Here is a 144,179-nt window from a genome sequence, read left to right on the forward strand (position 1 = left end):
ACTATCAAAAAACTCCTGGGTTTGCCTGCATCACAATCAAATAGGCCTCAAAATGGACAAAGAGATATTGCCTAGCCACTGTTCTTCATGCAATGGTGGCAAGATGGCATTCTCAGGCCATCCTTCCAAGTGCTAATGATCTGCAACTTTCTGCAGCTGTGACTTAAATTGAATTGGCATGCTTCACAAATGTCAGTTCAAAACAACCAATACCATTTGTACTTGCCACAATAGGAATAACTGCAAATTAACTTCGTGCAAGGTCTATGCTTAATGTAACAATACATTGTTGGAGGTAGATGTCACAATACAACCAGTAACATTGTATCTTTCACATCAACAGGTAGAGCTGCGACTGAGCACACAGAGGCTACAGAAGAGGCTAAAGAGGGACATGCATAGGGACATGTGAGTACTGATGAAGGCCCACAGTACCAACATGGCCTCCGTACCACAGTCCTGAGTTTGACTCATCAAAACCAATCATCTCCTTCCTTTTGCTCATCAACACCAAGCAGATCCACATCCACGCAAGCCACTGGAAGGGAGGCCCTGACAGTGAAAGAACCCACCCCAGACACCCCTGCCTCTGTATAAGCAGTTCCCTTCAACCACGCAAGCGGGAACATCCAGCAAAGAATCCAGGAGCTGCGGATGGCAAGACACCCACCACTGCCAACAAGTAACCTCTTCCTAAAGGACCTCCTTTGTGTGCCACACATTCACTCTGTTGACTGATCCTGGACCACTTACCAGTTCCAATGAGAGGAGTACCCTGGACTTTGTATTCCCAATGCTGTGTTATCTACTCCAATGATTTCAGTCACCATGACTGACACCTTCATCTTACTTTTTTCTTCTTTTCTGTCCAAATGTTATTTACTGCATGAGCATTGTAATAAATTACAAACTCATTGTCTGCTTGCTTAAATTCAACATTTTATTATGTAGCCATATGACACCACATGAACCATATGATGTTATATCTGTGTGTGTATTTATATGTCCACAGCAAAATACATTATGGATCACTATGACATCATGTGCAAGGCATTTCTGACCGGATGGACACGGCACCCAGTGCATATCACATCTGCAAATAATACAAGTGTAACATGTGCCCCCCCATGGTTTTAAGCACATGTCCACAACACGGATATGGACATAATACAAAGATGTGCAACACAATTGCCTCTCGAAATGTGACTATATCCCGACCGCCAAAATGACCATCGGTGGTGGTGGACTGTGCCACACTGTTAAATGCCATCTGTGCCCGGCAACATACTGCAATGGTGTTTGAGTAGTAGAACCTACATGAAATAGGATGAGTATGTTTCTGAGGTCAAAAAACCTTTTTTGCAAGTGTGATGAGTTTCTAAACCCCTGTGCAGCATTTCAGGCTGCCTGACACACTCCATTGGACATTAGGAACTGCCCCCATCCGCTGGCGGAAGTCATCATTGCGGTAGGTGGTTGCAACCATAGCAGATACAGCCATAGGCTAATGTTGTTGCCATTGGCGGTGGTGGACCAATGGCTGTGTGGGCCGGCGCTGAGAACAGTGTACGTGACAGACATGACCGTCATGTTCTGCAGATTCACTCACTTGACTCCTGACACCTCCATGAACTGAGCTGCTGTGTGCCGCCTTTGGGAGCAATCATGCCATGTTCAGCAGGATATAGGGCCCCTACAATCTCACCAGAGGACCTGGATAGGCTGTTGACTCAGGTCCTATCGCTGTATGGGACCCCTCTATAGGAAGCCAGATGAGCAGGTAAGTGCTTCACAGGCTAGAATGTTCCCATGTGTGCCATTTAGACTTCTTGTGTGCCTGTTGTTACAGGTTGTGTGGCATTATTGGGATGGATAATGTGCAGTATATTAAGATCAGTCACATTATGTTGTGTGAGGTTTTTAGGGTCCTAGATCCTTGTGTTGCATGCACATAAGTCGGTAAGGAGACATTACTGTGATCTACTGACATCCCTTTCCTCATGATTTTTCTAAATTTCAGGCAACATGCATGTGCATGATAGCACAAGCTGTGTATGCATGTTTTATGAGTCATTTAAGAATAATTTGAGCAATGTGTATAGTGCCACATATCTTTCAAACCACATCTGGCCTTGCTAAACTGTTGGGTGAAAGGCACATCCTGACTCGCTCTGCCCTCCCTGTTGCCACACACACCGCATGCCAAATTGCTTTTGGCTATATGATGTACTGCCATGCAACATGAAAGTGAGGGAAAGGAAGTGTCATGCAGGTACTGTCTTCTCAGCCTTCATAGACCAGGGCCTGTCAAATGTATCTCCTAGTATGGGACCTAGTTTAGGCTATGAGAGAGTCACTGTGGCTATGCAACTGTGGCACTGTGCTCACTCCCTCTACCCAAACAGATCCTGGCGTGAGGCCATTATGATGCTCTAGTGATGAAACCTGCCCTGAATGGCTCATTCTTTTGACAAGATTAGGTATGGGTACAGAGGTAAATCATTAATCTAGTCCACATGTGCATTTGGCATCATTCTCAATGTGTGTCTTAGACGCACACATGTCCCTTACTCCCACAACTCTGTTGTCACCTTCACACCGGTCATATTTGTCCTGTACAGGTGTTTTACAAAAGTGACTGTCCCACAGTGCAGACAGTTTGTTGATTTCTAGGAGGACATGATATGTGACTCAGTAGCCTGGTCACATAGCAGAAACTGTACAATGCATGCCTTTGTTTGTTGGATGCCATCTCTGTAGGATAGACATGCATGTCCAATGGTGTGTTCTGTGGTACAGTTTACCACAGAACCCCACCCCCTGAAGTGGCATGAGTCTGCATTTGTTATTCCACATGTCCACACATGGACAAGGAAGACACTTTCTGTCCCGCCATGCCAGCTCTTTGATCGTTACTCATGTGTAATGTTAAAGTTTGCACTCTTCAGTTGATTGTAGGGACTGTATGCAGTAAGTCATTCTCACAGACTGTTAATGTGTTGGTTCATCCATGCCTAAGGAGTTTACCTTTGAGAAGCCACATTGGTGCAGAGTATTTCATTGTGGCTCGCTTCACAGTATAAGCATGGAGCATGGACTACCTGAAGTCAGTAAGCTTGCTTAGGCATTGTAGGCCATGAGCATGCTGGTGGGATAGTATGCAGATGCAAATAAATATATCTGTAGTCAGGTTGCAGTACTTATTGGCTTGTGTGTTTCAAACGTAGGGAAAATAAACAAATAGAAAAGTCCTAGCTTGGTGTTACTGACATGTATGTGGCTCAACAATTTGTGATAAAACTTGTGATTGTAATCTCTTGATTTGTGTTTTGCATCCATGCAGGCCAAAGCCCAGAAAAAGGAACTATGGAGAGCCATCGCCTAGAAGGGGTGGACCCTGTGGGTCCACGACCATTGGAGCATCCATTGTCAGAAATGGTGGGAGGACCTGAGACGCTGAGCTCGGAAAATCTCAGAGGTGCAGTTGGGATGTCCTCCCAGTGTAGGCAGGGTGCCCATCATACCAGGACCCCCCTAATGGTCTGTATTCTGGTAGTGGCCTACCCAGACCTTGATGAGCATGTGAGGACAGCACAGCAGCCACAAGAGGTGAGCACAGAGCATATTCCTGCCTATCATAATGCCAAGTGAATGTATTAGGTTCTGACAGCTCCCCTTGATGATTAGGAATGAGCCATGTGTAACATAGTAGATGAGTGATTATTTTTGTAGACATGTCATGTGTTGTTTACTGATGTGCCTTGCCTATTGACCCAGGGATGTAGAACACGACTGTATACAATCCCCAAACAACTGGCTCTCCAGGGACAACATGTGGCTGTGTACATGGTTCAATAAAGGACTGTTTGTTGCTGTGGTGGTTGTAAATTCTATGCAACAGACCACTTCTCCTCAGTGTTACAGGCCAAAGGTAAGGAAGGGATGGATCACTGTCCTCAGCCATGTGCCTGGTTAAATTACTTTTTTTGGCATCTACCACCCATCAGCTAGTTGTCTTCAGGGTATGATGGGTGCTAGTCCCTCACTAAGATGACTATCATGCATGCTGCAGAGCATACATTGTTCTTTGGGTGCCGCTACGGATCAATACTTGCCCTTGGTAAGTGGGAAATGTCCATTGACAAGATTTATGTGTCATCCCTGTTGCCAACATTTTTTGTACCTACATGTCAGCATGTGTCCCTTCCCTTGAGCAAAACATTTGTAAGCTGCTGTTTCATGAGTGGTCTACATATGTTGATAGGATGATGTTTGTATTCCCTCACATATGTGTGTATGGCAACCTGTATGTGGAATACGACATTTACAAATGGAATACATTTCATGTGGTGTCACATATCCTCCTGTGTCATAACATGCAATTTTGCATGTACAACTGCAATAGCAATGAGGGGCATGACAGGTAGGCCTAGAGTTTTAAGCCACAATGTGCAATTATATATCATTGATGTAGAATCATGTAGTACTTAGCATATGTGAAATGTTGAGGTTTGTAAACTGACTGTTGGCATGAATCATGGAGTAACTTGAGGTTATGTTAGGATCACATGTGTTTGGGTAGAAGAACTCATCCACAGTCATCTGTGTTTGCATGACCATATTGAGGACAATGATGTAGCTTTTGATTGGGCAACATGTTGTGGGCCTTCAATATGTGCATGCAAATCTCTGGGCCTCTCCAACATCAAAGGGACGCATAGTGTCTACTGATGCACTCAGAATATGTCATTGTAAGGGGTGCCAGACATTAGTGGTGATTTCCCTGAGGATTGCTGATTCATTGTGTTGTGAAGTTTAGTGACATCTCTCACTAACATATTGCACATGATATCTACAGCGTCCATTTCCATGCCAAATGTATGGCCTATCTGAGCAACTTTAGAACTACCTCCATCACTCCATCAGCGCAAATATCACTTGGTGAAATGTGCATTGTGGAACTGCTTCTAGTGTGACATGTGTACTTCCATGTCGCTTTCTCCAGGCTAGTGTACTTTTGTCAACAACATGACAAGATTTTGGAGCATCATTTCCTATTGTTGGATCATTAAGTATGTGACAAATATGTGTGTGCTTGACCTTGTGTGGGATCTGTGGGAAGGCAGTTGGCATTGGCCTACTATTGTTTGATGACAGGTAGCTGAGGTATGCTCCCTGGGGCAAAACATTGAGGGTGATGAGGTCTCCTACTAGTCCAATTGTTACTGTGACTGCACAACTTCAGCTATGCAATTGTATTTGTCTGAGATCCTGATTTTCCTGTGAGCAACTGTTGACAGTTCAGTTGGAGTACATGTACATGGTATGGCACATGAATGGACCACTTAGGTGGAGTTTGTTGCCGGGGCATACTTGACATCATGGTAGTGTTTGCTAATCAGAGCTATTGTTCAAAAGTGATCAAGGACATGTGATGACCCTATTTCTCTTTGTATTTGCAGCATCAGCCCAGGGAAGTGAAAGAGACAGGTAACAGCCTTGTGGGGATGCATCTGGCCACGGGACCTCGAGTCAAGACACCACTGACACAGAGGGACCCAGTGGCATGGATGGCCATTATTAGATTCATCATCGGATTCTTCCTTCAGTGGACACTACCTAGTAGTGATGGACCCATTGGGGCGTACCCCTGTCCTATTTTTGTTCACCTCCCCCAGTCCTATTGCCAACCTGCATGCTGTTCCCCACGCAGTTGGCCGCGCCTACCCACCCAAGAGGGTGGGCATCTCCTTTGCTGCAGGCACCTTCAATCCAGCTCCTGCTAACCCTGCTACCGTCAGAGAGGAGGCTATTGACTTTGTGAGTAGAATCTCTGTGGGTCAGACAGCTATTCAGGGACTGGCAACCCAATTGCAGCAGACCAATGCATTCCTGAAAGCATTCATGGTGTAGTGTCTTGCCTACAGAGATCTTTGCAGGCTCTGGCCTCCACACTGATGGCAGCCAATCACCACACACCTTCCGCCCCCCACTACTTGTCCCTCTTCCGAATCCAAATCCCCCATTCCCCTATATACCCAAAGCACACAGACTGATCTGCATGCACCCACCTCAAAACATAAGAGCAGCAAACATAGACACAACAGCACTCAAGCAAACCACAGACACCCACATACACAAACATCAGTCACCATTTCCCCAGACACCACCACCATAACTCACACAACATAAAGCATACCCACAATTACCACCACAACAGTGAGTGACAGAACCCCCACACCAAGCATACCCGCAGACACCATCCCAACAGACACACACACATCAACCACACCGACCATACCTGCAGATATTACCCCAGCAGATACACAGACGTCCACCACATCGAGCATACTTGCAGAAACTACCCCAACAGACACATAGACATTCACCACTACCAGCATACCCGCAGACACCACCCCAACAGACACACATGTCCAACACTCCATCATCTCCCAGCACCTCCACCTCCTAGTCCTCAAGACACACAAACACCCACACTCAAACACACAGCAGGCAACCACTCCCTTGACATCCAAAACCCCGCCCTTGTGTTCCTAAGTCAGATCCCGCCCCAAACCCAACACCCCCCACCCACCTCTCAACTTATCCCTTCCACCTCTAAGTCCTCCCCTGTCATATCTGCCCCTCCTGCAAACACCCATATCCCTCCTTCCAAGAAGAAGCCCACACCTTCCTAAGAAGCAGGCTACCCCTTCAAAAGCCAAGCCCACCCATCCCAAACCGCCCCCCAAAGATGATCCCTGAGTTGACTGCCCACTTGATGACTCTTACAGTTGAAGTTCCCTAGCAGTTAGGAGTCACGTGATAGCACAGTGATGTGCCTGGACATTTCAGTATGGACTGGCCAAAGGTCTTGGACTTTTCAAGTGTGTTTATTAAAAACTCTAAACAGTTGTTTTATTGTGTAAACATTCATTCAGAAATTCCTTTTTTACCTTTACGTTGTTTGTGACTAAATTGTATTGTATGCCTAAAGTTGTGTGTGTTTTAGCCTGCTAGCTGATCCATTTGCTGTAATGTGCAGTATCTTTCTTTGTGGGCAGTGCTGGTGTCCCCCAAGACAAAGGTATATGTTGACTGAATGGATATGTGGCTGTAAATGCAATGTTGGTGTCATAGCATTGTGTACTGTTTGATGTGGTAAGTATTTCTTCTTGTGTTGTCCAATATCAGCATGTATGGTGTTAGGCTTGTCCCCCTTACATACATTGTGGATTCATCTAATGTGTGCAGCATGAGTTTTATTTGTGCAGATATGGAGGGTGTTCAATTGTGCTAGCGTCCTTTGCATTTGACTATGCATGAGTCCATTTAGCTTAGTGTACCTTGCAGCTACTTCATGTAGATTTATATCCCATGTGTAGGAAGTTGGCTCTGTATATACTATTTCAAAGTAAGAAATAATGTGCACAGAGTCCAAGGGTTCCCCTTAGAGGTAAGATAGTGGCAAAAGTAGATAATTCTAATGCTCTATTTTGTGGTAGTGTGGTCGAGCAGCAGGCTTATCAGAGGGCAGTGTTAAGCATTTGTTGTACACACACAGGCAATAAATGAAGAACACACACTCAAAGACTTACTCCAGGCCAATAGGTTTTTATATTGAAAAATATCTTTTCTTAGTTTGTTTTAAGAACCACAGGTTCAAGATTTACATTAAACACTTTAAATGTAAAGTACTTCACTTAGATACTTTAGGAACTTTGAATGAAAACAATATCATGCACAGTCTATGTAAAAATGGCAATAAGCTATTTTCAAAGTGGACACAGTGCAAAAATCAACAGTTCCTGGGGGGAGGTAAGTAAAGGTTAGATTAGGAGGTAAGTAAAACACTTACAAGTCTCAGTCCTGGGGCATAGGCAGCCCACCGTTGGGGGTTCAAGGCAACCCCAAAGTTACCACACCAGCAGCTCAGGGCGAGTCAGGTGCAGAGGTCAAAGAGGTGCTCAAAACACACAGGCACCTATGGAGAACAAAGGTGCTCCGGTTCCAGTCTGCCAGCAGGTAAGTACCTGCGTCCTCGGGGGCAGACTAGGGGGATTTTGTAGAGCACCGGGGGGGACATGAGAAGGCACACAAAGTACACTCTCAGCGGCACAGGGGCGGCCGGGTGCAGTGAGCAAAGCAGGCGTTGGGTTTTGTATTGGTTTAAATGGAGGGACCCAGGGGTCACTCTAGCGGTGCAGGCAGGCACAGGGGGGGGGCTTCTCGGGACAGCCACCACCTGGGCAAGGCAGAGGGTCGCCTGGGGGTCACTCCTGCATCAAAGTTCAGTTCCTTCAGGTCCTGGGGGCTGCGGGTGCAGTGTTGGTTCCAGGCGTCGGGTCCCTTGTTACTGGCAGTCGCGGTCAGGGGGAGCCTCTGGATTCTCTCTGCAGGTGTCGCTGTGGGGGCTCAGGGGGGTCATCTCTGATTACTCACGGGCTCGCAGTCGCCGGGTAGTCCTCCCTGAGGTGTTGGTTTTCTGCAGGTCGAGCTGGGGGCATTGGGTGCAGAGTGTAAAGTCTCACGCATCCGGCGGGAAACGTGAAGTCCTTGGAAGTTGCTTCTTTGTTGCAAAGAAGCAGCTGGTTTTGAACAGGGCCGCTGTTCATGGGAGTTTCTTGGTCCTGTAGTCCAGGGCAATCCTCTGAGGCTTCAGGGGTCGCTGGTCCCTGTCGGATGCGTCGATGGAGCAGGTTTTCGAAGTTGGAGACAGGCCGGTAGGGCTGGGGCCAAATCAGTCGTCATCTTCCTCCATCTCTGCAGGCTTGTAGGTCAGCAGTCCTTCTTCTTTCTTCAGGTTGCAGGAATCTGCTTTCCTGGGATCTGGGGAGTCCCTAAATACTGAATTTAGGGGTGTGTTTAGGTCTGGGAGGGCAGTAGCCAATGGCAACTGTCCTTGAGGGTGGCTATACCCTCTTTCTGTCTCCTCCCTGTGGGGAGGGGGCACATCCCTAATCCTCTTGGGGGAATCCTCCAAACTCAAGATGGAGGATTTCTAAAGGCAGGGTTCACCTCAGCTCAGGACACCTTAGGGGCTGTCCTGACTGGTGGGTGACTCCTCCTTGATTTTCTCATTATCTCCTCCAGCCTTGCCGCCAAAAGTGGGTGCAGTGGCCAGAGGGGCGGGCATCTCCACTAGCTGGGATGCCCTAGGGTGCTGTAACAACAGGCATGAGCCTTTGAGGCTCACCGCCAGGTGTTACAGTTCCTGCAGGGGGAGGTGAGAAGCACCCCCACCCAGTACAGGCTTTGTTCCTGGCCACAGAGTGACAGAGGCACTCTCCCCATGTGGCCAGCAACATGTCTGGTGTGTGGCAGGCTGGCAGGAACTGGTCAGCCTACACTAGAAGTCGGGTATGTATTCAGGGGGCATCTCTAAGATGCCCTCTGGGTGTATTTTACAATAAATTTCACACTGGCATCAGTGGGCATTTATTGTGCTGAGAAGTTTGATCCCAAACCCCCCAGTTTTCAGTGTAGCCATTATGGAACTGTGGAGTTCGTGTTTGACAGACTCCCAGACCAAATACTCTTATGGCTACCATGCACTTACAATGTCTTAGGTTTTGCTTAGACACTGTAGGGGCATAGTGCTCATGCACATATGCCCTCACCTGTAGTAGAGTGCACCCTGCCTTAGGGCTGTAAGGCCTGCTAGAGGGATGACTTACCTAAGCCACAGGCAGTGTGGGGTTGGCATGGCACTCTGAGGGTAGTGCCATGTCGACTTAGTCATTTTCTCCCCATCAGCACACACAAGCTGTGAAGCAGTGTGCATGTGCTGAGTGAGAGGCCTCCAGGGTGGCATAAGACATGCTGCAGCCCTTAGAGACCTTCCCTGGCATCAGGGCCCATGGTACCAGGGGTACCACTTACAAGGGACTTACCTGAGTGCCAGGGTTGTGCCAATTGTGGAGACAAAGGTACAGTTTAGGGAAATAACACTGGTGCTGGGGCCTGGTTCGCAGGGTCCCAGCACACTTTCAAGTCATATCTTAGCATCAGCAAAGGCAAAAAGTTAGGGGGCAACCATGCCAAGGAGGCATTTCCTCACACAACCTCCTGCCTCCCCCAAACGAAAGAGGATGAGACTAACCTTTCCCAAGAGAGTCTTCATTTTCTAAGTGGAAGAACCTGGAAAGGCCATCTGCATTGGCATGGGCAGTCCCAAGTCTGTGTTCCACTATGAAGTCCATTCCCTGTAGGGATATGGACCACCTCAACAGTTTAGGGTTTTCTACTTTCATTTGCATGAGCCATCTGAGAGGTCTGTGGTCATTTTGAACTATGAAGTGAGTACCAAAAAGGTATGGTCTCAACTTCTTCAGGGACCAGACCACAGCAAAGGACTCCCTCTCAATGACACTCCAATGCTGCTCCCTGGGGAATAAACTCCTGCTAATAATAGCCACAGGCTTGTCAAGGCCATCATCATTTGTTTGGGACTGGACTGCTCCTATCTCATGTTCAGAGGCATCTGTCTGCACTATGAACTGCTTAGAGTAGTCTGGAGCTTTCAAAACTGGTGATGGGCACATTGCTTGCTTCAGGGTGTCAAAGGCCTTTTGACAGTCCGAAGTCCAGTTAACTTTCTTGGGCATTTTCTTGGAGGTAAGTTCTGTGAGGGGGTCACTATTGATCCATAATCCTTCACAAACCTCCTATAGTAACCAGTCAAGCCAAGGAATACCCTGACTTGAGTCTGGGTTTTTGGAGCTACCCAGTCCAGAATAGTCTGGATCTTGGATTGGAGTGGCTGAACTTGGCCTCCACCTACAAGGTGTCCCAAGTAAACCACAGTACCCTGCCCTATCTGACATTTAGATGCCTTGATAGAGAGGCCTGCTGCTTGCAGGGCCTGTAAAACCTTCTTCAGGTGGACCAAGTGATCCTGCCAGCTGGAGCTAAAGACAACAATATCATCAAGATAAGCTGCACTAAAGGATTCCAAGTCAGCAAGGACTTGACTCACCGACCTTTGGAAGGTGGCAGGGGCATACTTTAAGCCAAAGGGCATCACAGTAAACTGGTAGAGCCCATCAGGTGTAGAGAATGCTGTTTTCTCTTTTGATCCTGGTGCCATTCTTATTTGCCAGTACCCTGCTGTCAAGTCAAAGGTACTCAGGTATTTGGCAGCACCCAATTTGTCAATCAGCTCATCTGCCCTTGGGATGGGGTGAGCATCTGTCTTGGTGACATAATTAAGCCCTCTGTAGTCCACACAGAACCTCATCTCTCTCTTGCCATCTTTTGTGTGAGGTTTGGGGACCAAGACCACTGGGCTAGCCCAGGGACTGTCAAAGTGCTCAATCACTCCCAACTCCAGCATCTTGTGGACTTCCACTTTGATGCTTTCCTTAACTTGGTCAGACTGTCTGAATATTTTGTTTTTGACAGGCAGGCTGTCTCCTGCGTCCACATCATGGGTACACAGGTGTGTCTGACCAGGGGTTAGGGAAAAGAGCTCAGCAAACTGATGGAGGACTAGCCTGCAGTCGGCTTGCTGTTGGCCAGAGAGGGTGTCTGAGTAGATTACTCCATCTACTGTGCCATCTTTAGGGTCAGTGGAGAGGAGTTCAGGGAGAGGTTCACTCTCTGCTTCCTGGTCCTCATCTGTAACCATCAACATGTTTACATCTGCCCTGTCATGGAAGAGTTTTAGGCTGTTAACATGGGTCACCCTCTTGGGGGGGTCCTGTTAGTGCCTAGGTCCACCAGGTAGGTGACTTCACTCTTTTTCTCTAGCACTGGGTAAGGGTCACTCCATTTGTCCTGAAGTGCCCTGGGAGCCACGGGCTCCAGAACCCAGACTTTCTGCCCTGGCTGAAACTCAACCATAGCAGCCTTTTGGTCATACCACATCTTCTGGAGTTGTTGGGTGGCCTCAAGGTTTTTACTTGCCTTTTCCATGTACTCTGCCATCCTGGAACGTAGGCCTAGTACATTGTCCACTATATCTTGCTTAGGCTCATAGAGAGGTCTCTCCCAGCCTTCTTTCACAAGAGCTAGTGGTCCCCTAACAGGATGGCCAAACAGAAGTTCAACGGGGGAAAACTCTACTCCCTTTTGAGGCACCTCTCTGTAGGCAAAAAGCAAGCATGGCAAGAGGACATCCCATCTCCTTTTGAGTTTTTCAGGGAGCTCCATGATCATGCCCTTCAATGTCTTGTTAAATCTCTCAACAAGACCATTGGTTTGTGGATGGTATGGTGTGGTGAATTTGTAAATCACCCCACACTCATTCCACATGTGTTTTAGGTAAGCTGACATGAAGTTGGTACCTATGTCAGAAACCACTTCCTTAGGAAATCCCACGCTGGTGAAAATACCAATGAGTGCTTTGGCTACTGCAGGGGCAGTAGTGGACCTAAGGGGAATATCTTCAGGGAACCTAGAAGCATGATCCACTACTACTAGGATATCATGATTCCCTGTGGCTGTTGGAGGTTCAAGTGGACCCACTATGTCCACTCCCACTCTTTCAAAGGGGACCCCCACCACTGGAAGTGGAATGAGGGGGGCCTTTGGATGGCCACCTGTCTTACCACTGGCTTGGCAGGTGGCACAGGAGGCACAAAACTCCTTCACTTTCTGGGACATATTGGGCCAATAGAAATGGTTGACTAACCTCTCCCATGTCTTGGTTTGTCCCAAATGCCCAGCAAGGGCAATGTCATGGGCTAAGGTCAGAAGGAACTCCCTAAACTCCTGAGGCACTACCACTCTCCTAGTGGCACCAGGTTTGGGATCTCTTGCCTCAGTGCAAAGAAGTCCATCTTCCCAATAGACCCTGTGTGTTTCACTGACATTTCCTTTTTCTTGGTCAGAAGCTTGCTGCCTTAGGCCTTCAAGAGAGGGACAAGTTTCTTGCCCCTTGCACAGCTGTTCCATTGAGGGTCCCCCTGGGCCCAAAAGCTCAACCTGTTAAGGTTCTAACTCTATAAGCTCAGTTCCCTCAGGGGATAGAACTTCTTCCTGAGAAGAGATGTTCTGTTTCTTTTTCTGTGCTGAAGCTGGTTCCCCAGTCTACTTTCCTTTTCTCTTGGAGGGTTGGGCCATTATTCCAGACTCCAACACCTCTTTTTCACCCTGAGCTCTGCATTTTGCCCTAGTCTTGACACACACCATTTCAGGGATACCCAGCATGGCTGCATGGGTTTTGAGTTCTGCCTCAGCCCATGCTGAGGACTCCAGATCATTTCCAAGCAGACATTCAACTGGAATAGCAGAAGAGACTATCACCTGTTTCAGGCCAGTGACCCCTCCCCATTCTAAAGTTACCATAGCCATGGGATGAACTTTAGTCTGATTGTCAGCATTGGTGACTGGATAAGTTTTTCCAGTCAGGTATTGTCCTGGGGAAACCAGTTTGTCTGTCACCATAGTGACACTGGCACCTGTATCCCTCAGGGCCTCTACTCTAGTCCCATTAATAAATAGCTGCTACCTGTATTTTTGCATGTTAGGCGGCTAGGCGGCTAGTGTGGCTGAATCCACCCCACCCTCAGAGACTAATGTAGCTTCAGTGTGAACCCTGATTTGCTCTGGGCACACTGTTGATCCCACCTGGACACTGGCTATTCCAGTGCTAACTAGAGTAGTAGTTGAAGTGGAACCTTTCTTAGGACAGGCCTTGTCTCCAGTTAGGTGTCCATGCTGACTACCGCTGCGACACCAGGCTTTTTTGGAATCAAAGTTTTTACCCTTGTACCCAAATGAGGATTGTGAAGAGGCTTTGGACTCACCCTCCTGTGCAGGTTTTTGGGGCCCTGTAGAAGACTCTTTACTTTTTCCCTTAGATGTATCAACACTCTTCCCCTGGGGAGTCTTTGTGACCCCTTTCTTTTGGTCACCCCCTGTGGAAGTTTTGGTCACCCTTGTCTAGACCCAGTGGTCTGCATTCTTTCCCAATTCTTGGGGACAAATTGGACCTAGGTCTACCAGATGCTGATGCAGTTTATCATTGAAACAATTACTTAAAAGGTGTTCCTTCATAAACAAATTATACAGCCCTTCATAATCATTTACACCACTGCCATTAATCCAACCATCTAGTCTTTTGACTGAGAAATCAACAAAATCAACCCAGGTCTGGCTCGAGGATTTTTGAGCCCCCCTGAACCTAATCCTTTACTCCTCAATTGAGAATCCAAAGCCCTCAATCAGGGTAGCCTTCATGAGGTCATAGGATTCCGCATCTTTTCCATAGAATGTGAGGAGTCTATCCCTACACTTTCCAGTGAACATTTCCCAAAGGAGAGCACCCCAGTGAGATCTGTTTACTTTTCTGGTTGCACAAGCCCTCTCAAAAGCTGTGAACCATTTGGTGATGTCATCACCATCTTCATATTTTGTTACAATCCCTTTGGGGATTTTTAGCATGTCAGTATTCTCTTGGACCCTATTTAAGTTGCTGCCACCATTGATGGGAGCTAAACCCATCTCTTGTCTTTCCCTCTCTATGGCTAGGAACTGTCTCTCCAAAGCCAATCTTTTGGCCAACCTGGCTAACTGGATGGCCAAAAGATCATCTTCATTGAGGCTGCCCTAAATGCTTCCAGAGTTGCTGGACTCCCCTGTGGGAGGAGCAGCATCTCTGACTATCACCTGTGGAGTCAGGGTCTGAGGGACCCTTGTCTCCCTAACTAGAACAGGAGGGAGGGAATTATCCTCCAGGTCACTAGTTTGCCCCTCTGTAAGGTTGTCTTCAGAGGGTGGTCTCTAGCAAACTCTGCCAAAAGCTCCTGGTAGGGTTTGATCTAGTTTTTATATTTTTTTATTTTACAGAAAGTCCTTAACTCTGACATCCTGAGATGCAAGTAAGGGGTGAGATTGAGTTCCACCACCATCTCTTCTGTGCTAGACATTATTTTTCTAAAAGTTGGGGTACTTTTTAAGAATCTAAAACTATCTCTAGAACTTAATCCAAACTTTTACAAAACTTTTAAACTCTAAACGAAATGCTAACAGGGACTTACACAAGGCCCTAGCAGGACTTTAAAAAAATTAGAAAAATAGCTCAAATTGCAAAAATCAGTTTCTAATGACAATTTTGGGAATTTAGTCATGTGATCAGGTATTGGCTGAGTAGACCAGCAAATGCACAGTCCTAGACCCCACTGCTGATCCACCAATGTAGGAAGTTGGCTCTGTATATACTATTTCAAAGTAAGAAATAATGTGCACAGAGTCCAAGGGTTCCCCTTAGAGGTAAGATAGTGTCAAACGTAGATAAGTCTAATGCTCTATTTTGTGGTAGTGTGGTCGATCAGTAGGCTTATCAGAGGGTAGTGTTAAGCATTTGCACACACAGGCAATAAATGAAGAACACACACTCAAAGACTAACTCCAGGCCGTGTTTGACAAACTCCCAGACCATATACTCTTATGGCTACCCTGCACTTACAATGTCTAAGGTTTTGCTTAGACACTGTAGGGGCATAGTGCTAATGCACATATGCCCTCACCTGTGGTATAGTGCACCCTGCCTTAGGGCTGTAAGGCCTACTAGAGGGGTGACTTACCTATGCCACAGGCAGTGTGGGGTTGGCATGGCACTCCGAGGGGAGTGCCATGTTGACTTAGTTATTTTCTCCCCACCAGCACACACAAGCTGTGAAGCAGTGTGCATGTGCTGAGTGAGGGGTCCCCAGGGTGGCATAAGACATGCTGCAGCCCTTAGAGACCTTCCCTGGCATCAGGGCCCTTGGTACCAGGGGTACCAGTTACAAGGGACTTACCTGAGTGCCAGGGTTGTGCCAATTGTGGAGACAAAGGTACAGTTTAGGGAAAGAACACTGGTGCTGGGGCCTGGTTAGCAGGGTCCCAGCACACTTTCAAGTGATAACTTAGCACCAGCAAAGGCAAAAAGTTAGGGGGCAACCATGCCAAGGAGGCATTTCCTCACACCATGCAATTGGAGTTGTATGTGCTTTGTTGACTTGCACTTCCACTTTGTGAAAATAGACATGCCATTTTGATATAGTATTGTTTGTCCCAGAGATAAATGTAGGGACAGTTCCTGTGCAAATGTTTTTAAGGGTCATGTGCAAAGTGATATCTGTCCCAGTGCAGCCTCCTTCCCTGGTTGCAGTCCATGGCATGTGTGCAATGTGAGTGTGTGATTTGTATTAGTAGCTGGGATGTTGCTGTGTTGTTGGTATTGTGTGTGACAAAGTTGTGTACACATCACTGTCCCTGTGCCTGAGATGAACAGACATGTGTTTCCGTGTTGTGCAATGTGAGTGACCTGCCCAATGTGTGAATGTGTCCTTATTTGTGTCTGATTCCAACCTGGGACACAATGACAAGTGTACTTGGTGTCTGTAGCGTAGCCCCCATATGCCATGAATGATGGCGCAACAATCTATTGTTGAGCGTAATGACACAGGTAGGTGTGTGTACTTACAGGCAGTTGCAACCACAGTGATAGGGATTTTGTGCCCCTTCAATAATCATCAGCAGTGGCAAGACATGTGTGATGGGCTCATAATGGCAGCGGATGTGAAAGACTGCCTCAGGTGAGTGAACCTCCCCATTTCCTCTTGCTGAGATGTGGTGGTTGGACCGCCATAGTTAAATTGGTGATGTGCAACTTCATAGTGTGTCCGACAGCAACAGAGGCTCCCCCAGGCCTGTTTGTGCAGCCCCATGACCACTGCAGTCTTTTCTGACTGGCGGTGGCAGGGGGACCTCAGCGGTCTTTGCTCCATAGGCCCCCTTGACTCATATTACGGCAGTCTGACTGCCAACACAACAGCGGTTGGACCACCAACACGCCATGGCGGCCCAGAGACCGCAAAACTCGTAATGAGGCCCTTCGTTTTTTTTTTAAATCTCCCCACTCTTATCCCCTAAAAAAACAATATTCCACTATCAAATACATTATAATAATTAAAAACATACATCCACAAATATATAGCATAATATTTCAGCAAGTTGAGAAGTAAACACAATCAAATTAAGAGCATACATAACAAATTAATAAATAAACACAATCAAACAAACTATAATGCATTGCAGACGAATTAACACTTACAAATGATATTACACATGACAATATTTTATATGATATATTTACAGCAATATTAAAAACTACACTGAAAACAATATTTTTACCTTGAATGTTCCTGTCCACAATATTTGTGATGTCATAATATACTTGACATCATATATTTGTGGCCCATACGTATTTTTTCAGATATTTTGTTCAAACACCTCTGCATTACTGCTCTTTTACACTTTGGTGTGATACTATTACAGTGCTGACTGGATAGCACTCTTCATTGAGCGTAATTGTTTTGTCTGTACTGTTTCTGAGTTTCAAACCTCTATCATCTCCTAAAGTAATACTCAACTTCTTGACTACTCTACACATTGGGTAGTCAAGACCTAGATGGGAATTCTTGACATCCAGTGAACACTGCAATTAGGTAACCAGTGCCTGGGGGACATTAGTGGTAAACAAGTCACTCATCAGAGGACTGCCAAGTTGCCAGTGCTTCATTTGTGCAGGTGGTAGGCATTGGTGCTCATTTTTGGAGACAGAGACTTTTCATCAACATACTTTCACACAAAGCAAAAGATAGAGAGAAAAGTGAGAAAGAAGGAGAAAGAGTAAAACAGGAACACCTTGACAAATGAAGAAGCAGTGAAGAAAAAGAATCTGCAAGAGTGACAGAAATTGTTGGGTAGTAGGGTAGCCGAAGAAAGAGGCATGAGGTGGAATCAGTTAGAGACCAGGAAAAGTCTTGGCATTTGGAAACTCTGGCACTCTGCAGCTCCGGGGGCAAGCTCCTAACAAAAACGTTGGGCCCTAATACTTAGTACAATCATCATTATTATTAACTTATTTTGCAAACTAAGCACTGCAAGATGCCATTAACTATATTCCCAGGGACCCACAGAAAGGCTGATAGTATTTTACATGCATCGAGAAGGCTTGATTGCAGCTCCTTTGTGTCAATGGCTCCCCAGGTGAAGCTTTCTTTCTACCTTAAATCCCCCTCGAGTCAGTCTTGAAATCTGAAAGCCTGAAGACAACTGGAACATCCTGTTTTGCTACTACTTGGGGATGAAAACACTCAAGAATGGCAAGTGAGAGTACTGCCACACAAGAACACTCATCCTGTTTCTGTGCCACCCTCAGAGAGATACCTCTGTGCCTGGAAAGTGGCGAGCACTAATGTGGACAGAAAATACCAATCAGAAAGCAGACATCAAGAAATCACAAGCAGTTGTACTTCGCAGTGCTTTTGTAAAATGCGTTCTCATGCCAAAATTTGATGCGACAACGCATTCCACGTTAAAATACGGCACAAAATGAAAGATAAGCATTGCATATAATTATGTGTAATTTGGTGTGATTTTGATTACGTTTTCACTGTTTATGTGAAAGCAAATTGCATGACTTTCTCAGACCCATTCACACTACACATTTATGAAACGTTTTACATCCCAAGCATTTTAACAGACCTGTTCCTATAATGTTTTCCTCAACCACCAGCCATTTCGTCCCTTTTTTTTCTGGTGCCACCTTTCTTTTGCCAGATCCAACCATTAATCTTCTTTTCTTAGGAGCCCACTTACGTCTGCCATTTTTTTATAGCTTCCTTAATAAAGTATAGAGATGCCAATCTGATGGTTGTCCACAATATAGGTGTGTCTGCTGAAAATGCTAATTGAATGAGATAGGTAATGTTTTCTTCTGACTTGGCAATGGCTAAATCTACAACTTTGCCCAAAAATGTTTCTTGCCCATACTATATTCATGATTACAATTTGCTTTTTAAGGATCATTAGCAGTATGACATTCAAACTGGGGACACATAACCTCATTGGTAATGCAGACTGAAGATGTGAAGAATCGTCAAGCAGTGCAGTTATTGGCAAAACAGAAAACGCCCTTCCTATGGAAACTAGGGGCCATATGTACAAACACATTTTCCCATAGACACAGAATGGGCAAAACTGCTTGCTACATCTGGCCCTAGGTCCTAACTATAGCTGCATATTGGTTAATTCTAGTAGGTAAATATGCATGTATGTATGTCTGTGTGTGTGTGTGTATATATATATATATATATATATATATATATATATATATATAAATATATATATAAATATGTATTCCCAAAATTTCCTTTAACGAGGAGACATGCAGAAAGGAATAGTTTGCCCACAATAATATTTTATTTGGTGAATAACCAGCCCTGCACAGCTAATTACTCCACATATTATATCATTTATGAGATCTTGTATGGCATCTTTGATATTATCACTGCATCATTTGCAATAAAATTATTGATAAGAAAACTGTGCATGGCAAGGGCACAAGTTATAGTTACCTTAGGGTGGGGTGCAAGTTATAGTTACTTAAAAGAACTCTAGATTTAACTGCTGAATTTCTATGGTTTCGTACGAGTATTTTGTACAAGCAAATTTAAAACCTAACTATAACATGATATATATATATATATATATATATATATATATATATATATATATATATATATTTATATACATTTTTTTCACTGAAAAAAACAAAGGTTACAGGGAGGTTATAGTTAGGCTCACATATTGTACATACAAAATCATAGAATTTCACCTGTTATGGTTAGAGTTATCTCACATAACTATAACTCATTCCCTAAGGTAACTATAACTCATGCTTGTTTAAAAAAAAAAAATTGCCGCAAATTTCCACGGATTTGCAGCAAATTATACAAAAATGTTTTTGTGCCTTGCTGTGGTCCCTCTGGAACCTCAAGAACAAGGCTGGGGGCCAGGGTATTCTTGCCCTGGACCTTTTTTTTTTTTTTTTTGTTACTTTTTTTACTTACTCAGGTCCTAGGATGGCTGCCAACACTTCCTGGTTGAAGTGTTGGCAGCCAATCAGATCTGTGCATTTCACTGCACAAGCTCGTCATTATTCGCAAAGTTGCCAGGGAGGATCCGTGGTCCTAGATCCTAGATATACAAATGTATTTGCCCTTTAATCTCTTTAAACTTACTGAATGGATATACACCAGAAAATGTGTAATGTGCATACCAACAGCTATCATCCACCCAAATGTGGTGTAATTCGGTCCAGTGGTTCAGGCTGCAGATGTGTTTAAAGTTCCTATGGAAATTAACATGGGAAACACACTTTTTTTGACCATCTCCTTTTTCTCAGCCCCCACTTAACGGATCACCCAAAAGATCCCATGCACAACATGAATCACTGGAGATTTTTTTTTTTTTAAATATTTTTGAAGATTCATTAAACTGTGCCAAAGATATAGGCAAGTCAAAAAATGCATTTTCTATGGAAACATGGTCCTAACTATAACTACCTACTGGCGATCACCATTATTCACTTAAAAAGCAAAGGCTACAGGGAGGTCAGGTTCACATGTTACTTGCACAAAAACATAGAAATTCAGCAGTTATGGTTATCACATAATATACATGTATATAATATCTATATATACAATATACATATATATAATATACATTTATTCATGTAAATAGTCTGTGGTCCCTGACTTAGGCGGATAATTCAAGATGTTATATTTTATGGCACCAGTGAAATGCTCCTGCGACACATTTTGGCCATTAGGCCTTGATCACATACAGGGAAACTGACATAAACAACCACTATATCATCAATGTTAAGCACTCAACACAAAACAGGGACAAACAAATTACTATTAAAAAGACTATTACACAGAAAGAGTTTTAGAACTCCTTCTTAAAGTTACCTAAATCAGCCCTGAAGTGCCATTTCCTGATTATGCAGCCACTGGCAGGCTGATCCAAGCTACCTTCATGATGCTGAAACAAAGGAAGCATCTGGTAGGTGGAAAATTTATATATCAGATGGCAGAGCAGGAGGAGGACAAACTGGTCTTCAAAGGAAGGAAAGCCAATTGGCATAGGAACCCCCATGTCCTGTACCGCCAGCCAGATAGAGCACCGGTAATTAGATTAGGAGAGAGGCAGGAAGGGGTATGTTAGGGAACTTTATCCACACCAGTGGGTAGGCTCAGCCAGATATAACCTCCCAGGAGAGGATTTCTCCTTCTAGCATTCCTAAGGAATCATGCTTTCTGGGATTGATTTTATCTAGGGGTGGGTGGAGCTTGGGGAGCTCAACAAGTCCCACTGCGCAGAATTCCATAAAGTAGCTAAAAAAATTCAGTGAGTGCTGCAGAATTATGCCAGCAGGTGGAGTTGCTCTGCGCACCCATTTATGCCATGTTTTTGACGCTCAGGAGCGTGAGTTGCGTTCTTGCGTTACAAATATCATGTGAACTGTGCCACGCGGTTTGAATGGGTGCGGCCATTTTGTTTTCTCTGTCTCTCTGTGCATGGTGCTGGGTCTAACTCTTAATCCTGCCTAAATCTGAGTAATCCCACCCTTTACTAAATTATACACCCCTCATTCATTTTTTGGTGTGTTTTTTGTGAAGTTTTGAATACTTTTTTTGTTCCTTTTCCCTTTACTTCTTTATATTTTTTCTGTCTTCCTTCCTTCTATTTCTTGCCCTTTCTTCTTTCCACCCAGCACCATGCAATAGGGTGGCAGAGGGAGTGATGGTGCCAGCGCAGATGCTAGTTGCTTACCTTGTGGACATCATCACCATCAAGTGGTGCTGCTCCACCCCATTTTCAACAAAGCAGAGGAGGCAGCACTTATCTTTTGTGTACATTGCCACCTCCCCCCCATGCTGGCAACAGATGGCAGTCCTGGGAGCAGTTCCACCCTTCGAGAGTGTCAACTGCTGTCCGAATGGTGCACCGGTAGGTGCATCGGCACACTGGGGTCCTGCACACCCAGCAGCAGTTGACACATCATTGGGCAGACATAATGGACATTGAACAGGACCTGCTCGACCTGCTGGGCACCGAGGTGTTGGGGGTCAGTGAGTAATACTTATTTGTTGTGTGCGTTCCAAAATGCTAATTTTGTTTCTAGTACCAGTGCTGACTCCCAGAGGTAAGTTATGTTTACCTTACAATGAATATTTATTAAGTGATCCAGTTTGAGCTATCCAGGTGCTTAGTCAGGGCTTCTTAATTGTACTCATCATCCGGCATTTGGGCTGATTATTTAAGAAGCCAGGCAGACCTAGACTCCTCCTGTCACCAAGAATAAGATGGTGGTAGTAGTAATAGGTAATATCATTGAGTCAGCATTGCCTTCTCTGTGCTTTCTATATGCAGCTTATGCAGTCCCTCCCAATCACAATCTCCTGGAGATGTGTGATATCATCATAGAATGCATCTATGAATAGAAATAAAATGGAGGCTGAATTGCCCCATCAAAGAAGTTGAGAAACGAAGATTATTTGTTGAAATACGAATGCATTGTTAGTAGTACATAGAAGTAAATGTTATTTAGGAAATTTGGAGTAGGGCTTAGGTGTAGGAGTTATGAAAGTAAAAGGAAAATGTAAACTCAAGGTTGAGTTGAGTTGATACCAGGCAATTTGATTTAGAAAAGTACAATATTACTGTGTTTGCCCATGCCTGTCAAAATATTTGTTGGGAGATTAACTCTACCATTATTTTTTTTTAAATGTTCTTTATTTCTTACCTCAGCACCCAAGGGGAAGAAGAGGGTAACATCTGAGGTGGGTCCAGGAGGAGGGGAGATTACCACTTCCACCAACAGTAAGTCTTCCTGGTATATTCTTATTATTATTTCCCTAACTTGTACATATCCTTATTTTAAATAATGTTTATTTTAATTTTACTGTGCAAGTCTACCTCTTTTGTACGTATTTTAATTCAATCTAAGCTTTGTTAAATTCTTGTGATCCCTGCATTTATCTATTTTTCATAGTTCTGTAACTGACTTCCTCCGGTCTGTACTAGGTTTCTTCAATTTTGTTACTTAGCTTAGCTAACTCTTCCCCCCTTATATAACTTTTGGTCTGGCACTTTAATGCTAAAAGGACAGATTTCTAGGACAGGTAATCTACTGACAAGATTATATGCCAAAGTCAGTTTTTCTATGCATGTCTGTGGAGAATTTCTTTGGCTTGCTCTTGCCCATTGCATTTGCCAACTATGACCTCACCACAGGTCATTCTGGATTGACCAAAGTATTCCATCCCTTTATTGCACCTCACTGATTCAGCTCTGCCCCTCCATTATGAAACGTTTGCAGTTGATTTGTCTACCTGCCTTCTCTATCATAATTATCTGACACAATTCCTAAAGTGAATGTTTTATTTTGTTGAAATCTAAAATGTGTAAGGTTTTTTCCAGTTGCACCAACCATCAGTGCAGGGGCCAGTTGCAGCATCAGTGCACCCGATTCGATAGGGGTCAGGGGGAGAACTGGAGGGAACAAGGGAGGGGTGCTGGTAAGTCATGGCATGATGGAAAAGTGAATGAAGGATGAATGGCTAAAAGAAAGAATGAGTGAAATGGTGTATGAGTGAGAGGATGTATGGGTGAAAGGAACTGATGTATAGGTGAATGATAGGAGATGCAAGGGTGGGTGAAAGATAGATGGAAGGGGTGAAATGATGCCTTATTGGGTGAAGGGTGGATGGGTAGAAGAATGCACTGGTGGGGATGGGTGGATGGTAACAAACAATGCGCGTGTAAACGGATAGATAGGTGAAAGTGGGGTGTTTGAAAGGTAGATACTGGATAGTTGAGTGTATGGACAGATGGGTAGATATATGGATGGCTTGATTGGAATGGTGAAAGACTAGATGAGAGAATGTAAAGCCTAAATGATGGGTTTTAAAGGCTGAATAGAATAGATTAATGAAAAGATGAATGTTTGATTGCTTGGATCAAGAAATAAGGGAGCTCTTATGGAAAGGGTCATGTCTGTTCACCTACTTCACTTCATTTGCATGGTTATCAAAGCTTTGGTTCAAATTGGGAGTATTTTATTTTTTTGTCTTCTCCTTTAACTCACTGTACTTGTTGCACAAGGCCAATTTGTATACTTCCACCCATCATCATGACGCTTTCTTCATTAGGCATCCATGCCACTATGATGTAACATGCAGCATGGTTCAATTCAGCAGTATAATAGTGTTGTCTTTGCAATGTGCATCTTCTTCAGTAAATGCAGCATTTACAAAGTTGACAATACATTGCAAACTTAAAACAAGATGTGTTTCCCTTCTAACCCAGTGATCACTTTGTTACCTCCTAGTACTTCAGTACTTTATTATTTCCAAAATTCAGTCAGAGCCACCTAAAAATGTTTTTAAATCTCATTTGGCAGTGATATTTTATGGCTTCATGCAAGTTCAAATTTACCCTTTTGACATTCGTCAACTAAAGTGAGGCATTTGTGTGTGGAAAAATAGTCCCTGTGACTCGTAATCAGCCACATCAAATTGCAATGGCTGTAGGGGGCCATCAATTTACTGCTACTGTGGTACTCTACCTTTAACAAAATGTTTGCAAAGAGCACTGTTTATAATTCTGTTTCCTGCTATAGCTACAGCTGGTCAACATTTATCTCACCAGGAGATAGCAGCCCAACTGTGGTGGCAGAGGCTGGAGGGCATCCACAATGAATATTGGTGGCTGGTGGTTCTTCAGAAGGAGGAGGACAAGATCCAGGCAGCAGTCAACATGCCCGAAGGTCCTAGCTCTTCCAACTGCCCACCAGTGCCTCCATCTTCCAGGGGTACCGTCAGAACCGCTGCCAGCTGTCACTAACCTGTCCCACCACTGTGGCACCCCTTACGCTTGGATCGCAACTTCCGACGCCACAACACCGGGTGGCACAAATTGAGGCAACCTTGGATGATCTCCGTACCTATGTGGAAAACATCCTCTTCTGTCTCTTTTTTTATAATTTTTTTGTTTTGGTAGGTGGGACACTTGTTGTGGGTAGAGATGATAGGAAAGGGAGTTGGGACTGAGTTTCTTTCCAATTTAGACTTTTTCTTTGGACTTTCGTTGTGGACTTTGTAGGACTTTTGAGGATGGGTCTATTTGTTTGGGTGGAGGGGTAGGCCTCTCTTGGATTGAAAGGATGGGTTTTCTATTTGTAAAAAATAAAGGGGCATCATTTATTTTATTTCAATTATTCCTGAAATCTTTATTTTGGTGTTTTAGTCTGCACTGCTGTCTTTTAGTGTAGTCTGTTTTTCAAATCTGCTAAAAATAGTGTATGTTAGTTACGTATAATCTTTTTCTATATTGACTTCAAATATCTAGATACACAAACAACATCTTCTTCAGTAGAAGTTAACAAGCTCATTTCAATCCATATTTCTTCTCTTACCTGAATAGATGAAGTGAGGGCTGATACCTCTGTCTTCTTACTTCAGGGTTTTCCCAATGTGGCACCTTATCTTAAGAGTGTGGTGTTAGTAGTACTAAGCTAGCATACAAATAAGGAAAACACAAGGTGCCACTTCGACCTAGGTGAACTCCAACCGCAGGATTACCCATAGGTTTATCCATCACTGTCAACTAGATTGAAAGAAAACTCAGAGCTAGTGTGTTATATATTATATTATAACTTTAGGAAGACTGAGTTGAGGCCTTCATAATGACAGTATTTGACACAAAATGAAGAATAACTGATATGATAATAAAAACTAGCAATATCAACTTCTTCTGAACAATGAATAAAAACTAAACACAGCAAATGAAATCCTCAAGTCAGGGAAAGTGGGCTCAGAGTGAGGAGTGGCTGGACAAGGTTAAGCATTTATGTAACACACAACATTATGCATTATTGTCGATTGGGCAAGTGTAGACTATTGCTCAGCGAATAGGAGGTCATGCAGTGGATTTGTGCCACTTTTACCACTTCCTAGTAAGTGTGTGATCCATTGATGGTATATAAATTAAGTCACACCTAAATAAATCACACATCCCGGGGGAAAGAGGGTTAAGGGCTTGACTAATGAATAGGAAAGCAGATTTGGGGATAGGTGTGTGTTAGAAATGGGGTCTCTAATTATCAGTTGGTTTGCACCCTGTCCAAGTAGGGACCCTCACTATAGTATAGTCTATCTCAGAAGAAATGTGTGAAGCATTGGCCCATAACAAACACTAATAAAGTCAAAACATTACAAAAGGATACCTCACCAGTTTCAGAGAAATAGCCAATATTTATCAAGATAAAACAAGACCAAATACAATAAAAATCCAACATATAGTAAAAAGATACAAATTTTACAAGAATTACTTAAAAAGACAGTTCCTTGAAGTTGATAGCTTTACGACGTCGTGATCAACAAAACCAGCAGTTCAAACCAGCCACAGCATAGGGGGCCAGCTACGGTGTCAGGAAGACCCACAAACAGTAGCTTTGGAACTGTAGGGTGTCGCAATCCTCACTATGAGAGCCGGAGAGCGGCATTGTTGGAGTTGCAACCAACAGGGTTCCGGAGGTCAGTGCAAGGGTCGTCGGGCCCTTGAAGTCACAGGTCTTGTGAATCGAACTCCGGGCTAATGAAGTCAGGAGCGCTGGCGTGGATGGCGTCAGGGCTACGGTACGAAGTGGGATGATATGACATGTAGTGCCCTCAGGTCACGTTGCAGGCAGCGGCTCCAGGATGGCATCTAGCAGTGTCAGTGAGAGCAGGGCTGTGGTGTGAAGTGGGGCGGTGCGACGTGCGATGTCACCAGGTCACGGTGCAGGCAAAGGCATCATCGTTGCTGAAGCAGTGACATCAGTAGGCCCAGGTCGGCAGTGCAGCGCGGGACATGCTCTGTGCCACATCCACGGGTCATGGTGCAGGCAGGGATGCCTGGTGACAACACTGGAGTGGGTGGTGCTGGTGTTGGTGGACCAGGGCTGTGGTGCGTGATGGGACGTTGCTTCGTGTACCTCACGAGCAGTGTCGACAAGTCATGGTGCAGGCAGCGGCACCAGTGTCAGCAGGAGCTGTGTCATCTGGATGACCAGACTGCGGTGTGAGCAAGGCGATGCCGGAGTGTGGGACCCACATGTTGTAATTTAGCAGTGATTAGATTAAGCATTAGCAGAAGACATCTTGTATTTAGTAACTATTGTGAACATTTTGCGGAATCCATTTTGTATTCATGGCAGCCATTTTCTCTGCTACATGCTGCCATGTGCTCACCATGTGCTCTGTTCTACCTTTCTGTTAACTGCTCTTGAAATCTGCCTAGTGACAAGTTATATTTAGCATCTCTTACTTTCGCACATGCTCAGTAAGGTCTGCAGCTGTTAGTCCTTGGAAACTGTTAGCTCCTCCTACCTGTCGACTGTGCATTTTCCACATGACCTTACATGTATACAAGTCTTGTTTCCATAATTGTACCATCTCCTTTTAGCCCCGGTGTGGGTATAAAAGGACCATGCTCTCTCAGTTCAGTGTGCTACTTCAGACATTACCCAAGGGTGCTGTCTGAACTGTAGTACCACCTCATGAGGTTAATAAACCTTTGTCTTTTATTCCAGTTTCTGTGCCAACTTCTTCCTACATGGTCTGAGGACTTTGTGCAGAGAAAGGTGAACCCCTTGCACTAGTAGGCCTTGCTGAGGCTTACTTCAACACACAGGTCATGGTGCAAGCAGTGTTTTGGGGGCAGCATGCAATGGTGGCATCGGTGAGGCGAGGTTTGAAGTATGAAACTTGTGATGCGGCTCTGTGCGGCATCGGCAGGTCACGGTGCAGGCCAGTTGCGTTCCAGTAGTTTTTCTTCCTTAACAGAACAGGCAGATGAAACTGAAGACTTTTGTGTCCTGGAGACTTACAACAGGAGGAAAGCTCTACTCCAAGCCCTTGGAGAACTCTCTCAAGCAGGATACACAGCAAAGTTCACCCTTTGCTCTCTTTTAAGGGAGAAGCAGTAACTCTAGGTCAACCCAGCAAAGCAACACAGCAAAGGGGCAGTACTTCTCCTCCAGCTCTTCAGCTCTTCTCCTTGGCAGAGGTTCATCTTGATCCAGAAAGATTCTAAAAGTCTGGGGTTTTGGGTCTACTACTTATACCCCTTTCTGCCTATGAAGTAGTCATACTTCAAAAGAAAGTCTCTGTTGTTGACAAGATCCTGCCATGCTGAGGCCTGGCCCCAGATATACTCCAGGGGGTCAGAGACTGCATTGTGTGAGGGCAGGCACAGCCCTTTCAGGTGTAAGTGACCACTCCTTTCTCTACTCTAGCCTAGATGACTCATCAGGGCATGCAGGCTACGCCCCAGTTCCCTTTGTGTCACTGTCTAGAGGGAATGCAAACATCCTAACTGTCAGTCTGACTCAGATAGGGAATACACAAGCAGGCAGAGGCACAGAATGGTTTAAGCAAGAACATTTTCAAACAAACAATTTAAAAACCAACTTTACTAAAAGATGTATTTTTAACTTGTGAATTCCGAGACCCCAAATTCCACATCTCTATCTGCTCTCAAATGGAAACTGCACTTTATGGATAATTAAAGACAGCCCCTATGTTAACCTATGAGAGAGATAGACCTTGCAACAGTGAAACCTGAATTTGGCAGTATTTCACTGTTAGGACATGTAAAACACATCAGTACATGTCCCACCTTTAACAAAAAACTGTGCTCTGCCCTTAGGGCTACCTAGGGCCTACCTTTGGGGTGCTTATATGTAGTGAAAAGAAGGATCGGGCCGAATTGGCAGTTCAAGCTGCACACACAGACTCTTTAGTGGCAGGTCTGTGACATGTTCACAGGGCTACTCATGTGGGCGGCACACCACCGCTGCAGGCCCACGAGCAGCATTTGATTTACAGGCCCTCGGTCCCTTTGATGAACTTTACTAGGGACTTACTAGTAAATCAACGATGTCAATCATGGATAAACCAGTCAACAATGCAATTTACACAGGGTGCACTTGAACTTTAGCACTGATCAGCAGTGGTAAAATGCACAGAGTCAATCAACCTGCAAAAACAAATCAGAAAGAAATAGGAGGAAGAAGGCAAACAGTTTGGGAACAACCTGCAAAAAGGGCCATTTCCAACAGTGTGACAAAGACAATCACTACTCAAATGAAATAACAATAATATTCATCAGGATGCTGAGCAGCACACCATCATCAAACTGTTGTAGAAGGAAATGATGAATGGATAAGTATGACACAGCTCAGTTAAATGCATTGCAAACAGTCCTTCAGCACCAGAGAGACCCAATATAGTATATCTCTAAATGTGATGTGAGCTAGGTTTGAAAAATACAAATTATGAAGGATATAAGTTAACCCACCCAGTTCTAAAAATCATGATTACTAAAAGGAAAATGATACTGTATTGCCAAATTGGACAGTGCATCTCCATTCTTCTTGGGATGTCCATCACTCTTGGGTTCCTAGCTGAACCTGTGTGGTAGCTAAGCTGGAGTTCTGAGCCTTCACCAAGTTTTGTTTACACAGCAGAGGACTAGGAGAAGGTCTGCATATGGAAAAAGAGTAGCTGTATTATTAAGTAAAGGAGAAGGACAAAAGGAGGCAAGGAAAGTTTCATGAAGGACTCAGGGGCAGAGCAAGAACATAGAGAGGAGTTTCACATTTAATGCAGCAATGCACAAAACACACATACTCAGCAGCATTTCCCAAATCAATGCACTTCTCTCCAGTCCACATAACTGAGTAAGTACTAGGCATCAGGGTCTTCGCTATCATCATGGTTTGTCTTTGAAGTCAAAGCTTTCTCCTTCTAGCTGTTGAGGTAGTCCCACCATTAGTCCTTCCATCCTCCTCTTCCTTCTCCTGATTCTGACTAACTTTGTCCCAGCCCCAAACCAAGCTGGGTAGACCTGTGTAGTGTGCTGCTATCGAAGACCAAACAGAGAAAAAGAATTGGAGTTGCTTGTGTGAATTTGTGTTTGGTAACTAAAGTGACTGGTCTGGTCTCTGAGGAACCAGAAAAAAGGAGTGGACGCTGCAGGTAAATTTCACTAAGTTTGAAATGCCAATCACTTTCAGGAAAACATTATCACCCATCAGCCCCCAAACATTGCAAATCATCAAACTCAAGTGTACATATTTGTTGAACTACCTCCATCATTGTGAGCCACCACATACATCATCAATGATCACTCATAATTACTCAATATATCACATCTCATTGGTGCAATAGTTTTCAGTTACCACTTCCAATCCAAGCATGGTGGTTGATACAAAATAGTATTTCTCCTTTTATGGATAGCAACACATTGGAATTTGGCATTGGCACTGGCAGTCTTTTAAAGAATGATCTTCTAGGGGAGTCCTGCTAGATGATGTAAAAAAGGATAGGCAATGGCATGTGAGGGAGGCAGGCAGTATTGCCAATGTCCTGAAGGGAATGTGGGGGCTCCTTAACTGCACATGGGTCCAACTCCAATCCGGCAATATATGTGACTAAAAATGGTGGGGCAGCATAAATCTAACACAAACAGTGCTCCATTAGCTATTTCTTTTGCAAAGAAAGTAAGAAAGAAGGCCAATGAGAAATAATTGAAAGTTCCATAGTGGCACTGGTATACTCAGTCTGACAGTAGTGTTCATCCTCATACTCAGGTGGCTCACCCAGACGTTGGTCAGAAAAACCACTTGATTCTGAACAATCATCCTCTTCCTCTTCCTGTGTTGTTTCAGGAACAGTATATTCAGGATGTATAAAATTTTGGTTAATTTTGACTATGGTTCATTTCTCTACATTTTGAGGTGAGAGACTAGTCCTCCTCAATGTAACAACTAATGCACTGAACAAACATTCAGCAGACACACGGGCTACAGGACAAGCCAGATATTTTATTGGCAGCCTGCTGAGCTCTGGACAATTGTTTCATCTTCTCATACCATTGCTCTAATGGGTTTTGATCCACATACACTTCTTTTGGGTCATCCAGATACTCCTGAAACATACCCTGAAATGTCAGTGGTGCTGTCACTTGCTCCACCTCTTTTTCTTTCACCTCTGCACTGGACTTAAGCCCTGCCACTTCAAATCAAGCCAATGCAGGGGTTGGGTATGACTCTTCTGATGTTGTTATTGCCAGTGTTGTTGTTGCTGGTGTTGGCTGTTGTGAGAAAAAACTGCCCTCTCTGGAAGTTGAAAATCGCACCCCAGGACTGGGGAGTGATTTCAGCTGCTCTTCTTCCAGTCTCCGGCTTGCTCAACAATCCACCTCTTGTATTTTGAAACAGAAAAAGGAATGAAAGTAAAAAAACATTTTTTGTAGTGTGGATCAAGTTGGGTGGCACAGATGTACTCTTTGGACAAGATAATATCATTTTGAAACCTTGCATTACAAGTGATATCTAGGCTCTTACCCAAGGCATGTGCTTCTGAATTTTCATTCACACCTCAGAGTGCGAACCTTTCACACACTTTCTTTAGCTAATCCTGTAGGAGATGCAACAGTGCAATAGCTTGTCTCATTGTACTGTCCTCCTTGCTAACTTCCAGCATGAAAACCTCAAAAGGGAGCAGTCTCTGTGTCAGGCATTTGACTAGGCCCCCTTTCTCCACATCCGCATCCATGGTCATATCTTTCCCAACTGGACCCACTTTTCTTTGATTGGCATAGTAGTTGATTCGTCTGTACTGCTCAAATGGATGTTGCAACATATAATAGTTAGCGTTCCAACAAGATGTGATCTCCTGTTTCAGGGCTTTAATTGGTAGTCACTTAGCATACATAATAATCTGCAATGTCTTCCAGGCTTTGAAAGAATGACTGAAATGAGTGGAGATTTTTTCTGCAGGTGATCAGTATGCTGCTGACTATGGCCCTCATTACAACCGTGGCGGTCGGTGTAAAAGTGGCAGTAATACCGCCGGCTAATGAAAAAAAAATGGAAGAACAACCATGGTGGTTACCGCCATGCAAAACCGCCACTTTTACACTTCAACCGCCAGGGTGGTAACGACCGCTGGGCTGGAGACTTCGGTCTCCAGCCCGGCGGCCGTCACTAGACCACCGGCGGTATCAGGACCCCGCATACCGCCATGGATTTCGTTGGGTTTTGTACCGCCACCAAATCCATGGCGGTAGGCACTATCAGTGCCAGGGAATTTGCACTGATTGGGGTCTCCCCCTCCTTCCTCCCCCTCCCCTGAGTCCTTCCACAACACCCAGGACCCCCCTCCCCACCCCATCTCCCACCCCACACAGAAAACCAACACACACCCCCACACCCTCATACATGCACGCTCACACCACTCATACACATACACGCACACATACATGCACACATAGATGCACACAGACATATATGTCACATTTCCCATACAAACAATACACCCCGCATGCATACACGCACTCACACAACCCATCTACACACTCACACCCCCATGCACGTTCACAACACACTACACCCCCCAGCCCCCTCCCCTAACGGACGATCACCTTACCTGTTCCGGTGATCCTCTGGGAAGGAACGGTATCCATGGGGGCTACTCCGCCGCCAGCACCCCGTCACCAGAACACCGCCACGCCGAATACTGGGATGTAATTCGGTGGGTGGTGTTCTGATGACGTGGCAGTGGAGGTGGAGCAGCCTCCACTTCACCGCCCACAGCCAGTATGGCTGCTGGCGGCTCTTCATCCAAAAACGGGCAGAGGGCTGCCAGCAGTCATGATACGGATGGCGGAAGACCGCCCCACCGATGGTCTTCGGTCCGGAGTAACCTCGGCGGTCTTTGAAAAAGACCACTGAGGTTAAAATGAGGGCCTATGTCTTCTTTTTTTGGAAAGTCTTGCACAACCAGGTTCAACCGTGGTCAGAATGCCCTGCGGGGCACCGCCGGCCTGTCGGCGGTGCTCCCGCCGACCCTGGCCCCGACGGTCTTAGACCGCCGGGGTCAGAATGACCCCCTTAGTTCATACACTGATGACTACTAGAACTGACTCCTACTGGCTAGATGGCCCTGTGGCAATCTAGCCCACATGATAAAATAACATTGCAAATGTTACAAACATGTAGAAAATATACTGAGCTGTGCAACAGTTTTCCTTTACAAAAGGTGATAGAGCAATGAAATGTTAAATAAATAATAACTAGGCCCTTGCTTAAGCTCCAGGTCACCCACCACTATAATATGTAAAAATCAAATTAAAGTACAAAGAAATATTGGTGCATGCCCAAGCAAACAAACAGCACCCTTATACATTAGTTTTTGAAATTGCATGTGTGATTTCACAACAACAAAGTCCTTAAATCTAAAGGTATATCGAGGAGACAAAGAGAGTGATCTTTCCACTTCAAAAACCAAATGAAAAGTGACCAGAAGGTTGTCATAACACTGGGAGGAGCCTGCTGGAGGGGAACAGGAATTTGGAGTCTTTGGTGCACTTCCTTCCGGTTTGGAAAAAAAGGCTTCCCACACTAGGAAACAACTTGAAGGGTCAATTGGAGAAAAGAATCCACTCAAAAACCTCTTTTTGACTAGATTTAGGTGCATCTTGAGTAGACAATCTACTCCAGGTGCATTTGCACACGCGAGTGGTACTGTTTTGGCCACCATCGCAGCCAGAAGCAGTGCGAGTAAATGCAAAGTCTCACACACACAGCTGGAAGCAGCACAAGGGAACACAAAGTCTTGCACATGCTCACTAGTGGCCCAATAGTATTGCGGCTCTTGCACGCAAAAGCCAAATCTAAATCTCACACATGCGAACCAACTCCACTCAGCGCCGGCTTGTGGAATTCGGGAACTCAGCACTATTCTGCATAGCACAAAGTACCTGAATTCCAAAAATTATGCTGGCAGAGCACAGTTCTATGTTCCGGCCTAATTTTTTGCCACACTTCACAGGAAGCAGTCACCCTAGAGGATGGCACCCTATACCTCATTGATCAGGGGTGCCCCCCGCTTGGAAACCCAGGAGCATTGTTACACATGGAAGAGCTGCAAAGCAATTCAGATACTGACTGGAAGAAAATCAGAATAAGGACTGCTTTGCTGAACCCCTTGTCTGCACCTGAAGGATTGCACCCATAAGGTCTACACCAACTACACACTCTGGGCTTCACCACAAAAAGGAGTTTGCCTTGCTTCTCAAGATTCAGGAGTGGACTTCTTATAAGCAACAAGTATTAATAAGCTACCAAGAGTCCCCTTCATCAAGTCCTGCAAGAAGATCCCAGCTGACCAGCATCCCATGGTCTTCTGAGGATTCTGACCAGATGCATTCTGGGGATTGTAGTCCCAACTTCCAACTTTCGACCAAGTTTATGAAAACTGCAAGACCCCAAAAAGGACTTATGGAAGAAGATCAAGAAATTTGGAGACATTTGGAGCAACTTTGTAAAAAAAGCTCCATAATATGACTGACCCATCATTAAGAACCAAGCCATCATTGTCGAACAATGACCTGGCCTGAATTTCAGGTTTGTTCCATTGAAGCTCTGGAGTTTTACTCAATCGGTAAGACTTCCAGGATTTGTTTGGGACCAATCGCTGAGCCATTCTGATGGCGTTGCATTGCAGGTGACCTGATGAGGTGCCCCATTCAATGAAGAGAGAAAAGGCTTCAGATAAAAAGAGTAAGGGCCTGATTTAGAGCTTGGCGGACAAGATTACTCTGTCACAAACATGATAGATATCCCATCTGCTGCATTACAATCCCATAATTGCGTATGAAGACATTAATACAGCTAATGGGATATGCATCAAGTTTGTGACAGAGTAACCCATCCACCAAAATCTAAATCAGAACCTAAGTCCAAAGGTAACATTTTGACTGAGGCAGCCATCTCAGTGTATCGGACATGGGCTCCGTCACAGGCGTTACCAAAACTTGACTTTGCCCTGGTCAAGCATGACCAGATGTCCATGGTTGGCTCTTTTTACTGTTAGGAACTAGAAAGCACAGTTTTAGATTTAATCTTTAAAAATTCATATCTCCGGTTCTCTATGTTGGGTTTTTGTTATTTTGGTCATAATTTAAAGACATAAATATTTCTTTTTTTGATAAATTCATGTTTTACTTTTTTCTCTGTTGTGTTTTGCTTATTTACTGTTTCAATGATATTAGATGCTTTATACATTTGCCCCTGGGCTAAACCTAATTAGTTGTGGGTGAAGCTACAAAGGGTTGAGCAAGGATTAATTATTTTAGATGTTCACTGAACTTTATGTGAGATTGTGGCCTATTACTACATGTAGGTACCTACCTGCCCTTACTGATAATCCACTTTCCAAAATGTGGTGCACTGTAGTGGGATCCTGTACTAGTGTTTAATATCACCATACAGTACTTAAGTGAAGCAAATTAAAAATACTCTAAATTGCCTTAGTGAAAAAACTGTTTTTAGTTTTTCATTTGGAGTGATTACAATTAAATTATTTTTTGATTGTTCCAAATTACTGACTCAATTCTTGCAAAGCTTTTTTGTGTGACCCAGGATCTAGGGATACCATGGAGCTTGATCTGGCTAGCCTACCCACACTCACTGTAATTCAGCTTAGGGAGGAGTGTAAGGATGGGGATTACTTGCTGCTTCCAACCTTAGGAAGACTGAGCTGGTTAAGTTCCTTGGAGCCTGGGCCAAGGCCTAGCACAAAGGCACAGAGTAAGCTACAGAGGAAGGAGGGGAGAGGAGTGATGACTCTTCAAAACACTCAGGGGAAGAAGAACCCTTAAACATCAGTGGTGAGGTGGGAGAGAGGTCATCCAGCAACACAGTGACCAAGTCCCTGCCTAGAGTTAGTTGGAGGAGAGGATTTCCCATAGAAGGAGGATTGTCCCTCAGAGAAAGAGAGATTAAGACACAGTTAGCCTCGATAGCTTTAGAAGCATTGAGGTTGACCCTGGGGAAGAAGAAGTGGGTAAGAGGAGAACAGAGAGATGGCAGTGAAGTAGAGTTTGAGGTGTCCAGGGGTGGTGAGTTTGATCCTAATCTACCCAAGGGGATTTGTCCCTAAGTACCAGGAGGGTGATGACATATAAAAGTGTCTGACAGCGTTTGAAATGGCTCTCATGATGAGAAGGGTTGGTCCTCATGATTGGAGTTCATTCCTGTGAAACAGATCCTAGTATCTGGGAGGGGTCCTGACCGTAGAGGATAGTGAGGCAGAATTCTACATACACATTAAGAAATGTCTCATCAAGAATTTTTGTTGTCAGAATAGGAAGAAGTTCAGGGTATCCAGAAAGTCAGAACCCTTTCCTGGGTTAAATTTATAGACACCTCAGTTAAGGCACTAGAGGTCTGGAAACAGGGTAGCAAAGTAAGTACTTATGAGGGGCTATACAGTTTAATAATGAAAGAGCACATCTTGAGTGATTGTGCCTCAGAGAAGGTATACTAGTATCCAGTGGAGTCTAAGCTGTCTAGTCCCAGGGACCTGAGAGAGACAGCTGATGAGTAGTTGAGGCTCAGGGTTTCTAACTAACACCAAGGGACTGATCAGAAGAAGAGCACACGCCCAACCCAGTAGAAAGCCCAGGTGTTAGACCTGACAGCCATAGGGTGGTCTTCGCGCAATTCATTGCCTGCCTCCCTCCATTTTTTCTGATCCTATTTCTGGTAGTTTTAGGACTCTGCACACTTTACCATTGCTGACCGGTGCTAAAGTGCTTGAGCTCTTTCCCCTACACATGGTAACTTTGGCTCATACCCAATTGGCAAATTTAATTTACCTATAATTCCCAAGTAAAGTGCACTAGATGTGCCAAGGCCTGTAAAATAAATGCTGCTATTGGGCCTTCAGCACTGATTGTGCCACCCGATAAATAGCCACATAACCATGTCTCAGGTCTGGCATTGCAAGGCCTGTGTGTGCAGTTTCACTGCCACTTTGACTTGGCATTTACAACTACTTGCCAAGCTTCAAATTCCCTTTTTTTTCTATATACGTCGCCCCTAAGGTAGGCTCTAGGTAACCCATAGGGCAGGGTGCAATGTAAATAAAAGATAGGACATTTTACATGTCCTGGTAGTGAAAACCCCCAAAAGTCATTTTTCACTTCTGTGAAGCCTGCTGCTCTCATAGGCTAGCATTAGAGATTCCTTTATATGATTTTAAGTGGTAAACTCTGATCTAAGAGGAATAGACTTTTCATATTTGGTATGATTGGAATGGTAGTAGGAAATCCCACTTACTGGTGAAGTTGGATTCTACATCACTATTTCAAAAATGCCACTTTTAGAAAGTAGGCATTTCTCTACACTTACTTACATCTGGGCCTTATAGCCTGTCTCCAATCCATGTCTGGTCAGTGCTGGTTGACAGCTTCCTTCTGAATTCCACCAAGATAGCCATAAACTTAGGACACTGCATTCATCTGCATACAGATGGATTTTCCTGGGCAGGCAGGATAGAAGGACTGTCCCTTACACTTCAAAAGCCAGTGGCCTGCCACCACACAAAGCACTGTAGCCCCCAACAGGGCTCCTGGTAGACAGGGCTGTGTTAAAAGAGGTAATTGTGAACTTCAAAACCACTCTTTGAGGTTTCCTCCACTTCAAAGGCACTCAAGTGTATATGCAGGGTCTATGACCCCACCAATTCAGACACTCATGGACCTACAACTAGACTCTGTCAGAGCGACTGCCGGGCTGCCCAAAGGACTCATCTGGATTGCTTTGCTGGAAGACCTGATGACCAAACTTATTACTCTGCTTCCTGCTGACCCCTGACTCTGCTGTAAGGACTCTGCATTCCTCCACAGCTGCTTTCCAAGTGCTGGAATGGGCTAGCCTCTTGTTCTGAGGTCTCAGGGTTCTCAAAGACTTAACCAATGAGAAGAAAATCCATTGTGTCAGAAAATCAATACAACAACTGCGAAATGTAATTCAGCACCTACCGGATCAGCACAGCACCTCCTCCTCAGCTGAAAAATCACTGCTTTGCCTGTCAGATCAATGCAGTACCTGTTGCCCCTGCTCAAAACATTTTGAGTTTTCCACACATCATCTCTGAGCATCAAAATTTCCCTGCATCACAGTGAGGAACCAAGGGCCATATTTATACTTTTCGACGCACAACTGCGCCAACGCAGTTGTGCGTCAAAAAATCTAACGCCAGCTAACGCCATTCTGAAGCGCCATGCGGGCGCCGTATTTATTCAATGACGTTAGCCGACGTTAGCCGGCGGCGCTGCCTGGTGTGCGTCAAAAAAAATGACGTACACCAGGCAGCGCCGGCGTAGGGGAATATGGAGCTTGGGCGCCAAAAAATGGGGCAAGTCGGGCTGAGGCAAAAATATCGCCTCAACCCGATTTGCGCCATTTTTTTCTACTCCCAACCCCCATTGAAATGACTCCTGTCTTAGCAAAGACAGGAATCATGCCCCCTTGCCCAATGGCCATGCCCAGGGGACTTCTGTCCCCTGGGCATGGTCATTGGGCACAGTGGCATGTAGGGGGGCACAAATCAGGCCCCCCTATGCCACAAAAGAAAAAAAAAAAAAAAAATACTTACCTGAACTTACCTTATGTTCCCTGGGATGGGTCCCTCCATCCTTAGGCGTCCTCCTGGGGTGGGCAAGGGTGACAGGGGGGGTCCCTGGGGGCATGGGAGGGCACCTCTGGGCTCCTTCCGAGCCCACAGGTCCCTTAATGCCTGACCTGACCAGGCGCTAAAACACGACGCAAAAGCGGCTGGACGTCATTTTTTTTGACCCGCCCACTCCCGGGCGTGATTTTTGCCTGGGAGTGTAAATACGGCGCACATGCCTCAGAGTCACTTATTTAGATGGGAACGCCTACCTTGCATATCATTAACGCAAAGTAGGTGTCCACGCAAATAAATGACGCAAACTCCATGGACTTTGGCGCTAGACGCATCTAACGCCAAAGTATAAATATGGAGTTAGTTTTGCGTCGGAATTGCGTAAAAAAAAACAACGCAAATCCGGCGCAAACAGAGTATAAATATGCCCCCAAGTCTGTGCTCCCGGAAACAGGCACATCGCCTTGCAGCGTGGAAAGAAATTATACATCGTCTTTGTCGTGCCAGAAAAATGATGCATCGTTTCACTTTTTTGGGCATATCTCCTGTTCTTTGGCCCCTTTGCATCATTATCTTTGACACATCATAGGTACTCTTTGTTAAGAGGATACAACCTCTGATTCTAACGGTTTGAGACTCATTCACACCTTTGAAAAGTGATATCTTAACTTATGCATATTGGATTTTTGTTGTTTTGGTCCTATTTTATTCAGGTTTATATAACCCATTTTCCCAAACTGTTGTGGAGTACCTTTTGTGGTGTGTTCACTGTGTCACTGTATAAGTTATTGCACAAATACTTTACATATTGCCTTCTAAGTTAAGCCTGGCTGCTCTGAGCCAAGTTACCAGAAAGTGAGCACAGGCTAATTTAGGTTGTGTTGTGACTCACTCTGAGTAGGATTGTGGTCCCTACTTGGACAGGGTGCACACCTGCCAACTAGAGACCAATTTTCTGACACCAGGGGAAAGATGATAAAAATATCCAAAGAGTACTCACAAGAGCCAAAAAAAACTGTACAATGATAGGAGGCCCTGAGCCATTCCTACGAGAGGGAATACCAGGGAAAGCACTTTGATCCTGCCAAAACAGGGCAGGATTCATTGACAGGGAATTGTTTGACTGCTTGAAGCCAGAACAGAAAAGAGGAGATGCTGTCTGCTCTAGGGGCCCCCCTACTGGTGGGCCATCCCTAGGGATTGGTAGTGTAGGGGTTGGGTAGCGGTTGGCCCAGGGATTGGGCCTGGGTATGCAGAGGGTCCCTTGGTGTCTGTGGGTAGGGTGGAAGTTGCAGCTCTGGCTGCTTTAGCTCCATATATGGAAAAGTACAGGCAGAAGCCTGGGATCAACGGGACTGAGGTTGAAGCTTTGAGAGATACAGGTTGCAGTGTGACCATGGTCATGGACAAACTGGTTTCTCCAAAGCAGATCCTACTTGGCGTAGTCCATAATGTGACTTATGTAGACAGCAAAGCCAAGCACCATCCCATGGCCATGGTGAACTTTTAATGGGGAGGTGTGACAGGCCGTAAGAAGATAGTTGCGTCTCTTGCCCTCCTAGTAGAATGTCTTCTGGGGAATGATCTTGAAGCATCTGAGTGGTCAGTGCTGGAGAGAAAGGTCCATGCACAGCTGCTGGACCTCCCTGAGTAGGTATGTGCTGTGAACAGGTTGCAAGCTGTATAACAGGAAAGTGCTGGATACGTGGACCCTGGCACAATGGGCCAAGCATCCAGAAGTAGGAGAAAAGGCACAGGATCTGGTGAGCCAGTAAAAGGAACCCCAACGGTGCAGGAGAAATCCAGTTCTGAGTGTGAGGATCTGACCTCTGAGGTAGAGACTCTACCCCTGCAAGCTCTGCCCAACTTGGCAGAGTTACAAGGAGCCAGATGACTCACCAGTTAGGAGTTGTGCATGGTACAAAGAGATTGTCCTTCTCTTGAGGGCCTGAGGCAGACTGCCTCAAGGCAAGAGCAGGATGATGCCAGTGGATTCCACAGGCTCCCCTGTGAGGATGGAGTCTCATATACTGAGACAAGGGACCCCAAACCAAGGTCAACCAGGAGAGTTGTGGTCCTCCAGGAGGATAGGCAACTCCTCCTCCCCTCAAGCTATGACATCCCCTTGGCAGGATATCTGGGACAGACCATGACCTAGAATAGGCTGGTCAACCATTTCTTTTTCCCAACATGCCTACCAAAGTGATGGAGTTCTGTAGCTACTGTGTCACCTCTCAGGCCAATGTGAACACAGTGGGCAAGCCAAAGGCTCCCTTAATACCCCTGCCAGTGCTTGGGACTCCCTTTAAGAGAGTGGACATTAATATTATTGGTCTCCTAGACCCACCAAGTTCCTAAGGTAACAGATACAGTTTGGTGGTAGTGGACCATGCCACCAGGTATCCTGAGGCAATATTTATAGGAACAGTCACTGCTCCCATAGTGGCTAGGACCCTACTTGGAGTGTTCACCAGAGTGGGTCTCCCACCAGAGGTGGTCTCAGATAGGGGCACACATTTTATATATGCCTCTCTGAGGGAGATGTGGGATGAATGTGGTGTTGCTTATAAATTCATCACTCCATGTCATTCCCGACCAATGGTCTGGTCGAATGATTTAATAAGACCCTAAAGGGCATGAATATGGGTTTGTCTGACAAACTCAGGAGGAGATGGGATGTTCTTCCTCCATGCTTGTTGTTTGTTTACAGGGAGGTGTCACAAAACAGGGTTTGGCTTCAGCCCCTTTGAGTTCCTGTTTGGGCACCCTTCAAGAGGCCCATTGTGTTTCATGTGAGTCTTGGGAGAAGCCTCTCAATGTGTCCAAACAGAAGGTCCCTGACTATGTGCTAGGCCTGTAGTCCTGCATGGAAGAGTACGTAAAGAAGGCAAACAGTAACCTGGAGGCCAGCCAAGAAGTCATAAAGCTCTGGTAATACCAGAAGGCTACTATGCCATAGCACCATTCAGGTCAGTTGGTGTGGGTCTTGGAGCCTTTGGTCCCAGGGCCCTCCAGTAGAAATGAACTGGGCCCTTCCCATTCTAGAGATAAAGGGTGATATCACCTATGTGGTGTACCTTGCCACCCTAGAAAATCCCCATTAGATCCTGCATGTCAACAGGGCCATGCTAATGGTCACAGATAAGGGAATAGAGAAGGAGAGTGAACCTCTCCTCTCTAACAATATAAAAGGTGGGTCAGTGGATGGAGTGGAACTCTCTCACAAGCTGACAAACCATCAGAGAATAGACTGCAGACAAGTGTTTGCTGGGCTGTTCTCCCTGAATCTTGGACTCACCACATAGTGATTCCATTACAATGATACTGGTGAGAGCTTAAAAATAAATTGTACTGGCTGTAAGACCAGGTCAGAGCCAAATTCAAGGCTGAGGTAACTAAGATATTGGAACTAGGGGTAAATGAGCCCTATGATAGTCCCTGGAACAATTTGGTGGTACTAGTACCCAAACCTAATCCCCAAGGTGGGAAGGAGTTAAGAATCTGTCTGGACTACTGAGTTTTGAATGCAGTCACCAAGACTGATGCTCACCTCATACCTAGAGCTGATGATTTTACTGATAAGTTAGGGGCTGCCAAGTACCTGAGCACATTTGACCTGACCTCAGGGGACTGGCAGATTGCACTAAGTCCAGGAGCAAAGGAGATATCAGTATTTTCCATTCCAGAGGGCCACTTTCAGTGATGTCCTTTGGTATGGAAAATGCCCCTGCCACTGACAGGAATCTCCAAGGTGCCTCCTGCATTATCTGTCGGCATCCCCAGGGATCAGGGTTAAATCATATCTCTGTTCTTGGTTAAACCTTAATGTTTCTAAGTAAACATAATGTGCTGTGTTACACAATTGGTTTTATCAATGCTTGTTTTACCAATGCTTGTTTGCTAATGTGAACAGGTGTAGACATGGTCTTCTAATTGGGTGTGGTGTAGACATGTGCTTCTAATTGGGTGTGGTGACTCATCCACATGTGGAAACTCAACTGCTTTCCTGATTGGCTATGAATAGCAGAGTGAAGCATGCCTCCCTGCTTGGCTTTGTTTTGCTTCCTGATCTCAGCATCTGATTTGACAGTCCAGCCTCTGCTGTCATCCACGTATTCAGGACTTTTGAGGCAATTCTTTTCTTCATTCCTGTACCAGCTGACACCAGGCATTCCTCCAGCACTTCGGAAAAGACTGCAGCTAAGTGACTAGTATTCTCTGGGGAGTTTGTTCTTTGAATGCCACGCTTTCCTAGAACAGCTGGTGTATTTCAGACCTCGTATTTTGGCAGAGTGCTTATCTTGAAGAGACAAATTAATTTCTGAACATTCTACATTATTATTGTAGTAACTTGCCTAAATGTACTTCATGAAATCCGCTTGAGCTCAAGTACTACCAAAAGTGACAGTGCATTTACGTGACTTTTCTTTCTCTAATAGCATAACTCTTGGATTTAAATTGTGTCATTCATGCATGTGTTTCAGGTTTGAGGAATTTGCTTTTGAAGGGTTTTTCACACACACAGTGAAACCAAACCAAACTGTGCCACCCTAACGGTTCAAACCCAGAGTGGACATTTGTATTTCTTGGATTGTTTTTGTTCCTTTTAGTTTAACCCTGTGCATGAGGGAAATTTATATGTGATATAATTAATGCCCTTATTCGACTTTCTTGTGCATGATAAGTGCAACCACAGTTCTAATTGTAGTGTGCAACAGTGAATCTCTGTGAAGCCAGCCCTAGTGTCACAGTACTTATTGTTATGGTACTCATTTTGGGTTTTTGGTAATGCAGTGTTAGTAATTGTGCCAACAGTTATTATTATCCAAGAAAAGTTTTGGAGCATCCCTGTATTCTTCTTCCGCTACCGTGCCCATATCAGAAAGAGAGATTCAGTTTCAAAGAAGTAGAGTGCACTAACTCTACTATCACTCTGTCAACATTGACCTGCCCCCCAAAGATACAGGGTGCCTTGCTGGACTGGCAAGACGTGGCAGTGTTTTGTCTCTTTCTCTTCCACTCCCCCTTTCCTTTTGGGACACCTGCTGGGGTTTCTGTGTCCACCAGGAAGTGCCGAGGGGTGTTCCAGGAGGTCAGGGCATACCATCGTCCCTGCAGACATCCTGCTTTTCAGGTGAGTGGCCTGTCTCGACAGCCACATTCCAAAGGTTGGTGAACAGAGTCCCATGTGGTTTGGAATCCTTTACTGTAGTTATCTTGATGATATTGCTGTATTTAGTTATATCTGGGAGGGCCACCTGGTCCACCAGAGGGATGTTCTTCAGGTCCTGATACAACCAGGCCTGACTATAAAGGCAAGCAAATGCTGGTTAGGGCAGAGTTCAGTGGTGCACCTGGGCCAACTTGTAGATGGAGGCCATGTTTGGAGGTTCCTCAAACCCAATCTCAGGTCAGGGCCTTTCTTGGCCTGACTGGGCATCACAGTAGATTTGTCAAGAACTATGGGACCATTGTGGCTTCCCTGACAGAACTCACCTCTAAAAAGCAGCCTAAAAAGGTCATTTGGGCCCCAGAGTTTCAGAAGGCCTTTGACACTTTGGCAGTCTTTTGGCAAGACCGCCTCTGTGGCAGCCGCCAAAAGACCGCCGTATTGGCATTATTCCAACTGCCTTATTAAGAGTCACACACTGAAGACGACCTAACAAAAAGCCACAAATCAAACACTGCCAGGAGACTGGTAGGCGGGAAAGAGGCGGTTGCACCACCAGCACCGGCAGCACGACAACTTTCTACCCACCAGATTAAGACCCACAAATCACCACAGCGGTTTTTCCATGGTGGAAAACCATTGGCAGTCTGAACAGCTGTGCTCAGCAACTCACCTCAGACAAAACACAACACCACATTCGACAGTTTGAATACCCCACACCTGACACACATACACACACTAGACACCCCTATTCAATGCACTATAAAACACCCCCCACACAACCCACAATCCTTTGCAACAAAAAGAACACAAAGAAACAGTGAGAAGCCACAAACCTATTACTTAGAACTTATACACCTTAGGTGCATATACCCTTCACACTCAGCAATCACCTCACAACTACATGACCAACACTATACACATGTTACTACTGCACACAAACACAACAACTAACCAGCACATACAACCAAACTCCCCCACCCCACCAAGCACCCTACACTGCACCCTTACACACACAACACCCACCCACAACACAACTGCCATGTCTCATCTAAAGCATCCACGTTCACAAACGGTGAGTTCAGGTTCATGGTCGATGAAATCGTCAGGGTAGAGGCACAACTGTTTGGAGCACAGGTACACCAAACCTTCATTGTCAGGAAAATTGAGTTATCACAGAGGATTTTGACAGGGTCAACTCAGTAGTCAACCATCCACGCACAAGGGAGGACATCAGGAAGTGTGGAACAACCTATGGGTCAAGGTGCATTCCATGGCATCGAAACACCAAATTGCTGTGCACAAAACTGGTGATTGTCACTGAGCTGCTCCCCCAGAATTCACATAGTGGGAGGAGAAGGTCTTGAAAATCCTGCATCCAGAGGGCCTGACTACAATACCTGGAGGACTGGACTCTGGTAAGTAACTAACACTCTGGCACAAATCTGTCCGTTCCAGCATGCTTCTTCACTACTCAATCACTCCCTAATTCAACCTATCTTCCACTACACCTCCCACCTAATGGCCCTCTCCTGCAAGCCACTCCACCACCAAGCCCCAATGTCCACACAGTCCCTGCCAAGTGCACGGATAGCACTGCCAATCACAATCACTACGACTCCCACAATGCACCTGTCCACCCCCTCAAAACCTACGATGTGCACATCACATCACAATTCTTGCATGTATGACTATTGCATCAACTACACCAACTGGATGCTTCAACTGAGGACTACCACATGGCAATGACAGCAATGCTATGGCACAACACAATGCCAGTTATCCAGATCAACAGTCCTGAAAAGGACTGATCATGGGCTTGAAAGTAAGAAGGTATACTCCATGAACAACATGCACAGACAGGACAAGCTATCTTGCATACCCATATACCCTCCTCCCACTTGGACACCATGCTGCAATGTTCAGCCATACCCACTCACAACTAACAAGTTGAATTGTCACCTGCTAACGGGGCACACCTGTCATGTGAGCCATCACACAGGAACAGAACCCACCCACCAAGCTAAAGTTACCAAGCCTGATTGACAACAACCCCAATGGAGCATGGTACATATGTCACAATCCACTAGCCACAAACTGTATGAGCAGTGCTGCACCTGTCATTTCCATTGCTGGGAATCAAGTCAAGCCACTGTATGCATCAGATAAAGAGACAACCATTCATACTTTTATCATTTAACCCTCTCTAACTCCATCCACAGGCACCCCTGCCAGTGCTACCATGGAGAGGATACCAGAGACTGTTAGCCCTCCTCAAGATGAAGGTCCCAGTGAGGACTACACCTCTGGATGTCTGGACAGTGATGACCTACCTGGCCCATCTGGGTCCCTTGGTCATTCTACCACTCCCTGCCTCACCCTGCCCACATCAAACCTCCCCTCTACCCTGTGGCACCAACATCACAGCCAACCCTTCATCCCCAAACTTGTGTCCCATGGACGGTTCAAACCCACACTAGAGGGACCTGAGTCGAGCCCTTTCACCCAAGACAATGAAGGTTCTGGTGAGACTGGGAGTGGGCACACCATACCAGGAGCACAGACACATGGGAGCAGGGGGCGTGGGAGGGAACCTGTGGGCCAGAGGATGGGGCACCCAAGGTAGTCAACTGACCAACAAACCATCTTCCAAATCCTGGGAGAATTTCAACAATACCAGGCCAGGATGGGCCAGATCATTAACAAGTTGGGGAAAAGCTAAGGATGCAGAGGAAATACCACCAGGAGGTCATGCAGCAGTGGTAGGCCCACAATGCCATCATGGCTTCTATTGCAGGGGTGCTCAGGGACAAGAACACTACCCTGCATGCTTCCTCCACCCACCAGCAGGCACTTTCCACTATCCACACCACATCTGAGCCTTCATCATCTGTGGCAGCTAGTGGAATGGAGGCCCTGCCAGGGGAATCACAGGCCTCTGGCACCCCTCCCTCTGTATCTGAAGAACCCCCGCATCATAGTCCTCTATCCAGACATTCAGCTGAAGCAGATGTTGAGGCCAAACTCACTGTCAGAAAGTGACCCTCTCCTGATTTCTCTCACTTGTGTACCACTGAGACACCCTGTTGACTTTTCAATTATATTTCTCCATTCTCCTATGGCCCTTGGACATTGGACCTGTGCTACATACAGCTGTGCCACCAACTCTGAGGATTTCATCCACCATGACCCCACTCATCACCTGTTGGACAATCAATGCAGAATAAACACTGTAGAACTCAGCAACTACATATGTGTCTTTATTTGTACTTACACAAATGGTTGGTCAGCAAATTGTTATGAGAGTGTGCTCCCCTAAACCAACAGGCAGTGATATGGACAGCAGAGGGAGGCATCCTCTGCAGGAGACACAGTACAACAGATATGTCCCAGGGAAGATGTAAGGGAGTAAGTCCAGCTGCACAACAGAATATATCCACTTATCCAACCTGCAAAAACACCTTGACAGAGACCTTCATCAGGATAGTAAGCGTGGTGGCACACAAAGCACATATGCAGTTCATAGTTGTCGAGCCCAATGTGGACCGCCAACTAAACAGGGCAGAGCAGATGTCACTTCTACATCACCAGTCTCAGGAAATTCATCACAAAACACTGTAGCTGCCATATGTCATGGGCAAAACTCTACTCTGTAAACAGTTACCAAAGGCTTATGAGCATGAATGCCTCACACAATAGATAGAAGAGGCAAAGATTCACAGTATACAGATACTCGCTGGAATAGCACAACTCGAGAATGCAGGACACATAGCACAATAAAGGCCTGTCCATGGGAGATATGATTCTTGCAACCTGTGTTGAGAACACATGTTAGAAATGAGACATTTAACTCTGCACCTTACAAGCAATCAGTCATCTCCTACAACACACACATAGGGATAGGAAGACTTTACACCACCACTGATGATCCAAATCAGGAGGACCATTGGCACCAATCAGTGTGGAAATACAATACTTGCAAATACACACATAACATACCTGTATGTTACTGGAAGTACTGATTGATGAGCTCAGTCCTAGAGTCAGCTGCACCTTCCTCATCTGCCTCCTCATCACTTTCCATGTCTTCATCACCAGCCACTGGTCCAGCTGCCTCGTCATCATCACTAGTAATGGTATCTGACATCTAAGGGCTAGATTGTAGAGCATGCAGCTGGCAACTATGATCTGGCATACCGTTTGTGGAGTGTAGAGGAGGGCACCCCCAGAGACGTCCAGGCGCCTGAATCTGGCCTTCAGTATGCCAAATGTCTCTTCAATTACATGCCTTGTCCTGCCCTGGGCCTCATTGCAACTGAGTTCCCCTTCTGTGGCAGGGTACCTCACTGGTGTCAACAGCCAGGGAAAGTTAGGTTAGCCAGAGTCACCTGTGCACAGAGATGGGACCTGTCACAATACAGGTACAGTCACAGGGAAGAGTGTGATGAAAGGTGCCATTACAGAAACACACATCCAAATGTATAGATAGCAATGAGCCACGCTCTCTCTCTGTATAGTCGTGCCATAATGTGGGGTACATTGTTGTTCCAGAAAAGGTAGGAGTCATGCACAGATCCTGGAAAAGTGGCTGTCACTTGGGAGATGTACTGGTCTGCCACACACACCACCAGAACATTGATGGATTGGAAGTTTTCCTGTTCCTATACACCTGTTCATTGGAACTGGGTGGGACCAAAGCTATATGGGTGCCATCTATGGCCCCTATCACGTTAGTGATGTTTCCCATATCATAAACGTCTACGTTCAAATAGGGCAAATCCGCACGGTGGGGGAACCTGATATAGCTGTCCAGGTGTTTCAAGAAGGCACACAGTCCATCCTTCAATACAAGACTGAACATGAGCTGTGACATCACTGATGCCAAGCCCACTGTATTCTGAAAGGAGCCAGTGGCAAGAAAGTGTAGCACTGACAGGGCTGTACTGGGGGAGGGATGGAATAGAGATTACGTATGGCAGGCAATAGATCTGGCTCCAAACCTGTTCATAGATCCATGATGGTTTGACAATTCAGATGATAGGTCAGGATGATATGCCTGTCTTCCAGGGTTGCAAGGTCTACTAGTGGACGGTACACTGGTACATTTCTCAATTTCCTCCTGACAAGGTATCTAGGATAGAGAGGAGAGAATGTACAAAGTGATAAGCACTTCACACATGTTAGCTGAACATGTCCTTATCGCACACACCTAACACTGTAGACATGCCTCGCAATGCTGACACATACCATATTGGGCACGCAGAAGCAGCATGGGCACCATCCTTGCTGCACATTGCTGCCCCTGATCAATAGTTTGTGACACACATCACATTTGTAATGTTTCATATGTGATACACTGTGCTGTCCTGCCAATGTATGTAGTCATGCTTTATACCTCTTGGTTACCTATATGGTTACACCACCTATGAGGCTCCAAGTATATGGACATGCATGTCATCTGACATCACTGTGTCATGCATGTCACATTATGGCCCAAACATGATGGCACAACACAGTCATGCTTCACACTCTGGTCAAAAACATGTATGGCATATTTATTTTGCTGCAGCAAGGCATGATATGTGCATAAAATGGCAGCTGCCTGTCCTGCAGCACTGGACAGATGGAAGTGACCTACGTCCGCTGGGGAATGTCATCATGGGGGTGGGGGGTCGCAACCACTGTGCAATTTCTCATTGGTTAACATTGCTGCCTATGGGGGATGGGGCCAATGGCAATCACCGCCGGCGGGGACGGTCCTGTACACAGCAACCTTGACTGCTATTTTCTGCAGTCTTGCTCACTTGACTCCTGACACTCTTGCAAGTAAGACCTCCATGATGTGATCTGCTGTGTACTGTCTCTGGGAGCCATCATGCCACGTCCTGCAGGTGATAGGGCCCCACCCTTCACCCCAGAAGTCCTACCCCTGTATGGACAGCTGTATGGGACACCAGAGGAGCAGGTGATCCCAATGCCATAGTCATGTGTGATAGGGGCTAGTGTGATGGTGAATGGTGTAAGTGTACCGGTCAGGGATGTAGGGGGCATGAAGTATAGGAGTGTGAACCGGGACAATGGTTATGTGTGGGCATTTAGTGAGTCTGATGTTTATAGTCCACTGTTGTTGGCATGGTGTCAATCTACATGACATTTTCCTTCTGTCTGTGTCACCCATGCAGGTAAATTCCCATCGGAAGAAGGGAATATGGTGTGTAAGCAAGTGCGGATTTTGGGGGTCCATAGCCGGCAGAGCACCCATTGTTGCAAGCGGTGGGAGGACCTGAGACACTGGGCCTTAGGTCCTCCCTGGTCCAGCTGGGAATGGGGAGTGCCCGTCGGACCCTGATCCCTCCCAATGGCCTGTAATCTGGTGGTGGCCTATCCTAAAGTGGATTGGCATTTGAGGGCAGCACAGCAGCCACAAGGGGTGATTACTGACTGTATCCTGGGACTTGGCTGGCCTTAAATGGGATTGGATGCCTCAGTGCAGGCAAAGGGACATTGTTGTTTTTGCTACATGTTGATCAACAGTTGGAAATGGGCATTAGGCACCCTGGCAGATTATCTTTTGTAGATGTGCTTCCATGCTTTACTATAGGTGGGTGTACATCTCACTTTTCCATACCTCTCTACTTCTGTAATGTGGAGATGCACTAATGACATGTGTGACTCCATCCTGGCCATACAATGGATGTTAGTGTTTGGATCACCCTAAGCATTGTGCATGATCAGCTCCATCCATCTGCATTAGTGGCTCTGAAGTGTAAGTCCGCTCCCATCTGTTTAGCCTACCTGTATATGCTACTGTGTGACTCTCCTTTTATCACTGGGGACTATTTACATCATCTGGTGAAGGAGAAGGGGCACAGGTGAGTGGGAAAGCAGCAGCCCATGGGACCCAGGTAGCTGCCATCAATGAGAGCTAGGGACCAGTAGGACAGAGGCTGAAGGGAGTGCCACAGGGGAGACTGGAGCTACCAACTCTTCTTTGGAATCCTCTTCCAGTGGACACTCCCTGGTGGTGGCAGACCCATCTGGGACCACCTCTGTACCATCTTTGCCCGCCACCCCCCTTACTGGCACTGCCATCCCTCTAGCTCCCCACCCAGTTGCCCGTGGCCGTGCCCGTACGCCGGAGGGTGGGTGTCTCTTCCTGACAGGCACTTCTGCCCCCGCCCCACTCAGCCCTGCTGCCCTCAGTGAGGAGGTTATTGACCTTTTGAGGTCCATCGTTGTGGGTCAGTTCATCATTGTGAATGCCATCCAGGGACTGGCAGCTCAAGTCCAACAGAGCAATGCATTCCTGGATGGCATTCACTGTGCCATGGTTAGCCTACAGAGATCCTTTCAGGCTCTGGCCTCCACTCTGATGTCAGCCAGTCGTCCTTTGTCTTCCGACCCCCCTCCACCTACTTCCCAACCCCAAAACCCTCACTACATACCCATTCAAAGCACACATACACACAAGCATGCATTCACCTCAAGACAAGGGTAGCTCAGACAAACACAAGACCCACCATTGGCATGCACATAAGCAACACCCACCTGCAGACACACCGACATCCAATCCTGCACTGACTGCCCCCCACCCCTCCTTCACAGACACTACTCCAGACACACCTGCAGCCACCCCACCATCATTCATGTATCCAGCCACTAGTCCTATCTTACCCACACTGTCAACACAACAGCAGACCCACAGACGTCCACCCCAGTCACCACATCTGCAGCCACCACAACCACCAACACCCACACATGCAGCACATGTATCATACCCGCAGACACCACCCCAACAGACATTCACACATCGACTACAGCATCTCACAGCACCTTCTCCCCGTCCCCTGAAGACACCTAAACGCAAGCACTCACCCACTGAACAGATACCCAGCACCCACAAGCATTCCATGCACGTACTTCCACCCAAGGCACCCACGAAGGCACATCTCACAACCACTCCCTCTCCCACCACTCTCAAACCCTTTTGCCATGACTGCCCCATATGTCTAAGAAGCGTTTTCCCTGTTCCCTGCCCCTCTCTCATCTAGTGATACCCCTAAGCACTCTGTGTCCCTCCCAAAGTCCAACCCTTCCACCTGAAGTCCTTCCCTGCCCCCCAGTAGTGCTCATACCCCTCCCTTGCCAATAAGTTTACCCCTCTCAAGCCCAGGCCCAAGGACTCCCCTCCCAAATCCAAACCCAAGCGCAAGGACCCCCCTCCCAAGCTTAAGCCCCCCTGTATCCCTCTCATCTCTGAGTTGCCTGCCCCCTTGATGCCCCTACCCTGTGGAGGTCATTTTGCAGTCAGGTGTCAAGTAGGGGCACAGTGAAGAGCCATTTATGCCTTTGGCACTTTGGACTGCCCAACGGTATTTTCATTGAGTCATTTCACCTTATTAATACATCTGGGCCAATCTGGTTTTGGATTCAATGGTAACATATTTGTCCCGCTTTTCTCTATACATGGCTGTTTGGTTTTTGTGGGTTTTGGTTTGTGTGTGTCTGTGACATGTATGTGTGTATGTGAGGGTTGTGCTAGCTGTTGGTCCTGCATGTATGTGTGTGGCTCTGCCATTTGTCCCGCTGTCATTGCTGTGTTTTGTGTGTAGGATATGTTTGTGTTAGTTACATGAACGTATGTATATGAATTGTGCATTGTTTGTGTAGCCATGTGTAATGGTAGTTTTGTATGCCATTGTGTGGTTGTTGTGTGTGTGGTGGTGGCTATGTCATATGTGTTGTTTGTGGTGTTGGCATAGTGTGACATATGCTTCGTTGTATGGAAGTGTGATTGTGTTGGTTGGTTGTGTGGTGTTGTTACCTGTTGTTCTAAGTATGTTTTGTCATAGGGAGGTGAGCAGTGAGATTGCTTGGTCTAGCATTTGTGTAGTTGCAGTTGTGATGTTGTTGTGTGACTCAGTGGTATTGTGTAAGATTGTGTGAGACAGTGGCGGTGCTGTGTGTATGCAGTTATGGTATGTATGGCACGTGTGTGTTGGCTGTGGTGTGTGTAGTATGGGTGTGCATGTGTATAGTACGTGTGTGTGTGACCGTCGCAAGCTATCCCGACTGTGTGTGTTGTGTGTGTGTCTGGGTACTAATGCCTTTCCCTCCAGTGTATGGTAGGTGTGTCAATCCTTGGAGGTGTGCACTCTTGTAATGTGTCCGGCAGAAACATGGTCCCTGCCAGTCTGAAGGTGCATATTGCCATCTGGGGGCGCCTGACTGCAGTGACAGTACTGGCAGTAGTTTGGCTGTATTCTGTTGGGAACAACGCCATGGTCATAGTTTGGTGGTCTTCACGATGGGCCTTTGATGGTACGACCATCGCCAGCATGGTGGGCCTGAGAACACCAAACTTGTAATGACCCCCTATGTGTTCATCATCAGTGTTAGTGGCCACTGATTACAATAAGGGTTTTATTGTACAAACAGGTGCTTCAGAGTGAAGGATGTTACAAGTAAATGAGAAGGGCCAATATCCGCCAGTTGTCTTCATTAGCAGAGGAGTACTCCCAGGAGAAAAAAGATGGAGCGCCACTGAGAGTGAATTATTTTCTGTAGTCTGTCCCTCAAGAAGTTGAGACCACGCCTCTTTGGTACTCACTTCTGTGATTGAACTAACCACAGACCTCCCAGATGGAGGTGGAAAATGCAGATGAGGGGGAAATCCAAAACTGTTGATGTGGTCCATTTCCCTACAGGGAATGGACTTTACAGTGGAACACAGACCTGGGAGTACCCGTGCCAATGCAGATGGACTTTCCAGGTTTTTCCAATTAGGTGATGAGGACTACCAGGGTGTAGGTTAGTACCCATCTCCTTTCGTCTAGGGGCAGGTTGAGAAAGTTATCCTTTTGTCTCTGATCATCACTATTATTTTACTGATATCAGTGGTTACTGACTCTGACTTTGCCCTCAGCTGTGCTAACCAGCTCCAGGGACAGTGCTCAGTTTAAAAGGTATATGTAAAATAGATGTAATGTAATTGCCTCTGACAATCTACCTGTAAGTCTCTAGTACATGGTAGGGCATTTAGGTGTAGGGACCCCAGTGGAATTAGTGCACCCATGGGTGCACTGCTGTGGTATCTGGTATCATTTTAAAGGCTAGCCTGCCTTGCTGGCTGATTTTATAATAAATTTAACCCCACATTCAACTTTGAAGCTAAAAGTACTTACAAAGTTCCAAGCTGCCTTATATTTTTTTACATAAAATTAACCTGCATCCCCAGTCAGAAGGGAGCCTCAGTAACTAGATTAGGAGAGGCACTGGAAAGGGTGTGTTAAGAAAATGTAGCCACTCCAGTGGATTGGATCAGCCAGATCTAACCAACAAGGAGTGATTTCTCTTAACTTAGATTCTTATGGCAATAGTGCTTTCTGGGATTTATTTTTGCCACACTTCACAGGAAGTAGTCACTCCAGAGGGGGGAACCCTACACCCCATTGGTCACGGTTGCCCTCCTGCTTGGAAACCCAGGAGCATGGATAAATATGGAAGAGCTGCCCAGCAACACAGATCACAGCTAAAAGAAGATCAGAAGAAGAAGGATTGCTTTGCTGAACCCCTGGTCTGCACCTGAGAGACTGTACCCACAAGGAATGCACCAGCTGCACACTCTGGGCTTCACCACAAAAAGGACCTTGCCTTGCTCCTGAAGATCCAGGACTAAACTCCATAAAAGGAACATGGAACAGTGAAGCTACCAAGCGTCTTCTGCATCAAGTCTTGCGAGAAGAGTCCGGCTGACTAGTATCCACTGACCTCTTGAGGCTTCTGACCAGGCGCATTCTGGGAATTGTAGTCCCAACTCCCAAGGAGCAACTCAAGGCTTCTGGAACCTTGGACCAAGTTTGTGGACAATGCAAGACCCCAAAATGGACTAAGAATAAGATATTGGAATAAAATACAGACGTTTGGAAAGGTTTGGAGCAACTTTGTAAAAAGCTCCATAAGGTGACTTTGTTCCACTGAAGCTCCAGAGCTTTTCCCCATCAACAAGACTTTCAAGAGTTGACTGGGACCTTGCGCTGAGCCAAGTCAACACCATTGCATCACAAGCTGGCCTGAAAAGGAGTCCCACTGGACGACAAGCGAAAAAGCTCCAGAAAAAACTATGGACATCATCATGACATTGGCGGTCCTAGGACTATCAATGCTGCAGTGGCGGTCGGACAGCCGCAGTCCAGGAGGTGCGACCGCCACATTACAACCCTGGTGGTCAGACCGTCAGGGGACCACTGTTCTCATCAGGAACATGGTCCTCCATGGGCTGACAGCAGTCTGAGTCGTACAGAAAAAAGAGTGGCTATGTAAGATGTTCATCGACATCATTATTCTGCTGGTAATACAAAAGGGTGTCCAACTGGTGAGCATCCAGCCACAAAGACTGCACGTAGTATCATATGTGAAACATATGGTGCTTGAAAGTTCAGATCACAAACCCACAAATATTGCAGTGACCACACTTGTGAAAGCCCACTGGAGGACTACCCAGCCATGTTCTACTAGGAGTTGCTGGCAAGAAACTGTGGCAAAGTCGATCCTGTAATGTTCTTCCTCTACTATAGATCACTTTAGGTGTGGCGGAAATGCCTTTGCTTAATGTGTCGTCTGCTAATAACAGAGACCAATTCCATTGCATGAACATGGCTGGGTAGTCCTCCAGCGGGCTTTCACAAGTGTGGTCACTGCATTATTTGTGGGGTTGTGATTGACAAAATAGATACCTTTCAATACAATACAAAGGTAGTACATAAAATTTCGAAATTCATGAATTGCAACACTAAAAGTATTGTATACTGTATCATATGCCCTTGCAAACTCATTTTTATTGGAAGCACTATTAGGCCTCTCAAGGAGTGAGTACAGGAACATATTAGGGCCCTTAAGAACAGAAACCCAGACTACCCATTTGCGACGCATTACAATCACGCACATGGAGCAAGAGAAATACTAGGCATTTCCATGCATGATATTGATGCAGTGGGCAATTGTCCACGAGGTGGGAACACCACATTAATGCTCAGACGTTTGGAAAGCAAATGGATTCTTAAACTAAGAACATTAGAGCAAGAATTGAACACAGAAAAGGATCTCCATGTATTTTTATAGCAACTTAGAAAATGCTTATCATCTGATATCGTATCAATGATAATACATCCCTGTAATCAGGGACGCATTCCATCTGCGTACACACAATAAGAAAAATTCTAGGAATCTTCCCCTTTTTTTTTATACTGGGTGAGTAGGCATGGGCTTATGAGTAAGGCTACCTCAGTATACAGACGTATTGATAAGTAAGGTGATCCTTGGACTGAGAATGGTATAGTCAGGACTGTTATCTTGAAAGGGATCATTATTTATTTCAGTTACAACTTCTGTATTTTGTACTTTTGATTACTATGTAAAATATATCACGTTTTCAAACAATGCATATCTGCTACTGGCATTATATTTCTTCTTTGTATTCTGCTCTTTTTGTATAAATATATACAAAATTTTATGTACAGCACTTTTTTCTTTTGTATACAGGTGCTTACTGCCAATGTGACACATTTTTGGCATGTGTATATAGTTGTTAATTGCACATGTTTTTCAATGTTTATTTCTCTTGCCTGCTCTTTGTTAAGAAACAGCTCTGCTTCTTTTTCACCTCTTCTCCACATACTATGTAACTACTCCTTCTATTCGACTTCAAGCTCTTTAAACTAACAACTATTCAAACTAAATATGGCGGTACGTTAGCGCCATTCGGGCATGGCTTTTTTACTTTAGTGCATTTTCAGTTTTTGTAGAGTACAGGTCCCATCAGCACCTTCCGCCCGTCTGTCGCATGGTTTTTTCACTAATCCCCTTTCTAGTACCATTGTGTTACACTTTAAAAAAGCAAGATGGCAGCACCGTTTGCCATCGAGACGGGACGGAAGAAACGTTCGCTAGGCACTAACAGGTAACACAGTCCTTGTGACTGTGGCTCTTTTGTCATGCTTTTTGTTCGCTACCGAATTCTTATTGTATTGTAACTTTGCGTCGCCCTCTTTGTGGGACCTCAAGATCCAGAGTTTTCAATAAGACGGATTTTTACGAATGCCTGTCACGTCCATAACATCATTCACATGCCCTGTCTTTAGCTCAAAAATGTGCCTTGTTTTACAATTTCCGGCTACACTATACTTACCTATTACGTCGCCAACCTGGTCAGTTTGAGATACTTTTTACATGGGTTTTTTGTCCTCTGTTAATATGCATAACTTTATAATGTCCCACGCGCTCTTTTTATCTGACTAATGTGGAGTATATCCAACACTCCTTTTTCTATCCTGCTTTCAGCAGGTTATTTCCTACACCCGCAAAATGTTGTCACCTTCTGGAAGGTCAGAAAAAATGGGGAAAAAAAATAGTTTCCATAAATTTTTTGGTCACCAAATGAAGTACTTTACACCACATTGTGTCCTTTTACATATTTCAGGGTAATATTCGCCATTTTTTTATTAACTTCACTGTCACAGTCCTGTTTCCTATTCTATAACAACTAGTATTAAAAGAAACTGCACTCTATAACTGTAAAACTGTATATATCTGTCGCCTATACTTCTCCTGAACAATATTCTTTATTGTTGTTTATTTTGTAGGCTTATCATGGTCACGTCTGCCTTTCTTTCTACTTACCCGATTTATACCTATGGGTAGTAAGAGATGCATCAACAAAGCATATTGATGCACCAGAACTCTACTCTTTGACATGCTTGATATTTGGTATCGATTTTGCTTTGGTAGGTTTTTTACATAGGGACTAAACCCTTTCTGTGTACTCTATAGGTTGGGGCGTTCTTGGGACTTTCTTCGTCGGTCACTAATTGTGAAGCTTTCTCCATATAGTACATTTCATATTTTCGGTATTTGGCTCACATATTTTTGTATGGAGTATTCACGGTATTTCACGTAAATTACTATTAAAAACACTGACCTTCCTACTCTTCTATTTTGGGACTATTGTGGACATACACCATTCTTTCCCATCATCACCAGTTCTTTTCGTGGTTTCTTCTTCTTTTCTCTGGTCCTGTTTCATATCGTTCAATTTTTCTGTGTCTGCTTGCACACGGTTTTTACAGTCGCATATATATATTTGGAATGATGGAAAAATTCCTTTTTTGTTTTTTCCTTTTCTGTATACATACGTCACAGCCTTGAAAAAGTCATTTTGAGGAAACACGTGTTGGCTGTTGTTTCTTGGGATATATGAAGGACATTTCCATGGCTATTGTTCCTCGTGACGTATTATGGATATTGCTTTATGGAACACCTTTGGATGAACAATAAACGTGTCTCTACACCATTTATTGCATTGAATTCATCATTGGTATACATCATAACGTATTTGATACATTTGCTGTGCCCTGGTGTCTATTTCTGAACTTTCAAGCAGTCTGAGTCGTGGTGAGCCAAGGTGGCACTGGGTTCAGCACCGAGTCCTGTTTCTGCCAGCCTTCTCATGGCGGGAACCCCGCCATAAAAATGCTGGGGGAAACACAGTGTAGTGGGCCACAGGGGGCATCCTGCACTGCCCATGACCATACCTTGGGAAGTGCAGGGGCTTCCTTGCCTAGCACCCACAGAATGTGCAGTCTGCTTTGCAGATAGTGTGCATTTCGACAGTGCTGGTGTGCCCACCAGTTTGATCGGCAGGAATATCGTAATACAATGTTCCTGCTGGAGCCCAGTATGAACATCATAATATGACGATGGATGAGGCACCTAGGTTGATGACTGCCTCATTCCTGTGAGTTTGATGGCCAGCTTGTCCGACCGCCAAACTTGTAATGATCCCCTAAGGGCCTGATTTAGATGTCGACAGAGGGGTTTCTCCATCACAACAGTGAAAAACATCCTGGCTGCCGAAATCTAAGTCCCATTGTTTCCTATGGGATTTAGATTTCAGAGGACTGGATATCCATCACCTTTGTCACAGAGTAACCCCTCCACCGAAATATAAATTAGACCCTCAGTACGAAGGTCAAATTTTGATGAGGCCTCCGCTCATTGTATTTGTCTTGGGCGCCGTTGCTGTCGACCTCAAACTTTCACTTTGCCTCGTTCACATGTGACCAGATGTCCACCATTGACACTTTTTTCTTTTAGGCACTAGAAAACCTATTTTTACATTTATTCTTTAAGATTTATATCTCCGGTTCCCTATGTTAGATTTATGTTGTTTTGGTGTTGTTTTAAAGATAAAAATAGTTTCTATTTTTATAAATAATTTCTATTGTTTGTTGTGTTTTATGTAGTTACTGTTTTGTTGATTTCAAATGCTATATACATTTGTCTCCAAAGCTAAGCCTAACTGCTCGTGAGAAAGGCTACTAAGAGTTGAGCAAGGATTAATTTATTGAGACTTTGACTGGATGTTCTGTGAAATTGTGGTCTATTGCTAAGTGTAGGTACCTAACTGCCCTTTTTATTAATAATCCACTTTCCAACAGTAACACTCCACTTTCAATTATACAAGATAAAACATAATAATGGAAGAACCGAATCTAAATAGAGCCTGGGTAGCCAATGCATTAGAGTGCCCTATACAGAAACAAGAACAATTGGTCCCATGTGGGCAATTATGTCCCTTGAGAGCATGAGATAAATAGCCCAATGATAGCAACACTGTGATACGACCAATAGACAAAGGTGGCAATATAGTTAATTGGCCCATTGAGATGTATTTTAGAGAGGCACACAGAGAACTCAATGGCACTGCCTGCTGCACAAATACTAACCAAGCAGAATACAAAAATGCCATGACTCAATTCTAGGAGAAGTTGAATATGTGTAAAGACTAGGGGCTCATTGGTGAGAATAAATATCCCTGTTTACCGATTTTATCCCTTCTTCTGTAGGTTAACACATTTCTCTGACCCCCGGTAGACCCATTGTATCTTCAGCCAATAGCCTCTTTGAATATATTTTAAAGTACATTGATAATTTTCTATCTCCTTTTCTAACCTCTCTCCCATCCTACATAGCTGACATGAGGCATTTTCTTAGGAGGATAAAAGGCATGGAATGGGAACCTTATTTATTTACTCATGACAATAGATGTTAAATTACTCTATACATGCATCAGGCATGAGGATGGCCTCAGAGTGTGTGACCACTTATTCAGAGCTAGACCTTTCTGTTATTTTCCACATGCACACAAGCGTCTTGAAATGGTAAAGTCTTGAGGAGACTTGTACAGGGAAATCACTAGGGACTGCGATGGGCTCATGTGTCGCCCCCAACTTCATCGAATTGTCATGGGCTGGTGGGAGGAGCAGGTGTCCATTGCGCCGGAATTTGTGGATGAAATGCAACACATTTTTCTATGGTTAAAATCTATAGATTAACTTTTCCTTATTCGGCAAGGGAATGAGCAGCAAGCCCATATTGTATTCCTTAATGTAGAGGTCTGTATCAGAGACAACAAAGTGTCAACAATTTTATACAGGAAATTCACTGCTGGCAATAGTTTATTACATGCCCTGAGTAGTCATCTAATACCGCTCAAATGAAGTATCCCCTTTGAGGAACTTATAAGAGCCAGAGGAATTGAAGCGATGATGGAGGGTATCTATTATAACAAAAGCACATGATGCAAAGGTGAAGAGAAAGAGGTTATCCCAAATGGGTCCTTGGCCAAGCAGTAAAGAGAGTCAATGAACACTATAGAGAAGAAAGTATTTTAGTTCCTCAGAAAATTCAAACATCAGTACAGAGGAGAACTCAAGTAAATTCATTACCACATACAGGATGGAGGCAGGAAGAGTGAGAGATCATGGGAAAGAACTGAGGCATCCTGAAATGGGACCCCATAATACCCAAACACCCATCAATTACTTATCATCACTGCAAATCCATGTGGGATCTTCTGTCTTCTGATCAAGAGTGATGTGAACCTGAGGGTTGAGTCAGGGACTAGTGAAATCAGCCTGATGGACCTCTCTCTCTCTCTCTCTCTATATATATATATATATGTATATATATGTGTGTGTATATATATATATATATATATATTCTCTCTCTATATATACTCTCTCTCTCTCTCTATATATATATATATCTATATATATATATATATATTATACACAACAGTTGTTTCCATCATATTGGAATAAATATTTGTTGATCCCTTAGACCACTAATCATTTCTTTTTATAGCCCTGTAGACCCTCTCCTATAACATAAAATGGCAGCATCAACTTTCGAGTTAGGTTGTGGCCAGTCAATTACAGCGCTTCTATTCAAGCACACATTCCCAAATATTCACAATTTATTCACTGCTAGAGATAAACAAATATGAATTTTCCATAATTTCTTGTAAACTACTGAATAGATTTACACCAAATATCCAAAAGTGTAATCTGCACACTGAATGCTACTTTTTGGCCAAATTTGGTGTAATTCCATCCATTGGTTCAGGCTATAGTCATGTGCAAAACTCCTATAGGAAGTAACATGAAAAAGGCACTTTTTTTGCCCCCCCTCATTTTTTCTCAGCTTCTGCGTGGCAGATCTCCCATGTGCAACAAGAATCACCAGCACACTTTTTTTGGGAAATTTTTGTCAAGATTCGTCAAATGGCACCCAAGATATAGGGAAGTAAAAAAACACTTTTCTATGGAAACATGGTCCTAACTATAACTACCTACTGGCGACCACCATTAGGTTAATATACATATATGGGACTGACAGGGGCGGAGGTGGCGCCACACCTGAGCCCTGCGCAGGATGAGCCTGAAAGTGGCTTTGATGAAGATGGGTAAAGAGCGGGCCTATCTGCGCCCGATTCACGGCCTTGAAGAAGTCCGTGAGGACGAAACACGTTAGCTATGAATTGTTAGTCTTCAATATGAATCAATACAGAACAACGTTTTAACAAGAGTTGACCGAGAAATTATGTTACCTATGATTTGCTTTGAAAATATGGGAAGATAGATCTCTTTGACACTAACAAATACGGTTGGGTGCAAGGTCCTCTTTTCAAAGTTTTAAGCCAGATTTTCTGGTTATCTGAGGCCTAGAGGGCTGGACTTCAAGACCCGAGCACCAATAGCATTACTAAATTCATATGCAACTAAAAATTAAGGTGCGGCAATGAACAGCTCGACCCCCATCCTGTATTGCTGTATTGAGAGAATATATATATATATATATATATATATATATATATATATATATATATATTCTTTTTTTTTTTTTACTTAAAAAAACAGACAAAAAAACCGAGGTGACAGGGAGGTTCGGTTCACATGTTACTCACACAAAACCATAGAAATTCAGCAGTTATAGTTATGGTTATCTCAAGTAACTATAACTCGTGTCCTCAGGTAAATGTAATTCCCACTCCCACCATGCACAGTTATCTTCTCAATAATTTTACAGCAAGGATTACAGATATCAGCAAGAGGTCTATTGGATCCACTAAGGATCTGCACTCCTATATATCTATATTTATTTTTCCTTTAAGCTCTCAAAAACTACTGAATGGAATTCCATCAAATCACAAAAAGCATGATCTGTGCATCAAGATACAGCTGCCTACAAAATTTGGTGTAATTCCATTCTGCAGTTTGGGCTGTAGTCATGTCTAAAGACACAACGGGTAATATGCATGGAAAAAAACACATTTTGGGTCCCCCTTATTTTCAGTCCCCGCTTGATGGATCACCGCAGAACTTTCAAGACAGCAGCAGAACTCTCATAATAGTTAAAGTGATGATAGGCTAACTCCAATGGGCTTTGCTGGACTAGTGTCCAATTATTTGGCGCTAGTCCAACAAAGCGCCACAATGGCATTAAAAATGTTCACACTATTGTGCTAATGAGCGCAATGGTGTGCAGTATTGTAAATACAGCGCTACCATGATGTCAAGAGGAAGTTCAGGGTGATGCAAGGAAACTTGCGCATTGGAGCCGGCATCCAAATTCCTTGTAAATATACCCCTACATTTTTGTCTTCTCACAGTTTTATATAGCTCAGACTTTACCTGAAGGTGCTTTACAGGAGCATAATTCACATTACACAAGGACACATTCATTTTGGTTTTAAGCATGGGGAGCTTAAGGCCCTCATTATGACATTGGCGGTAAATCCCGCTTACCGCCGCAGTGATGGCCCCCAACATACCGACGCAGTAGAGAATATCCATTCGCCATATTATGACACACACCAATCAGACAGAATACTGCCACATACACAAATCCGCCAGCCCAAAGGTCAGTGCTAAAGTGGCGGTACCAGCACCCATACCGTTATGCAAACAAAACAACGCCCACCACATTATGACCCATGAATCACCACGGCGGATATTCAACAGTGGTAAACCATTGGCAGTGCATACCCCTGCGCTCAGAATGGACAACGACATACAAAACAACACTACATTGGCGAATACTAAAAACACACACCTGGCATTCATATACACACCACACACACACACCCACCCACAGCACTATAAAACACACCCACATTAACCACAACCCTTTGTGAACAACAATTACTGCCAGGAGATTGACACAAGCAGCACAGAGACAACTAGACATACACCACACATACACCCATGCATCCCTCAAACACCCCACATCACACATCCCCCCACATTACTCAACACACTCTCACCAACACACACCACACAACATCCATGTCACCCCCGTTTCACTGATGAGAAGTTCAGGGTCATCATGGAGGAGATTGTCAGGGTAGAGTCACAGCTGTTTAGTGCACAGGTACAGCAGATATCCATTGCAAGAGAGATGGAGCTATGGCAGAGAATTGTGGACAGGGTGAACAGCATGGGACAGCACCCAAGAACAAGGGACGACATCAGGAAGAGGTGTAATGAGCTACGGGGGAAGGTACGTTCCGTGGCAGCAAGGCAACAGCTCGCCATACAGAGGGTTGGTGGTGGACCTCCACCGCCTCACCACAGCTTACAGCATGGGAAGAGCAAGTCTTGGCAATACTAGATCCTGAGGGACTCGCTGGAGCAGCCGGAGGACTGGACACTGGTAAGTCAACATTTACCACTTATCACGCCCCACACCTGCATGCCATCACACCTCCTCACTCACATCACTTCACTCCACCCCGCACACTGCACTAACACAGATGACTAAGCCCAATGCCAAATCCTGCATGCCACACCAATGCATGGACACCCCTCCCAGCCCTACATGGACTCCCATCACCAAAGCATGCACAGCATAGGAAAACTAATAATCACACAATGCATCACTATACACAAGCAAAAGGTGGCAGGGTAAAACCAAAGATGGAGTGGAAGCCAGGGATGTACAATATGTCACATACTTGCAGCATAATACAACACTTATATCCTCACAGGTGCCACAGCCAATGTCAGCGGAGAGGAGGTACTGAGACAAACCAGTCCCCCAACAGAAGACGCCCCCAGTGATGACAGTAACTCTGGATTTCTGGATCTGGACTAACAATCTGGCCCATCAGGGACCACTGAACAGTCGATCACCCAAGCCCACTCCCAGTCAACCACAGAGCCTCACCCATTAGTAACCAACACCATAGCACCCACCGAGTGTCCCCACATCTCTGTCCCCAGGACACGTCAATCAGCAATGTGCCCACCTGTACAGCCACACCTTATACCCAAGACAATCAGGGACCTGGGGTCAGTGGCAGTGGGCATACCGTTCAGGGGACAGAGGCATAGGCCAACAGGGACACTGGGAGGACCACCGTGTGCCAGGGGAGGACAGGCCCAGGGAACCGACTCTCCAGAAGCCACTCACCGAGATCCTGGGAGCATACCAACATTCCCAAGACACGATGGGCCAGATTCTTGACAATGTACAGGAGAACAGGCTGCTGCAGGAGGGACAGTATCAGGGGATCAGGGAGGACTTGCAGGCCATTAACATCACCTTGATCTCCATAGCCGGGGTGCTGGCAGACATGGCCAAAATCATAAGAGAAGCACCAGCAAAACAGCGGGCCCCTACCACTAGCCAGTTCATTGACCAGCCCTCCACCTCCACTGCAGCTAGTGGGCAGGACGCCCCACCACAAGACCCACAGGCCACCAGCACCCCTCTCCCTGCAGAAGGTAAACCACCCCGCAAATGTGCCCTGTGACACCGACAAAAGCCAAAGACACCTGACAAGACCACCACCAGGAAATGAGTCTCTCCTGGTTGTCCCCCTTGTGTACCACAGAGTCTTCTTTCTTGACTACTTTGAACTGCCTTTGCTCCCCTTCCTATGGCCCCTTGGACACAAGACCTGTGCTACAAACAGACTGGAACAATACCCTGGACATTCCTCCATAATCACCCCATTCCATTGCACTTTTCCCTCAGTTTCATAGCACTACAATAAACACCCTTGAACACAACTTGAATACTACTATTTTGTGTTTTGAAAATGTGCATTTACCATGGCCCATGTGACTGGGCAATGGGCCCCTGTCTTCACTTCGGAGGAGTTGGAGCGATTGGTGGATGGGGTCCTACCCCAGTATGGACAGCTGAATGGGCTTCCAGACCAACAGGTGAGTCCACCTTGGGCATGATGCATGTGTGAAGGACATATGGAGATGTGTGTGCAAGCATGGTGTCATCAGGGGGAGAAGAATCTCTTGTGGTGGTGTACATGGTGTGCGCTAGGCGATGTGTGTGCCAATAATGATAGAAACGGGATTGGTGGCCCATATGTGTGACAGGCTGGATTGTATGGTTAATGGTGTTCTCCTGTCTTTATTACCTCTGCAGGTCAGCGCCCATCAAAAGAAGGGATTATGGCGTGCCATTGCCAAGGACGTGCAGACCCTGGGGGTCTATGGCAGGTGGAGCACCCACTGTCGGAAACAGTGGGAGGACGTGAGACGCTGGGCATGGAAGACCGCGGAGGCCCAGCTGGGGATAGCCTCCCAACGAGGAAGGGGTGCCCGATGGAACCTGACCCCCCGATGCTCCGCATACTGGCGGTGGCGTACCCAGAACTGGATGGACGCTTGAGGAAATCACAGCAGCCACAAGGGGGTGAGCACAGTAGGCATTATTGAAATAACTGTCAGGTGGCACAGGATCCGGGTGGTGGATGTGAGTTAGTAGGTGCCCCTAAGGCCAGGCCAGACATTGCAGCACGATTCAACTCTAGGGTAATGTGTGTAGGGCAAATGGAGGTAACCAAGCTTGTTAGCATTCCATGTCCGTCAGGGCTTTGTGGGTCCCAGGAGGGGTGCAGTTTGTGGTGTGTGACCCTCATATTGCCATGACATCTAGTGAAATCACTGGCAGTGCAATGCATAGTCAATCAATCAATCAATCAGCACATTTATAAAGTGCACTACATACCTGCTAGGGTTTCAAAGCGCTGAGGGGGGGGGTTGCTGCTACTGGTCGAAGAGCCAGGTCTTGAGGAGTCTTCTGAAGGTGAGTAGGTCTTGGGTCTGTCGTAGGTTGGTAGGGAGAGTGTTCCAGGTCTTGGCGGCGAGGTAGGAGAAGGATCTGCTGCTGGATGTCTTTCGATGGATGCGGGGGACGGCGGCGAGGGCGAGGCCTGTGGAGCAGAGCTGTCGGGTAGGGGTTTAGAAGCTGAGTCTGTTGTTCAGGTAGGCAGGTCCGGTGTTGTGGAGTGCTTTGTGTGCGTGGGTGAGGAGCTTGAATGTGATCCTCTTGTCTACGGGGAGCCAGTGAAGGTCTCTCAAGTGGGGTGTAATGTGGCTGTGGCGGGGTACGTTGAGGATCAGTCGGCGGAGGCGTTTTGGATGCGTTGGAGGCGTCACAGGTGTTTGGCCGGGAAGCCTGTGTAGAGTGCATTGCCGTAGTCTAGCCTGCTGCTGACGAGGGCCTGTGTCACTGTTTTTCTTGTTTCTGTCGGGATCCACTTGTAGATCCTGCGGAGCATGCAGAGGGTGTTGTAGCAGGAGGAGGAGACTCCTCTGCTTAAGCTTGATCCCTATGTATGACGGTGCTGTGTATGCCCGCTGTGGTGTCGGTGCAGTAATTGACCCAGTGTTTCCTTTTTCTCTCTCCCCCCTTTTTTCTTCTGTCATCCTGTCCATGTGGGCATTAGCATCATCTGGTGGAGGAGCAGGAGCACCGTGTGACAGAGGGAGCTGCATCCCATACGACCCAGGAGGCAGAGTCCACCAATGCGGAGGGAACCAGAGGGACCGACGGTGAGGGGATCACTACGGCAGAGACAGGAGATGACAACACTGACTCAGATACCTCCTCCGATTGAAGCTCCCTGGTGGTGGTTGATACCTCTGTGATCACACCAGCTGCAGGAACAGCCTCCACCCTCCCAGTAGCCCCTCAGCGAGTTGCCTGTGCCCACTCACCCATGAGGTTGGCCATCTCCTTCGCCCCAGGCACCTCAGGCCCTGCCCCAGGGAGCCCTGGTGCCCTGAGTGAGGAGGCTATTGACCTCCTGAGATCCGTCCCTGTAGGGCAGTCAACCATTGCGAATGCCACCCATGGGCTGGCATCTCAGATGCAGCAACGCAATGCATTCCTGGAGGGCATCCACGGTGGATTGGCTGCCCAACCGAGATTGATTCAGGCTCTGGCCTCCTCTCTGATGGCAGCCATTGTCCCTTTTTCTACCAACCCCAACCCATCCCATGCATACACACAGATGAGCATGCACACAAGTCAATACCCAAGAGTGGCACAGTCAAACACAGATTCCCACAAGCACTCACACAAATACCAAACAGTTGCAGACACAACTACATCCACTGCCTCCACTGTCTCCCCCTCCTCACCCTCCTCCACCTCCCTCACAATATCATCCACACTCACACCTGCATGCACTCCATCAACATCCATCCCCAGCAGCACCACTCCAAGCAGCACACACACCTCACTAGCAGACACCTCCACAACATCCATGCACGCATCCCCTGTGTCTGTCCCCCCTCCTAAAGGACACAAACGCAAGCACTCACACACCCAACAATCATCCATCTCACATCAGCACACTGCCCGTGCACCTGCACCCAAATCCAGCAGACATACACCTCCTACAACCACTCCGTCAACCTCCACTCCCCTCCCTCCTCCTTCCTTCCTCCCCACTGTCCCTAAGAAGCTTTTCATAGCCCTACTTGACCTCTTCCCTCCCCTCCCCTTTCCTACATGTAAGAGCAGGGTCCCAATGACCCAGCCCAGCACCTCAGCCAAACAGTCCATGCGGACAGTGGTGGCACCACCGAGTCGTGGTGGCAAGTCAGTGAGGGATCCCACTCCACCAGCCAGGAAGGTTAATGATCCCACACCTCCTGCCATGAAGGGGAAGGAGCCTGGACCTTCTGCTATGAAGAGAAAGAATCCCTCGACTCCTGCCCAGAATGCTAAGAAACACGCACAACCTGCCATGAAGGGGAAGAAGCCCTCAACCCCTGCCGGCAAGGGTAAGGATCCCACGCCTCCTGCCATGAAGGGGAAGAATCCTCGATTCCAGTGGAGGCTGTCAGGGTGACACCTCCACCACCACCAGTGGTCACGGGGCCCCCACCGCCGGCTGAGGAAGTGCATCCCTCACCACCAGCAGATGCTACCCAGGGGGCACCTCCACCTGCCACCACAGTTCAGCCCTCACCACTAGCAGAGGCTGCCCAGGAGACACCTCCACCTGCTGACACCTCCACCTCCAGACAACACTGTGCAGTCATCACCGCCAGCGGAAGTCATGTAGGCCACCCTCCAGGGACTGCTGCCCAAGGGGCCCCCTCCAGGAGCAGTGGTCTTGTTCCCCATCTGAGAGATCATGGCCTTGCACTCCCCAGCACAGAGTAATGGGCGTGGAACCCCCTCTAGAACTAATGGAAAAGACACCCACTCCAGAGATGGGGGCCTTGCACTCCCCAGCACAGAGTAATGGGCATGGAGACCCATCTAGAACCATTGGGCTTGTTCCCCTCTTTGGCTGAGGTGCCCCTCACCCCTATCCCCCCGAGGTGCCTGCCCACTTGCAAACTAATGCCCCTGCAGGGTTCTATCGAGATGAAGTCAGGATTCGAGTTGGGCCTTGGACTGTGCCCTGTGGCCATGTAGGCCCTTAGCACATTGGAATGGACAGCGGCCCTTTGTGTACATTTGTACATATCTGTTTCTCGTACACTTGGCTTATTAAGTAGCTGTTTATAACACAACATTCTCATTTTTGCATTCTTGTTGTCCTTGCAATATTGTGCTGTGCATCGTGTTTCATTGTTTTTTGTCTGCTGCTGGTTGTGTGTATGGTGTGTGTGTGTGTTGGGTGTGTGTCATGAGTGTGTGTGTCACTCTCGTTTTCTTCCCTCCCTCCCTTGTGTGCTAATCGGCTGCACTCACCGTCGTCATCTTCATCGGCTTTGGTGTTCCAGGTGGAGCATGACGTAGATGAGCATTGGGAAGACTTGCAGATCGGGTTCCATGGTGGCGTTGTTCTTTCCTGTGTCTCCGATAGTGAGTCTTTGCTCTTCTATGATGCATTTCCGCCAGGCTTGTGATTGGTGCCAACCCAGAAAACGTGGCGGATTAAAGGGACAAAATATGGTTGGTGGTACTTTTTCTTCCACCTGCCTGTTGATGGCTACCGCCGTGGTTACTGTTGTTTCCGCCTTGGCGGTTGGTGCGGTACATTGGCTGTCTATGGGAGTTATCACCACCATGGTCATAATGAGGGCCTAAGTGATGTGCCCAGAATCATAGGATGTGAAGCTGAGCCGAAACTCGAACCCGGTTCACTTGTTGCAAAATCTGCAGCTCTGGTTGTAATGCCACATCCTCTCTCCTGAGTATAATAAATAAATACGTGATCAACTGGATGAAAAAAACATTGATAGCAAATAATTTTTAAGTTCTTTGTCACTTTTTGAGAACTAAGAAAATATATCCTCCTATTAGTTTTTTAGAGCACTAACCATAATTTCTATGGGAATAAGACTCTTTCACTTTTTTAACTTCTAAAAGAAATGCTTTAGGTATTACAGTTTTGATGGCACCAAGATGACGTCACGCTTGCCATATTTTTGTGATACATATATAATGTTAGCAATCCCTTTGATCACTAGAATACTGTGAGGAGGCAGCGGTCAGGGATACAGACTCAAATAACTGATGGCAGGAAGGAGGGCGCTGCGGTGAAGTAAGCAAGATAAGGTAGGTAAATGTTTCAATATATTCCTTACGATGACAACATTCACAACCAGAAGCACCCAGCACCTGTGTGGTCTTCCAGCAAGTGCTGAGTTTCTCAAAACCATGCAGCCACTGTTCCACTCCCGAACGTGGAGTTTTCATTGAATTATAATAAAAACACCTTTGTGCTATAGAAGGGCAAGATCGCTCAACATGTGAATATGCAGAAATGCATAATCCTACTGCAATTCTACAAACTTTCCCTCTTTTTAAAAAAGAAACACCAGGTGTATGAAGAAAACAAATAAATGATATACATTTATGTTAATTTATAAACCTTTAGAAATTATCAATCACATATATACCATGCACAAAGTCCAAGCCTCTAAAATAATACATATTCGTCAAATCTACAGGGTGCTTTTCTCAAACAAAGCCCCTATTTCTTCATAACCATGGCATCTGCAGTTTCTTCCTCCATTACATTCATTGGTTTTACTAGAGTGTCAAGATCTAAACAACAGTCATCCTGAGAGGTGGAAAACTCCAGAGAGAATGAAGATATTTTCTGTGGATCCTGCAACGAGCTAGACCAATCACAGTGATCCATTCCCTTTTCTGAAAGTTTCCCCAAGGAAGATGCCTGTGTATTAGAAAGACATACAAGACTTCTTTTATTCCACCATCCCTTATCACCAAGAAGAACAGACCCTTTGCTCACTCTTGTAACTTATACTGGAGAGGAAAACTTTGACACACCTTTCTGAACTCTCCTGGAATTTCTTATTAACACCCAGACACCATTTTGCATACGTATATTTTTTAAACATTTCCCATCATCAAATTTCACTTTCATGGTGATCTGTGTACTTAACACCTGGGAAGCCACTGAGGTCTCCTTCACTCCTCTATCCCAGCACGTGTCCTTGTTCCTCAACCACTCCTGAAACAGACTTGTGTGTACCTCTCTCCCTCTCAATAAAGTAAAAGGAGATACCCCAGTGGTATTTTATTTTTAACAAATTCTTGAAAATGACATGAACTGATGAAATTGCTGTTTGAATACCTTCCTTCACTATTCTATTCACTCTCTCAACTAGACCATTTGAATTTGGGGAGAACAATGCAACTTTAACATGTTTTACATCATTCATTTTAAGGAATGTGCATATTCTGTGTGATAAGAAGTGTTTTCCACTGTTTGTAACAAGTGTTCGTGGTGACTCTTCATCTGCAAATATGCATTCTAAAACTTTGATGGCATTCTCAGTGCTAGGGTCATCACAAAACATGTGATATATCCACTTAGAGTGATAATCTATTAATAGAATCACTATCTGATTCTACTTGGTAGAACTTCATAAGGATAAAAAAAGTCCATTCCAACTTTGTCCCATGGGATTTCCGGAAATGGAATAGGGTGCCACTGCCCCGCGCCACTCACCTTCTCTCCTGCTCCTGCTTCTTTTCCTCCTCTCTGTCTCTTCCTCCTCGCTCCCCCTCTGCAATCTTCTTCTGTGTTCTTCTGTTCTTCCCTTCTGTTCTTCTGTGTTCTTCCGGTCTTCTGTGTTCTTCTTCTCTGTTCTTCTCTGTGCTTCTGTGTTCTTCTTCTGTGTTCTTCTGTGTTCTTCTGTGTTCTTCTCTGTTCTTCTCTGTTCTTCTCTGTTCTTCTGCTCTTCCGATCTTCTGCTCTTCTGCTCTTCTGCTCTTCTGCTCTTCTGCTCTTCTGCTCTTCTGCTCTTCTGCTCTTCTGCTCTTCCGGTCTTCTGTTCTTCTGTCTTCTGTTCTCCTGTCTTCGGCTCTTCTACCTCCTCCGTCTTCTTCCCCCGAGCCTGCCCTCCTGCTCCTTCCTCATCCCCCTCCCTCACTCGCCTCCCCCTCTCTCACCCCTAGCTAACCCGTTCGCTATCTACCTCCCTCACTCCTCCTATCTTCCTATCTCTCTAGCTCCCTATCTCACTATCTAACTCCCCCACTCTCCACCTCCTCCTACCTACCTATCTGTCTATCTATCTATTTCCCTATCTATCGACTTCTCTATCTATTTTCTCTATCTATTTCTCTATCTCTCCCCCCCTCCCGCCACCCCCTCTACTACCTATCTCCCTATCCTCTCACTCTACCTCTCTCCCTCACCCACCTCTACAACCCCCCCTCCCCTATCTTCACAACCCTACTCCTATCTCTCTCCCTAATCTCCAAACCTCCTAACACTCACCCTCCTCCACCCTAAACCCCCTCCCCCAGCTCCTCTCACTCTACCTGTCCCCCCCCTCCCTCGCGCTTTCCCGCCGCGACCTCCTGCACGCCCCCGCCCCCCAGCTCCCATTCGCCCCCAGCTGACCCCTCCCCCCCCCCTCCTACCTCTTATGGCGGCCGCTGCGCGACAGTGGTAGCGACCCTTGACCCAAGGGTAGGTCGCTCCCCCTGCCGCTGCAGCTCCTCCAAGTTCCCGAGTTCCTGTGTTCCTGAGACCCACCTAACTGTAAGTACCCCCCTCCTCCCAGCCCCTCGCCCTGCCCCGCGCCACTCACCTTCTCTCCTGCTCCTGCTCCTGCTTCTTTTCCTCCTCTCTGTCTCTTCCTCCTCGCTCCCCCTCTGCAATCTTCTTCTGTGTTCTTCTGTTCTTCCCTTCTGTTCTTCTGTTCTTCCCTTCTGTTCTTCTGTGTTCTTCCGGTCTTCTGTGTTCTTCTTCTCTGTTCTTCTCTGTGCTTCTGTGTTCTTCTTCTGTGTTCTTCTGTGTTCTTCTGTGTTCTTCTGTGTTCTTCTGTGTTCTTCTCTGTTCTTCTCTGTTCTTCTCTGTTCTTCTCTGTTCTTCTGCTCTTCTGCTCTTCTGTTCTTCTGTCTTCTGTTCTCCTGTCTTCGGCTCTTCTACCTCCTCCGTCTTCTTCCCCCGAGCCTGCCCTCCTGCTCCTTCCTCATCCCCCTCCCTCACTCGCCTCCCCCTCTCTCACCCCTAGCTAACCCGTTCGCTATCTACCTCCCTCACTCCTCCTATCTTCCTATCTCTCTAGCTCCCTATCTCACTATCTAACTCCCCCACTCTCCACCTCCTCCTACCTACCTATCTGTCTATCTATCTATTTCCCTATCTATCGACTTCTCTATCTATTTTCTCTATCTATTTCTCTATCTCTCCCCCCCTCCCGCCACCCCCTCTACTACCTATCTCCCTATCCTCTCACTCTACCTCTCTCCCTCACCCACCTCTACAACCCCCCCTCCCCTATCTTCACAACCCTACTCCTATCTCTCTCCCTAATCTCCAAACCTCCTAACACTCACCCTCCTCCACCCTAAACCCCCTCCCCCAGCTCCTCTCACTCTACCTGTCCCCCCCCTCCCTCGCGCTTTCCCGCCGCGACCTCCTGCACGCCCCCACCCCCCAGCTCCCATTCGCCCCCAGCTGACCCCTCCCCCCCCCTCCTACCTCTTATGGCGGCCGCTGCGCGTCTGCGCAGCGGGCGCGCGCAGCGGGCACGCCGCTGGCGCGCTGGAGGCGCGCCAGAGGCAAGCCCGTCTGCGCCCGTCCGCGCCTGGCCCGCGCCCAGCGCCACGACCCCTGGTCCCCAGCTCCCCCAAGCCCCGCTGATCCGCTACGACCCCACCACTCTCCACGCCCTCAACCCAGGGCGCTCCAAAACCTGCTTCCTAGCTCACCCCAAACGCACCCATGGACCCTTCGCCTGCAACTCCTGCAAACGCATCTTCCACCACGCAACTACCACGACCACAAGCCCACGCGCCATCAACCACCTCAAGTGCATCCTGGTCAACGCTCGTTCCGTCCACAAGCACGCCGTTGAACTTTGGGACCTCCTGGACTCCACAGCCCCGGACGTCGCCTTCATCACGGAGACATGGATGAACGCCTCCTCTGCTCCAGACATCGCTACCCGCCATCCCCGAAGGCTACAAGATCTCCAGAAAAGACCGCACCAACCAAGTAGGAGGAGGTGTCGCCATTATCTTCAAAGACTCCATCAGCGTCACCACCTCCACCGAAGACCCCCCCCTCGCCGCTGAACACCTGCATTTTCAGATTCGCACCGACCCAAGGACCACCCTCAGAGGATCCCTCGTCTACCGTCCTCCCGGACCTCGCGCCTCTTTCAGCGACGCCATCGCCGACTTCATCTCCCCGCACGCCCTCGCCTCACCGGACTACATCCTCCTAGGCGACCTCAACTTCCATCTGGAACAAAACAACGACCCCAACACCACCACCCTGCTCGACAACCTCGCCAACCTCGGCCTCAAACAACTGGTGAACACCGCCACCCACATCGCCGGACACACGCTCGACCCTATCTTCTCCGCCAGCAAACACGTCTTCTTCAGCCACACCTCTGCCCTACACTGGACCGACCACAGCTGCGTCCACTTCACATTCCGACGCGAGACCTCCCACCTCCGCACTCAACCCATCCCTCGTCGACAGTGGAACAAGATCCCTGAAGAGCAACTCTTCTCCGCTCTCGCCGCCAACCAACCCACCCTCACCACCGACCCCAACGACGCAGCTCTCAACCTCACAAACTGGATCTCCAACTGCGCTGACAACCTTGCTCCCCTCAAACGCACGCATCGACAGACCAACACCAAAAAACCTCTGTGGTTCTCTGACACCCTCAAAGAATCAAAGAAAACTTGTCGTGCCCTTGAGAAGGCCTGGCGCAAGGACCACACCGCTGACAACATGACCGCCCTCAAGAACGCTACACGCGAACACCACCACCTGATCCGCACTGCCAAAAGGAACTTTTTCACCGACAGACTAGACAAAAACAGCCACAACAGCAGAGAACTCTTCAGCATCGTCAAAGAGTTCTCCAACCCCAGCGCCAGCGCCAACGCCATCACGCCCTCACAGGATTTGTGCGAATCCCTCGCCACTTTCTTCCATCGCAAGATCAGCGACCTCCACGACAGCTTCGGACACCAGACCCAACCATACACCACTGAACCCGCTTCCCCGGACATCACCCTCAACAACTGGACCCACATCAACACGGAAGAAACCAAATCCATCATGAACTCTATCCACTCCGGCGCCCCTTCGGACCCCTGCCCGCACTTCATCTTTAACAAAGCCGACGACATCATCGCCCCGCACCTCCAGACCGTCATCAACTCTTCTTTTTCTTCTGCTACCTTCCCCGAATGCTGGAAGCACGCTGAAGTCAACGCCCTACTAAAGAAACCTACGGCTGACCCAAGCGACCTGAAAAACTTCCGCCCCATCTCTCTTCTACCTTTCCCAGCCAAGGTAATAGAAAAGACCGTCAACAAACAGCTGACCACCTTCCTGGAAGACAACAACCTGCTCGACCCTTCACAAACCGGATTCCGAACCAACCACAGCACGGAAACCGCCCTCATCTCAGTCACAGACGACATCAGAACCCTGATGGACAACGGTGAAACAGTCGCCCTCATTCTCCTCGACCTCTCGGCTGCCTTTGACACCGTCTGTCACCGCACCCTAATCACCCGCCTACGCTCCACCGGGATCCAAGGCCAGGCCCTGGACTGGATCGCCTCCTTCCTCGCTAACCGCTCCCAAAGAGTTTACCTCCCTCCGTTTCACTCAGAACCCACCAAGATCATCTGCGGCGTACCTCAAGGCTCATCGCTCAGCCCGACACTCTTCAATGTCTACATGAGCCCCCTCGCCGACATCGTACGCAAGCACGACATCATCATCACCTCCTACGCCGACGACACCCAACTTGTACTCTCCCTCACCAAGGACCCCGCCAGCGCCAAGACCAACCTACAAGAGGGTATGAAGGACGTCGCAGATTGGATGAGGCTCAGCCGCCTAAAGCTGAACTCTGAAAAAACGGAAGTCCTCATCCTCGGCAACACCCCGTCCGCCTGGGACGACTCCTGGTGGCCCACGGCCCTCGGCACCGCACCGACCCCCGCAGACCACGCCCGCAACCTCGGCTTCATCTTGGACCCTCTTCTCACCATGACCAAGCAAGTCAACGCCGTGTCCTCCGCCTGCTTCCTCATTCTCCGCATGCTCCGCAAGATCTTCCGCTGGATCCCCGCCGACACCAGAAAAACCGTGACCCATGCCCTTGTCACGAGTCGCCTGGACTACGGCAACACCCTCTACGCCGGGACCACCGCCAAACTCCAAAACCGCCTGCAACGCATCCAAAACGCCTCGGCCCGCCTCATCCTCGACGTACCCCGCAACAGCCACATCTCCGCACACCTGAGACACCTGCATTGGCTCCCAGTCAGCAAAAGGATCACCTTCCGTCTTCTCACCCACGCACACAAAGCCCTCCACAACAAGGGACCGGAATACCTCAACAGACGCCTCAGCTTCTACGTCCCCACCCGCCCCCTCCGCTCCGCTGGCCTCGCACTTGCTGCCGTCCCTCGCACCCGCCGCTCCACGGCGGGTGGGAGATCTTTCTCCTTCCTGGCGGCCAAGACCTGGAACTCCCTCCCCACCAGCCTCAGGACCACCCAGGACCACTCCGCTTTCCGGAGACTCCTAAAGACTTGGCTGTTCGAGCAGCGATAACCCCCCCTTTCCCCCCTAGCGCCTTGAGACCCGCACGGGTGAGTAGCGCGCTTTATAAATGTTAATGATTTGATTTGATTTTGAAAAGGATTATTCATTATTTTCCATTTCTTATCATACACAATATACTCAGTACATACATCAATCAAGGAATTAACCTGCAACACTAATGAAGGCCACCAGTAATATTGTTTGAGAAGTTTGCTTGTTTTGCTGATTCCTAAGTGCCACCAATGAACTGCCAATATGATATCTTTTCTTAAACTTTCTGGTGGGACGAATAAACCATGACACATGATCATTTCCTTAACTACTGACAATTCAGAGGCCACTTGACAGAAGTTTTTCAATTTTCAAGTCACCTAACAACTTCATTTCTCTGGCCAATCTTTTTTTATATATATATCCTTCACTTGTTTAAGCTTAGGATCCTGAGTATAAGCTTCCAACTATGCTCATTCAGTGATGAGAGGACATTCTTCTACAGCATTGACCATATCTACCAACCATTTGCGCCCTCATAACGAGTATGGCAGTCACTGGACCGCCGTGGTGCAGACGGATCTGACTGTCACGGGCCCCGTGGTGAAGACCACTATATTAGAGTCGGGGGAAGGCATCTGCAGAACACAGCCAGGTTTCCTTCTGAAAGACCAGTGTGGATGGACCGTCGCAGCCTGTGGCACACATCTCCATGCCGGCTGTCAGGTAGTTTCCTACATCCATATTACAAGGCTACACACTGCCAGGATTTGCGGCGTGGTATCACCGCCATGAAAAGCATGGCAGAAGTGAACGACATAAAAGGGAACACTCACCTTCAGGATCTCAGGCACGTCCTTAGGTACCAAAGCACACAAATTGCAAGTCTTCCCAATGCTCTTATTGGTCATTTACTTCCAGGATCAGTGACGCTGACCAAGACACCAACCGTAAGTATGCCAGCCTAGCATGCACACAACACACACAGCACAAGCAAACACCCATATCAACACACACACACATACACACATGCCAAATTGTATAGCTACGACACATACATGTGGAAGGAAAGCCAGGACAAGGTTGTCTCCATCGACACCATGGGGGAGTGGTGCAGATATAATAAATAACTTAAAACTAATACAACTATATACAACGAGCCCCGTCTAAATTTGTCCATTGTGCCCCAACAACACAGGGCACAGAATGAGGCCCCAACTTGACTCCTGACTGCAAAGTGCTGGCCTCCACAGGGTGGGGGTCTCAATGGGGCATGCAGGCACCTCAGGGGTGAGGGGGTTTTGGGCTTAGAGGGGGGTCTTTTGGGCTGGGTTTGGAGAGGGGTCCTGACGGCTTTCCCATGGATGGTGGTGGTTTAGCCGGGGGGGGGTGGTTTGGGCCTGGCCCTGGAAGAGGAGGGAGTGGGCTTGGGCTTGGCTGTGGGAGGGGAAGCTGTGGACTTGCTGGGGGTGGGCGTCTTAGGCAGGGGAGGGGCATAGCGATGACCAGTGGAGGCCTGGGAGGTGGAAGGCAGGGGTCTGGTAAGGGTAGCAGGGCACATGGGGGAGAACAGGGACTGAAACAGTGGTGAGGAACAGGGAAAACTCTGTCAGGAAACTTTTGTTAATGGCACAGGGTAGGTCGTGGGAAGTACATTTGGGAGTGGAGGGAGAGGGTATGGTTGAGAGGTGTGTACATGGAGATGCCTTGGGTGGAGGTACGTGGGTATGTGCCATGTGTATGTTGGGTGAGTGTTGGGTGGGTGAGTGTGGGCGTTTAGGTGTACTGGGAGGAGGCATGGAAGAGATGCAGAGAGATGGCAGGTGGTATATGTGAGTGAATGTTGGGGTGGTGTCTGCAGGTAGGGTAGATGTGCTGCATGCGGGGTGCTAATTATTGTGGTGTGTGCACATGTGGTGCATGGGGGGCATGCATGGGGGCTGTTATTGTGGTGATGGTGTAATTGAGGGCACATGTGGCAGGATCTGTGACTGATGAGGTGCTGACTGAAGGTGTGAGTGGTGTTGTGACTGTGAGGAGGAGGAGGTGGAGGAGTCGGTGAAGGAAGTGGATGTTGGCATTTCTACATCTGAATGTTGTGTGTGTGCATGGCAGTGGTGGCGTTTGTTGTGTTTGTATCTGTCCTTGCATACCATGGGGGTCATTACAACATTGGCGGTATAAGGCGCTTACTGGCGTGCAGAAGACCGCCAATACACCGCCGCGGTAGACCGCCACACCTATTATGACACACATCACGGAATCCTCCGAAATTCAGACACCCACACAACACCGCCACACCAAAGGTCAGCGATAAACTGGCGGAAACAAATCCTCCACCTCCACGCCAACAGAAACACGCCCATGCTATTACGACCCATGAATCCACGCGGCGGTCTTTCAACAGCGGTATTCTATTGGCGGTACACACCGCCGCGCTCAAAATACACACACATCTCCAAAACACCGCCACATTGGACAATTACAAATACACACACCTGATACACTTACACACACCACTCCCACACACCCAACACAATATAAAATACACACCCACATCACACACAAACCCCTACAACCAGAAATTCTGGGAGAAGGCCAGAGAGACAGCACAGCTATTGACAACCCCATCACACAGAGGCACAAAACACCATCACCCACACAACATCCATGCACAAAATACCACTTACCACTACACTCACCACACTCATCAACACATACACCACCCCACACATCACACATAACACCCCATGTCACGCCAAAGACACCCACGCTTCTCCGAGGAGGAGCTCAGGGTCATGGTGGAGGAAATCGTACAGGTAGAGCCACAGCTATTTGGCTCACAGGTACAGCACACATCAATAGCCAGGAAGATGGAGCTATGGCGCAGAATAGTGGACAGGGTCAACGCCGTGGGACAGCACCCAAAAAATAGGGAGGACATCAGGAAGAGGTGGAACGACCTACGGGGGAAGGTGCGTTCAACGGTCTCCAGGCTCAACATCGCTGTGCAGCGGACTGGTGGCGGACCCCCACCTCCTCCCCCACAACTAACAACATGGGAGGAGCAAGTCCTGACCATCTTGCATCCTGAGGGCCTCGGAGGAGTCGGTGGAGGATGGGACACTGGTAAGTCAAATCTTAACTATCACATTCCCCACCCTACCTGCATGCTATCACACACCCCCACCCTCACACCCTCCCCTATCCCCCCAAATCCTCACCAATCTACCCATGACACCAAGCACCCATCCCAACACCAAGCCCTGCATGACACAACTAAGCATGGGCACCCCTCACCAAAGCATGCCCACGGCACATACCTAGAACACCCCCCCAAGCATCACCACACAAGCCCCCACAAAGGAATGCCTGCACTGGGGATCACGCACACCCAACCATTGCACACCATTACACACACAGATGCAATAATCATGTGCTTATACCCCTGCAGGAACCCGAAGGAACGTCACCACACCAGAGGGTCCAGACAACACCACTCTACCCCCAGAAGAGGCCCACAGTGACGACAGCAGCTCTGCCCTACTGGATCCTGATGACCAGCCTGGACCATCGTGGGCCTCAGGACAGTCGGTTCCCCTTGCCCAGCCACAGCCCAACACCGAGCTGCCACCCTCTGGTAACAACAGCACAGCACCCACCCAGCGGGCCCAAACCTCCCTACCCAGGAAAGGTCAATCAGCGGTGTGTCCACCACTACAGGGCACCCAGGCTAACCCACCACCCCAACAACAACAGGGACCTGGGGGCAGTGGTAGTGGGCACACGGTCCAGGGGACGGAGGCACAGGAACACTGGGGAACTGGGAGGGCTGCTGTGCGACAGAGGGAGGACAGGCCAAGGTAACCAACTCTCCACGAGGCCCTATCCTCCATCATGGGAGCATACCACCACTCCCAGGAGACGATGGCCACGGTCCTGGACAAGTTGCAGGAGACCCTGCGTCTGCAGGACGAACTGTATTTGGGGTTCAGAGAGGAGCTCAGGACCATCAGCTCCGCCCTGGGCACCATCGTAGGGGTGCTGAAGGACATTCAAAAGACCTTGAGGGACACCGTGGCACTCCAAGGGGCCCCTGACACTAGCCAGGACGACGAACTGCCCACCACCTCCGCCGGCGCCAGTGGACAGGACGCCCCGCCACAGGACCAACACACCAGCACCCCATCCCCTGCAGACGGACAACCACCATGCAAGCGGTCCCTGAGATCCAGGAACAGGACAGAGCAAGATGGCAAGACCCCGCCAGGAAATAAGACCACCCTGACTGTCCCCCCACTGTCCCACTTTGTCACCCTGTCCAGATTGGAACTGCCCCAGCTCCACTTCCAATGCCCAGATGGACAGTGCACCTGTGAGACGAATAGACTGGACTCTGCCATGGACATTCCTCCACCATCACCCATCACCATTTTACAACCTTCCTTGATTTTTTTTGCATTTAAATAAACACCCTTGAAAGCCAAAAAAATCTTGAGTCAGTCTATGATTTGGAACTTTGTATTATCAATTACAGTGTCATAATGGGTTACCCATTGTAAGGCTAACAAACCAATGTCACACATCACAAGCCCTTGAAGGATGCAAGCAGTTGACACGTAGGTTACCACACTTGTGAAACTGAAATGGAAGGGTACAACTCAATTAACAAATAGTGAGTGAAATGTAGGTACAGGATAGAGGTAGACGTGTGAAAGTTAATGTAATTTTAAACCAGAAAATGTTCTCACCTGTGTGTCACTGGAAATATTGCTGTATGACTGACTCCCTGTTGTCATTTCTTCATCCTCAGCTTCATCCTCATCACTGTCCACTGGCTCCACAAACTCCACAGCTGCCACAACACCGTCATCTGGATCATCCTCCTGCAGAAAAGGCACCTGGGATCGCAATGCCAAATCATGGAGCATGGAGCAGGCGATGATGATGTCGCACACCTTCTTCGGTGAGTAGAATAGGGATCCACCTGTCAAATGGAGGCACCTGAACCTGGCCTTAAGAAGGCTGAAGGTGCGTTCGATTACCCTCCTAGTCCGGCCATGGGCATCATTGTACCGTTCCTCTGCCCTGGTCCTGGGATTCCTCACTGGGGTCAATAGCCACGAGAGGTTGGGGTAACCAGAGTCCCGCAATAGCCATACACGGTGCCTCTGGAGTTGACCCATCATATCAGGGATGCTGCTATTCCGCAGGATGTATGCGTCATGCACAGAGCCAGGGAACATTGCATTTACCTGCGAGATGTACTGGTCTGCCAAACAGACTATCTGGACATTCATGGAATGATAACTCTTCCGGTTTCTGTACACCTGTTCACTCCTGCGGGGGGGACCAGAGCTACATGGGTCCCATCAATGGCACCTATGACGTTGGGGATATGGCCAAGGGCATAGAAGTCACCTTTCACTGTAGGCAAATCCTCAACCTCAGGGAAAATGATGTATCTCCTTACATGTTTCAGCAGGGCAGACAACACTCTGGACAGCACGTTGGAAAACATAGGCTAGATCATCCCTGATGCCATGGCCACTGTTGTCTGAAATGACCCACTTGCAAGGAAATGGACCACTGACAGCACGTGCACGTCAGGGGGGATTCCAGTCGGATGGCTGATTGGTGACATCAGGTCTGGCTCCAACTGGGTACATAGTTCCTGGATTGTGGCACGGTCAAACTGGTAGGTGACGATGATATGTCTTTCTTCCATTGTCAACAGGTCCACCAGCGGTCGGTACACCGGAGGATTCCGCCATCTTCTCATATGTCCCAGCTGACGGTGCCTAAGAAGGACAACAGCGAAGAACCAGTCACTATTCCTCCAGGTATGTACCCACAGTTACACACAAGACTACACATGACAAAAAAGCCTTTCTGTATGTGTGTTGAGTCTAGGCCTAGGTATGCGTGACGCAGTAGTAAATGAAGCCATGTGGGCCCCTGAAATGGCGGCTGCCTGACCTCTAAACTGGGACAATGGGATTGTGGGGTAACTGCGCTGGTGTTGCACACGGTCGCGGTAGGCGGTCGTAGACCGCGGCGCAATGCTGCATTGGTTAATATTGGACCCTATGGGTTCCAGGAGACAATGAACAGGTGCGCCGGAGGTGATGATGCGCACCGCCGCGGACGTCACCGCCATTTTCTATCTGTTCACTCACTAGATACCTGACCTTCGACAGGAGAGGACCTACACTGCTAGTGCTGCTGTGACCTCGGTCTGGGAGCGACGATGGCTGCTGCATCTGGGGAAAGGGCCCCTGCCTTCATTGTACAGGAGTTGGAGAAACTTGTGGATGGGGTCCTCCCCCAGTACACGCTACTCTACGGTCCTCCAGACCAACAGGTTAGTACGCAGGGAGTACGTTGTATGGGCTAGGCCTGGGTGGAGAGGGCTGGGTGGAAGAGGGAAGGGGGCAGAGTACATAGAACAGTTATGCATGGGAATGAATGGGCCACATGGCCAGAGTAGGGAGGGGGCCAATCACATTGACGGTGCAGTTGGTAATGACTGTTCCTCTTTCCTTGTGCATGTCATGTAGGTCAGCGCCCACCAGAAGAGGGACATTTGGCGTGCCATCGCCAAGGAGGTCCGGACCCTGGGGGCCCACCAGAGATTGGGCACCCACTGCCGTAAGAGATGGGAGGACATCCGCCGCTGCAGCAAGAAGACGGCAGAGGCTCAGCTGGGGATGGCCTCCCAACGTGGCACGGGTGCCCGTTGCACCATGACCACCCTGATGTTCCGGATCCTGGCGGTGGCCTACCCGGAGTTGGATGGGCGCTTGAGGACATCACAGCAGACACAAGGGGGTGAGTACAACCTCATTCAGCGGAGTATGCGTGCAGTGGAGGGGTCTGGGTGGGGGAGGTGGGCTGTGGGTGTCCCTAGGCCAGGGCGAGTTAGGTAGGCAAGGCCCCTCCATTATGTAGGCCATGTGGCACTCAACCCCACCTCAGCAGAGTGCCAAGTTGAGGTATAGTTGCTCCTGTGGCATCAATGTGCGCAGATTCCGACCATTGCCATGTAGGCCATGTCCCAGAAATTGCATGTGCAGAGGTCAGGAGAACGGCGTAATGCAGGGGGCTGCTGCGTCTGACTTGTCCGCCAACGGTAGCGGTATGCCATGCACTAAAACTCTCTTTGTTCTGTCTCCCCCCCCTTTTCCTGCTCTCCCTGTCCTTTTGTACATCAGCATCATCAGGCAGAGGTACAGTGGCACCAGAGCACGATGGAGCTGCATCCCACATGGCCATGGAGGGCCACACCACAGACTCTGAATGCACCAGTGGGACGGAGGGCGAGGGGAGCTTCACGTCGGCCACCGGATCAACAACCAGCGACACGGACTCGTCCGCCGATGGGAGCTCCCCTGTGGTGGCGGCACCACCTGTGCGCCCCACTTCTACAGGTACAGCCGCCACCCCCCCTACCAGCACCGCCCTCCCAGCAGCCCCTCAGCGTTTGCCTGGTGCCCACTTACCCAGGAGGGTGGGCATCACCTTCGCCCCAGGCACCTCAGACCCTGCCCCAGTCACCCCTGCTGCCCTCAGATGGGAGGCCATTGACCTCCTCAGGTCACTCACTGTTGGGCAGTCTACCAGTGTGAATGCCATCCACGGTGTAGAAAGGGAGTTGCAACACGGTAATGCATTTCTGGAGGGCATTCATTCTGGTCAGGCTGTCCTTCAGCGAACCCTGCAATCTCTGGCCTCAGCACTGATGGCAGCCATTGTCCCTGTGTCCAGCCTCCCCCCTCCAACTTCCTCCACCCAGCCCCAATCTCCTGTACCCCAGCCCATCCCAAGCACACCTACAGACCAGCATGCACACAAGTCAACACACACAAATAGCTCAAGCAAACATAGGCACCACACACACCAAAGGCACTCACGCAAGCCTCACCCACATACAGACACAGCAACATCCACTGTCTCCACTGTGTCCCCCTCCTCCTCTTCTCCCTCCTCCCTCCCAGTCTCGTCTACACACACACCTGCATGCACCACATCTACAGGCACTAGGACTCGCACCAGGACACCCAGCACCACAAGCCGCTCACCTGCACTCACCACCTCCACTGCCATTTACACGTCCCCTGTGTCCTCTCCCAATGTGTCTGTGACGCCCCCTCCCAAAGTACCTAAACGCCGGCAATCACTCACCCAACATCCATCCACCTCACGACAGCCTCCAGTACCTGCACCTGCACCCAAAACACCTAAAGTGACACCTCCTACAACCACCTCCTCTTCCTCCACTCCCAGACCCCCTCCAGCTACCCATCCCAGTGTTCGTCAGAAACTGTCCCTCTGTCAAATTGACCTTTTTGGCCCCTCCCCTCCAATTCATCAGTCCAGTCGTAGCGCCTCAGCCAAAAAGCCTCCAGTACCAGTGGTGCGTGTTCCAGGTTTTTGGAGTGCACCGGCTACCAGGGCAGGCAGTAGGACCCGGAGCCAAGGCAGAGGCAGCCCACCCCCTGTAAAGGCTCTGAAAATGGAGAGTGGACGACGGGACCGTCTTAAGACTCCTGGTGGGACAACAAGTGACATGGGATCGAAGGCGATTGGTGAGTCAGCTGTAACTCCAACAAAGGTGTGGAAGGTCCAGAGGAAGTCTGCCCAGCTTGTTGTGAGTGTCACGGCGGAGAAGTGCGCCATCATATCCGGCGGTCCAGACACAACGGCCAGCACCGTCGTCACTGGTCCAGAGACCACCGCCAGAGTCACAGCCCAGGAGGGCCCAAGTATCGTCACTGGTCCAGAGACCACCGTCAGAGTCACAGCCAAGGAGGGCCCAAGTATCGTCACTGGTCCAGAGACCACCGCCGGAGTCACAGCCCAGGAGGGCACAAGTATCGTCACAGGTCAGGAGACCACCGTCGGAGTCATTGCCCAGGAGGGCACAAGTATCGTCACTGGTCAGGAGACCACCGCCGGAGTCATTGCCCAGGAGGGCACAAGAATCGTCACAGGTCAGGAGACCACCGCCGGAGTCACAGCCCATGAGCGGCCAGGATGCCACAGCCCCGCTGGGCAATGATGGAACGTCATGCCACACACCAATGCCCATTGTAGAGATCGTCATGCCACACACCAATGCCCAGTGTAGAGATCGTCATGCCACACACCAATGTCCGTATCAGAACCGCCATGGCAAAGCACCGCTGAGCAGGGCAAAGACCGCCATGGCAAAGCACCGCTGAACAGGGCAAAGACCGCCATGGCAAAGCACCGCTAAACAGGGCAAAGACCGCCATAGCAAAGCATCGCTGAACAGGGCAAAGACCGCCATGGCAAAGCACCACTGAACAGGGCAAAGACCGCCATGGCAAATCACCGCTGAACAGGGCAAAGACCGCCATGGCAAAGCACCGCTGAACAGGGCAAAGACCGCCATGGCAAAGCACTGCAGAACAGTCCTGAAACGCCATGGCAAAGCACCGCTGAACAGGGCAAAGACCGCCATGGCAAAGCACCGCTGAACAGAGCAAACACCACCATGGCAAAGCACCACTGAACAGGGCAAAGACCGCCATGGCAAAGCACTGCTGAACAGTCCTGAAACGCCATGTCAAAGCACCACTGAACAGGACAAAGACCGCCATGGCAAAGCACTGCTGAACAGGGCAAAGACCTCCATGGCAAAGCACCACTGAACAGGGCAAAGACCGCCATGGCAAAGCACCGCTGAACAGTCCTGAAATGCCATGGCAAAGCACCGCTGAACAGGGCAAAGACCGCCATGGCAAAGCACCGCTGAACAGGGCAAAGACCGCCATGGCAAAGCACCACTGAACAGGGCAAAGACCGCCATGGCAAAGCACAGCTGAACAGGGCAAGGACCGCCATGGCAAAGCACCGCTGAACAGGGCAAAGACCGCCATGGCAAAGCACCGCTAAACAGGGCAAAGACCGCCATGGCAAAGCACCGCTGAACAGGGCAAAGACCGCCATGGCAAAGCACCACTGAACAGGGCAAAGACCGCCATGGCAAAGCACCGCTAAACAGTCCTGTAACGCCATGTCAAAGCACCGCTGAACAGGGCAAAGACCGCCATGGCAAAGCACCACTGAACAGGGCAAAGACCGCCATGGCAAAGCACCGCTGAACAGTCCTGAAACGCCATGGCAAAGCACCGCTGAACAGGGCAAAGAACGCCATGGCAAAGCACCGCTGAACAGGGCAAAGACCGCCATGGCAAAGCACCACTGTACAGGGCAAAGACCGCCATGGCAAAGCACCACAGAACAGTCCTGAAACGCCATGGCAAGGCACCGCTGAACAGGGCAAAGACCGCCATGGCAAGGCACCGCTGAACAGGGCAAAGACCGCCATGGCAAAGCACCACTGAACAGGCCAAAGACCGCCATGGCAAAGCACCGCTGAACAGTCCTGAAACGCCATGTCAAAGCACCGCTGAACAGGGCAAAGACAGCCATGGCAAAACACCGCTGAACAGGGCAAAGACCGCCATGGCAAAGCACTACTGAACAGGGCAAAGACCACCATGGCAAAGCACCGCTGAACAGTCCTGAAACGCCATGGCAAAGCACTGCTGAACAGGGCAAAGACCGCCATGGCAAAGCACCGCTGAACAGGGCAAAGACCGCCATGGCAAAGCACCGCTGAACAGGGCAAAGACCGCCATGGCAAAGCACCACTGAACAGGGCAAAGACCGCCATGGTAAAGCACCGCTGAACAGGGCAAAGACCGCCATGGCAAAGCACCCCTGAACAGGGCAAAGACCGCCATGGCAAAGCACCACTGAACAGTCCTGAAACGCCATGGCAAAGCACCGCTGAACAGGGCAAAGAACGCCATGGCAAAGCACCACTGAACAGGCCAAAGACCACCATGGCAAAGCACCGCTGAACAGTCCTGAAAAGGCCATGTCAAAGCACCGCTAAACAGGGCAAAGACCGCCATGGCAAAGAAACCGCTGAACAGGGCAAAGACCGCCATGGCAAAGCACCACTGAACAGGGCAAAGACCACCATGGCAAAGCACCGCTGAACAGTCCTGTAACGCCATGTCAAAGCACCGCGGAACAGGGCAAAGACCGCCATGGCAAAGCACCGCTGAACAGGGCAAAGACCGCCATGGCAAAGCACCACTGAACAGGGCAAAGACCGCCATGGCAAAGCACCGCAGAACAGTCCTGAAACGCCATGGCAAAGCACCGCTGAACAGGGCAAAGACCGCCATGGCAAAGCACCGCTGAACAGGGCAAAGACCGCCATGGCAAAGCACCACTGAACAGGGCAAAGACCGCCATGGCAAAGCACCGCTGAACAGTCCTGAAACGCCATGGCAAAGCACCGCTGAACAGGGCAAAGACCGCCATGGCAAAGCACCACTGAACAGGGCAAAGACCGCCATGGCAAAGCACCACTGAACAGGGCAAAGACCACCATGGCAAAGCACCGCAGAACAGTCCAGAAAAGCCATGGCAAAGCACCACTTAGCAGGGCAAAGACCACCATGGCAAAGCACCGCTGAACAGGGCAAAGACTGCCATGGCAAAGCACCACTGAACAGGGCAAAGACCGCCATGGCAAAGCACCGCTGAACAGTCCTGAAACGCCATGTCAAAGCACCGCTGAACAGGGCAAAGACCGCCATGGCAAAGCACCGCTGAACAGGGCAAAGACCGCCATGGCAAAACACCACTGAACAGGGCAAAGACCGCCATGGCAAAGCACCGCTGAACAGAGCAAACACCACCATGGCAAAGCACCACTGAACAGGGCAAAGACCGCCATGGCAAAGCACTGCTGAACAGTCCTGAAACGCCATGTCAAAGCACCACTGAACAGGACAAAGACCGCCATGGCAAAGCACTGCTGAACAGGGCAAAGACCTCCATGGCAAAGCACCACTGAACAGGGCAAAGACCGCCATGGCAAAGCACCGCTGAACAGTCCTGAAATGCCATGGCAAAGCACCGCTGAACAGGGCAAAGCACCGCTGAACAGGGCAAAGACCGCCATGGCAAAGCACCGCTGAACAGGGCAAAGACCGCCATGGCAAAGCACCACTGAACAGGGCAAAGACCGCCATGGCAAAGAACAGCTGAACAGGGCAAGGACCGCCATGGCAAAGCACCGCTGAACAGGGCAAAGACCGCCATGGCAAAGCACCGCTAAACAGGGCAAAGACCGCCATGGCAAAGCACCGCTGAACAGGGCAAAGACCGCCATGGCAAAGCACCACTGAACAGGGCAAAGACCGCCATGGCAAAGCACCGCTAAACAGTCCTGTAACGCCATGTCAAAGCACCGCTGAACAGGGCAAAGACCGCCATGGCAAAGCACCACTGAACAGGGCAAAGACCGCCATGGCAAAGCACCGCTGAACAGTCCTGAAACGCCATGGCAAAGCACCGCTGAACAGGGCAAAGAACGCCATGGCAAAGCACCGCTGAACAGGGCAAAGACCGCCATGGCAAAGCACCACTGTACAGGGCAAAGACCGCCATGGCAAAGCACCACAGAACAGTCCTGAAACGCCATGGCAAGGCACCGCTGAACAGGGCAAAGACCGCCATGGCAAGGCACCGCTGAACAGGGCAAAGACCGCCATGGCAAGGCACCGCTGAACAGGGCAAAGACCGCCATGGCAAAGCACCGCTGAACAGTCCTGAAACGCCATGTCAAAGCACCGCTGAACAGGGCAAAGACAGCCATGGCAAAACACCGCTGAACAGGGCAAAGACCGCCATGGCAAAGCACTACTGAACAGGGCAAAGACCACCATGGCAAAGCACCGCTGAACAGTCCTGAAACGCCATGGCAAAGCACCGCTGAACAGGGCAAAGACCGCCATGGCAAAGCACCGCTGAACAGGGCAAAGACCGCCATGGCAAAGCACCGCTGAACAGGGCAAAGACCGCCATGGCAAAGCACCACTGAACAGGGCAAAGACCGCCATGGTAAAGCACCGCTGAACAGGGCAAAGACCGCCATGGCAAAGCACCACTGAACAGGGCAAAGACCGCCATGGCAAAGCACCACTGAACAGTCCTGAAACGCCATGGCAAAGCACCGCAGAACAGTCCTGAAACGCCATGGCAAAGCACTGCTGAACAGGGCAAAGACCGCCATGGCAAAGCACCGCTGAACAGGGCAAAGACCGCCATGGCAAAGCACCACTGAACAGGCCAAAGACCACCATGGCAAAGCACCGCTGAACAGTCCTGAAAAGGCCATGTCAAAGCACCGCTAAACAGGGCAAAGACCGCCATGGCAAAGAAACCGCTGAACAGGGCAAAGACCGCCATGGCAAAGCACCACTGAACAGGGCAAAGACCACCATGGCAAAGCACCGCTGAACAGTCCTGTAACGCCATGTCAAAGCACCGCTGAACAGGGCAAAGACCGCCATGGCAAAGCACCGCTGAACAGGGCAAAGACCGCCATGGCAAAGCACCACTGAACAGGGCAAAGACCGCCATGGCAAAGCACCACTGAACAGGGCAAAGACCGCCATGGCAAAGCACCGCAGAACAGGGCAAAGACCGCCATGGCAAAGCACCGCTGAACAGGGCAAAGACCGCCATGGCAAAGCACCACTGAACAGGGCAAAGACCGCCATGGCAAAGCACCGCTGAACAGTCCTGAAACGCCATGGCAAAGCACCGCTGAACAGGGCAAAGACCGCCATGGCAAAGCACCACTGAACAGGGCAAAGACCGCCATGGCAAAGCACCACTGAACAGGGCAAAGACCACCATGGCAAAGCACCGCAGAACAGTCCAGAAAAGCCATGGCAAAGCACCACTTAGCAGGGCAAAGACCACCATGGCAAAGCACCGCTGAACAGGGCAAAGACCGCCATGGCAGAGCACCACTGAACAGGGCAAAGACCGCCATGGCAAAGCACCGCTGAACAGTCCTGAAACGCCATGTCAAAGCACCGCTGAAAAGGGCAAAGACCGCCATGGCAAAGCACCGCTGAACAGGGCAAAGACCGCCATGGCAAAACACCACTGAACAGGGCAAAGACCGCCATGGCAAAGCACCGCTGAACAGTCCTGAAACGCCATGGCAAAGCACTGCTGAACAGGGCAAAGACCACCATGGCAAAGGACCGCTGAACAGGGCAAAGACCGCCACGGCAAAGCACCGCTGAACAGGGCATGCACCGTCTAGGAATGAATGGACCACCACATCAGGCATCCTTATCCCATGTGCAGCTGGGACAGTGACAGGACAGGTACTTTCACGTGGAGACTCATCCAGTCTGGGCACCAGTCCCTCCCCAGGATGGCACAGTGGGCAAACCACCCACTGTAGTGACTTGAGAGACTGTGGCTTTGCACTCCCCAGGATGGCACAGTGGCCAAACCACCCACTGTAGTGACTTGTGGGACTGTGGCTTTGCACTCGCCAGGATATATCAATGGGCATGGAGCCCCGTCGTGGATCTGGCTTCGCATTCATCTGGCTGAGGTGCCCCCCCCTTTCCTTCCCCCTGAGGTGCCTGTAGTGTTTCTATCTGATGCCCCGGCAGTGTTCTCTCCGATTTTGGTCAGGTATCTATTGTGGGCCTCGCCCATGCTTTTTTGGACTGTTGGTGCACGGACATTGTTGTGTACGTATCTGCACTACTTCTCGGATTGTATGTGTAAATAAGAGTGATTTTGAGATATGTATATCTGTATATTTTTGTATGACATGTATATTGGCACATTACAATGTTTGCATGATTTTCGCATTGTCTTTGCATTCTTCCGGGGGGATTGTGGGTTGTTACTGTGATTTTTGTGACTGCATTGGTGTGTATGTTGTGATATGCGAGGGTGGGGGTGTTTGGTGGGTGTCCCCCTAACTTTTGCCTCCCACCTCCCCCCTCCTCCGTGTCGTAGGTGCAGTACTCACCGGTATCTTCTTCGCCTACGTATCTGTTGGTCGTAAAGGAGCAGAAAAACAAGGGCAGGTAGGATTTGTAATTCGGGCTCCATCGTGTCCTCCTTCTTTGTGGGATGTGTTGAGGTGAGCGTTTTCCCATTGCAAAAGCTGTTTCCACTGTGTTTTTATCCGCGGTGCATCCGCCCTGGAAAAGGTGGCGGATTGGCGGGTTGTAATAGTGTGGGTGGTACATTGTCTCCCGCCTGTCTGTTGGCGGTAACCGCCGCGCTGCTTGTCTGTACCGCCGTGGCGGGCGGTGTGTTAAAGTGGCTGTCTTTGTTGGCGGTTTCCGCCAGGGTCATGATTCCCTTTTTTTGTCCGCCGGCCTGTTTGCGGTATTACCGCACCTTTAACACCGTCCACCAGGGTTGTAATGACAACCCATGTCTGTTAATGTGGATGCATGTGGGTCAGTAAGTGTGCCATGGATGGGTGAGGGGGGAGGGATGTGCGTTTGGGAACAGGTAGCTGGAGGGAGGAAGGAAGAAGAAGGGACACTGGCTGCCATCAAGGAGGAGGCCAGAGCCCGAAACAATATCTGCAAGTCAGACAGGGCACAGTGAATGCCTTCCAGGAACAAATTGGTCTACTGCATCTTGGATGACAGTCCCTCGATGGTATTCACGATGGTTGTCTACCCCACAGAGATGGACCTCAGGAGGTCAATAACCTCCTCATTAAGGAAAGCAGAGCTGACTGGGGCAGGGGCAGAGGTGCCTATGGCGAAGTAGATGCCTACACTCCTGGGTGAGTCGACACAGGCAACTGGGTGGGGAGCTACAGGGAGGGCAGTGCTGGTTAGGGGGGTGGTGGACAAGGATGTTGTCAATCCCAGATATATTGGAGCTCTGACTCTGGGTGGTTTGGGGGCGGGTTACATGTAGCCATGAGTTGTTACTGTGTACAGGTCAGTGCTATTCTCATCTTCTCCTGGCTCCCCTGAAAATATTTTAGACTCTCTTTTGGATCAACTTGCTGATTTAATATGTAAGAGACCTAATTTTACTATCTTAGGTGATTTTAACATCCATGTAGATAATTTAGACCATGCGGTGGCTAGATGTCTTCTGGCCGACATGGAAGCCCTGGGATTAGGGCAATTGGTTAGAGGCCCTACCCATGACAAGGGACACACCATTGACCTAGTTTTTAGCAATTTAGCAGCCTTAACTTCCAGGCCTCCTCTTCCGTTGGCCTGGTCAGATCACTTTTTAATCTCACTAAAGTTAGCTATTCACACTGCAAGGGGACCTTTTCAGCCAATAGCTCAATCGTGCATGCCTTGATATAAACTCAACACCTGTGAGTGGATTAGTATGTTGGAAAGCCATAAATCTATCTTTTTCAACAGGAACGATACTGGAACTGATCAATTTAATGACTGGATCATTGATTGCTTAGACACCCTACTTCCCTATAGGATAAAAACTGGGAGTCGCTGGAAAGCTGGTGCTCAGTGGTTCACCCCTCATTTGCAACTTCTCAAAAGAAAATGTAGAGGTTTAGAAACTCTATAGATATAACTCTTAGAAATTCTATGACCCTGTATTAAAGGATGAATACAGGAAGGTGATTAGATTTTATCATGCAAAATAAAATCAGCTCAAAGTGTCTATTACGCTAACAGAATTGAACAATCTTCCAGTTCCTCCAAAGAGGTCTTTCAGGTGCTCAAAGAAATTCTACAGTCTTCCCTAGGTGAGGACTCAATTGTAGCTTTTGAAGAGCACAGTAACAATCTGGCTATGTTTTTCAACAAAAATCATTGATATTTATTTGAATTTTCCTAAGAGTAAGCCTAAGTCTGAAGTTCAGGCTAAGCATCTTCATAATTGTGTAGCAACCATCTCACAATTTACCCCTCTCTCACAGGATCAGGTTGCCTTGTTTCTTACTTCTCTCAAGTCAGGATCCCCGATAGATCCTGCTTCTCCTTCTATACTGGCTCTTGGGGCTCCTGTCATTGTTCCGGTTCTGACTGAACTGTTGAATTATTCGTTACCTAGGGGCACCGTCCCGGGTCGGTGAAAACATGCCATAGTCAAACCCCTGCTAAAGAAACCTAACGTGGATGCCACAGTGCTAAAAAACTATAGACCTACATCATTACTACCTTTCTCCTCTAAAATATTGGATAAATATATTAATACTCAATTATCTATGTTTTTGGAGGATAACAATATCTTTCATCCTAACCAGATGGGTTTTAGACCTCGACACAGCATTGAATCAGCCTTGATAGCCATCATGGAAGAGGCCAGAAATTGTATGGACCAGGGTTACATGACGGCTGTTGTGCTTCTTGATCTCATTGCTGCTTTCGACACAGTAGATCATCCGGTGCTCGGCCAAAGGATGAAGGAGATTGGAATTGAGGGTCTAGCACTTAGTTGGCTTGCCTCGTTTCTTGAGGATAGATCTTTCCAGGTCCTTGACCGGTCTTATGTCTCTGACAGGTTTAACTGTAGCTGTGGTGTACCACAGTGCTCCTACCTCAGACCCACGCTATTTAATATATATATGGCCCCCCTGGCTGAGCTGGTGGAATCATTTGGACTTTCACTTGTTTCTTATGCAGATGACACCCAATTAGTGGTCTCTTTCTCTACCAACTCGCCCTTGGAGGGACTTTCACTGTCTTCCTGCCTACAGGCAGTATCAGGATGGATGGCGGATAGTATGCTTCATCTAAACAGTGACAAAACAGAAATAATGATTTTGGGCCATTACCATGATCCGGGCAGGAATCTTCTGCTGCCAAGCTCCTTGGGGAATTGCCTCCCCCCAAGCAGTACATAAAAAGCCTAGGAATTTGGTTAGACCTCCAACTTACGCAGGAACATCAAGCCAAAAACATTTCTGCCATTTGCTTTGGATTTATGAGGCTCCAACGGAAGGTTCTTGCAATACTTCCGTCCTTGGTGAAAAGGCTTGTTATCCAGGCGATTAATATGGCCCTACTTGATTATGGTAATGGACTGTTTCATGATTCCCCCAAATATGTAAGGAGGAAATTACAGGTGGAACAAAATGCCACAGCTCACCTCTTATTAGAAATACCAAGGCATACCTCAGTGAAACCGGCCCTTGAATCTCTCCCTTGGCTCCCAGTGGAACAGCATATAGAGTTTAAAACTTTATGCTGTATCCATAGGTGATTATATAACAGAGGTCCTCCTCTGGTGAAGACCTTGGCCACTTTCTATAAGCCTACAAGAGAACTTAGGTCTGCGTCAGCAGCATTGGCTATGTTACCTAGAGACAAAAAGTCTAGATGGGGCGGTTCCGCGATGGACAATTTGGGAGCTAAATTGTGGAACTCCCTCCCCCTCAGGCTCTGATTAACCAGTCACTAACTCAATTTTCAAAAGGCACTTCAAACCTGGCTGATCTAGATCTAGCCGCTTCTCTCTCTGTTATGGGGATTGTCCATAGCGCTGGGAGGCCTTTGGGTAGCCATGGGCTCTACAAGTGAATAAAAAATAAAAATAAATCTTGCTGTTGTGTTGTTGCACTTGTGACATCTATGTGCAGGACCATTGTTCCCTGAACTGCCAGATCCAGTGCAATATGTGTGCTACACTAGGTGGTTTCCTCTGTTTTGCATCCTGTATTGGGATTCGACATTGGGAGGCAGTGCAACATTACTGTTCATGGCAGTGTGTACTGCTTAACATGTGGCTCTGTTTGCTGTGAGGGAGGGACCATTTGGGACGTATGTCTTGTGAATGTGTGTTTGTTATGGCCATATGTTTTTGGACTTGACTTCCCATCTCAACCTTGGCTTCCTGTACTTACAATGCATGTGTGTTGATTTGGTACATGTTATGCCTGTAGAGATTGATGTCTCTGTCTTGTTCTGCTTTCAGGACATTGTTGTGGTGCACTCTGGTCCCTGCCTCACCTGTTGCCTCCCTTGACCCATCTCTCCAGCCACTGACTGCTCCACTGTAAACCTTGATACATATCACTCCCCCTGTGTCACTCGCACATACATTGGCAGGACATTGGGTTAACTTTTGCATACGTAATAGCAATATCTTTTGTGCTCATGACAATAAAGACATAGGCAGTAATTGTGGTCAATGGTGTTTATTTACAAGTGCAAGGGGTGATGAGTGGGGTCATTGTGGGACGGCTCATCAGAGTACTTGGGCCGCTGTGGGTAGTCGAGGTCCAGTATGGCGGCCATGGGAGTACGGAGACATGACAGTGGACAGTCAACAGAGTGCCTCAGTGACACACAAGGGAGAATGTTCAGGAGAAGATCACTTCCTGTCGGTGATCTTGATCTTGGCATCAGTTCCGGCAGGATGTCTGGTTGGATGCCCTCGCTTGTGTGGGGGCTCATTTGTATCAGGGGTAGGGGTGCTGGGGTCCTGTGGGTCCTGTGGCAGGGCCTCTATTCCACTAGCTGCTGCTGAAGTGGAGGGCTGAGAAGTGATGTGGCTAATGGAAGGGGCCTGCTGGTGGAGATGGACTAATGCAGGATGGTGGTGAGTTCCTTCAGCACCCCTGACATGGAGGCCATGGTGGAATTGTGGGTCTGTCACTGCTGCATAGTCTCCTAATGGTATTCACTCTGCAGCCTCTGGGTCTCCTTCACAGTTGCAAGTAACTGGGCCATGGTGAAGTAGGTTTGGTGGTATGCACCCAGGATTTGAGTGAGGGACTCCAGAGCAGCCAGTTGATGTGTCGTTCCCTTGTGTTGGGCCACGTATCCCCTCCCACTGCCACTAGATCCCTGTGCCCCTGGAACAGTGTGCCCACTCCCAGTGGCACCAGGCCCTTCATTGTCTGGGGTGTGTGCCCTTGACTCTTGCCCCTGTACTGCAGGGTATACTTCTGATTGAGAGGTTCCTGTGGCACAGATTTGGGGAGGAGGGGATGCCTGAGGTGCTGCAGCCAAATGGTATGGGGAGTCCAGTGTGTTCAGGGTGGGACTGCTTGGAGTGGACTGGCCAGTCGCCCAAGTTGGGCCAGGTAACTCGTCCCCATCCAAACATCCACTGGGGCCTTCATCACAGGGATGGCTGTCAGAACCTGGCATCCTCTGCTGGGTGGCAGTGGCAGGGTTACCTGTGGATGGAAAGAGGGAGAGTTTGTATGTGGATGTGTAGTTGTCATTTTCATGGTGTGGTGCATGCAATGGCTTCATTTGCTTCCCAGTGATGGCTATGACAGCTGCAAAACTGATTTTGTCATGGGAACTGTGTCATGGTTTCTATGTGTCATGGTGGGTTGTGGATGGTGGTTGGCATTGTTGTCATTGCCATGTGTTGGGAGGCAGTCATAGCAAACAGTAGGTGTGGGCTATGATATGTTAGCTGTATGGGGTGTGATGCATTGTGGGAGTCGTAGATCTTCACATTGTGATTGTTATCCGTACATTGGAGGGAGTGTGTGGGTATGGTGGGAGAGGGGTGGTGTGGCATGCAGGAGAGGGGTGTGGGTTGATTGGGGGTTGCAGCAGTGTTGGATCGGGTGGATAGGCAATTGGTGGGTAGGCATGCTGGTTAGGAGTGGTTGTTGTCTGGGGTGTATTGTTGACTTACCAGTGTCAAGCCCTCCATCAATTCTATTAAGTCCCTCTGGATGAATGATGTCCAAGACCTTCTCCTCCCAGGATGTTAAGTCAAGGGGTGGAGGTGGGGGCCACTGCCAGTCTTGTTCAGGGCAATCCTGTACCTGGATGCCAGGGAACAGACTTTTCCCCTTAAGTCATTCCACCTCTTCATGGTATCATCCCTTGTGCGTGGATAGGTGCTAACTGAATTGACACTGTTGAATATCCTCTGCATATCTCAGTTTTCCTCACAAGTTATGTTTGCTGGACCTTGGCTCCCATCAGTTGTGGCTCAACTCTGACGATCTCGTCCACCATGACCCACCAATCATTGTCTGTGAACCATGGGTGTTTCTAGTGTTACATGCTGGGGGGATGCTGTGGGGGTAGGGTGCAGTGTGAGGTAATTGGTAGTGTATGGGTGTTTGGATGTGTGTGCTGGTGGGTTGTGGTGGTGGTGTGTGCAAAGTGTGCAATGTGCAGGTGTTTTTTGTGTATGGGGTATGCTTCGTGGCTCATATCTCTCTGGCTGGTTGTGGTATTCACACTGGATTGTTGGTGTTTAGGGGGGTGTTATATGTTGCCATGAGCAGGTGTGTGTGGTGTGTGTATGGGTTTCATGTGTGGGGTATTCGAACTGTCCAATAGGGTGGTGGCTACTATTGGCAGTGCATTTCTGTACCGCGGTGGTGCGGACCACCATTGGTATGTCACCGTGCATGTGCCGCTGTCCTGAAAAATGACTTGTAATAGGGCGGTCAGCATGGGGTCGGCGTGGTGGGGCTTGGGGTAGATCAGTCAACATTTGACTAACGGAATGCCTGTTCGTTTTGTGGCTGTATTTGGGTGGTTTGTTCTTGTAACATGGCGGTCGCTGTACCGCCACCACTGGTGGTATGCTGGCAGCATTTTGAATGGCTGTCTCACCCGAAAACTGCCAAAGTCATAATGAGGGCCTCAGTGTCTTTCAAATTATACACGTTGTGTTCATCACTTAATTGTGTACGTGATATACAGTCAGCCCTGAAGTTTTTACCATGTGCCAAATGTTTGATGCTTAAATTATACTCTTTTAGGTTGGATAGTAAACATACTAGTCTTGCTGAGGCTTTTCCCAAACCACTACCACTTAACATGTGCATTAGAGGTTTAAGTTAGTGGAAAACATGAAACTCTTGCCCCCAAATATAGGTTATGAATTTGTTGATTGCCCACATGCATGCAAGGGCTCCACGTTCTATTGTACTGTAATGTGTTTCTGTTGTTCTTAACATCCTGGATGCAAAAGCTATAGTATGCTCTTTACCTGAAACCATTGTCCCAGGACTCCTCCTAAACCTGCCAGGCTCACATCAACAGTGATATAACACTTGCTGTCATCTTGAAATGAATATATTGTAGGAGTTTCCACAATCAAATCATTAACTTTATCAAAGATCAGTGAGAACCAGCTTGTCCATATGAACTTAGCACCTTTCCTCAACAACGCTCATAGTGGTTCTACTGTTTGTGCAAATCCGTGTAAAACTCAGGCATAATCCTCTGAGAAGCCTAAAAATGACCGAGGAGCATCTCTGTCTTTTGGAGGATTTGCTTTGCAAATGGCCCTGATCAAGGATGACTTGGTGTTGGAAACTTCTGGTGTGATAATGTGACCTAAATACTCAATTTGTTGAATGCCAACTTTGTATGTGTCAATTCTCATCCTCATTTCCTGCTTTGGCCAACACTGATAACACTTTGTGTAGGGTTAAATAGTGGTTTTACTCATAATTTCCAAAAAACAAAATATCATCTTGATAGGCTTAGACCACTGGAATGCCCTCCAACAGATTATCCATGAGTTTTTGATAGATGCTAGCTGCTGAAGCTAGACCAAAGGGTAATTTGAGGTACATAAATACTGAAAATGGGGAAACAAATGTGGTGAGTTTTTGCCATTCATCTGTGAGTAGTATTTGGTGATATGCCAAACGCAAGTCCATGATGGAAAAAATGTTTGCTCTCTCCCAATTTGGCAAGCAATTCTTAGGAAGAGAGTGACAAATGACCAGGACTTATTCAAAGAAAGCAAATCTGCACATAGTCTGACCTTCCCAGTTTTTTTTCTCACCGCAACAATGGGAGAAACCCATCCCGAGGAGTCACAACGTGCTATGAACCTTTGGGCGCACAAAGTTTTGAGTATGGATTTCAGTTCATCTCTAGCACTCAACAACAAGGGACGTACTTTGTGAATAATTGCTTGGCTAACAGATTTAAGGTGAATCTTTTGCTCAAAGCCATTGACTGTGCCAAGTTTCTCTGAGAATATATTTGGACATTGTTTCAACACTTTTTCTGCACCTGATACGTGTGAGTCTTCATCAGCCTACTCCACGTGGAAATTGCCTTCACAATTACATTCTAAATAGTTTGAAGGAATATCACTTAAAACCATCGGATTACGAGATCCAGGAAACAAGTATAGACTTGCCTTGGCTATATCTTGCCAACCTATCATATTCCGTCCATTGATGGCTACATACACTTAAGTGACAATGCGTCTTGTTAAACATTCCAACCCTAGAATGTGTATGTCAAACTCAATAAATGCTTTGGGGTTTATATCTGTCAGTTTTAACTTGATTTTGCTACCCAACATTTCTAAAAACATTACTTCCAACAAAGTAGTAATTGGTGACCCTGAGTCAGCCATAATAAGAATTTCAATGTCACTAATATTTGCAGTGCTACACCTACAGTATTACATTCAATTGTCAATATGGTATTATGAAGCTGTTCTGTGTGTGTTTCTACAGGATCTGACACCTCCACACTATTAATACATGTGGATTTTCTCACCGATTTGCATGCCGTCTGGAAATCACCAATGTGTTTTTACAAGGCAAACATTTCTTTCCTATAGCAGGGCAACTGGGATCATTACCCATCTGAGTTTTTGACCACATCTAAAGTAAAATGTGTTACTTTTCTTTGATGGTTTTTTTCCTACTTTGCTGACATTCACTGCATAAACATAGTCTCTCACATTTTCCTCAGCAACATGCAAAAGCATTAACTGAGTGCTCATTGTGAATTGCTTTTGTCGATATTGAACGCTCAATGCGCTTTATGTCTTTAATCTCGGATAATGTGAGATTCCTACAACTAAGTAGTCTTTCCCTATTTCTTTAAAGCACGCAAAAACAAAATTGATCTCTGATTTTATGTCAGTATATGCTTCAAATTCAGATATAGTTGCTAGGACCCTCAATGCTGTGATATACTCCTCCACATTTACATCTCCAAATTGCCTACTCTTGCAGAAATCCAAGCATTATGATTGGTTCTTCTGCATTTTGATGACCCATGCGTGCATTGCTTCTTTGAAACATTTCCAATTCTCACCATCGCCAACACTTCTTTGTGGTGGAGGAATGAGTGTTAAAGTTTTACAATTCTGTTGTGCAGTTAGACCCATGCAGCCATATAAAATTGCTACTTTAAGTTCAGAGGAAATGATACTGCATCAATGACTACTAAGTAATTATCAAATAAATTTGCCTAGTGACACGATTTGATACTAAGTTTGCCTGGTTGCTGTAAAAATGAAGGTGGTTAGGCAAGTTGTTGTGCTGTAGCCATAATAAAGAAACCAGTGTAAATGTGTTGTTAAATCTGCTAGGACCCAAGCGAATAAAGCACACAATTTGTATAGGCCAAACCTTACTTGTGTTCTTGAGATGATTGGTGTACTTGTCACTGTAAATGCAGGTAAGAGAATTACTATACTGTGAGTATCACTGAATACTGTAATTAATACCTGGAGTGGTTTTCACTGCAAATTAAATTCATTAAATAGGAGGCATTCCTGTTGCTGGTAATTTAATTATACTGAAAGACAACTGGTAAAAATGCTTTGCGTGTCTGTCGTCGTGAATTTGTTCTACCAAGATGGTTCACCTCAACATTGTTGTGCGTGTTTTCTACATTGAGTAGAGCACATAACCTTTCCGTGCATAATGACGGCACCGCTCACTGTGATGAATGCTTTCCAAATGCTGAGAATAACTGTAAGCTTTGTGACATGCACACAATGTCTCACACGATGAGATGAAGTTATGCGCACGTTCTGTGGTGCTGAGATAGGTGTAGATTTTCACAAGTCTGTGCACATAAGAAAACTACAATGCATACCAGTATTTGAAAGGTTACTCACAATTTGTGGAAACCACCTACACAGCAATTGCAGACATCTGAAGACCTCAGCCATCAGGAGTTCCAGTGATCTGTCATACAGACGATATCATTGAAAGGTTGGTGGGTGTTGATGACAGAAAAAGGTTCATCCCATCTTCATCGCCAAGGTGAAGTGAGCACGATGAGGCAGGTAAACGTTTCAATCAATTTATTCCTCAAGATAACAACACCCACAACTAGGAGTATCTAGCACCTGTGAGGTCTTCCAGCAACTACTGAGTTACTCAAAGCCACGCAGCCACCGTTCTATCCTGAACATTAAACTATAACAAGAGTACTCTCATGCTATGTAGATGTGCGAGAACTCTCAACATGTGAATATACAGAAATACGTAATCCTACTACAATACTATTACAACAGGCAACAAGTTAAGCACACTGGGAAGGTAGGAGGGGTAGTGGCAGCACAACAGACCATGGAGGGTAGAGGAAAGGGGGGCTGGGGCAACAAACCGACCATGCAGAACAGGCAAGAGAGGCTGTGGCAATATAACAGACCATTGAGGGCAGAAGGAAGAGGCAGTGAAATTACAACCCTACAAGTCAACAGACCCAATTGAGGAAGGAGACTCCCGAGGTTTCTAAGCCTAAAAGGGTTTTATTTTTCCTGTCTGCTGCCTAAAATTTACTCTTTTTCAATCGAGGTTAATAAGAAAAATCTATTCCCCAGGTTTTTTTCCCCAAAATCTCACTCTTACCATGTTCACAATGTTGGCAAGTATAGTACATTGGATCACAGATGGCAGGAGGAATAGGGTAGGGGCATGGACTCTGGTAACAGAAGGCTGGAGGGAGATGACCAGGGGCATCAAACTGACCTTACATGGGAGGCATCAGGGGTTGCAGCAGCACAATACACCACAAAGGTAAAGTGGGATGGCAGTGCAGAACTACTGACCACTGGAAAGCTATAGGGGGGGACAGGGCCATGCACATGGACAACAGACAGCAGAGGGGAAAGAGGCAAGGGTAGGAAGTTGACCACACTTTATAAACTGCAGGGACACTTTCAGATTAACAGAGCATGATGAGCAGGAGGGAGGGTATAGGGGCTTGCACATGAAAACAGAGAGCAGGGAGCAAGGGGCCCAGGCAGGAGCAGCAAGCTGACCATGAAGGGCAGATGGGATGGCCACTGGAAGCACAACAAAAAATGGAGGACAACATTGAGACTATAATGGCATACACACGGACAACAGAAGGGAGGTGGGAGATCATTCAGGGTTATGCACATAGGACCACGGAAGATAGAAAGGGGTAGGAGCCAGACACAAACAAGAGAGGGGAAGGGCTTCACAACAAACCACACATGGTGGGCAGGAGGAGCAGTTGCAGCACAACCGAGTATGGAGGGCAGAAGAGAGTGTCAGCAAAATGGACCATGGAGGACAGGAGTGAGGGGATAGGGGCATGGAACTCAGATAGGCAGAGTGGAGGTAGCAAGGATACATGGCAGGCTTCTGACCAGGCTGGGTAGGTCGGAGGGTCAATGGCAGCTCAACAGAACACACATAGTAGATAGGAGGGATAGTAAAAGGTTCATGGAAGCTGGTCGGCAGAAAGGAGGGAGGAGAATTGTAGGAAAGTGCTCCTTTTGTCATAGTTATCCCCACTTTTTGATGCAATATTGGCAGAAAGTATACTGGATTTCTGCAATCCAGGACCCTAGTGCCAGATCTCTTTCCTTAAACTGTGCAATTGTTTCCCCAATTGTCAATACCTTTAACACCTCTGTAGTCCCCAGTAAATAGTACCACATGTACATAGGGCATGAGTATCAAAAAGGGTCCCTCTGGGCTGCAGCATCTATTGTGCAACTGTAAGGGACCCCTCAGCAAGCCCATGCAGACTGCCATTGCAGGCTGCGTGTCTAGGTGCAGGCAAAAGTGTAAACACAACATGGCACACAGCCTGTATGCTATGCTCACTGACACTGCATACGTTATATGTAAGTCACCCATGCAGCAGGCCTTTCAGCCCTTAGACAGGGTACAATATCTGAAATGTGTTGACATATCTGCAAGAGTAGATATGCCATGGCTATGTCTTTGTTAATTATTGGCTGTAGCAAGTGACCAGGGAAGCCATTTCTTATACATTTGCTGGACAATGGTCAAACGAGTTCCCCAGCTACATAATGGCTTCACTGAAACCAAGGATGTTTGGCAGCAAACATCTCATATTAATACCCACACTGATTCCAGTGATGTATTTTATATTACAAGCACCCAGAGGGCACCTTAGAGGTGCCCCAGAAAACCTACCAACACCCCTAATTTTAGTATTTAGGGGAGCCCCTGGCACAAGAGAATCATATTCTGCTGACCTGAAAGAAGAAGATGGTCACTGAAAAATTGTAAAAGCAAGAACAGAAGACTAGCAACTGACTTTGTTCCAACCTTGCCAACCTGCCTGCTGTCCAAAGGAGACTCGTCCTGCAGCTGCTCGTGTCTCCAAAAGTCTGGGAGGACCGCCAGCCTTCACAATAGAAAATTTGAACCTAATGATAAGGTCCCTCTAACCTATGTTTGTTTGTGAATTTATATATATATATATATATATATATATATATATATATATATATATATATATATATATATATATATATATGGCAGTCACCAGTAGGCAGTTATAGTTAGGACCATGTTTCCTTAGAAAAAACATTTTTTGACTTACCTATATCTTTGGCACCATTTGACAAATTATCACAAACTTTTCCAGACAAAGGCGGTCATTCTGACCGCGGCGGTCGGCGGTCGCCGCCCGCCAAGCGGTTCCCGCCGAAAGACCGCGGCGGCCATTCCGGCTTTCACGCTGGGCCGGCGGGCAACCACCATAAGACCGCCGGCCGGCCCAGCGGGAAAGCCCCTTCAACAATGAAGCCGGCTCCGAATGGAGCCGGCGGAGTTGAAGGTGTGTGACGGGTGCAGTGGCACCTGTCGCGATTTTCACTGTCTGCTTTCTTTGTGGGGCCCTGTTAGGGGGCCCCTGCACTGCCCATGCCAGTAGCATGGGCAGTGCAGGGGCCCCCAGGGGCCCCACGGCACCCGTTCCCGCCATCCTGGTTCGTGGCGGGAAGGGGGTCGGAATCCCCATGGCGGTGCTGCAAGCAGCGCCACCATGGCGGATTCCCTGGGCCAGCGGGAAACCGGCGGGAAACCACTGGCTCCCCTTTTCTGACCGCGGCTTTACCGCCGCGGTCAGAATCGCCCAGGAAGCACCGCCAGCCTGTTGGCGGTGCTTCCGCTGCCCTCCGCCTTGGCGGTCATGGATCGCCAGGGTCGGAATGACCCCCAAAGTGTGCTTGTGATTCTTGTTGTTCATTGTATGTTTTGGGGTGATCCATCAAGCGGGGGCCAAGAAAAAAGGGAGGTCAACAAATTTGCGCTTCCCATGTTAATTCCCACAGGAGTTTTGAATATGGCAGAAATATAGCTTTCTTTATGTAGATCACACTTTTTATTATTTGGTGTAAATCCTTTCAGAAGTTGAAAGAAAGAAATCAAAGGAAATCCACATTTGTAGATCTAATGCCATGGATCCTCCCCGAAGACTTCACAAATAATAAGGGCTCATGCAGAGATCTGCAGGACTCTGATTGGCTGCCAACACTTTAACCAGGAAGTGTTGGCAGCCACCTTGGGACTCCGCTTCAGTTGAGTCCCTAAAAAAAAGTGGAAAAAAAGAAAAGGGGCAATGTTAGGGACACCGCGAACCCCTAGCTTTGGTGAAACCTTTTAGGACCCCGCCAGGGCAAAAAAGCACGTTAAAAAAAAAAAAATGTTGCAGTTAATTTTTCGATGATGCTGCAAATTTACAGCAACATTTAAAAAAAAAGCAAGAGTGGTCTCCAGCACTTGTTTAATAAACCACCGGGTGGGGACCCATACAAAATAAAAGACATGGGTGGGACCCCTTCCTGGGCTTATTTACTACACATGAGGGGTGACCACCTCCCTGGGGCTTTCATTCAATAGTATGCAGGGAGGGCCATTTGGTCCACACGTGTCCCGGGGTTCTCCACCTCTCTTTGGCAATTAATTGAAAGTAAAATTAATTGAAAATTAATGTGGGGGTTGTGGAGCCCCTCGCAGCCTCAAAGACTACCATCTCCACAAGCTCACACTTAATCATAAGGGCAGGATGCATCAATCAATCAATCAATCAATCAATCAATCTATCAATCAGTCAGCATTTGTAAAGCGCTGCTACTCACCCATAAGGGTCTCAAGGCACTGGTGGGAGGGGAAGGGCCCTCATCTGAAGAGCCACGTCTGGAGGTCCTTCCTGAACATGGTGAGTGACGGGCTTTGTCTGAAGTGCAGAGGGAGGTTGTTCCAGTTCTTTGCTGCAGTGTGGGTAAAAGATCGTCCTCTGACAGTGGTTTTGCAAATGCGAGGGACGGTGGCCAGGGCCAGCTGGGCAGAGCGGAGGGATCTGGTGGGGGTGTGGAAGGAGATGTGGTGGTTCAGGTAAGCTGATCCTGCGTTGTGTATGGCCTTGTACGTGTGGGTGAGAAGCCTGAAGGTGATTTGTTTCTCAGCCACCAGTTTAGGGCCCCCAGGTGTTGGGAGATGTGTTCTCTGTGAGGGAGGTCCAGAATGAGTCTGGCGGCAGTGTTCTGGATGAGTTGAAGTTTTTGGATGTTCCTAGTTGAGTTGCTGGCGTAGAGGGCATTGCCGTAGTCGAGCTTGCTTGTGACTAAGGAATGGGTGACTATCCAGGGGACAATCTGCTGGGATCCATCTGAAGATCTTTCAGAGTTTGTGGAGGGTGTGCCAGCAGGAGGAGGCAACAGAGTTTACTGGTGGGTCATGTATATGGAGGAGTCGAGGATGATTTCTAAGTTGTGGGCGTGCTCCGTCGGTGCCAGGCGGGTGCTGAAGGATGTGGGCCAACAGAGTAATCCCAAGCTGATGAGCTCCGTCTTGTCGGAGTTGAGCTTCAGGCCGCCTCCTCTCATCCAGGTGGTGGTGGCTTCCATTCCTGCATAACAGTTCCTTTTGTCCGTGTCCAGGTCTTTGGTGAGGGAAATCAAGAGTTGTGTGTCATCAGCATCTGACACAATGTTCATACGGTGGCTTCTGATGATGGCAGCGAGAGGGGCCATATATTCGTTGAACAGTGTGGGACTCGGTGAGGATCCTTGGGGAGCTCCGCAGTTAACTCCTCTGGGTCTGGAGGTGTAGGGCAGGAGTCTAACCCACTGCATCCTCCTGGAGAGGAGGGAGTGGATCCATTCCAGGGCTCTTCCACGGATTCCTATGTTGTGGTGTGCAGAGTGTTGTGGGAGACCGTGTCAAAAGCTGCTGAGAGGTCAAGGAGTATGAGTGCTGTGGTGTGGCCATGGTCCATGAGTAATCAGATGTCATCAGTGGCTGCCAGGAGGGCTGTCTCCGCACTGTGATTTCTGTGGAAGCCGGACTGGGAGCTGTCCAGGGAGTTGTTAGTCTTGATGAAATTCTGTAGTTGTGTGTTGATTGCTTTCTCTAGTACTTTGGAGGGGTAGCGTAGCAGCGTGATGGGATGGAAATTCTTTAGTTCTGATGGATCGGCCGAAGGTTTCTTCAAAAGAGGGTGTATTGTCGCGTGTTTCCAGTCCTCAGGGAAGGCATGGCTCATTTAATGGAGGCCGGACCCGAGGGGATGGGGTTCCCTATGCTGAGATTGGCCCACTCTGCCCATTCAATAATGAGGAAGCATTTTCTAACTAACCCGTAGAAAGTGCCCTAGTTTGATAGACATGTGCAAAACTGTGGACTCGTGTTGGATAAACAAGCAGGTGAGCTTCTGTTCTGGTCATGATGCTCATTTCACAGAAATTAAACCTCAACAGGAAGCACTTACAAATATAAATGTACAAGGTGACCCAATTAAAGTTCCACTTCTGGAAAAGATAAATGATCCTAACTCCTTGGCTTGGCAAAGGCAAAGTAAGTGTTTTTAGTTCACGATTCCTTGTTGGAAAATTATCTGAAATGCTTTGTGGATGTGAACGCATCTTTCATCTATTGGCGTGTAATCAGACACTCTCACACTCACATAGACCCTCTTGCACCCAGATAGACACTCATACAGCCACTCTCACACCCAGAGACACCCTCTCACACCTATTCTCATACCAAGAGAGACAGTTCTTGCGGCCAACTCCTGCATTCCACTGACAAAGGCCATGCGCAGCATGGAGTTGGGTGGTTAGAAGGGTTGACAAGTACAGCCCAAACTGCTAGATGGAATTACAGCAAATTTGGCATAAAGGTAGCTCTTGGTCCAGAAAGAGCCCTTTTTGTTAATTGATGTAATACTGTTTAGTTGTTTGGGATTTCTTAAAGAAAAAACAAATTTGTATATAAAGGGATGTGAAGGCACACTCCTGTTCTCCTGCTGTGATCTAATTGGCTGCCAACACTTCAACCAGGAAAGGTTGGCAGGGTAGGGACATTCTGACCCCTTGGCTCTGGTGTTGGGGTCACAGAGGGACCCCTTTAAGGCAAGAAAGTTTTTTTTTTTTTTACATTTTCACTGAAATCATGGTAGATCCTTCAAATCAGTAAAAATTCCCTGGGGCAATTTTTTAAAGCAGGAAGGGGGCACACTGGGCACATTGGGCCGGAGGCCACCACCTCGCTGGGCCTTTATTAAAATATTGGAGGGGGGGTTTCAAATGATCCCCGAGGTCTAACACCTCATCAGAACTTTAAATAATATAGGTGGGGGTCCATGCAGGCCCCTTCCTGGGCCTGATTGAAGCCACAGGGACCACCACTTCCCTAGGGCTTTCTCTATTTTTACAAGGAGGGGGGCTGCATGGCCTACCTCCCCGGGACTTTCTGTTTTTTTATTTTTTGAAGGAGGGGGACCATGTGGCCCTCTCCCTAGCCCTTCTCAGCCCCAGAGGCCACCATCTCCCTGGAGAAGCCCCCTGAAATTAAAAGAATGGCATTGTATGACCCCTCTCCCGGAGCCAAATATGACACTGGGTCCCACCACTCCACATGTCTAGCTCCTGCTAGGTCCTAGGGTGCCCACCCCAGAACACAGCTGATTGTTCTGACTTGGCAGGAGCTTTGACAGCTCCCATCAAGACAGAGCAAACATGAACTCCACTCCCAGAAAGTAAGAGCTGTCAAACAGCTCTCACTTGCTGGGAGCAGAGTTTTCATCTGTTTCTCTGCCTACAGAGAATTGATCCATATAATTACATATGTGAAATAAAACTGACAAAAATGTTTGTGGATGAAAAAGATAGAATAGGGGCCAAACACAAAAGGACAAACCAACTTAAGAACTCGCTGTGGGAGACAGACCCTCTCTCATTATTCTAATTACTTTAGGGCAGCCATCAAAACTAGCCAGGGGTGCCGCACACAGTTTAGGAACCACTGGCTGTAGTGTTATTGTGTCCGAACTGGAAATAGCTAAGTGGTTCCCAAACTGTGTGCGGCACCCCTGGCTAGTTTTGATGGTGCACCAGGGAGCTGCGGCTCCCAGTTTGTGAACCACTGCTTTAGAGGAAATAGATAATAGAGAAGAACTGTTGAACCTGGGTGAACAAATAACTCTACTAGGACCAGATCTTTTTCATGAAGCAATAGTCCATGATGTATACAAAGTACAAAAAACATGTCTTAAAGATAAGTTAACCAAAGATGGCAGAGAAGAATTGAGGCCACTACAAGAAGAATAAACCATTACAAAAAAACCTGTGGATGAAGGGGGACTGGTAACATAAAAGAAGCCATTCATCAATTATCAGATGGAAACTGCTATATGAAACTTACCCACAAAGACACTCAAAAACCAAAAATTGAATTACATCTGAAACTAACTAATGGGATGGATTTGAACACAGATGAACAAAAATATATCACTATTGAACATCCTATGACACCACCAATTTATTTTATTCCTAAAATTCATTAAAATCAAAGGAATCCACGGGGAGGCCTATAATATCTGCAAAAGGATCAATATTGGAACCTGCATCCAATTATATTAATTACTACTTAGCTCCATTAGTGAAAGGTTTAAGCCCCTACCTGAGAGACACAGGGATCTATTGCAACATTTTCAGGGAATACCATGGCAGTCAACATACAAACTCCCCTATATACAAGTTTAGAACAACCCTCTACATATCCCTCTATACAAGTTTAGAACATGACAAATGCATATGAATATTTTCTCTGGAGGGCAATAGAAATTATTTTGATATGCCTTCACAATAACAATTTTCTATTCAACAATGAAGTGTGTGAGCAAGTAGGGGGCTGCAATGGATGTCTACCTTTTCACCAGGCTATGCAAATTTAACAATGGTTTGGAGGGAGTAGAATATTGCATGGACATGAACATGTTGGACAAATGATAATGAGGTTAGGCTCTATAGATAACATGTTTCTTATTTGGGATGGCACTGAGGAGGAATTTGAAAGGTATTAAATCATCCTAAGTGAATATGAGGCACTGCTGAAATTCACATTTGAGATTAGTGATGTGAGAGTAACATTATTAGACACAGAAATGTATATATGTGACAACATGATCCAAACAAAATTATATAGGAAGTAACAGTCACAAATTCAGTCCTATACGTAGAAAGTTTTCATCAACCTTGTTTAAAGTGGAACATCATATGGGGTGAAATTCCTGCAAATCAAAAGACACTTTTTACAGGAAATAGAATGGGAGAAACACAACTTTGAAACAAGACAGCAGTTTCAAGCAAAGAAGTACCCAAAGCGGGTCATTGAACTGGGTCTCCAAAAACCAAAATCTAAGAACAGAACACAAATACTACAAGGGAGACAAAAACAACCAGATGTAGGAATAGATAACCACTTTTATCGAAACAGCAAATAAACTACACAAATACTAAAGAAACATAGGAAACATCTGAAACTCAACCCTGAAATTGCACATATAATAGGAAGTCACCCATGTATCACATTCAGAAGAGCATGTGTGTGAAGGATCAGAATATCACAAGTCATATTGCACCTTCAAATATATAGTAAAAGATATATGGAACCAATATACTCATAGCTACAACATGAGTAATGGAAGCCATAACAGAATCAATAAATTAAAGTCAGTAACGTGATCAAAAGAGCAACAGATGCCCCATTTTCCTTGCACTCAATCGAAGATCACGGAGTACAAATCAAATTACAAATAATGGCTATAATAAGGAGCAAAATGAGGAAATGGAAGAAGCCTACAAGAGGTGTTCAATGTACAATTGAATTGCGAAGTTGTAGCACATTAGGGGTCTTTGCTGAACACATGTATATCAATATATCTATCTCTCTCTCTTTCTTTCTCTCTCTCTCTCTCTCTCTCTCTATACATATATATACACACACACACACACACACACACACACATATACATACATATAGTAAATACCTAGTGGCGGTCACTACTAGGTAGTTATAGTTAGGACCTTGTTTCAATAGAAAAATTGTTTTTTACTTGCATATATATTTGGTGCCAGTTGGAGAATTTTCACAATTTTTTTTTAAAAAAAGTTGATACTCATGTCTGGCAAGTTTCAGGGTGATCCATCAAGTAGGGGATGAGGAAAATGGGGTGTCCCAAAATACTTTTTTCCCATTCATTTTTCCTTATAGATTTTGAACAGCGATAGCGCCCAAATCACAGGACTGAATTGCACAAAATTTAGCAGAAAGCTAGGTCTTGCTCCAGAAAGTGATCTTTTTGTGATTTGGTGTGAATCAGTTCAGTGCTTTTCTTGTAATGAAGTGAAAAACAAAATTGTATATACAGGGGCGCAGATTTGTTGCAACTCCTGTGCAAAGCATTGCAACGCCACGTGCCAGAAACAGTAGTGTGATTGACTGGCCACTACCTGTGCCAAAAGTTGTGGCCGCAATTTTATGAACTGGGCCATCGTCCTGGGGATGGAAGATGAGGCAAAAAACAATAGAGGGGGCCAGGGTAAAGTTACTCTGACCCCATTGGGATTGTTCATTGGTGTCTGAGGGATGCTTTATTAGTTTTAAAAGGTTACAAGCACTTGTTTTGGTCACAAGTGATGTAGTTTCAACTACTAATATTAAAAGAAAAATAAATATAGATATATGAAGGCACAGAGCCTTCACGAACACTCCCGATCTCATGCTGAGATCTGTTTGGAAGCCAACACTTCAACTAGGAAGTGTTGACAGCCATCTTAGGACTCCGCTTCTGAGTCCAGAAAAAACATAAACAAAGAAGAAAATGGGGCAGTGTGGGGGCCCCCTGACCCTTTAGCTTGGTTATTAAGGTCCCAGAGGGACCCCAACAGAGCAAAAAAGCATTTATTTTTCACCAAACACCACAGCTGATCCACAAATCCAGTGAAAATAAAAATAAAAAATAAAAGCTTGGGCCCCTGCGCTATTTTGAATAGATCCCCTGGGCAGGCAATGTTTGGGGGGGGGCATTTATTTTTAAAAAGTAGGGTGGTGCATGGCCCCCCCAAGGCTCATTGAGTCCCGGAAACCACCACTTCCCCGGGGCAACATTGTTATTTGGAGTCGGAGAGGCCGATGCTGTCTCCCCCACAGCCTCATGGACCTGCACTCCCCCAGGGCAAAATGGCAAGTCGAAATGGGGGAGCCCCTTACTGCCTCCCCCACAGCCTCAGTGACTGCCACCTCCTCAGGGATGAAAAAAAATAATGAAGGGGATTTGTCACAGACCACTGGCCCTGTGGACCACCAACTCCTGCAGATAAGTTAAAATGTTGGTGGGGCTGCACGGTGCCTCTTGTGGAGCCATACATGGTCCTGGGGAATGCCAATCACCCAGGACTGGCTCCTGCTATGTCCAGGGGACCCACCCCCGAACATAGCTGTTTGCTCTGACTTGCTTCCAGTGGGTCAGCGCTGTCAAAGAGATCTCACCCACTGGAATAAGAGGTTTCATCTCTTTACCTGCTTGCAGAGATGCTGGCAGGGAAAGATGTGAAATAATTGCTCTTGCACACAGGGTGCGGCCTGTTTAGCAGCTACCAGAGTGCAAGAGCAATGCCGGCTCCCAGAGGAGGGGGGGAGCTATCTCTGACCACAGTTACCTTGAGGCTCCCCACATAGACTCACTGCACACCTGGGCCCTGATTTATACTTTTTGACGCAAACCTGTGTTAGCACAGGTTTGCAAAAAAAGTATACCGCCGGATAGCAAAATTCCTGGACACCAGCCAGGCGTCATATTTAAGCTATGATGCTAGCCGGCAGTAAATCCCAATTAGCGTCAAAATTATTGACACTAACCAGGTGGAGGAGGCATAGGAGAAACTGGTGGTTGTGCGTGAAAGAATGGCGCTAGTCAGGTTAGAGTAAAAAAAATGGCACTAACCTGATTAGCGTCATTATTTCCACTCACAACCCCCATGGACATGACTTCTGTCTAAGCAAAGACAGAAGTCATGCCCCCCAGCCTTCTGGCCATGCCCTGGGGACATAAGTCCCCAGGGCATGGCCATTGGGCACATTGCCATGTAGGGGGGCCGTAGTTAGGCCCCCCTAAGACACTTTGCAAGAAAAAGAAAATTACTTACCTGGACTTACCTGGGATGGGTCCCCCGATCCTTCGGTGTCCTCCAGGTGTGGGTGCGGGTGGGTTGGGGTGACCCTGCGAGTGGGGAAGGGCATCTGTGGGCTGTTTCTATGGTCTCTGACCATGGAAAAAGGCCCACAAGTCCCCTAACGCCTGCCCTGACCCAGGCATTAAATAATGGTGCTAAGCAGGCTTAGCACCATTATTTAAGGCCCTCCTCCTCCCATACATGATTTTTGCACTGGAGGATAAATAAGGCGCTAGGGCCTTTGAGTCATTTTTTGCCTGGGAACTCCTACCTTGCATCTTATTGACACAAAGTAGCAGGCAGAAAACGACTTTAACTCTAATATTTTGGCGCTAGACATGTCTAGGGTCAAAATGTAAATATGGAGTTAAGTTTGCCCTGGATTTGCGTAAAGAAAAAAATGACACAAATCTGGTGCAAACAGAGCATCAATATGCCCCCTGGTGCTTTAGTAGGCACCCAGGCTCTATGGTAAGGCCCCAGGGATGGGGCTCCTGGGGCCGAAATTAGACCAGGGAGGGGGGACCATGAGGCCTCCCTCTCCCATTAAATACTGGGGACCCCTGGAGGATGGGGTAACCATGGCTGAAATCGGCCTGGGGAGGACGGTGGCACAACTCCCCTCCCCCATTGAATTGTAGTGGGCCCCTGGGAATGGAGTCTCTGGGGCCAAAATTGTCAGAGGGAGGGGGACTGTGTGGCCCCACTGTCCCATTGAATAGTGGGGATCCAGGGAATATGGTCCCTGGAGCTGAAATCATCCAAGGAGGACTGCAAGGAGTCCCCCTCCTGGACACTGGCCATTTACCCAATGAGGTAGCACTCACTCAGACACTCATGCACCCACTCACAGACCCAATCAGCAACTTAGTACTAAAAGACCACCTCAGACACTCACGCACCCACTCATAGACCACTTAGACACTCAAGTGCCTACTCACAGACCAACTCAGACATTCGCACACCCACTCACAGACATACTCAGAGACTCATGGACTCACTCACAGACACGCTCACAGACACATGCACCCAGTCACACACCTACTCAGATATTCAAGCACTCACTCACAGATCCACTTAGACACTTTCACACCCCCTCACAGACCCACTCAGAGATTGATGCATCCACTCACAGACCTCTTCAAACCCTCACACACTCATTGACAGACTTAATGAGACACATGCACGCACTCACACTCTAACTCTCAAAAGTTAAAGGTCACAGTTAGGAAATAACATTCAAATAACCTTATACATTCACTGAAAAAACAAACATCACAGGGATGTTATAGTTAGGTATTAGAATAAAAGAAACCTTAGAAATTCAGTGAAAAAAAGGTTACAAGGATGGTATAGATAGACTCACATTTCACACATACGAAACCAGTGAAATTCCGCAGTTATAGTTACCTGAGTGAACTATAACTTACGCCCCCACAATGCACTCCTTATGACCTCACATTTTGCATTACTCATGGCATGGTCAGTGACATCACTGATAACATCTCAAATGACTTGAGTGATGATATCTCAAATAACATCACTGATGAGATCACTAATGACATCATCCAGTGGGTCTGAAGGCTTTCTAAATGTTTTTGGTTGTCAAGCATACTCTATGGCACTACAAACGTTACAATAGTATACTTTCTGTACTACTAATGAACAATACTATTTCTAACATACATTATTTGAGTAGCTACATGACTGTGTGTATCCATGTGAGTGGGTGTCTGAGTCAATGTGTGTGAATGAGTGTGTGAGTGCCTGTATGGGTGAAAACGTAGGTATGTGAGTAGCTGTGTGGGTGAGTGAGTGACTGTGTGACTGACTATATTAGTGAATGAGCAGGTGTGTCATTGTCTGTATGGGAGAGTGAGTCGTTGTGTTGGTGGTTTTGAAAAGTACAGCATTTGTCATGCCTGACCCTGCAACCTCAGTACTAATCTCAGTACCCTGTTATCTGAAGCAGAATGTATTTCTCTATCCTTTTCTGACCACATTGGCGCTGATTCTTCTGTTACACAACTGTCTTTGTGCATTCCCTGGACCCTGCCAGCCTTTTCATTTCCTTTCTCCCTTCCTTTTCTGCCTAATTGATTCCTCTTTGCAGCTTGCCTTTCCCAGTGCATCCTGAACCACATTCTCCAGCTTCTCAGCGTTAGCAAAAGAATACTAGGGCTGCAAGCAGGGTTATGGAGGAATATTTGAATTCATATCCCTGTCTTTGCTTGATTTGCTTGATTTACTTGATTTACATAATTCATGGTTGCTGTCTGTTGGAGTTTTTGAGAAAAATATAAACACTTTGTGCCTGTGCAAAACCCCAAGGGAGAAACATGCTCCAACAAAGTGCTAATTTTGGAGTTGCTGTTCTGTGCAAAATGTATTTTGCACAAAGTAGTACTGCAGAAATGCAAAGTAGTGTTATGCAATAATTTAGTGTACTTTATGTAAAGGGGTTATCCTATAAATGGTACATGGAACCGCCGTTGACTAACTCAGAGCCTTATCTACTAACATTTGTAGACAGGGACTTGTGCCAAAATTGTATGCATCCTCAGGATTGGTACACAGTTTTCTTTCCCCAGAACTTTATATGTATGCTGTACAGCAGACAAAGTGGGAACATTTTTACACTATGTTATTTTGTACTGAAAGGGTAACTTTCCATTACAAAACCTATGCCAGACTTAAGCAGACACCTTTGCATTATGATACAAGAGGGTGTGCTTAACACTAGGCAGCAAAAAAGTGTGTCAGTGCTGTGGATGACTTCAGCAGTGCCATATTTTAGTACATATGGTACTTTTTGAGTCTTTCTCTGTCATGCAATGCAGCACAGCTACTTTGGTTTGAGTGCTGCTTTGCATAAAAATAAATATTTTGGTGCATGCATAGTGCAAAAGAGTGTGCATGGCTTTAGGGAGCAAGAATGTGTGCCAATAGAGGGGACAGATGCGGTAGAGCCATATCTTAGCAAATATGAAAACAAAAAAACTGTGAGGCACACATCTGTGAATTGCTATATGTCCAATTCAATCCATTTGTATAATAATCAAATCATCCATTACAGATTATTTAAGGACATCCGGGTGTTGTTCACTATTTTCTTTACATGTCAAAGAGAATTACAAACATCTATATACATTATTTTTTAAACATTTGCCATTTATTTACATTATTTGTATCACCATTTACTTGTCAGTACCATCATCATAGTGGTACAAATAATGTAAATAAAAGGCAAATGTTTGATTCGAAATGTACTGATCTCTTTCGTTTCCAGTTTACACACTTTGGCAGCAGGTGTGATATAGTTTCTAGAGCGCCATATGTATCAACATTACAATTTGATAAAATTGGAGGGATGTGCAGCTGAGGTAGTCATTGTTGCCTGTATATATCTTAGCAAATATAGGCCCTCATTTCAACATTGGCGGTATTGACCACCTACCGCCACGGCAACGACCGCCAATATGCCACTGCTGTGGCTACCTGACGTCTACCGGTATAATGACCGCCGACTGTATACCGCCAGAATGCTGGCAGAACACCGCCTATGGCCATGGCCGCCATGGCCGCCATGCCAGCAAAACACCGCTGACCGTATCATGACCAATGATACAGCCTGGCAGTGTTTTGCTGGCAGCACCGCCGCAGACCATCTCCAGCCGGAGAACCCCCTGCAAGCAGGTAAGTCAGGTTCTCCGACCGGAGGGGGGGTGTTGTGTGTATGGGTGTGTGTGTGTGTGTATGTGTTGGTATGCGTCCATGTGGGTGTGAGTCACGTAGGATGCATGCGTGGATGAGTGATTCTGAGTGTTGTGTGTTGTGAATGCATGTGTATGACAGGGTATTTTGGTGTGTGTTACGGTGTGTGGGTATGTATGTGTGCATGCATGGGTGGTGGTGGGTATGCATGTGTGCATGTGTGTATATCGGTGCGAATATGTGGGTGTTTATATGTGTGGGGGGCAGGAGAGGGAGGGGGAGCACTCTGGGAGGGGAGCAGGGGAGACCCCTATCAGTGCCAGGGAAGGTATTCCATGGCACTGATTGGGCATACCGTCATGGTTTTCATGGCAGTAAGATTGGCACGAAAACCATGGCGGTAGGCCGTGTCGAATCCCGAGGGTGGGATTGTGGGTGCCACCGGGCTGGAGACCAAAGTCTCCAGCCCAGCCGACGTTACCCCACTGTCGATCAGTGTGAACCGCCTTGGTCCAAATGCCATTTTTTTTACCGCCGGCCTGTTGGCGGTATTACCGCCACTTTAACACCGACCGCCAGGATTGTAATGAGGGCCATAACGCTGCTCAGTCCTTTTCAAGCAAAGTCATTCTGAAACTGCATTGTTTGATAATATAGTAAACAAGCCCCTTTGTTTTTCAGCCTTTTCAGAAGCCAGTTGAAATTCCCCAGCAATCTGATTTTCGACTTGAAGCCATGGGGGACCTTTTCAGCGCATTTTTTAATGTACACCTAAATCAGGTGGGGTAAACAGGACTATAGGCCAACTGATGTATTATTCCATTCACAAACAAATGTACTAATAGATTGGTTTAAAAAATAACGAATTGCAAGGGGTTACAAAAAGATTTGCCTAACTAATATTCTTTAGGCAGGTCATAATTTGTGGCTTCTAAAATTGGCAGCAATCACAGGAATATTGGTCTATAATGGACAACAGAACACCATCTCTATGAATTTATTGCAAAATCAAAAACCTTTTTTGAAAGAACCTCTGAACTTTCAAAGAAACATCTTTCCATTTTGTAAAACTTCAGTGGGAGCAGAAAGAGTGCTCCTAGTTCACAGAGTACTTTCATAAGTCTGCCACAATGATTAGGTACCTCCTCCTTTAATGAGTCAGTAGCTGGTCAATGGTTAGTAACCAGAACTGCCAACATAATCCACTGATACATTCAATATCGAATCATATTTTAATGGGACTCTCCTTTCATGCCCCTTCCAAATTGAAACTCATTAAGGGTGCCAAACCCATTTACTAGTCAGAATAAAATTCCACCGTTTAATGCACATTGGAAATGACTCTTTTGTGGTCATAAACCCTGTGGTTTTGTAAACGCAGGGGTTGAACCCACAAAAGTTAGTAATTTTTGACTGAACACCTAGTGTCACAATAGGAGGTTGACTATTTCCATACACTGTGGAGGAGATTAGAGGCGGGTAAAGTATTCCATTCTACCAATAGAATTGGCATAATTTTGGTGACTCCATGTTACTCTTATAACATGGAGTTCTATCCAAGTTCCTCCAATCACCGCCTGGTGGAACTTTTCTTGCACATAGCTTCAGAATGGTAAGTTGGTGAGTGCTAGTGGGATGTGGCATCCTCAGCATGATTTCCGGCTGCTAGGAGGACATCTGGTGTGATTTTTCTAATGTGGGTGGTCGTGGGCATTTGTGACTGTTCACAGTCAGAAGGCTGCCGCTCGAATAGAAAATCTACTCAAGCAGCAGTAAAATCAACTTGAGTAGCTGCACCCTTTACTGTGCCACTGTGTTGTTTGTGCTGATTTTTCAGTGTGGAATTCATTCCCAGTACTAAAACACAGTGCAAGCAGCACACTGTGTCTATTTTGCAGAATTTCACACATTATTTATGTAATTCTATAGAATTCCCCAGAGTCAAATTCCACAAGTTCTGCAGACTCCTATAGAAAATTCAATTTCTGCAGTGGTTCACTGGCCACTGTAATGTTGCAGCAATATTTCTGGTTATACTTATCACAGACCGTTGCCTATTGATGCAATGGGTCCCCCAATATTAAGACTTTCAAAGTTGTGTGTCGTAATCAATGGCCCACTGGAAGGATAGATGAGGTACCATCATGTGCAGAGACAGTGTCCTCTGCATGAAAATGGTGGTCTAATCATAAAAAAGAATGGGCACAAAACCTGGTAGTATCCAGAGGATGAGGACAAAATATTGGCCCAGTATGCCAGGCAGTGACCATTGGCATGGAGCTGGAGGCCAGTCCAATGGTGCTGTTTTCAATATGTGTGAAATAGTGTGATTGTTTGACCTGGCATGCTAGGTATGGTTTTCTGCAACATTTTGCCTTCAATCATCCTTTTGTTGCTGATTTTGTTTTGCCCGCCTTAGGACTCTGTGCACTTTACCACTCCGACCAGCATATTTAATTTACCTATAAGCTCCTAGTACAGTTGCATACATATTCCCATGGCTGGTAAGTTAAATGCTACTAGTGGGCCAATAGCACGTCTTATGCCACTTACTTACTTAGCCCTTTTAAACATGTCTTGGGACTGGAGCTGTCACCTACAACACTTGTACCTCAAAGACACTGGCTGAGAATACACATAAATTACTTCACACTGGCCTTTTGCACCCCTATAGACTGGGAAAAGGGCAGGGTAGCAGGAAATTGTAGACACCTATGAAAGGGGGAACTCCAGAAATGTCTTCCACTTCAAAGATGGTAAGAGTACAAATATTGGATTTTCATACCCAGCTCTTTGGATCACTTCTGGACCTGCACAGTCCACCAGGAAAAAGGACTTCCCACCTGTGAAGTCTGCCCTGATGACCTGCTTATGGGAAAAGATTTTAAATCTGAGACTAACTCAGCTGAAAGAGTGGGATAGTGAAAAAGTATATAAAATTAGAGTAGTATGCCACAAGCGGTCGCTTCTTCATGTATTAAAAAAATTACATTGAGATTCTTCGAAAAATATTTTGCCTTTTTATAACATCAAATAAAAATATTGTTCAAGGTAATGAAATAATGTATACAATATACAGAAGAAGATTAGGTAATGAAAGTGCTGTTTAACCGACTGGCATGATTCACAGTGAATGGAAATATGGTTATGAAAATGGTTTCAATTTGACACTGTCACATGTGATGACAAGTAGATTTGAAAAACCTGCAAAGCTTAGGGGTAAGAAACTAACAGAAGGAAGCAAGAAAATAAAGATGTTAAAGTGAGAAGCTAGCTATCTGTTACAGGGCAAAATATTCAATAGGTAAGGTACAAATATTGAATATGGAGTTTGCTTGTCCTCAAGGTCAGATAAACGTGACGGGTTCCATAGCTGTGTAAACTAGCCATTCTTATCATCAATAAGGTCTCACATTTTTATTACAAGAGAAGGAGGTGCCGATTTAAAGCATTTTTATGGACTTCCAGATAAAAGGTTCTGAGGGCTGTGACAAAGGATGTGTTCAAATCCCTAAGGCTGACCTCTAGCCTTGAGCCAAGACAGGAACCTTTTGAGGCTCTAGCGCAGCATTTTAAGTGAGTTGCAATTATAGATATCTCAATGTTTGTTGAAGCAAGGACCCCCAGGCAAACATTGTACAGAAAACACGTTATTAGGTTCTTTAAAGAGATTATGAGTTGTTTAGAGGAAGCAAACATAAGAACATTGGTCCAGCATAACTATTCTCTAGGACATTTACTAATGCATAAAGAGGGTAAGGCTGGGAAGTAAGAATGCAGGACCAAACAAGAGGCTGTTGTGAAGAACATAGCTTCTTTCAGTAATACATATAAGATTTTGATGCCAGAGAAACTTAAAGACAAAATGAGGCACAAAAGCAAGGTAAGTTTCAAAGCTGGAGCCCTTATGGTAGGCAAACAAATATAACTAAATAATGTCTTCCCTAATGAAGTGGTAATCTGAAAGTAGACATGTACTGCAGTTGTTGAACAGTAGAAGATTGTTTTTCTATATGACAAGCTGTGTAGACATATAGATAAAAAGTTCAGAAAGAATAGAACAGACTGGTCAAGGAAGCCTTGCCCCTTTTGAAGCACCATTAGTGTAAAGCTGGCTTGTAAACACACCTTGTTCCTAGAGATAATGGCTCATCAGCCAAGTATCAATGTTCAGAAAAAGGGTGGGCCATGCCATTTATTCCCAGCACCTTCTCATGCAAAAAGGTGGTGACCTTTATAGTCCAGGTTGTGGGACTACTTTAAGATCAGTATATGGGATTCTAGGACTGGGTAAAGGTGATGAAGTTCTGTCACGAAGTCAAGTAAGAAAGGGAATTAGGCCTGGGATGGTCACCCTAGCATGACCAGGATCACAGTGGAGACAAATCTCCTCATGAGGTGAAGAGAGAGATGATTATAAGGAATAAACACAAAGGCATGACTTGTCCAGGGGGTGTCTTTAGCCCTGGCTTTAAGGTCGTAGACGCAGCTCACAAACCATATGAGATGAAAGTATAAGGAAAATCGTCAAAAAATGTACTCATTCGGGAGCCATTGAGTCTATTCATAATCAGGAAGTAGTAGGGGACTAGTCTCCAGTTGATTGAGTCCTGGAGATGTATGCTGTACGAACTAATGGAGACTTACATTTATACACATACACGTTTGTTCATGTACTTCACTGCACACAAGCTGTTGATTCTAAGAATAATGCAGTGATTGTTTTGCTTGGCCTGGTCACTTGACTGTAAAAATCCTAACAACCAACTCTTGAACCTGTCCAGATAGATTGACCACCAAGGTTCCTTGCATCAGACTTGATGCCAATGTTTGGGGATATGTCAAAGATAGCCTTTTCAAGACTGATATATGGAGCCACCTTCACGGCCTGTCGATAGAATTATCCTCCATTGAGATGTGGTTTGACTATGAGAGGCCATGAAATGGATGTCAGTCTTTCTTGCATTTAAAAGCCCACCATTGCAACATGGCTTTCAATATTGTCTGAATGGAGAAAGCTTTAAGACCATTAAATTGAGTTGGTGAGGGAGATATTATTAGGAGGACACTTGAGGGTGCATGTTTTCTTGTATACTGTGAAGCCCAAGAGGTTTGTGGTCTTACCTATAGCAATCAAGGTAAAGACTATCAAATTGATGTGTTTACATAAACTCTGAAGACCTTAATGCATAAACAGAATGCCCTCCAGATATATTAGGAGGAGAATGACCCATAAATGTACATAAGCTACCGCCACTTGTAGGACCTTGGTAAAACACACATGCCAGTGATCAGGGTATCTCTTAGCTGCTGGATGCCCTCGGATTTATAACATACCTAAGATCCTTTACCTTTTTTTGACCAAATTAGAAAGGCTATGAAACTACTTTGAAATAGCCAATATGATGGCCTATTTTCTGAACATTTCTGAATTTTTCAGGTCTACCAGTGTGCTCACTTTGTATAGCATAATGTTGTTTCGCATGGAGGTTCTCTAATGTCAAAGTTAGACTATAAGAATATCAGGATCGAGGGTTGATGATGATGAGAGCAGTGCAATATTCAGCCTTAGAGGAGAGAGGGGAAGAAATGCTTTGAGATGCCTTTACTTTGGGTGTTTGGAGAAAGACAAGGCTGCTGAAACTTTCAGTTGGAGGCCCCCTGCAGCAACAACTGTCACTCAGAAAGAACATAGAATGGGGACAGCCAAAGGTTAAATCCCCATATCCACAAATAGAACAATGCAGAAAAGGGCCTCCTTTACCAGTGGACAAATGACCATCGCCCAAAGCAAAAAGTTTCTTGATGAATATGCACTTTGTGAGTGTTTAGATTTTGTTCAAGTTAATCAACGTTGAATCATACTTCAAACAGTTTGCTTGCTTACCATCAGTCAATAGGTACATTTGAAAAAGACTATTAAAGAGTGATCTACAATGTCAAGACCTATATGCAGGATGATCACTTTGCAGTACTCCATGGAGATGGAGAAGTTAGTGTCACTGCAGATGACAAACATGCTTGGCCAAGTCTGATAGCTTTTCACATAGGTCTTTTTCAGACCATCTCTGGCTTTCAAAAGGAAGAAGAGGCCATGTTTCAAAGTGCAGACCTTGCATTTGTGAGTATCTGCGGTGGAATGTTAATAAAAATGAATGGGTTGAGAGCTAATCTGAAAACATGTTCCTTGAGTTGGAGGGACAGTGGCGATTGAAATTTAGGGAGCTACAGCCTGATTTCTCTTGAAGGGAGTAGATTTGATGGTATGAGAACTCTTGGTCAAAGGGTGAATATTTGCAGTCATTATGAAGTATACGTCTGACTGGCCAAACATTGACTTTCTCTGGAGGGGGAAGATACAGGATTTAGAATGGGCTAATAAAAATCAGGCAAGGTTTAGTAGAAAAGGATAGGAGATAAAAGAGAGGGTCTGGATAGTGGCAATGCATCAGGAAAGAGGGTGGTGTTATCATACTTTATCTATCAGCATATAAAAGGTTGGTTTGGCAACTGAAGCCAACCTTTTCAAAGCAAAATACTTTCAGTCAAGAATCCTGCTAGAGAGTTATTAAAAATTATGAATGTTGTATATTCCTCAGATTGCCCAGCAGCAGTCACAGCACCCACCCAAGCACAAAGCAATGAGCTATTAGATTATTTTTCAATAAAATCCCCTTGATCTGTAAAACTGTTTCTTGCTGACATATACCTGGCTGAAGAGCCCATAACAAGGTCAAAACTGGTCCTGGATTGCTTGTGTTCTGGTTCAGGGAGGTCCTGGCCTGGCAGTTCGGGCTGGTCGGTTCCCAAGAGAAACAGGATAAAAACTGATTTACATCAGGCTAGGTTCATACTGAGGAGGCATAGTGGCTGAAAAATGATGGATTGGGATGTGGCCCTTGTGTTTGCAAATGACTGAGATTAATTCAAGCATTCCATCCATTACCTTGTTGCTTTTTCAAATAACAGAAGATAGATAGGGACTGTACCTGCTGTTTGAGACATGTGAGGAGACCTGAAGGCATGGGCCTACTCCCCTGGCTATTCAGGATCAAGAGTGGAGCGCAAGGGTCAGTTTACTAACCCCCTATTAAGCAAGAGGGCCACAACAAGCTGCAAAAACCCCTTTTTCTGAAACTACCAATTGACCACTTCTATCTGGACCTGCCCTGAACCCCACTGGTGGCTACGTCCAGAGTGAGTATTTTCCCCAAGTACTGTTCCTGCTATCCTGGGACCCTTGGAAGTATCATAGTGTACTCCTCCTTGTATCCAGAAGAACCTAGGACTTAGAAACTGTTAGACTTCAAAGGTTTCCGTTGAACCAGAACAAACCTGCCAAGTCGATCCGACAAAGGTGCATTGCAACTGTGCTGAAGATCATGGTTTCTCCTACTTGGAGCTTTTTATAGCAGCAAAACCTTTTCAGTTGGCCATTGTTGAGAAGGTAGTCCCGAATCCTTCTTCAGCTACAATCTGCAGCCTTGCTCCACTTGAGGAATTCAATCTCCATAAAACTGACTACGCCTGAATGTAGAAGACTTGTCTGGGCAAAGGTGCTATATGTATCAGGCCACAAGAGGACTTCTCTGGGCATGAATTTTGAATATTTTGAATTTTTCCACCCAGCTAAAATCTTCATCAGGATTCATCCAAAGCCTATCTGGCATTATGGAACCCTATTCTGGTACAGCCTGCTGCCTTGTCCCTCTGACGGAGTTTGACTTCCAGGTAAAAAAGCCCGAGGGGCATATTTATGAAGGGTTCTGCATCACCCTTTTGCCACGCAAGGGTGCGCAAGGGAGACACAAAACCTAACAGGGAATTGTCAAACCATGCAAGGCCACCTTGCACGACCTTTAGCGGCTTGATAAATCTGGAGTAACACAAAGCAGCGCAAATTGCTGCCTTACATTATTCTGTCCCACACATCCATCCATGGGTTATGCAGCATTCCTACATTCACTAAAACTGTTAAACCTGGGAATGTACCAAAATGTTGTGTCTTCTCAGGGGCAGTGCAATGAGGAAAAAGATCTTTATTTCTCCTCTTTTTTTCTTCTTTCTAAGGGTGCTGCATTCAGAGTGCCTCCAGCACAAAAACACGGCCCCCAAATGTGTTTCTTCCCTCTTTACAATACAGCAATATGAAGGATATTGTCAACAGTGCTTATGGCCGCACTTTTGTTATTTATGCTTTCATTTGTGCTTCACCCCTAGAGTTCACAGATTTCCTTAAGCTGTGCTTATATCCTTTACATTTTTCTCCCTTGGAGTGTGGTATACACAAACACTCTGCAATTGCTCATTTGATTTCACAAGTGTTTTTTATTTCCACAGCACACTTTCTGCCTTTTTATTTAATTTGGCTTCCTAAATAACTTTAGTCATTTCTCCTCCAACCAGTAATTTTAGTTTGCTCCGGACTATCATTCAATTTCTGAGAGCACCTAGAAAGGGACCACAGTAATATGTTTTTCTTACTAGCAACTGTTAAATCACCTTAAAAAATAGTGCTAACATCTGAGACATGGTGATATGTATGTAAGATCTTATTCGTTTTTGAAAAAAAATTAAGTACAGCATAAGCATCTTTAATTGTTTTTCTTTTCATCAACATTTACATCAACATTGTCCATTGCTACAATCAAGAATTCAAATTTAGATTTGAGTGTACAATTTGCATGCTAAGTGTTCAAAGTGATCAAGGAATAATCTTCCTGCTAATGCCAAATTAGCAGAATCCCTGGCTTTTGTCATTTGTCTGTTTAGTCCATTGGGGAGATGCTTTCCACAGTTAGCTTGCTGTGTCTTTGCAGTGACACGCTACATCTCGTAGCACACTTTTGGATACACCAGCAGAGGACTGCAGGGAGGACAGGCTGTATCCTTGTTTGCCCCAAAATGCTTTGTGCTATAATAAATCAGCTCTCCTTCAACAGCGAGATCACAGCTGTAATAATCTCCATGTCATCTAATTTGCTTTTGCAGCTGCCGGTGCGGGCTGTAGTAAGCCAAGGGTGGGATCCTTATCCTCAAAATGGTATGTGCAAAATTAAATTCAATCTCATTCAGTGAGAAATACCATTGGCAGCAATATCAACCCTATAGCAAAAAGCCTCTTTGTGCATGGTCACCCCCATGTATTAGGACTGATGCTGTATTTTGTTCACTGGGGCTCTCCTTACAGTGCACCAGTGCACTTGCCCTGACCATATTTAACACATTAAAATCTCTATTATTTTGTACATGGTGTACCCAGAGGCTGTAAGTTAAATGTCAGCCGTGGAGTGCTTGACCTATTATGACACTCCCTGCAGAGACAGTGCAAATATATACAATTGCAGCCTGGTGACGTATCAACATAGCCTCCTTTGGCAGGCCTCAAACTTTCTTCTAAAGATGACTTTCACCCCTAACTATGCCTTTTTGTCTATAAGGCAGTGTACATGGAATTTAAAAGTAGGACATGTCAAAGGTTAATGTACTTTCATTGATAAAGCCCCAACAACGTTTTTCACTGTAGCAGGGTTGACTGTTCAATAGAAAAACATTGGGATAAAATACTAAATTTGATAAAATTATCTTAAACTAGAAAACAGTTACACATTCCATTAAGTGACATTTGGAGATATTTATTACAAGCTCTGTTCACTAGTGAAGTTAGATTTGTGATAAATATTTTGGAACACACCTTTGCCTTTTCCCTTCCTAAAGCCTCTGAAAAGGCCATTTGCATGAGATCCAACTGTTAGCCTGCAGCTGAATAGCTTCTTTATTGAGGTATGAACTTGCTCCTAGAGGTGAGCAAAAGGCTTTGGTTGTGGAGAGGTGATCTGTTCCTCTGGCAGCATGACCATTGTGGCTGAGCACAGGAACATGATAAATTTGAAAGAAGCCTACTGTAAAGGCAAATATTAGCCGACACCTGGACAGGGCCCCTTTGTTCTCTCTCTGTCAGGCAGACATCAATCCCAGTCGGAGAAGACCTATCTACAGATTTGGTTTGAAGTGACCACAGAGGAAGGGTTGCTCACTTCCCTGGTCACATCTCTGGTGTGGGCACACAGGCTCTGCACAAGGGGAAAAGGGTTTCACTATCTTGAATTTAAGTATACAGGGGCACTGTGGGATTGTTTTTCTTATGGTACACAGGAACTACTGGAAAACTGAGTATGGACACCCCTTTTTTATTATTGGTTACTGAAGGGGCAGGAGACACCTCTACCCTGAGATTTGTGTAGTTGACTAGGGGCCTGATTTAGACCTTGGTGGATGCGTTACTCCATCACAACAGTGACGAATATTCCATCTGCTGAAATCGAAATCACTTAGAATAGAATGGGATTTACATTTGAGCAGATGGGATATCCATCACCTTTGTGACAGAGTAACCCATTTGCCGAGTTCTAAATCAGCCCCTAAGTCCAAACACAGAAATCTTTGCTGGGAAAAGATGCGTGAAGTATCCGGCCAGTGAGAGGCCTTCCTTAGGTGTGATTTATAATTTATCTGGTGTTATTTTGTTGATGAAATGATGCGCTATTGTTTTAAGTTATAAATACAATTATTATATATTTTTCTAAATTGGAGTAGAATTTCTCCAACTTGGAGCATTCCTGCCAAAAGTCAACAGCTTCACCAAGACCTTGTCTTGTGGCTATTCTGCCCTCTGGAGCCCTTTTTGGCCACAGCCTGCTGCCTGGCTCTGCTGAGGATTTTTTCTTCCATTTCATAGACTAAATCAGAAGGTAAAACTTCCAACCGGGTCGAACCTGTATCAGACCCGGGCTCCATCACGGTGGGCCTTAATTCACGTCTAGATACCAGTCAATGCAACGTAATGATCGGCACTTGTAGGAAAGTACAATCTTGCCAGGCATGTTACCTCCATTTTTACTTGTATGTCACTTTGTTTTTGCCAGTCTCACTGGGATCCTGCTAGCCAGGACCCCAGTGCTCATAGTTTGTCGCCTGAATGTGTGTCCCTGTGTAGTGACTAACTGTGCCACTGAGGCTCTGCTAATCAGAACCTCAGTGCTTCTGCTCTCTCTGCCTTTCAGATTGTCACTATAGGCTAGTGACCATTTTCACCAATTCTAATTGGCACACTGGAACACCCTTATAATTCCCTAGTATATGGTACCCATGGCATTGGGGTTCCAGGAGATCCATATGGGCTGCAGCATTTCTTTTGCCACCCATAAGGAGCTCAGATAAATCTTACACCGGACTGCCACTGCAGCCTGAGTGAAATACCGTCCACGTTATTTCACAGCCATTTTACACTGCACTTAAATAACTTATAAGTCACCTGTATGTCCAACCCTCACTTGGTGAAGGTTAGGTGCAAAGTACCTAAGTGTGAGGGCACCCTGGCACTAACCAAGGTGCTCCCACATAGTTCAGAGCAATTTCCCCGGACTGAGTGTGGGGACACCATTACACGCGTGCACTACATATAGGTCAATACCTATATGTAGTTTCACAATGGTAACTCCGAATATGGCCATGTAACATGTCTAAGATCATGGAATTGTCCCCCATGCCAAATCTGGTATTGGGGTGCCAATCCCATGCATCCCCGGGGCTCCAGCATGGATCCCAGGTATTGCCCAACCAGCTCTCTGGGGTTTTCACTGCAGCTACAGCTGCTGCCAACCCACAGACAGGCTTCTGCCCTCCTGGGGTCTGGGCAGCCCAGCCCCAGGAATGCAGAACAAAGGATTTCCTCTGAGAGAGGGTGTTACACCCTCTCCCTTTGGAAATAGGTGTTAAAAGCCTGAGAGAAGTAGCCTCTCCAGGCCTCTGGTAATGCTTTGAAGGGCACAGATGGTGCCCTCATTCCATAAACCAGTTTACACCAGTTCAGGGAACCCCCAGTCCCTGCTCTGGTGCGAAACTGGACAAAGGAAATAGGAGTGACCACTCCCCTGTCCATCACCACCCCAGGGGTGGTGCCCAGAGTTCCTCCAATGTGTCCCAGACCTCTACCTTCTTGAATCCAGAGGTGTAAAGGCACAATGGAGGCCTTTGAGTGGCCAGTGCCAGCAGGTGACGTCAGAGACCCCTCCTGATAGGTGCTTACCTGACGAGGTGGCCAATCCTCCTCAGAGGGATATTTAGGGTCTCTCCTCTGGACTTTTACTCAGATAACGAATGCAAGAATTCACCAGAGTTCCTCTGCATCTCCCTCTTTGACTTCTTCCAAGGATCGACCGCTGACTGCTGCAGGACGCCTGCAAAACTGCAACAAAGTAGCAAGAAGTCTACCAGTGACATGGTAGCTCCTAACCCTGATGGCTTTCTCAACTGTTTCCTGGTGGTGCATGCTCTGGGGGCTGTCTGCCTTCATCCTGCACTGGAAGCCAAGAACAAATCTTCTGTGGGTTGACGCAGGCACCAAACTTCAGCTTCACCACTCCTCTGGCTCTCCTCTCATGATGACGAGCATGGTCTCTGGAACATAGGTGGTAGATCTAAGTGATCCCGACAGTCCAGTGGTCCATCTGTCCAAATTTGGCAGAGGTAAGTCCTTGCCTCCCCTCGCCAGACAGTAATCCTGTGTAATGCATGAACTGTAGTTGCTCGGGCTTCTGTGCACTTTTGCAATGAATCCTTCATGCACAGCACAGCCCAGGTTCCCAGCACTCCGTCCTTCATTGCTCAATTCACTGAGTTTACCACTGGCTTTGTGCGACCCTCTTTTGTAGTGTTGAGACGACTGCTGTGCTCAGTTTTTTGAACCCATGTTCACGTACTTCTGCGAGGTCTGCCTTCTCGTGCATGGGCTGTCTTTATTGCTGAGGCCCCCCTCTATCCCCTCTTCCAAGTGGCGACCTCCTGGACTTCCTGGGCCCGGGCAGCACCCTTTTTCTTCTTCTGTGACCTTTGCAGCTAGCAAGGCTTGTTTGCAGTCTTTCTCCAAAGAAACAACTATGCTTCCTTCAGCGTTCCGTGGGACATCTTCTGTGCAAAGGAGAAGTTCCCGGCACCTTCCATTGTTGCAGAATCTTCAGCTTCTTCCTCCCAGAGGCAGCAATTTTGCACCTTCATCCGGGGTTTAGAGGGCTCCTGCCCCCCTCAACACTTTCGTGACTCTTGGACTTGGTCCCCTTCCTTTGCAGGTCCTCAGGTCCAGGAATCCGTCCTCAGTGCTTTGCAGTCAGTTGTAGTCTTTGCAGAATCTCCTATCACGACTTCAGTGTGTTGCTGGAGGAGTAGGGTCACTTTACTTCTACTTTTCAGGGTCTTGGGGTGGGGTATCTTGGACACCCTTAGTGTTTTCTTACACTCCTAGTGACCCTCTACACACTACACTAGGCCTGGGGTCCCTAAGTGGTTTGCATTCCACATTCTTAGTATATGGTTTGTGTTGCCCCTAGGTATATTGCATCCTATTGTATTCTACGGTGTTTGCACTACTTTTCTAACTGTTTACTTACCTGATTTTGGTTTGTGTGTAAACTGTGTGTATTTTACTTACCTCCTAAGGGAGTATATCCCCTGACATATTTTTGGCACATTGTCACTAAAATAAAGTGCAATTATTTTTAGTAACACTGAGTATTGTGATTTTTATGATATAGTGCTATATGACATAAGTGGTATAGTAGGAGCTTTGCATGGCTCCTAGTTCAGCCTAAGCTGCTCTGCTATAGCTACCTCTATCAGCCTAAGCGGCTAGAACACTATTAATCTACTAATAAGGGATAACTGGACCTGGCACAAGGTGTAAGTACCATCAGGTACCCACTATAAGCCAGGCCAGCCTCCTACAGCACTTGTTTTAAAAAAAAAGTTTTTAAATTCCTATGTTGTGTTGGTATTGTTTCATTCATTACAATAGGCTCTAGTGTTGTTAAATATAACTAGAATTGTTATTTATTTCTAAATAGATTAGAATAGGACTTTTATTGTGTTGTGCTTTTTACTTTTTAAAAGTTCTGGTACTTCTAAATGGTTTAGACATTTTAATTTGTCTGCTCTGCGCCATAGTTCCCAGGGGTTGAGCTCAAGTTTAAATTACTATAACCGTTATTGGACCTAACAAGAACAGTGACCCTATCACTTGGGGTGGACTACAATCCACCCCAATTCTTAATCCACTTTCTCACTACCCCAAAAATATCTACCCATTAGAGTTAACCGTAAAAATCTGTCTATACCCAGAGGAACAATTTCATTGTAAGCTATTAGAATTCCCCCAATGTATAATTTACACATAGTACAGATGCACATTGTGAGATGCCGATTCCTATGTGTAGTGGAATACCTTTCCCCTACAGTCCTTTACAGTTTGGCAGTGTTCTCTTCCTCTTTCCACCTTGGAAAGGGATTTACTTATGCAAAACCAGAAGTACATATCCAACAAATGTAATGCTGGGATGATGGGGGAAAAGAAAGTAATAATACCTATAAAACCTAAAACCTTCAAGAATAGCCATGTGTGCAAACTCACACTGCCCGTTCCGTGTAAGGCTTACTTCCACATTACATTATACCATGTTGGTAAGATATTACGGGGCATATTTATACTCCGTTTGCACCGAATTTGCGTCGTTTTTTTCAACGCAAATTAGACGCAAAACTAACGCCATATTTATACTTTGGCGTTAGACGCGTCTAGCGCCAAAGTATGAGGAATGAGCGTCATTTTTTTGCGTGAACGCCTTCCTTGCGTTAATGAGATGCAAGGTAGGCGTTCCCGTTTAGAAAAATGACTGCGACGCAAATGCGTCGTATTTATACTCCCCGGCAAAAATCACGCCCGGGAGTGGGCGGGGCAAAAAACCCCGCATTTGCGCCTCTTTTTAACACCTGGGTCAGGGCAGGCGTTAAGGGACCTGTGGGCTCAAAATTAGCCCACAGCTGCCCTCCCATGCCCCCAGGGACCCCCCCTGCCACCCTTGCCCACCCCAGGAGGACACCCAAGGATGGAGGGACCCATCCCAGGGACATTCAGGTAAGTTCAGGTAAGTATATATATATATTTTTTTAATATTTTTTTTTGGCATAGGGGGGCCTGATTTGTGTCCCCCTACATGCCACAATGCCCAATGACCTTGCCCAGGGGACAGAAGTCCCCTGGGCATGGCCATTGGGCAAGGGGGCATGACTCCTGTCTTTACTAGAACAGGAGTCATGTAAATGGCGTCTGGGCGTCGTTAAAAAGGGCGCAAATCGGGTTGAGGCGATTTTTTGGCCTCAACCTGACTTGCCCCATTTTAAGATGCCCTAACGCCATTTTCCCCAACGCCGGCGCTGCCTGGTGTACGTCGTTTTTTTCCACGCACACCAGGCAGCGCCGGTCTGCTAGCGCCAGCTAACGCCATTCAATAAATACGGCGCCCGCATGGCGCTTCAGAATGGCGTTAGCCGGAGCTAATTTTTTTGACGCTAAACTGCGTTAGCGCAGATTAGCGTCAAAAAGTATAAATACGGGCCTACATGTCAATGACGTATTTCTGAGTGTAATCTCACTTTTTGGGAATTCAGTTGAGTCAAAACCCCAGACATCCAATATATTGAATTTACACGAGCAAATGGCTTCGTGAATCAAACCCATGATATTCAGTTCATAAAAATACACATTTGCTGTTTCACATGGTCCAACTGAATTAGTAAAATGGGCTTTAACTTAATCAAATTAGCAGTGTGACCACCATGCATTTAAACTTTCATTTATTATTATGCTTGCTGGGTATGTTTAACTGCATGTGCTGAAATTGCATACTGTTAAGAAGATAAGAAGAACTTTATTTGGTATGAAATAATTCAACCCTAAAATTACATAGACAACAGTAAATAACCATAATATCAATAAAACAGTAAAATCAGCATAATCATAATTTAAAAGCAGATCAAACGTCATTTTCAAGAATAATAATCTAGAACATCCCTTAAAAAAATTCTAGGTTATTACGCCAGGTAATGGCTCCCCTCAAAAACAATCCCAAACCCCTCCATACCAATGCATCTGAGGCCATTTGCAGCCACATAAAAGCAGGGCGAAATTGCACGAATCCCTTTGGCCTCAGCAGCGGTAATAAAAAACGTCTTCTAAAAGGTGCCTAAAAAACACAGAATAATGTAAAATGGGACAAGGTCTGCAGGGACACCCCTTCACAGGGACACGGTCTGATAGATTTTTCACCATACTGACCTAACGGGAAGCAAAGATTATTCCTAATGACACCCAAACGGAATCGAGTAATAAGAGTCCTTTCCCTCAGGTCATTTATTGCTAGGAGATAGGGTTCGGGACCCACCCCCATCTTTAACATAATAAAATCCCTGACCGATTGTTTCCCTAGTTCCTTTCCCTCTCTTTCAGCTCTCCGCATTCTTAAAAAATTCTCCTTCACCCAATTCTTATCCTGGCTAGTCAGACCCTCGGGAGAGTAAAACAAATCCAGCCGCCCCAACTCCTGTGCTAATTTTCTTATGTACATCAGCCAGGGAATGCATTTTACATTATCACAGGCCAAACAATCCCTTAAAATCTCTCTATTAAAAATAGCAAAATCATTTCTCCAAATCGAAATCCATAACAAAAGGGGAGCCAACTGAATAGTATCTTGCACACACTCAAGATCTAGTTTTAGATGTAGGCATAAACCAGAGGTATTTTGACCAACACCCAATAGTCTTCTACAAAAACGATTTTCTTCAATAATGGGCACTCGGGTGTCCATATACCCCCAGAGTGCTGCACCATACAACATGATAGGGAGAAATTTTTGCCTATAGAGTTCAAGCAGAGGCTTACTGGGTTTGCTTCCTACTGTTACAGCAAAATCAAAAGTAGCACCAACTGAGGCATGGAAGAGCATACTCCTTCTAGCAATAGAAGGTTTCCATGAGCCTTTATCGTCAAAGATTACCACTAAATATGGGAATTCATTGACCCTGCTGATAGTTTGATCATCAACCTTTAGCTCCCCAACCCTGCTCAGAGATTTACCACATACCATAAAATGCGATTTCTTATAATTTATCTCTAGGCCCAAGCCTGACATATAAGATGCAAAGGCTCTAACAGCTTTTCAAAGACTGTTCATAGTGCGGGCCATAAGGACCGCATCATTGGCATATGTCAGCACCGGGACACTAGTGCCATTCAGCTCTGGGACATCCCTACAGTGCTCCACCAAGAAATCAGACAGTCCATTAGTATGTAAAAGAAACAGAGTAGGGCCAACACACACCCCTGGCGAACACCCTTGGTGAGCCCAAAAGTCTCTGAACATCCCCCATTTGTCCCCACCCTCACGTTGGCAACCGATTCTGAGTGGAGGTACCGGAGCAGCTCCACAATATCAGGATCCATCCCTAACTGACTTAACCTTTCCCACAATATGGACCGATTTACCTTATCGAAGGCACAGCTGAGGTCCATAAAGGCAAGATAGAAGCGTATATTTCCCAATCATCATCAGAAGATTGAGGCACGGCTCACGTGTGCCAAGACCTTCCCTAAAGCCATACTGATCCCGGCTCAGAATATCCTTTTCTACCATCCAAGCCTCAATACGCCTTAAGATGATCCGCCCCAAAATCTTCCCAGAGGAGTCAAGTAGGGAAATAGGGCGATAGGACTTCGGTCATTCCGATCCCCCTTTTTAAAAACTGGAATGATACAGGCCCTCCTCCAAGAGGCAGGGATTCCCACAGTAACTGCTGCGTTAAGAACATTTAAAAGAACAGGTGCCCATAACTGAGGGCAAGATTTGTACAAATCCAAAGGTATGGAATCCAGGCCCGGGGCTTTATTACTAGCACTGCCCTGGAGTGCATCAATAACTTCCTGGAGCGAAAACCTAATCGCTAAATTGGGAACCACCATAGACTCTTTTTGCCAATTATTTCTTATAGGGGTTCCCTCAAAAATTCTACAGAAATAATTTACCCAAATCTCCGGGGCAATATTGCAACCCAAGCCCTCGGATGTCTCTGTGGCAAATGAACCTCTGTTTACCACCTTCCAGAATAAGCCAGGATCCTTCAGGACTGAGGCGCGCTCCAATTCTTCCCACGCCTTTGCTTTAAATCTATCCTTACTTTACCTCAGGGCCCTTTTGTACTCAATTCTTGCTGCTTTCACAGCGGGCCTATCTCTGGGATTTCTTTTGAGGGCCGTTTTCATGTTTGCCCTGGCATCGTAACAAACCTTATCGAACCAGCCACCTCTGGGCTTGTTAGGATGACTGTCTATCAAAAATAGACAGTCTCTAACCACTATGTTTACTTCAGCTATTGCATCCATCACTTCCTTTGGGCTCGGAGTCTCTCTCAAAAGTAAGTTTCCCCCCACCACCCTCTCAATAACTTGTTGGGCATCTACCGGTTTCCAGCCAAGTTGCCTACCCTGATCTCTTATCTTTACTGTTACAGGACCACCCCGCCCTAATTTACTTAGAGCCCCTGGAAGTTTGAAACACACTGTGAGGGGGTTATGATCACTCATACATTCACCAAGCACCTCTCCACCAGTAATCAGATTTTTCAGTGACGGAGACACGAAGATGTAATGAATTGTGGTCCCAAACCCTCTACCCACAAATGTTGGGAGCTGGTGAGAATCCACTGCTTCACTATCCCGGAAGTTCAAAAGGCTCAACTTCCTAAGTTTCTTGGTCAGAACCCTACCTCTCATATCCTGAATGTCATCCACCAAGTAATCCCCACAGTCGTAATCGAAGGGATTTACCATTGTACTGAGGCAGCCCAGCTTAGCATTAAAATCTCCCTATACAATGGCACAGAATTCCAGCCCCACCTCCTCCATTCTATATTTCAGCACCTGGAGAATGGAGAAAAGGATCCCAATTTGACACCCCCGTCCCATACAGCATTATAAAAATTAACCAACAAAATATTAAAATTATTAGAAAAAATTACCCAAACAGGCAGTATACCCTGGTGGTTACAATTAATTTGGAAGGCAGCCACTATCTTGGAGAAACCTATTAAGGTAACCAGGCCCCCTTTCGAACGACCTCCGAGGGACTGAGCTGCTGGGATGGCGAATCCATCATATCCATCCCAAGCAGCCAGCCCCTCAGACCATGTTTCCTGCAGCATAATAATATCATAGTCAGCCACACGCCTAACCCAATCCTGGTCAGATATCTTGGCATCATACCCCGCAATATTCCAAGAAATAAGGTTGCACTTCGAGCCCATCCCCTCCAACGCAATCACAGTTTTGGTGCATTGTCAATCCACCCCTGCCAAGTCTGAGGTTGAATTGTAATCTGTTCTCCTGCAAATTTTCCACGGGCATTCTGGCCTAAGGCGGGGATCTTACCATGGTCAGGAGAGGGATCAGCGCCCAGTCGCATATGATTGTAAAAGTATCCCAGGGGGGCCATACCAATTGAATCTACCCTTAGATAGGCCTGACTATATGAGGAGAGAAGCCGTTGGGCCAGGCCCGAGTATCTGACATTTATAATAACACAATCCTCACCCCCTTCTTTTTCCCTTGGCCCAATCCAGTCAATTCTTTGAACAAACAAGACATCTTCAAGATCCTTACACAAAAAATTGCAGTTTCTGCTCAGCCAATGGCCAGTTTTATTTTTTAGTTGGGCTATAGATACTGTTACCCCACGGGCCAGAGCAGGACATTTGTCAGTACTACCACATATGGGGCACATGCTGGGGGGGGATCAGGACGGGTCAATCACAACTTTTTACTCAACGGATTCTGATTGGGCTTCCCAACCAGCTGTGGGCAGGCCCCCCCAACCACTGCAGAACCACAGTCAGACTGACTTCCGAGGCTAAGACCATTCAAGGCCCCGCTGCCCATTGGTGGGGCGGTAGTTGGGGCCAACACAGCCTGAATGAAGGCACTTTGGCCCCCAACACTCGACAAGTTATCTGGATGCTGAGGCAAACTTCCCAGGGGCCCAGCATTTTCCTCCTGTTGATTCTCATCCACGCTAGGATGAGATACGCAACACAGGGCCTTACAGCCCCCCATAAAATGGCTCCCTTGGCTTCTTAATTCACCTAGCCGAGCAACTGCTTTTTCTATCACTGATAGTTTTGCCATCACAGGTGTCAAGATACACTCAATCATTTCCTTAAGCTTTAGCAAAAGAATGGTTGTATCACAGCCCATTAGCTCGCTGGATTTTATACCACCTTAAAGGTCCTTGGAACTATGCACAAGATAAGCTTTTGTTTTAGGGACAGATTTCTTCAGTGTCTTTTTCTTCCTTGGCAGGGGCTGCACTTATCCATAGAACAGGCCACAGGAGAAGACAACAGAAGCCTTTTGCTTCTTTTCGAAGGCCCTGGGTCGGCAGAGTCCCCTAATTTCTCTGCATGGTCACACTCTGATACAGCACACAGCTCTCCTCCATGGTGGACCACCCCCCCTCCTCCTCCTCCAAAACCACTGAGGGATCACTGACTAACGAGACATGACCCCAATCCTCCATCTCCATAGATAGCCTCCTCTCCGCCAAGTCACTTTCCTTGGTCACGACCCCAACCGCTATCGCAAGAAAGGAGTCCAGAGTTGTATTTACTTTACCCTGCCTGCCACCTCTACCACTCATGGCTCTAGATAGTTGGCCCTTTTTCCGCCCCATTTAGCAAACAATAGCTCCTCACCGAGGGCAGCAGCAGGATACACAATTTGAAACAAGGGATTCACGCAGAAAAGTCTCCAGGCACTAAAACAATAGGTAGTCACCAAAGAAAAAAAAAAAACTCACCATCCCCGGCAAGATGAAAGGGGGGTGGCCCAGCCCAGCCTCTAACGGTCGATGACGGGCCCTGGCGCGTCCTGCAGAGCGGGTGCACAAAACAAGTTTAAAGGGGCCAAAGGTCCCACCCCCTGCCACAGCCAATGTCCAAACGCGCGTCCCGCGAGGCGGGCACGCGAAACAAGTTTATAGGGGCCAAAGGTCCCGCCCCTTGCCGGAGCCGATGTCCAAACGCGCGTCCCGCGGAGTGGCCGCGCGAAACAAGTTTAAAGGGGCCAAAGGTCCCGTCCCCTGCCGCAGCCGATGTCCAAACGCGCGTCCCGCAAGGCGGGCGCACAAAACAAGTTTAAAGGGTCCAAAGGTCCCGCCCCCTGCCGCAGCCGATGTCCAAACGCGCGTCCCCATATTGTCTGTTGTAGCCTTGTCTCAAATGTGATTATTCTAATTGTAGATGACCATCTTCATTCCCTTAAAACCATTCTCATAGCATGGCAACAGTGTTATCCTCATTTATACCCAGTCTAATCCATTAAGGTGGTAAAATCATAAAACCACCCACATTATTGGATAGTGATATTGGGAGGTCTACAGAAAGTTATAGACCCACAAAAACCCATTAACCTCACTTAACCAATAACATGTTGAAATTATAGATCAACTGAATGGATTTTCTTGATGTGTACATTATGCCGTAATAAGTAAGTGCCTGTTAAGAAATCGTTTTTGTATGCTCTTGTGTCACATAATGGTACACACACATTTTTGCAGTGGGGGGTGATATAATGTAAATAAAGTAAAACAAATGGATAAAGTGAGACCCCATCCCTTTTTACACTGTGTTCAAAATATTTACTTACATTTAAGAGCTTTAATATAAAAAATAGCTCCAAATAAAATGAGTATAAATATGACCATGTGCGATAAAAGATAATAACGATAACAGAAGCGATATTAAAGAAAAAATAAGCACAAAAGGAGCTTTCAATGTGTTACCCTTGAAAAAAACAATCAGAATAAACATTGCCAAGTGCGATCTTAAAAAGATGGCTATTCGGTTGTAAAGAAAAAATTTAAGATCTACACACACACAACAAAAGACGTACTAACTAAAACTACTTCACAGGATTACATATTTATCAGCAATGAACATAGATGCAATTCACATCAGTTGGAAGCTCAAATATTTTTTTTTTATATATGAATGAAGATTTATTTGTACCTATCTCAGAGCAATGTAAAAAGAAAATAAGGCAGTAGTTTTAATCTAATTTCATAATGTTGTCATAAAGGCACCTTAAAGGGGCATATTTAAGACCGGGTTGTGCAGTGCTTGCATCACGGAACTTGATACATGCATGGCGCAAACCACCAAGTCATATTTTTGAAGCCACGCAAAGCCACTTTGCGTGGCTTTGTATGGCTTAAAAAATGTGGAGCAAGCAAATGCAGGGCAAATTGCTACATTGTCGTACTCTGCCCCAGGGAGGCGTTGTATGGACGTTGCATGGGTGTTCCCAAGCAACTCCTATGATGTTTGATGTATTCCCAGATTTACCATCCCTGGTAAATCTGGGAATGTGTCAAAATCCTACAGGCTTCATTCACGAGGCCCTAGTGACACACTGCACCACCAGAGCGTCATTTTTGTTTCTGCTCCTGCTCCTCAACTGGTGCATTCTGGAGCACACATAGAAAGAGAAAAACACCTTTTTGATTGTTTTTATGCGGGAAGGTGTCACTTCCTGCACAAAAACAATCATCCCCAAAATGCAGGCACCCTTGCAATGGTGCAGGGGTGCTAGCATTGGTGCTAGCAGCAATTTATACACCAACGCAGGCGGAGAGGACAGAAATGTGCCATTCCTTGTAAACGCAGCGCATTTCTGCCCTTTCCAGGTGGTGCAAGCTGGCGCAGCAAGGCATTTGGTGCGCCACCCTCTACCACAGGCCTTGTAAATGAGGCCCTATGTCTCTCGAGGTGCGGCGTAACAAGGAGAAATATCTTTAGATGCCACTTCCTGCACAAAATCAATCCTGCATACAGCATAGGCACTATGCCAAGTCTTTGATATTTTCTTCAAAACTGAAGTTGAATTCATTAGGTGACTTATCAGATACCTTAGCGAAAACTTTCAAACAGGCTTTGCCTTCGCATTTCTCCTGAGATATTTTATAAATAGACCTATCCAACCAATAAAAGTGTAAACAGGTTAGAAATAAATGATCTAAAATAAGTTATTCAGTTTCAGTGACATTTTTTTTAATACATAATTCCTATTGTTTTCTGGTGTCAATATTGACACGACAGAAAAAAGGTCAGTATACATTTCACTTCACAATGAATTGAACTTACAATGGAAAATTAAAGTATGATCTATGCATACTCGTAGGCCTGCCATCAAATCCCACAATCAACGACCAGACATGCTATTGTCACATAGTTGCCTTTTTCCTTCAGGAGGTCCTGAAAGGCTGCCTGGTGAAAAAGAGCACAGATCTTCCACAACCAAGCTGGCGAAAACCCACAGCATTTGGCACTTCACAGGATTTATCAAGCCACACTGCCTTGTATGAATTGGACTGTGAGTGATGCACCCAGATATTCCTGATGCCCTCGAGTAACAATAACTGCTTTGAGTTAACCTGTCTCATACTGCTACAATTATGAAGCAGAAAAGAAGTTTAAATAACACACTTGGGGAGGCAGGGCCTGTACAGACACAACAAGGTCCTGGTCTTGAGTGGCTTTCAGTTCCACAAGTGTGCATGTCACCTCAAGCTTTGTGGTTAATCACTAGCACAGTGAAGCTGTGGTATCATGGGGTTCCCCTGGGAAGTACTGACAATGGAGACAATGTGATAGTGCAACAACTGGTAGCAGCCTTAGTCAGTACTCTGCTTGTGCAATGAGGTACGTTTTTGTGCAAGTCATTCTCAGCCAGTGGTTGCACTCCTTAGGGAGTTGTCCTGGATGAGAGTCAGGGGTCAGCTGAAGAGATAACAGAGATAGTGTGGAGAGGATTTCCAATCTGAAGTAGCCTAGTGTTAAGACAATTTGAAAGTGAACTATGAATTTGATCCTGGCTTCAACTGGCATTTGGTGTAGCACTTTCACAGCAGGCTTGATTTGGCACCAAATATGTAGGCTAATACACCTTCTGGCTACCTACTTTTGTAGCACTTGTGGCCTTCAAATAAACACATTTTCCCATAGACACAGAATGGGCAAAACTGCTTGCTACATCTGGCCCTTAGGGAGGTCAATTTAAACAATGTCTTAATAGTGAACAAGGGACACAACAAGGACTCTAGTTGATTACATTTGAATTCCTTGAACCTGGTTTATTCCTTGCTCCTGGTTCTCTCCCTGCACCTGTGCTCCTCCCCTGAGCCCAAAGCTATTTCAGCACTTAGGGCTAGATGTATCAAAGGATTTTGCATTCGCAAACGGTGAGAATCAGTAAAATCCACCATTTGCAAATGTAAAATCGCCGTGCAAATTTAGGGAATCGGTAAAATAGCGAGTCCTTAAAATTTCGCACACTGCGATTCGCAAATACCGATTCGCAAATACCAAATCACAATTCAATATATCAATCATTTGCAAATTGAGATTCGTTGCAAAATGGGTTTTTGCATGTGCAATTTACCACAAATTGAAATCAGGTGGTAAATAATTGCAACCTATATAAAGAGGCCCAGAATCCATCAACCGTTTTCCACAATGGCTGCACTCTATGTCAGGATGATGATCCTGGCAGGTTTGTGGAGAGGGAGGAGGAGACAGAACGAATTCTTAGAGTGCGCATTACCCTATTTGAACAGACAGAGGAGGATATTTTTGATAAGTACAGGTTAAACTCAGCCATAATACTTAACTTGATAGCTGATTTACAACCCCTACTGCAGCGAAACACACACAGAACCAATGCCATACCCACTCATGTGCAGGTATTATGCTCCCTACACCTCTTCCCCTCTGAAAGCTATCAAGGGGTCATAGCAGCAGCTGGAGGTGTCTCTTAAAGTGTGTTTTCACACTTCTCTAATGCATTCCTAAATGCCATGCTAACCAAAATCCATCTGCACATAAAATTCCCGAACACCCCACAGGATTTGCAGAAAACAAAATTTGATTTCTACCAGGAAGCTCAATTTCCACATGTCGTTGGCTGCATTGATGGGACACATGTAGCTATCTGTCCACCATCTGCAACAGAGTATGTTTATCGGAATGAAAGAGTACACATTCTATGAACATGCAAGTCATATGCAATGCCTCCAATGTAATAATCGATCTTGTGGCCGGATACCCAGGTAGCACACATGGGGGGTCATTCTGCCAGGGTCACCGACCACGGGAGCACCGCCAACAGGCTGGCGGTGCTCCCAAGGGCATTCTGACCGCGGCGGTTCAGCCGCGGTCAGAAAGGGTAAACCGGCAGTCTCCCGCCGGTTTACCGCTGCCCCATTGAATCCTCCATGGCGGCGGAGCACGCTCCGCCGCCATGGGGATTCAGACACCCCCTACCGCCATCCTGTTCATGGCGGGAAACCCGCCATGAACAGGATGGCGGTAGGGGGTGCCGCGGGGCCCCTGGGGACCCCTGCAGTGCCCATGCCAATGGCATGGGCACTGCAGGGGCCCCCGTAAGAGGGCCCCACAAAGTATTTCAGTGTCTGCTTTGCAGACACTGAAATACGCGACGGGTGCAACTGCACCCGTCGCACCCCTGCAACTACGCCGGCTCAATTCTGAGCCGGCGTCCACGTTGCAGGGGCATTTCCGCTGGGCCGGCGGGCGCTCTTTTGGAGAGCGCCCGCCGGCCCAGCGGAAATGTTTGAATGGCCGCCGCGGTCTTTTGACCGCGGTGCGGTCATTTGTCGGCGGTACCTTGGCGGACGGCCTCCGCCGTCCGCCAAGGTCTGAATGACCCCCATGATTCCTACGTCTTTAGGCACAGTGGAATACACACAAGACTTCTTGGTGGGGAGTTTGGCAAAGGATACCTACTTGGTAATGTAAGTTAACAATGTCACATAATGTCTATGTGATGTCACAGATAACAATAACTAATTTTACTCTCCTGTCATTCTAGTAGGCACTGCATATGTAGTGTGGTCCTTCATCTTAACACACTATCTCAATACTGCCAAGCCAAGTGAGAGGAGGTGCAATGCAGCACACATGAGGACACGTAGCGCGATACAGAGGACCTTCAGCCTGCTGAAGAGTCATTTCAGATGCCTGCACAAGAGTGGGAGCGCACTGCAATACAGTACGGGAAACATCTGCAAAAACGTGGCCACATGTGCTGTGTTGCACAACATTGCAACGAAGAGAGGCATACCAGTGGAATTCACAGAGCCTGACTCCAATGAGGATGATGATCCCTTGCCACCCCTTCACCCAGCAGACAGAACCAGTGCAGTAGAGGGCAGACAAAGACGTGCTGAGTTCATGCGCAACTATTTCTGATGTAAGTAATGACAACACTGCGTCTACTTTCATTTACTGCTGTAGGTAGCACGTTTATTGCCTTGACTTCAGGTAATATATGTGTTAATAGGATATAGGTATACAGTATACACAATCAGGTCCCAGTTACAGTGTGACACTAGTGACATCATAGTATCACTGCATTGCTACATGATATGCAAGTCTCCTGTACTTCTCCACATTACTTTTTATATCCACGCACCTCCACGTGAATGCTCAGTGGTCTCAGTGGCACCTCTTTTTGCGGGTTCAGAGACAGTACTGTGTCTGGAACTGTAATGCCTAGGATCCATCACATGGGCTGTGACACTGCTGAGGCTAGGGAGTTCCTCACTTTCCCCACCGCCCAGTTCGCTGTTTGAAGCACTCCGGGCCTTCTGCATTGTCTCCAATACATTGGTGATTTGCACCAATCCTCGTGCAACATGCTGACTGCAATGTGCCATCGCCACTTGCATGCCCACAGCACATCGTGACACCAAAGCAGTTGTGGTAGTGAGCCGATTGCCCACTCTGCTGAACCCATCCAACCTGCCCATCAATTGGTAATGGCATCTGCAGTGGGTGGCCTGCTCCTGCTGCATTACAGTGCAGAGTTCCTTAATGGCATTTGTCATCTCCCTTAGTGTTCTGCTGCAGCTTGCTGTCCCTCATGCAGCTTGCACATGTTATTATTGAGAGACTCAAACTGCATGTGCATTGATCTCATGTTGTCATCGATAGACACAAACTGCCTGTACATTGATCCCATGTTGTGATCTATTGACACCAACGGCCTGTGTATTGATCTCATGTGTTTACATTGCAGGTGCTGCGCTTTCAGCATAGATGCCACCTGTCCAACTAACATTGACACACTAAAGAATACAATAAAGTAATAGATGGAATGCGTGAATTAATTTCAGCCACTGGTAATTACTGGGGCCACAATCCAATCCATTGTTATTTTGTCATCTCAGTTTGGACCCAGCTATAAGCAAATCAGCTTTGAACATGGCCCAGCCAGAACTGGCCATCCTGAACTGCAAAGCCAGGACCTCCCTGAAACAGAACACAAGCAACCCAGGTCCGGTTTTAACCTAGTTATGGGCTCTTCTGCTGGATACAGGAGGGTTCCAGTGAAACTTTGTGTGGGACCTACGTCTGCGCATACCTGTCCCACTTAGTGCTTGAGCTATTCCCAGCTACTGGTAATTACTTCGGGCCGCATCAAAATCCTTCATTATTTTGCATTCCATGTCTCCACAGTTAGGATCTAGTTATATGTAGATCAGTCTTGACCCTGCTCCCTATGGAAACTGTCCTTCCCAAACTGCCAAGTCAGGCCCTCCCTGAACTGGACCACACGCAACCTAGGACAAGTATCACCCTAGAAGCAAACCTTCTGGAACTGGTTTCAGGGTACCACCCCTCATCAGCCACGCTAGTTTAAATCTAGTGGCACAGTGAGCACAGATCCAAATCTGGGCACACCCTTCCCACTTAGAGTGACAAAAGCAAAAAGAACAGAACATGGATGGAATGCTGAATAAATCAGTCTTGACTCTGCTACCCATGGGAAAAGTCGATCCTGATCTGCCAGGCCAAGTTCTCCCTGGACATTAAAACAAGCATCCTGGGAACAGTTTCGGGACATCACCTTTCATCAGCCAATTTAGCTTGGATCCAGTGGTGCAGTGAGCATGGG

The sequence above is a fragment of the Pleurodeles waltl genome, chromosome 5 (assembly GCF_031143425.1).
Source record: "Pleurodeles waltl isolate 20211129_DDA chromosome 5, aPleWal1.hap1.20221129, whole genome shotgun sequence".
Lineage (NCBI taxonomy): Eukaryota > Metazoa > Chordata > Amphibia > Caudata > Salamandridae > Pleurodeles > Pleurodeles waltl.